This window comes from Podarcis erhardii, assembly GCF_964252035.2.
Source record: "Podarcis erhardii genome assembly, chromosome: 13".
Lineage (NCBI taxonomy): Eukaryota > Metazoa > Chordata > Lepidosauria > Squamata > Lacertidae > Podarcis > Podarcis erhardii.
In genome coordinates, this window is record NC_138502.1 from 23,037,702 (window position 1) to 23,181,880 (window position 144,179).

Below are 144,179 nucleotides of genomic sequence, written 5' to 3' on the forward strand. Positions count from 1 at the left end.
TCAGCAGTTTCCCTGGATCAACAGCTTCATACCCCCATGTACTTTTTCTTGGTAAATTTATCTGTTGTTGACCTTGGTTCCATTTCTGTCACCATCCCCAATGCCATGATCAATTCACTTTGGAACACTAGAGAGATTTCATTTTCTGGGTGTGTTGCACAAGTGTATTCTTTGTTCTTCTTCTTGATCTCAGATTTGTTCTTGCTCACAGGCATGGCGTATGATAGGTATGTTGCCATCTGTGACCCACTGCACTATGAGACAGTGATGGGCAGGAAAGCTTGCATCCAGATGGCAGCCAGTGCATGGATAGCTGGCCTTCTTTACTCGGCCTTACACACCGGTAGCACTTTTGCCATCACCTTCTGCTCCAACATCATCAACCAGTTCTTCTGTGAAATCCCACAACTGCTGAAAATTTCCTGTGATAATTTGTACCTCATTGAAGTTGGAGTTATTGCTTTCAGTGCATTTATAGTCTTTACCTGTTTTGGTTTCATAGTTGTTTCCTATGTGCAGATTTTCAAGTCAGTGCTCAGAATCCCTACTACTCAAGGACGGAATAAGGCCTTCTCAACTTGCCTACCACATCTCATTGTTGTCTCCTTATTTATAAGCACTGGTGCCATTGCCTACTTGAAGCCTGTCTCAGGTGCACCTTCAGATCTTGATCTGGTGATTTCTGTATTATATTCTGTAGTACCTCCACTGATGAATCCAGTTATTTATACCATGAGGAACAGGGACATCAAAGTTGCACTTTGCAAAATGTTTCAGTACATTGTTTCTTACAGGAAATAAGGAAGCTTTTCCCACTGTAAATCCAGTATCCAGCCCTGTGAGGTTTAATTAGAAACAATGCACTTTTATAGGCAAATGCCAGAATGAAACGGGACATAACATAGATATGTGTTTGCATGTATCAATCTATCTAGTCATCCTCACCCATTTAAACTATTGCACTGAAGTTATTTGAATCCTTTGAGTTCAGTCCTGAGTATGAGTAACAACGGATGCATTTTGTCAAAAGTTCATCACTGTTACAGGCGCCACATAATATATGTTCTGCATTTGTAAGAAATATATATATACTAGAGTGGTGGCACCTATACTGTGGAACTCCCTGCCTACTGACATCAGGCAGGTGCCTTCACTGTACTCTTTTGGATGCCTGCTGAAAATATTTTTGGCTAGATAAGCCTACACAGAGGATTGAAATGGCGATGTGTTTTCAGTTTATTGCTGGGTTTTTTAATTTTAAAAAATGTTTTAATTGTTTTTACTAGTAATATTGCTGTTTTATTCTTTCTTTAACTCACTTTGAAGTTTTCTACAGTCAAGCACAATATAAATTTTATGAAATAAATAAAATTAATTTTAAAAAATGATCTTTTAATCTTCCACTGACATTAGTCACCTATATACATAAAAACCCAAGGCTCACATCACACAAACCCTATTGGAGGATGTGTAGTGCAGCATCAAAGTCCTAGATTGTATGAAGTCAGCTCTAACCATGTAGTAGTCTGACCTTGCACTCTGTAGGAAACTGTACTTTCTTATAAATTCATTGAATATGGTTCTCAGGAAAGGAGCAGCACAGCTTCTTCTCATCTCACCCCCAATGTCACAGGTACGTCATAGGTTTTCCAGTTGAAAAAGGCACCAAATAGAACTTAGGGAGGGAGCATAAGCAACTGAACACTGCAAAGGTGGAATTCACCAAAGGCAGAGAAACCAAAGGACATGAAATGTCTGGGATGATATATGGAGCAGGATATCTGGAACAAGGGAACAGTCTGGGGAGAAAAGAGGGAAGAATAAGAATATGTGAAACTGTTCCCATAATCTTCTTAATTTCACTATTACATTTATTGTCAGGAACTGGACTGAAGAGGAGAGGAATGGTGCCCTCCCCCCTTCTCCTGAACCTTCCCGAGATCAAGAGGACAGTATAGATTTAGAACAGTGGTTTGCAGAAGGGCATAGTTCAGAGGCTGAAGAGGGCAGAAGCTGGGAAGTACTGGAAGAGGAACAGCAGGAAGAAGGAGAAACACCAGGGGAGAGACAGCTGACACACTCAGTGTCCTTGGAAAGCATTCCTGACCCCACCTCTCCCAAGACCAGATGGGCATTGAGGGTTAGAACAGGGAGCCCAGAGGCAGAAAACTGAGATTAACTGATGCAGGAGTGACATCGAATAGGGGACATGTAGGGGTGTGTGTGGAACTTTACTTGGAGCAATGTCATCATTGAATAGAGACAACATTCTTTATCTCTCTATGAATACTGAATAAATTACATGGTAAGGACTCTTCGTCTTTATCTGCTTTTTTGGCTGCTGCCAGGGGAGGGATAGGAATCCCCTAAAGCCTTGACATTTATACAAAGCCTTTCTTTCAAGATGGCACTCTTCAATGATCACTCTAAAGATCATGTGATAAATAGGATTTCCATGCTGTCTTCCATCTAGGTATGAGATGGACCCAGAACTCATTATCTTCAACAATGCCTTTTAATCGCATTACTTCAGACCATGGTCTGGAATCTCCCCTTTTTAATATTTGAACTTTTTTGAGCTGCATTTCAAAGTTAAGCAGTCCAGGATAACTTTGTAGACCAATCTGCACATCTGACAGCAATATGCTGAGTCTGTCACTCATGATGGATCATTTGAAAGCTCCATCCTGAACATTTGTCTTTGTCCTCTGCAAACAGTGGCATTCCATAACATGTTTTTCTCACTTTGGCTCTCAAATAATTTAGACATAATGATCATTCTCTTGGGACTTTGGAAATAATCTGGACTGAGCTCTTGGGGGGGGGGGAAATCTCTAAGTACTGTTTCAGAAGGAGCATATATAATTTTCCTTCCCCCCAAAAAACCACACTTCAACTGTAGTTGGAAATCAGAAGCAGAGACCTGGAGCACAATGTAGATGATTTCAGTATCACATTTATTCCATTACCGAAGATAAATTGACAGATCATTTCTCAAGTTAAATTTGTGAAAGTTACATAAATATAAAGACCGTAATAGAGAAATACTGAAAGATCACTGAAAGTATGAGAAAATTGTACAAATTTTGGAATAAATCTATACAGTAAACCAGTAATTATAGTAATAATTTTGTTCCTTTCTCTTGTTGGATGCATCACCGTGACAATCTGTTTTCCTAATATATGTTGGATAATCTTCTTTCACATATGCAAGACAGTACACCAGCTATACTTTCCAGATCCACAGTACAAGCAGTTGTATAATCCGATGGGAATGAGAATGGAACAGAATATGCCAAACAAATGTGTATAAGCAACAGATCCAAGGTAAGATGGATTTCCCTTGGATAAGGTAAGTAGTTCTTTGCATTCAGAAGATGATAACAAATTCTAGATGGGTATAATTTATTCCTTTAATTTAATCTAAAGTCATTAGCTCAGAGAAAATTGATGGGAACCCTAGATAGGATCATAAATGGCCCTACAGATGTTGCTGGATTGCAACTTCCATTGTCCCTGACCATTCTGGCTGGGGCTGATTGAATGACACAGGTTACACATCCTTGATATTTGGCATGGTTAAATAGAAAATAATCTAAGAGAGGATGGCTGGGATTTGAGAAGTCCTTAGCTTGAGATTCTAATGTACTAGTTATATTGCTAAAATTCACCTTATACCTGTGACTGAACAAACACAGAATGTATGATGAGCTGAAGTTGTCAAAAAAGAATTTCCTCTAATTACCTAGGGAACTAGCTTTACATTCCAATTTTTTCACACAGTGGAGGAAACCAAAGCTTATCCCATATATTGCCATGAAAATTCTGAATAATTGCAGTCTAGACTATTGCTGTCATTTTACTGAATGAGCACCACAAAAGATACTCTGGGAGGAAAGTCCATGGTGTGGTTTCTCTGAATTGTATGTACAGAACGTGAGCAATTCTAAGCTCCCAGAAATGGAGACTGGGAGGTTATTGGATACTGAAGAATTTTGCCTTGTGTTGTGAGAAGGAAGAGGATGAGGTCCAAGTTCATCCATTAATGGAGGGAACCTTCACCACTGTCGCCAACCCATCTTTACTGTTGTGAGGCCATGATTTTATTGTTAGGATAAAATCATATGCAGGAAACTCTATGACACCCCACCCCTCAAAAATCAGTATTGGGACTGTTTTCTCACATCTCATTAAAACTGCAAATGTGTATACCAGAATAATATATGTGTGCATATTTTATACACCAAACCTGCACAAGTTGTGGCACTCTAAAATTAGCAGAGTCTTGTATTATGGCTGTACTGCCAACATAGGTGTTTCATAGCACACAGCCATTCAGTTTCTCAGTCCAGAACAAGCAGTTAAAAGCAGGAGGCTTGCTTACTCTCTGGTGGGCTATTATTTATGACTGATGGACAAGCATGGGGTCCAAGTTGCAGACTCAAATCATTAATTAAGAGTATCAATGAGCATTTTTCTTTTTCACTAACTATAGGCTGGCTACAGTTTGCCAAGAAAAAAATGAGCAACCATAGCTTTGTGAATGAGTTCCAGCTCAAAGGATTCTCTGATGTTCTGGAGCTGCATATTATATACTTTTTGGGTTTCTTCCTCATCTACTTGGCAGCTGTGATAGGAAATCTTCTCGTGATAACTGCTGTAGCCTTCAACAAACACCTCCAAACCCCAATGTACTTTTTCCTGGTTAATTTAAATATTATTGATATGAGTTTCATCTCAGTCACTGTTCCCAAAGCCATGGCTAATTCCCTGATGAACACTAAGAGAATTTCATATTATGGATGCATGGCGCAGGTCTTCTTCTTCTTTTGGGCTGGGGCATCAGAATTCATCCTCTTGACAGTCATGGCTTATGATCGGTATGTTGCCATCTGCAATCCACTGAACTATGTGAGAGAAATGAATAGGGCAGTGTGTATCAAAATGGCCACCAGCGCATGGATCTTTGGGTTTTTGGATGCAACACTGAACACTGTCTGCACATTTATCATCCCTTTCTGCTCCAATAACATCAACCAGTTCTTCTGTGAAATCCCACAGCTTCTAAAGCTTTCCTGTTCCAACTCCTCGTATCTCATTGAAACCGGGGCTCTTGTTTTCACTGTTCTGATATGCATAAGCTGTTTTTGTTTCACAATCATTTCCTATGTGCACATTTTCAGAGCTGTGTTTGCCATTCCTTCTGCAAAGGGAAGGCAAAAAGCATTTTCTACCTGCCTGCCCCATTTTGCTGTGCTCTCCTTGTTCTATTTCACAGGAATCTATGCCTGTTTGGGGACAACCTTTAGAGCCTCGTCAGGCTTGGATTTCTTGCTTGCAGTGTTGTATTCAATGGTCCCTCCTTTCATGAACCCAATCATTTATAGCATGAGGAACAAAGAGATAACAGCAGCACTTCAGAGGTTTTGCCATAAGAAAAGAAATCTGCTGACAATTTAGAAACTTGAATTGAGCTGGTATAATTCCAGTCCACTGATGTTTTAGTTAAAAAAGAAGTTGGATATCTAACAAGTCACATGGATTTCAACAGAACCTGAGGCCAAAACTAGATGATCATCTAAAAAAAGAGAGAGAGAATTCTTTAAAAAGACAGTAACGAACATCCAGTCTGGTTTTGAATCTTGGCATGACAATAGAGAGATTGCAATATTTTGTCCCTTGCTGTGTTCCCAATCTAAACTATGGGGATAAATGTTCCCATTCATATCAATGGAAGTTTTTCTTCTAATGCAAATAGATGTGGAAATTTAACAAATACGGTAGTTAAAGTACCTCTATTCTGCTTCACTAGAGTCCCACTCCAGATTCGGACCCATGAGTCTGCTATTTCTTTATTTATTTAGTCATTCTAAATTGCTAATTGAAGGCAGACATTTTATCTTGTTGGGACAACAGTCATACTAATGTTAGTTGTATGGACGATATGCTGATCCTTCCTTTTGCAAAAATATTGTTTTGGATCCAAAGGCTGCCCTTCAAAATGAATATTTCTCCAAATATTTATCTGATAGAAGAAAGCTTTCCATCAAGGCAAAGGGTATTCCATATTGTATCCATTTTGTATAAAATATTTGTATTTCACTGATTCCCTTTTCCCCACTTCCTTCCTTCCTTCCAAAATCCAACACATAGAAAATGGTCATCTTATTCCACTTCACATCACCCTAACATTTAGGTAATCTTTCTCCACTACTGTATATTGTGAATGTATATCTTATGCCAGTAAAGCTATCTTCTAATTTCTGAAAGTGTGCATATGTATTTTGAAAAGGAAAACATTTGCCCTACATTTGTATTCCTCTTTGACAGTATTTAATAATTTCAATAAAGCTGAGATGTTGCAGTTCAGATCTGTCAGGAAATTGAAAAGCCCTTCAGTTTAACCATTAACACATACACAAACCCTTTGTAGTTACCCAGTGAAAAGGGGTGTGCATTCTCTGCTGCATGGACAAAAGTTACATGATCTTTGCACTTAACATGCAGACTTTTTTAAAAAAAGCAAATTGCATCAGTTAGCAAGAGCTCAGAATTGAGGGGATCAGAGGGGGCATAGAGAGAAAATTTAACCACTTCTGTAGCCCTAAGGAAAATCCTTATGAAGGTGGAATTTGCTTTTTGAGGAAATCATCCATTGGTGCCCTACACAGAATGAATTCTTGAAGCAGAGGTGCTCTGTCCCCATTGTTGGTTCTAGAGATACCATGAATGACAGCTGGAAAAGCAAGCCTTGACGTGATTCTCAGCCAGGAATAAGAACTGGGCAAATGCTGTGCACTGAATAATTTTAGTATAAAAATTACAGAGATTCCAATGACACCTTAATGACTAACTTTAATCATGTTATGTAATTATTTAAAGTTGAAACAAAAGGGAAATTGCAATGAGTCATTACAACATAAAGTTCATTAAAAAAACAAATTGTTACATGAGTCCTGGAAGACCTGCTTCTTGCTTTGCAGATCTTTTCCCACCTGCTGGGGCCCTGACTGACTCCACCTATGGCTGCTGAAAAGACTCTTGGGATGGGGTATTGCTGTTATTGATATTATTTTTTGTTTATTATGATTTATCTGGAAATGCTTACATTGGTTGTATACTTTTTGATGGTTTATGAATCGTTTATGAAAACATGCAGAAAACGTGGCCAATAAAGCTCCCCTGTTGGCTAGCAAGGTCAAACTTACACCTCATAACTGTAAGTATATTCTATTGTTGTACTGTGTATTTTGGGTCTATGGGCCACCATAAAGCTGTGTGTGCGGTTTGCTTGTTGTTGTCATTACTAAGAAGCATCTCACTTCTGAGCTTTGTCAGTCTCCAGGGAACACATTTCTGATCCAATTTATACAACCAAATATAGTATAAGAGAAATTAATATGGCTTCTTCCAGTGCAGTGCCCCTGCCCTTGTTCTGGTCAGAGCTAGAGAAAGAAAGGATGTCAAACCTATAGATGTACATTTCCTTCAAAAGCTGTACATGAAGACACTGCAGAGAGAAACAGAAGATGTACTAATGGAAGAAAATCATAAAGATAAAAGAGTAAGTTTTCTCATTTTCTCTCTCACTCTGCAATTGGACTTCTCAATTTTCTTTGCTATCTACCTCTCTATTCAATTATTTTGCTATTTGTTAATCCCCCATCCACTCTTTATTCCATTCTACATTATTACTTGTCCTTCAATAGCACACCATTTTAGAAATATGTCTTCCTTTGCTATGCCTTTGCTATTTCAACCAAACAGCACCCTGTTTTCATATGCTGAAACAGATGGCAACCAAAATGTTCAAGATTCAGGAACAACTACCCTCTGGGGTTTGGTTATAATATTTGGATGGGGGAGGGAAAGGAGTTTCAACTTAGGAAACAAAGCTGAGTTGGGGGGGGACATAACAGAACTGTATAAAATTATTCATAGTGTGGAGAAAGTAAATAGGTTTCTCCATCTTTCATAATACTTGAACCTGGGGCTATCCAGTTTTGGATGTTGGAAGATTCAGAAATATCTTCTTCACATAGTACAGATGACCACCTCCTTGCATGGCTTTAAAAAGGGGAGTAGACAAATTCATGGAAGATAAGTCTGTCTCTGAATGTCAGTTGATGGGGAAAGACAAGTAGGGAGAGGGCTATTGCACATGTGTCCTTCTGTGAAAGAGGCACCTTATCTAAAGCAACACATTAGCTTGTGATAATTCACATAGAATTTGTAAAATGCATAATGACTTTAAGTGTAAATCAACTGAGTAGTGTTCCTTTTTTCATGGATGTAGAATTTCTCATAAATCCCTTTCATTTTACAGAAGTTGCTAGCCTGACTGAGCCAGGAACCTACCAGCTCAGCTGGACATATGCTGGATCCAAACTCCATGCATCCTGGAGGATCAAGCCATAGGATTTTGCCCTTTGGAAGAATATCCACTTCTTAAGATTTACACCAGCCTATATTTGACTGAGCCAAGTTAGGAGCAAGGAATCAGCCAGCTGACCTGGAGCTGTGTTGGAGCTCTGCAGCATCCTAAACTGCTCATACCCATAGATCTTGCCACAGGATTGCCCCCTAGTCTGCTAGACCTTTTAAATTCATCACATGATTCTTTTCAGTGTTTCATTTAACATATTAACAAAAGTACCCATCTTTAATTCACATCTCTTCAAATTCCCTCACTTTCCCCATAAAAAACTGATGAATAATTGTGAGTTATTTATACTAAAAAATTAAAGACAGGAAAAATCCTTCACAGAGACCTGTCCAAATAGTCTAACACTTTCTGCATGACTTCATGGCTATCTTCCTTTCCAGAAGCAGCTGAGTTTCCTGAGGAGAAAATGTCCAACACAAGCACAGTAACATACTTTCTACTTGTGGGTTTCTCTGAGATTCAAGAACTGCCCAAACTAAACTTCATAATGTTTCTCATAATATATTTTGTTGCCTTAATGGGAAATATTCTCATAATAACCACGGTAGTTCTCAATGTCCACCTCCATACCCCAATGTATTTCTTTGTCCTAAATCTATCCATTGTTGACCTTGGATACATTTCAGCCACTATCCCCAAAGCCATGACAAATTCCTTAATGAAGACTAGAGTGATCCTATATGCTCATTGTGTTGTCCAGTTATTTTCATTTGTTCTCTGTGGTGCATGTGAATTTTTCCTCTTGACAGTCATGGCCTATGACCGCTACGTTGCCATTTGTCATCCACTGCATTATGAAACCGTAATGAGCAGAGGCAGATGCATTCAACTGGCATGCTTTGCATGGACATTTGGCCTTCTAACAGCAACATTGCACACTGGGGCCACATTTGCAAGTCCCTTCTGCTCCATCGTCATCAACCAGTTCTTCTGTGAAATACCACAGATGCTCAGACTATCCTGCTCTGATTTGTATATTCTTGAAGTTGGAGCTATTGGTCTGACTGGCTGTTTATATTTTGGATGCTTCCTTTTCATCCTTGCATCTTATGTGCAGATATTTAAAGCAGTGATGAGAATCCCCTCTGTACAAGGAAGGCAGAAGGCCTTCTCTACCTGCCTGCCCCATATAATTGTACTATCCATGTTCTACTTCTTTGGTGTCTTTGCCTACATGCGGCCTGTCAATAGGATTCCATCGCCGATGGATCTGATTGCTGCTGTAGCCTATTGTGTTGTGCCACCATTGATGAATCCAATAATATATAGCATGCGAAACAAGGATATCAAAGGAGGACTCTGGAAACTGATTGCCTGGAAATCTCCTGGGAAGACAATTGTCCAATTGTCACTGCTCACTTCAGCATTTGCTCCTTCATGAAAATTCTCAAATTGTAATTATTTGTTAATAATGTAGCTGATGGAAAATAAGTGCTGGTTAAACTTTTCCTATATTTATCTTTTTAATAAAATAAAATAAAAACCTGAAGGAGACTGAGAGAGACATCCTCACTGAAGATGGGTGCTGGGTAACATGACTTGTATTTGGGGTGCATTAATAGATAAAATTCACCCTTGTGAAGAGGTCTACAATTAACTGACTGTGGTAGCATTTGAGATTTCACAGCAGCAAGGTATTATTGTTCAGGGAACTCTGCCCAGTGTCCCCTCACTCCCCATCAGAGGTTCAAAGTATATGGAACAAAACTGTGGTGTTTTTTATTACACTCTATGAGGGTTTAACACTGGATAATAATTGGATAATAACTGTAATAAGTAAGGCACACATCTTGGTTTTAAACACAAATTCTGAACATTTTAAAAATGGGTCCTCTGATGCATGTTTGGGTTAAAAGTGGGTCCTGAGACTAAAAAGGTTTAAGACTACTTGTTCACTGGAGGACACCATGTTGGCTACTCCTGCTTTGTATTAATATAATATAATATAATATAATATAATATAATATAATATAATATAATATAATACAAATCAATACCAGGAGTCCAGTGTTGGAATAGACGGATGACTGGGAGCAACTGCCAGGATCATATAACACCAGTCCTAAAGGATCTACATCGGCTCCCAGTACATTTCTGAGTACAATTCAACATGTTGGTGCTGACCTTTAAAGCCCTAAATGGCTTTGTCCCTACATATCTGAAGGAGCATCTCCACCCCCATCACTGAGCCCGGACACTGAGCTCCACCTTTGAGGGCCTTCTGGAGGTTCCCTCACTGTGAATAGTGAAGTTACAGGGAAACAGGCAGAGGACCTTCTCAGTAGTAGCACCTGCCCTGTGGAACACCCTCCTGTGAGATGTCAAGGAAATGAACAAGTATCTGACTTTTAGAAGACATCTGAAGGCAGCCCTGTATAGTGAAGTTATTCTGTTTGATGTCTTACTGTGTTTTAATTTGTTGGTAGCCACCAAGAGTGGCTGGGGAAACTCAGTCAGATGGGTGGCATATAAATTATTATTATTAATAATAATAATTATAACATTACTAATACTGCTGTATATTAACAGTGCATACTCTGATGTAGTGAAAAACCATTTCCTCCTCTACCACCCACCCACAAATAATTTAAAGTGAAGCTGTCTTTCTGGGCTGGAGGAGCATTGGACAATTTCCTGTTTGGGCTGGAGCTTTCCTCAAACAATAAGATCTTCCTGCTTCTGGAATGTTTCTGTGTTGTCCTTGCCTTTGATGCCCAGTTCAACTCTTTGTTTCTCGTTGACCTCAGCTTCCTGTATGTGGCATAGTAACGAATCCAAAGGGCTTACACAATGATACCTGTTTTGTGGTATCTATCCAACATTTTTTCCTCACTTTCTTATATTCCTTTATGTTTGCCATCTGTTATCCATGTCTAGATCCCCCCCCCCTTCAGGATTATATCATTCTGAAATTTCACTCATGATACATTTAGATTTATTGCTGATGTACTCAAATATCAGTTGAAGGCAGAAGCTGGAAAAGTTTGTGAAGAGATTAATCTATGGCTGTAACTAAGAAGGGTTTGAATAAAATAATTTGGTTGGAATTGACACTTCAAATATTTCAGTAGCTGTTTGTTGTAAGCATTACATCACTTCTAAAAGAAAAGTACATTTCCCCTCATTATTTCACAGTCCATTGTGCTCAGCTAAATTAGTTCAAAGGCATAAGACTGTCCCTTGAGGAACAGTTAAGCTAAATTCTTCCATCAAGACCACAAACACCTGAAAAACTGCCTTGATAATTACACTTCATTATATTGATTGGAAAGCATTATCTCAATAATGTTCACCTATTTCCCTTCTTATTTCTCTGATTTCTCTTCAGAGAAATAAAATAAGTGTACCATTTAAAAATAGTTGCAATAGTTAATTCAGAATTTGAATCCTCAGCAGATGAGAACTTTAATAAATCATGCTCACCTAGCATTGACCCTGAAAATCTTCCAAGTCTCACATTAAATGAGTTGTATAGAATGTGTGTTGTGTGTTCTCCTTATTTCCCTCAGAGACTAATTAAAACAGTTTGTAGATGCTAATGATTCATTATTTGTATTTCATTATTCCTGCCATCCCAGTCGGGGGGGGGAAATTGTCAAAATCTTACTGAGGTGTATATTTCACAGTTTTTCTGCAGAGAAAAGGAAAATAAAGCTTAGATTCAAACACTTTTTTAAAAAAATCCAATGTCCTATTACATAGGCCTACACTTTCAGATTGTGATTAGGTCAGGTGCAATCCTATAGTACTTACATGGAAGTAAGTCCCATAAAAATCACTGGGCTTACTTCTCAGCAGTCATGAATAAGAGTCTGCTGTAACTTCCCAAAAATATGAGAATCACCCTCACATTCTCCAAAGTAACAGAAATATGACCAATGGTGACACCAGGAAAAACAACAACAATGGGATGGGGTGGGGCATAGAGTGGTGAGAATTTGCTCCATATAGTAGATTCCTGAAAGAGAATGAATGCTATAGTACTCTATTTCACAGTCAAAATACATTTTCCCTGAAGGACACCTTATAGATTTTGATGGTAGACTTTCAAGTAAGGCTATGTAGCATTCCCTTGTTTTGAAACCTAGCTTAAGATAGTGTTTGCTGAATCACAGAATCGAAGAATTGCAGACTTGGAAGGGACCGCAAAGGCCATCTAGTCCAACTTTCTGCAATGCAGGAATACAACTCATGACCCTGAGATTAAGAGTCTCAAGCTCTACCGGCTGAGCGATTCTCACTGATCTCTACTTCTCAAAAGCTTTTCTCCTTCCACAAAAGAGGATCTTGTTTCTGTCATTTGGAGGGCAGTTGGGATTTTTTTAAAAGAATTTCTCTGCAATTTCAGAGGTTGGAGGGTTGAGCTTTCCTTACTGTTACAAGGTGGTAGAAGACGGAAGGTGTGTTATTCTAGCCATTACATATTTGTTCTGCACTCTGCAGTCTCTCTGGTCACCCATATTCATGAACTGAAAAAGGGTTCCCCTGAGCTGTAACTGAAGCACAGGGAGCTGCCAAGGCTGGCTACCAAGTGCCTGAGAATGGTGCTCTTGATGCTTTTATTTTTTTAGGAATTCCTTACTTTATGTTCCCCCCCTCATTGATTTCTCTGAGGCAGCTAATTGCATAATAGATAATATGCATGTTCATTAAATTCACATAGTTTTCTTCAGAACCTTTTGTAAAATGTCAATTTATACACATTTAAATGTTAAAATGATAAATTGAATAACTGAACACAATACTTGTATTTAATTGGTTTAATAATGATACCAATTAATACATGCAATGTGGTTCAGTTATTCAGTTTATCAATTTAATGTGTAAATGGGTCTAAACTGGCATTTTACAAAAGGTTCTGAAGAAAACAGTCATTCATAGATAGGTAGATAGATGGTGTATGATAGATGGCCCTGGAATATCAAGACATTTTTTTAAAAAAATGCTCTACCCTTTCCCACTGCATGCTCTCATATACAGGCGGGGGGGGGGGACTGCTACAAGTCTAGGCTGCGGTGGAAGCTTTTTGCATGCCTGGAAGTGGGCTTGCCCCAAAATGGGAGGAGGAGGAAGAGAGAGTCAAAGACAGGTGGCAGGGAGAGAATGCTAGAGAACCTCCACCCAGAAAGGAAGAGGCCTGGTGGGAAGTGGATAATGGCATAACCTCCCAACATTGTGGGAGGGCAATTTGAGGCACTCCCTCCATGCTGCCAACCTTGTTGCTCTTCTTGCTGCTGACACCTTCCTTGCCTGACTGGTCACTTGCCCCTCCCTCCCCCTTGCCCATTTGTCCGCTGTCGTCCTCCTCCTCCTCAGCCTCAGGGAAGAATTGGGAGATGCCACAGGACTTGCCATGGGCCTGACGCTACCTGACATGAGGTTGCACCAGCCTGCAGAGTGTCAGAAGATCCCTGTCCACAATATCCTTCTTAATAGGTTGTCTGCTTGAAAGACTAGTGGTAATTTCATTTCCTTACTTCTGCTCCTCTTTGGATGTTTGACTGTCATCAACAGTGGTTTCTCTTGAAAGTGAAATATCTCTGGAAGGGAACTTTTTGATATCCCTCCCCCCCCCCCACAAATACTAGATTCCTTCAGAAACTTAATGTACTCAGAAACATAGTTTAAAATATGCACAAGTTGCTGAGAACCAATTGAGCGCCTCTTCAGAGTATTTTAAAGGGTTAATTTGTCTTTCCTGCAGATTTGAACTGCTTAAGAGGAATAGAATTAACAGAATTATAATAAACTAAAAGCACTTTCCCCCTCTATTTATAAAAGATGATTTCCCAGCTGATTTTGTACGCTGAGACATAGTGGTCCCAAGGCAACAAGTTTCTCAAGTGCTCAGAAACAAAAAAGGAAGAAATGTTGCAGCAATCAAAACAGCTTCAATCACATGCACACATATATACTTCCTTGGCAGACTTGAATACTAGAATCAAATCCGAAGCTCATAGCGGTACGTATTAGGAATGCACTAGCTGTGAATTTCCTCCACTAAATGGATGGACTTGATTGCCTACAAAGCCCCTTTGCACTCCACGATGCTGCAGTTAAGACATTAAAAGTACTAAATTGGCAGGTATTACTTTAAACCATTCACTGTTTTATGCTTTTATTTTGGGTGATGGAGAGCCACCTGTTCAGTACTAAGGGCTGGTGAATTTGAAGGGCAGTGGTAAAACTACTGATGATTAATGATGCATTTCCCATATTCACAATTAGAGGCAGATACATACTCTTGATTTTAAAAATAATAATTTTCAATTCTTTTTATGACTTCATGGTTCTTGTACAACATGAAGCTACTGTCCTGATCTAAGAACTAAGGAATTTCTACATGTCTCTCCTCTTGCTTTATGGCAGGAGAGTGGAAAACATTTCCCCCTTATTATTATCACATTTCCTTGGGGTAACTAAAAAGATGCTGGATGCTAGCAATGGTTGGGGACTATGCCAGTGGAGGACAGTGTGAGAGACAAAATTGCATGGGGCCATCCACTCTTTCCTTCTGCAGCCCCTTTTCTCACCCCCCTCTCTTTCTCGCACAGAATGGTGCTGGGGAGATACAGATCAATTGTGCCAGAGGGTCTAAACTGACCATTACCTAAGAGCATTTGAAAATATATTGATGAATGCAGGTTGTGGTTTTTTAAAAAGACAAATGTTCAGGTAACAGATGATATGGAGCAAGTCAGATATTATGGGTCATTTGTTCCAAATCTTTCTCTGTTACATTCTCCCTGTCTCATATTCTTTTTTTATGTCTACTTTATTTATATTCCTGAGTCTTGGCTTCCTTCAATTATCGGTTCCAAATTCAACACTTGTTCTGCACTCAGCAAATGTGGGAGGATCTGTCCTGCTGATAGTGCTCAAAAGAGGGGAAAGGTGGTGTTTGCCGTTGTTCTCATTGATAACTTCTTTTGAAACAGTGAATATGAGCTAGGGCACACAAACATTTAAGTAGTTGATTTCTTTAAATTTTAACAAATGGTGTCTGAATGTGTGAATCAATTCAAATGACATGATGGTTAATTTGATTCATTGTGATACCAAAATATGACTTTTCATGGGCCAACTGCACATGAATGTCCTTATTTCATGGGCCAATGATTAATGGATAACAATAAAACTTTAGGTAGGGCTAGAAAAGATTCTGCTCTGAATCGTGTCAGCCAGTGTAAACAATACAGTGATACCTCGGGTTAAGAACTTAATTCATTCTGGAGGTCCGTTCTTAACCAGAAACTGTTCTTAACCTGAGGCTAATGGGGCCTTCCATTGCCACTGCACCGTCGCTGTGCGATTTCTGTTCTCATCCTGAAGCAAAGTTCTTAACCCAAGGTTAACTATTTCTGGGTTAGCAGAGTCTGTAACCTGAAGCGTCTGTAACCTGAAGTACCACTGTATTGATTAGGATAGATCAGGGGTGTGACTCAGCTTCCTATATTCCTAGCTGCATATGGTGCCAGCAGCAAATGTGGAAGAAGGCTTTTGCCCTTGTTTACCGCTTATGGACTTCAAAGAGACATCTGATTATCTACTAAAGAAAAAAAATGAGCTGGACTGAATAAGGTTTTGGTTTCATCCAGCAGAGTTCTTATATCAAGGATCAGGCACCTCCAAATTCTATCAGTTCTTTCTCTCCTTCTTCCCACAGGGTAGATGATGTCAAATGAGACCAATTTTCTTCTTCTGGGATTCTCTGATATGCGGGAGCTGCAAATTTTACACTTTGTGATATTTCTTCTGATTTATTTGGCTACTGTCATGGGAAATCTACTCATAATCATACTCATAACCCTCAACCGTCAACTTCACACGCCAATGTACTTTTTCTTGATGAATTTATCCATTGCAGACATTGGCAACATCTCCATCAATGTGCCCAAAGCCATGAGCAACTCCCTCATGAACACCAGGTTGATTTCATATCCAGAATGTGTTTCCCAAGTCTTTTTCCTCATCTTCTTTGCAGTGACTGACCTGGTCCTCCTCACAGTCATGGCTTATGATCGATATGTCGCCATCTGCAATCCACTACGATATGAGACAGTGATGAACATGAGAGCCTGCATCCAAATGGCAGCTAGTGCATGGATGACTGGCCTTTTCAATGCTATGTTACACACTGGGGGCACATTTTCCATCACTTTCTGCTCTAACGTTCTCAACCAGTTTTTTTGTGAAATCCCACAATTGCTGAAGCTCTCCTGTAATGACAATTATATGACAGAAGTTGGGATCAATGTATTTGCAGCATGTGAAGCTTTCGGTTGCTTTATCTTCATAATCTTTTCTTATGTTCAGATTTTCACCAACGTACTAAGAATCCCCTCAGTGCAAGGGAAGAAGAAAGCCTTATCTACCTGCTTGCCACACCTCATTGTTGTCTCCTTATTTATCTGCACTGGCACCCTTGGCTATTTGTGCCCAACTCAAAATGCCCCCAAAGATCTGGTCATGATGATTTCTGTGCTATATTCTATGTTGCCACCCATGATGAATCCAGTGATTTATAGCATGAGAAATCAAGAGATCAGATCAGCACTGTCAAAACATTTTGGATGGAAACTATGTTCCAAGCATCAAATGAAAATCATTTTGTAATCTACTGTATTTTGATATGGGCATTAAGGAGGGAGAATAAATTATTTTGGTTTGCATTTTAACATCACCCACCATACTTTGTCAGTCCCTGACTTTCTAATCGATTGGAACATGACTCTCAGTGAGATAGTGCATTTCTCCAATTTTTGCAATGCAGTGGCACGTCAAATAAATGTGCAAGAATATGTTTGTTTTAATGAAAAGGTGCATAAAGAATAGGGTGAGAGACAATTTAAACAAACAAAATGCACATTTTAGGGGCAAAATGGATACCTCAGGTGAACAAACCTACAATTTTAATTGGATTTTAGTAAAAAAAAAAATTAAAAGTGAGTGGTTTGATGAATAAATTATTGTGTATATGCAAAATTGACATGGAGTAGAAATATTCTGGTCCATTTACAGCAAGTACATATCTTCTTAAAAGTATATGTTCTGTAGTACTAATGGTGGATTTGGTGTGGTTTTTTTAAAGGACTTATAATTATTTCATAATCAGAAAGAAGGAAGGGAAGGGAAGGGAAGGGAGGAAGTGTTTGTTTGTTCATTTATTTAATTAATTACATTTACTTACCTGAATAGTTGCACTCCCAGCCTCTGAAGATTGGGGGCTCAAGTTTATTCCCAAGTTTATTCTGAAATGTTTGGGATTTCCTTTTATAGCCCTTCCTAGGAATTGAGATCTAATGGGGTTGCCCTTCTTAGGGAGCAATCCAATATTCAAGAAGCAAGCATGAAAAGTATGTAGCAGAATCATCTGGTAGACATATTTGTTGTTGCTCTGTACCCCATAGATATTATTTTGTTGAGTTTTAAAAAATTAAACCATTATTGCAGTTCATTTATCCATTGCAGACATTGGCAACATCTCCATCAATGTCCCCAAAGCCATGAGCAACTCCCTCAAAAACACCAGGTTGATTTCATATCCAGAATGTGTTTCCCAAGAAAGAAAGTCCTTTTTGTTTTAGGGCAGAAGTACTGGGATTTAAATTCCTACAATTCTTACCAGTAAGGCCCCAAAGAGCTAGGAATCTGACCAGGGCCCCCGACTTGCTCCCCATTGAGGGGGTCAAGCTACGTGACATGTCACGTGACTCTACCCAGCTTGCCCAGCAGGATGCACGGAGGGCGATCTTCATGTTTGTTTGTCCCAGCTGCTGCCCGGCTCCTGTGCTTCCAGGCTGCTGGGCAGAGGCTGGGGTGCACGGATGTTGTGCAGCGGTGGCAGAGGTTGTTGGCAGCCCTCCCCCCCCAATATTGTGGGGCACTGCCCCCTGCTGAAAAATAGTGGGGGAGCTGAAGCCTCCTCTGCCCCTTATACCCGGTGCGCCTGGATCTGACTATCTGAAATACCACTTCCTATTACACATGCCTTCACATGAAGTGCTCTTCCATCAGACACCAGTTATGTGGTGTTTGGTGTGAGGAAGATTCCATGCTTGTTGCACTTTTTGGTTTAAATACTTTCCCCAGAAAAGCTAATCTTTCACCATACTTACATTGTTTCAGCACCACTGAAAAGGCTTGGTTATTTGTAAACAAGGTTGGTTTACATTTTCTATTGACATTCAGAAACACCGTATGTGTTCGTATGTGTTTGTTCATTTATTTAATTAATTACATTTACTTTCCATAAAATATCTCAAAGTAATTTCATAATAAGAACATAAACAATAAAGAGATTTAAAAACAGGCTGCTGTTTCCAGCCATGAACCTGAATAGTTGCACTCCCAGCCTCTGAAGATTGGGGGCTCAAATTGGACATAATGGGAGATAGCAGAGGCTAGCTTCCCCCTTAATTCCCCCAATGAATTTGGGGGGGTGCCTTGAACCCACAGACACCTTCTGCTGTCAGAGTTGGAAGACTTCACCAAGAATAGAGGGGCAGGGTGCTGTGTTATGCCGTGACTCCATTTTGAAGAAAGCCTTGATCAACTACCTAGTTCACTGTGGATCCCCTTCTATTTTGGATAATTGGGTTAAGTAAAAGGCACCGCAGCTGGCCTGATGCTGACAAAAGCAGCTGGCCTGATGTTGACAAAAGCTGATAACAATTTGACAGCTAATTTGCAGGTTAAATTGCTGCTGGGATGGGACTTTGAAAAAAGAGGGGTAGAACCTTTGACCACCATTTACTTACCTCCGTGTACTTCTGAATCCTATCTGTCAGAAATAATGGGAGCCATGTCAATGAAGTACCCTCCTAACTCCCATTCCCTCAGGATGATCCATGGTTGACAATACAGGAAAACCAATGGGGCAACATTTCCCCTTCCAGCTCCTGGCCCAAAGCGGTTTCCATGCTGAAGCCTGGCCAGAAGCCAGAATGGAAAGGATCTCAATTATCAATTTCATATAGAAACATTTGAAACTATGTCAAACAAACAAACAAACAAACAAACAAACAAACCACTTGTTCACACAACTTGTTCAAAAAGGGGGTGTTGGACACAAAATGACAGTTCTTCAAATTGGAGGAGTCCGATTATGTTTTCATTTTCAAAAGAGGCCATATTATCACCTCATTTAGTACTTCCCCTGAGATAAGTGTTTATAACTTTGCTAGCCCAACTGTAGAAGTCTAAACATCCTGATTTCAATGACCAGGATGAGAATACAAGCAATTAGCTACACTTCTCCCAAGAGCCTGTCGACATTTCAAGGTCAACAAAGTACAGTAGGAGGTATTCAAGAAGAGAGTGAGGGGGCAGGGTAAGACAACATCAGGGCTTCTTTCTATCAGAATGACCCCCTCTTAATGCTAAAGGACACCATCTGCCCTGTGAGAAATGAGAACAGAGTGATATATGCAGGCAAGCAATTTCAGGTCCTCCTCCAGTTGAACTGTCCTCTACCACTTCCCCAATTCACCTTTATATTTTATATCATTTTATCATTTTAAAATTGTAAATGGTCTTGGCCTCAGCAGAAAGGTAGTATAGCTATATGTAACAAAAATGCCCCAAAAACATAGCCTCCTCCAGAATAGCTACTGAAAAACTAGAATACAATCAAAATGGATCTCAGCAATGCTGTCTGCAAAGCGCTTTGCAAGCATGTGTCAGTGGGCCTCAGTGTCATCATCTATTTTCTCTTGAGGAGATAGCTACTGTCTCAAAGGCCTTTGGTAATATGGAGCAGCTTCTTGCAGCATAGAATCCCTGTACTCTTGAGTCTGAACCTGGACCTGAAGCTATGAGAATGAATTACTGACATAGGTCTAGCTCCCATGAGTTGAACAGTTCCATTAGCTTATCAGTGCCAATTATCTAGGCTAGGGTAAGGGAAATAATAATAAAGGCAAAAGAAGAAATATCAACAAACTTTTCTGATTAGCTGCACTGAGCTCCTGGGAACACGTCTCCAAGAAACCAAAGACAGACATATAAATTCCTTTCCACAACTGAAAAACTGAAAAGCTACACTGAAAGACACAGAGTCTTGATTCAAATGAAGAATGGAAGTGATGCAATGAAGAGACAAATGCAAACACTTCACTGATCCAGCTGGAAGACAAATTGCATCTACAGTACTGTTGATAATACACAGTGCTTTTTCTGGGGGTACTCAAGGGCATGCAGTCCTGAAACTCATCCCCCCCTTCAATGTTTAAAGTGTGTTACTTACTGTAGCAACTTCATGGTGAGTACCAGTACCATTTTTCTTTTTAAAAGCACTGATAATATGTATGAGGAAAAGTAAATACAGTAAACAGTTTCTTATTCCCACCCCCTTTCTTCTCACCATTCTCATCCCCATTCTCTTGTCTCTTTGCCCATTCATCTTCCAAGCACAATTTCTCCATCTTTTTCTTTTCCCTCAGATGCTCAGGGCAGACTGAAGACACACAATGAACAGAATGAGTTATATACGGGGAGAGAAAGAGAGAGAATAGAATAGAATAGAATAGAATAGAATAGAATAGAATAGAAAATAGATAAATAAATAAATAGCCCAACTTTCATGAAACCAAATGTGCTTGCTTGCTGTGTTTGTGAGACACTTTGTAGACAGGTTTTTAGAGTGACAAACTTTCCTGGAATGAGCAATTAAAGTAAATTAAAATGTTGTTTTCTAACTATGCAAAAGACCCCATTTGCACTTGTAACAGTGTGGGGGTCTTTGAAGACCATGTTGTGTCTCAGCAGCACTTCCTGGAATGACCCTGTCACATCATCATTTCAGGAAAACCTGCTAGGCTAGAAGCCAGTCTGAAATAGCCCAATGTCACTGTGTGTACGTCCAGGGCATGCGAAACACGTTTTGACCTTTTTTTAAAAAAAGGAATCTCAGCCACCTCATTACATTAACAAGGAAGTCACTGCAAAATTCTCATAAATAGGAATTATATGAAGGTCTTACATTCCTAGCAAAAGAGACAGAAAAAAATATTGAGTGTTGCAGGGAGTTTTTTGGGTTGCGTGGGGAGAGGGGGGAGAAAGCAGGCTTTGATACAGCACAGCATGATGTTTAGATCATGTAACAGCATTGCCAGAATAGCCATGGGGAGAGTTGTCATCTGAATTGACCACAGGGCCTATATCCTGTGTCCATATCTCTGTACTGTGGCATGTTGTTGCTGGTTATAGGTTGGGATACTGGTCTTAGAAAACAGACCCTCCAAGTGTCCCTTTTTTCCAGGGATGGCCCTGATTTAGAGAAGCCGTCCCAGTTTCTGATGTGATCCTGGAATGTCTCGCTTGTCCTTATGGTGTTCTTATTTTCATTGGAGAAATGTTGGAGGGGATGGTAGGATGTCCCTTTTTCATTTGTGAAATGTTTGAGAGTTTGGAGTTATCCAACCCCTGAGCCGTCTGAAGGCAATCCTGTATAGGGAAGTTGTTGTTTTTTAAATGTTAAAAGTTTTATTATGTTTTTTATATATGTGGGAAGCTGTCCAAAGTGCTGGGGCCACCCAGTAGGATATGTGGGGTATAAATATTAAAATTATCATTATGGAGTGGGGTGTCCCAATTTTGATCGGAGAAATGTTGGTGAAAGTAATGTGTGAGTACTATCAGCTGGGAAGTAAAAGTGAAATCAAGATATAGCACCTGTATAAGTCAGTAGGTTTCCTATATAAAGTGGGGGGTTCCCTTATATCCCCAGTATGTTGTTGCACTATATTCTCCAAAAAGTGAATGTCTTCCCTGGATTGGTCTAGGCTCGGGTTGTTGCTGGGGTGTAATTGCTGTTGGAATAGCCTACATGTCTCAGGTGTCAAAGGTCTCATCAAAGCAGAGGAGAGACTATGGTGGGCAGAAGCTGAGAAAGTGTTGTTCTAAGCCACCCATGAGGATGCTAACCTACTGCATGAAAATGCATCATCATCATCATCATCATCATCTAAGGTCCCAGGGTAGTACACAACACTATAAAAATGCCATATTAAAATCACTTAAAACAATTTCAGTTTGGAAAAAGAGGTGTAACCCAAGATGTGTGTGTGTGTGTGTGTGTGTGTGTGTGTGTGTGTGTGTGAATATGTTTGTATTTGTGGTATCAAGAAATAGGGTGAAGATATCTGCCTTCAGTATGTGGTGTAAACTCTATAATGAAAGTGCAAAATTCACCTTTTTTGAAAGTGGTTTGTACAAAAAAAGTACCCTATCCAAGAACAGTCCCACGAACTTTTAAGGAGACTGGAACTACCAAGAGGGGCCCCTCTGCCATTCTTGACACAAGGCAGAGTCTTGTAGAGAAGGAGGTAATATAAGATATCAGGAGGCCAATTCACTTAGCATTCTAAATAGTAATAGGAGTAGTTTAATTGAGCCCAGAAACTAATTTGTAAACCACTGAAGGTGATTTGTGAGTTCAAAATTGAACCCTAGTCAGTAATAAGACTGCTACATTGTGAAGCAGCTGTAATTTCCGAGATATCTACATATTCTTCTCAAGGCTAAAGTAGTTATATAGAATTTTCTCCTATGCCTCAAAGCTTATCATCCATTCAAATGCATATATGACATCCACTTTGTTGTACTATGAGGAAAATGTTGCAGGGGCAACAGGATTATCACAGTCCTCCCTACATAAAGCACAAATTTCATGGTGGATTGCAGCACTGCCCAAAATATTGTTAATTATGAATTTAAATTATCTGCATACAAGCATTAAATAAAATGGAGAATCAGTTCTGATATTTGATGGGATTTTCTCTCACTCACAGGTAGCTCAAAATTTTGTGTGACATGCAAAATGAATAATCTCACTTTCACATCTGGATTTCTACTTCTAGAATTTTCTCATATCCGAGAACTACAGATATTACACTTCCTTGTGTTCCTAGGACTATACTTGATAACTGTAATCGGGAATCTTTTGATCATCTTTGTAATAGCCTTTGACCATCACCTGCATACACCAATGTACTTCTTCCTCATGAACTTGGCCATTTCTGATATTGGCTCAGTTTCTGTCATTCAACCCAAATCCATGGTTAATTCAATCATGAATAACAGGCACATTTCTTATGGTGAATGTGTCTCTCAAGTTTTTTTCTTTTTTCTCTTTGGATGCGCTGATATTACTGTGTTAACCATAATGGCACATGACAGGTATGTTGCCATATGTAATCCACTACAATATGAAGTAGTCATGAACAAAGGGGCCTGCATTCAGATGATTATCTTTGCATGGATCACCTGTATTCTCTATGCTGTGCTACACACAGCAGGCACATTTTCCATGACCTTCTGTTCCAATCGTGTTGATCAATTCTTCTGTGAAGTCGCAAAACTACTAAAATTGTCTTGCTCTGATTTATACCTAGTTGAAGTTGGACTTCTTGTACTTAGCTGGATTTCTGTGTTTGGATGCTTTGTCTTCATTATTGTAACTTATGCGTATATCATGACTACAGTCCTCAAAATGCCTTCTGAACAAGGACGGCATAAAGCCCTCTCCACCTGCCTGCCCCACCTCCTGGTTGTCTCTCTGCTTATGTTCACTGGACTTTTTGCCTACATCGGACCAGCTAGTAATAGCTCATCTGGGATGGATCTAGTCTTTGCTGTGATATATACAATACTTCCTCCTATGATGAATCCCTTCATCTACAGCATGAGAAACAAAGAGATCCAAACAGCATTGAAGAAGCTATTGAGCCTTAAACACTTTTGTGACACTGTTCCCAGATATATCCAGAAATCCTTGGGATTTCCTTGAACAGTCGTCCCCAGGCGTTGAAAGTGTTGAGATCTGCGAAAGAATTCCCATTACTGGAGACAGATAAAATGTGGGGCCACAGGGTCTTCCATGTCTGCTAATAGTTATCATGGTCGCTAAATATTATCTCTTTTAATTTATATTGATGTTTTTAAAATATATTCTATCTATTTGCTCTGTTTAGCTTTGCTTTTATGCTGGGGTTGTTTCTTTATTATTGATGATGTGTGCTTGTTTTAAATGATGCTGATGCTGGTTTATTTTAGCCTTATTGATGTACATCCTGAGATCTCCGCGTTAAGCATAGATGTAAATATTTTGCCTCCCATGTTTAACTATGTTTGCTTGCACCATTTTATCTTTTCAGAACATGTATGTGTAATCTCCCTGCATTCCCTGCATGTTTTTTCTGGAGCCTTTAAGCAAGAAGGATTGTAGGATTAACTTCCTGTTTTTCTATTAATGTGCGATGTTGATGCCTGGTATTAATGGTGTATTTTTCTCAAAAGTCTTATGTGGGAACAGTTGAGGTAATGCCATTGCAATTCAAAACTGCAACAGCAAGTCAATCGACCATACCAGCTATATTGTACCAATATTTCTGCGAAATCCAAAACTACTAAAATTGTCTTGCTCTGCCTTGTTCCTATCTGAAGTTGGATTTCTTTTATTTAGCACTATCATAACATTAGGGTGATTTATCTTCAGTGTTATAACTTCAGGGTGGATCTTAACTGCTGTCCTCAAAATCCATTTTGAACAGTGGAATACTATTATTATAGTATTAATATTAATAATGGCACAAGGCCCTCTCCATTTGCCTGCTCCTTTGCCTTGTTTTCTCTGTACTCTTGTTCACTGGACTCTTGATCTGGATCTTGTCTTTGCTGTGATATATACTAACTAGAAATAAATAAATGCACAGGATGGTTATTAGAAGTAAGAAGCTGCACAGAAATCCAAGTCAAATTGTGTGTGTGTGTATATGGACATACTGATACAGACTAATATTGTTGTAGGATTAAAAGATTTGCTTTGAATATTTGGGTCCTCTTTAAGCCCATTATGTTGTATTTCCATGAATGGACTCCGTAGGAGAAGACACTGCAGTCCATTGAGTTGCCATAAAGAGACAGTGATTCATGCTTGCAGAAGGAGGCAGGAGGCTCCCCCTCTTCAGCTGAATGCCACATCATCCTAGTGGTAGGAAAACCATAGGACAGAATAGGCTCTGGCCCAACCTTTTTATGACTGGCAGGCACCTTCCTGAAAGGTGATGGTAAGGGTCACGCCAAATCACCTCCAGGAGGCTCTGCCTGCAGCTATGGGAAGCAGTGGTGAAGGAAGTTGCAAAGGTACAAGGGGGGAGGGAGGAAATAGGTGAGTGACAAGGGGCAGTGGCAGGGTAGTGGTGGTTGTGGGGGCATGATACATACCGGCTCTTATTTTTCTTTAAGACCAAACCAAAAAAACACTTAATACAACAATGCTGTATCTTTTTTTCATGTTATATTGAAGTATTTTAATTAGTAAATAAAATGCAAAAGGCTAAGGTGGTTCAATGATTTTTCTCTGCATGGGAAAACCAGTGCTCTGTCACAAAAGCCACCTTGTAGATATTTCTGTCATGTTCCTGAAAAGGAATAACAGTCAGCACTCAAGGAACTACCATCAAAAGAGTGTCACCTTGTGCTTATTGCAATCTTTCAAGTGCTTGAAAAATAATAATAATAATAATAAAAGATTCACCACCCTTTTCCATTTTGTGTTTCTTTTAAATTTTGAATTGGAAGATTAGACGGAATCTGAAGATTCATGCTGTTCTCCCACAAAGCACTGTAGAAAATGCAATACCTCACTTTCTCTTTGAGAGCCAATATGGATAGGAATGGCTTCAGATTTATGATTATGCCACAGTGACAACACAGCTGATTTTGTATCTCTAAGACTGGTGTTTGTATTGGGAAGCCTTTTGTTTGCTTGAGGGGAGGTTGTGGCCTCACCTGCCCCTCCTCAGTAAGGGTATCCAGTTAGAGGGATCCGGGGTGTGATTTTTTTTCTGGAGCCTTCGCATGGGCTAGAGCCATGTCACAGTTCCCTACGGGAACCCCTGACTTAAGTTATAGGGCACTTCCTAATGGTGGACTCCCTGCAGACAGGCAGGAGTCAAGATATAGTCTGGCTTCACCCAAAGCCTAAGCCAAACCACTCACATCTGTAACCAATAAAGTTGTGGTCTTTTTGAACCCATGAACCATAATATTCTGCATCAGTGTGATTTATTGTTCTCCTGGGAACTTTGTGGCTCGGTTGCCTTGGGATGCAAGGAACTGCTGAAGTGGTCAAACCAGTCTCTTTAGTAATGGTCCTAGTCAGCTTGCTAAGAATACACGTAAAATGTCTTAAGTATCAAAAAGGAGAATTATTTTAGGGGTTTTTTTGGAATATCCCATACTTGTTTTTATAATATTCAGTATTGTCCAGAAATTCTTAATTTTCAGTATTATTAAGGGTCCCTGAATGGATTCCCAGCAAAGTACTTTCACGGTGAAAATGACACAAAGCAAACATAAAACAGCAGTAAATTCATTCATTTATTTTACATACATGTCATAAAATAAATAAAAAAGAGAACTGTCATTGTGAAGTTCTGTGTTTCAGGTTGTGTCACCACCAAACCCCTTTGCTGAAGCTTGGTCTTTATGTTGACTCAGCTCCTCAACAGTTCTGTCAAACAGATTAACATTTGGGAATCAAATTATAAAACCCTATGTAACATAGAAACATCATTTACAACAACCAACTGCATCTGCAAAATGCTTTGTTGAGCCAGCCTCTCAACAATGTTCTATTTTCTCTGGAGGGAACAGCTGTAAAAGGCAATAAGGAACAACTCTTTGCAGGTATAGTACTTGTACTTTAAGCCTTAACTGGAACATCGGGGGGGGGGGGATAGAATTAGACATCAACATTCCTATTGCCTTATTGGTGCCAATCATCTATGTAGGATAGTGTGGGAACAAACAAAGAGAAGGTAATGGGGGGGGGGGGGAATTCAACACCACTTTCCTGATCAGGTGTACTGGGCTCCTGAGAGCATGTCTCAAAGAAGTCAGAGAAAACAGAACTATAAATTCCTTCCCACAGCAGAAAAACCTCAGTGTTAATAGATACATACAGAGGATTAATTTTCAAAGAAAGAATTAAGGAAGTTCAAAGGACTGGGTGAACTACGTGCCTTGTCTGCCCATTGAAACATTGTTGAGACAAGATAAAGTTCAATCTACACATACATGCAACATAATACTTCAAAGTCTTCTTCCTGAGCAACTGGAATATCTCTTTTGAAATCTGCTGCATTTGAGCTGATAGGAGACTTCTGCATGGAACCAGTGATGGTTACTTTAACAATGAAAGTGAGTAAATCCATTTTCAATCATTTAATGACAAAACTCTATGCTCAAAGTAGGTCTCATTAAATTTAGTGGGATTTACTCTCAGCTAAGTGTTCACAGTATTGCAGCCTACATTACTAAAATGTATATATGATCTGTTATGCCAAAAATAAAAGTTTTATTGAGGACTAATAAATTTATTGTGCAGGGAATTTTCATATATAATACATATTGATCTCTTAAGAAGTCAAAGGCCAAAGAAGAAGAAGAAGAAGAAGAAGAAGAAGAAGAAAAACCTCCTATACAAACTTATCCTAACTTTTTGACTTCATGGTTAGTGCACAAACAACCAGACAAAATTGAAGATGCCATTGTAGGTTTGTCATCACATTCCTGAACAGTATCAATAGTCTGTTGGTGCCTGAAAAACGTACACATTTATTATGGCTTTTTGGGAACCAAGGTCCACAAATCATTATCTTGAGTATACATGTGGCTGTGGTTAGCTTTTGTGGTAGGGGATGGAGGGTGTAAACAGTGAATCACTAAAAGTACAGAGACAGTGAAAAATAGACAATTAACTAAGTATATGGATTGGTAAACCATTTAATACATGTTTAGTTATTAAAAAGTACATTGGAACAGTTCAATTTAGAAGTTATAACACTGTACCTCTTGCAATTTAGTAGTTTCATGGTGCAATCTCCTTTTGCAGTTTCTTTTTTCAAGTGCAACCATATTAAGGTCAAAAAACACTCTCTCCGAGTCCGGTCCCATGAACTTCTGAGGGTGCTGGAACTACCAAGAGGAGCCCCCTTGCCAATCTTATCACAAAGCAGAGTCTGTACGGAAGGAGGCAATATCAGATATTAGGAAACCAACTCGCTTAGCATTCTAAATAATATGAGTAGTTTAATTGTGCCCAGAAATTAATTTGTAAACCACTGCAGGTGACTTGTGAGTTCAAAATTGAACCCTGCTCAGTACTAACACTACTGCATTTTGACCATCTGAAATTTCAGAGATATCTACCTATTTTTTTCTGAAGGATAGAGCAATTGTGCAGATTTCCTCCTGTACGCCAAAGATTATCATCTACTCACAATGCATTTATGACATCCACTTTGTTGTACTATGAGGAAAATATTGAAGGGACAATAGGAATATCACAGTCCTCCATACACGAAGCACACATTTCATGGTGTATGCAGCACTGCCCATAATATTAATAAATATGAATTTAAAATACCTGCATATAAGCATTAAATGAAATGGAGAATCAGTTCTGATATTTTGTGGGATTTTCTATCCCTCACAGATAGCAGGCAATCTTGTGTGACATACAAAATGGACAATCTGACATCCACATCTGGATTTCTACTTCTAGAATTTTCTCAGAACCGAGAACTACAGATACTACACTTCTTTGTGTTCCTAGGACTATACTTGTTAACGGTAATCGGGAATCTTTTGATCATCCTTGTAATAGCTCTTGACCATCACCTGCATACACCAATGTACTTCTTCCTCATGAACCTGGCCATTTCTGATATTGGCTCAGTTTCTGCCATTCAGCCCAAATCCATGGTTAATTCAATCATGAACAACAGGCAAATTTCTTATGGTGAATGTGTCACTCAAGTTTTTTCCCTTTTCCTCTTTGGGTGCTCTGATTTTACCCTGTTAACCATAATGGCACATGACAGGTATGTTGCCATCTGTAATCCACTGCAATATGAAGTTGTTATGAACAAAGGAGCCTGCTTTCAGATGGTTACCATTGCATGGATCACCAGTATTCTCTATGCTGTCTTACACACTTCAGGCACATTTTCCATTACGTTCTGTTCCAATCATGTTGATCAATTCTTCTGTGAAGTCCCAAAACTACTAAAATTGTCTTGCTCTGACTTACACCTAGTTGAAGTTGGACTTCTTGTGTTTAGCTGCATTTCTGTTTTTGGATGCTTTGTCTTCATTATTGTAACTTATGTGTATATCATGACTGCAGTCCTCAAAATGCCTTCTGAACAGGGACGGCATAAGGCCCTCTCCACTTGCCTACCCCACCTCCTGGTTGTCTCTCTGCTTATGTCCACTGGACTCTTTGCCTACATCAGACCACCTAGCAACAGCTCATCTGGCCTGGATCTAGTCTTTGCTGTGATATATACAATACTTCCACCTATGCTGAACCCATTCATCTATAGCATGAGAAACAAAGAGATCCAGACTGCATTGTGGAAACAATTGAATCTTAAGCAATTTCCTGACACTATTCCCAGGTTTATTCTGAAATGTTTGGGATTTCCTTTTATAGCCCTTCCTAGGAGTTGAGATCTACTGGGGTTGCCCTTCTTAGGGAGCAATCCAATATTCAAGAAGCAGGCATGAAAAGTATGCAGCAGAATCATCTGGTAGACATATTTATTGTTGCTCTGTACCCCATAGATATTATTTTGTTGAGTTTTGAAAAATTAAACTGTTATTGCAGTTCATAGTAGTGTCACCCAGATACACTGTGAACAGGGTAATTTTGCTATTGCAGCAATTCCTACCCTGGACCTTTCCGTATTTTGTTGGCATCCAACTACTATCAGCTAGGACCACTTATCATCCTGTTTTGAGTTGAAGGGAGATGGAGTCCAACAAAATAGTAAAAGCCATTGGTCCTCACTCACTAGACTACTGGAGTGCTACTTAAATGGCTTGGTTTTGTATTGTCATCTAAAAGCAATGCATGGTATTAAAGTAACAGCATTTATTTTTCCCGTGTTGTTTTTGTGTTGCTATTGGATAAGGGTAAACGAAATTGAAAGGTATCAACTCTTTTGCTATATGGAGAGGAGTTATAGCTCAAATCATCTGGAAGGTTGATCTTTAGTGATTCTTCCTCAATTCCAAACTCACCTCTTCTTCCTAAATGAGTTATCAGGTTGACCTTTGTGACTCTAGATTCACCCCTGACAACAGCATAATGTGATGTAGGCTACTGTGTCAATTTCACTAGGAAATTCCCATGGCAGTTTAGCCAAGCTCTTGCTCAGGGTTTTCATTGGGAGTTAGCTGAGGAAACTAAATGAAGTCCAGGATTTTCATCTCTCTGGAGGGAAAGAGATTGTCAATTTTAGGTTGATTTAGGCCTGCAGAATGTAGTAGAAGCTACCTTCCTATATTATATTAAGTTTAGAAAGTAGGAGCTACATTTTATTTTAATTTTACTACAGTTCTAAGTTCTGTATATTTTACATATACAGGAATGGTATCTTCAGGCAACATTAATGTAAACATGCAAAATGATGTTCTCAATTATATATGCAATATCAATTGCAACAAGTTCGCAATGTGCTCCGTTTTGTGAGTCCAAATATAGACTAGGGTGAAGGATTGACTGAGCCCTTAAAAGTCCCAGGTGCAGAGATTCCAAAGGAAGATTCACAAAACACCTGAGTGATCAGTTCCGGTGTTTTATCATAAAGTTATATCAAGAGACTTACATACAGCAATGCAATGTAGAATTCCTTGCCGCTACACTTCAGATCGGACACTTAAGCAGCAAGCACCATGGCTTTGTCTGTGAAGGGCCAAGTGGATATGGGCTGCTCTTTTGCCAAGAACAAAATGGGTTCCATCTTAATAGATCTCTGAAGTAGCAACATACCAACAGTGTAGAAGAAAGGTTGAATTTATTGAGCAGAATAGGCCTTTATACACACATTTTAAAAGTGCAAAAACTCACCCAGGATCAAATAAAGAGGCAGACAATAAATTCTTAACACAGAAGACTAAACAGCCAACAACACACACACACACAAACCATCCCAAACAAAACATTAACCCAACAGCCAACATCCAATAGCAGACAACCAACTGAACCCCTCCAGCCAGCTGCAGGGAGTCCCAGGGGTATCAGGGGCTATGCAGGACCAGCAATAGCATTGGCTTGCATCAAGTCTCCCTCTTGTCTGGCTCAAACCCTGCAGTTTTTATCAGCTCCAGGCGGTGGCGTAGCTAGCCGCTCATGTGCTGGGGGCGGCACGCACATCCTGCAACCAGGAGTGGGACAAGCCACCCATGGGGGTGGGGTGCACTGCATGAAGCCTCTCCACCATCACCCCCTCAGCCATAGGGTGGCTGAGGGAGAGGTGGAGGGCAGACGCAAGTCCCATGCTTCCATTTTAGGCAGCGCAGAGCCTGCAGGCACCCAAGCCACCACGTCTGTCACTGGTGTGGCACCTAGTGCCAGCCACATTTCGTTACATTTGTTTACTGATCTAAAAAATTTCATGTTCCCATTTTTTTAAAAAACACACTCATATTTGTGTCATTTTGTCATCCCCCTCCCCTCAGTGATGACACCCGGGGCAGTCTGCATCCTCCCTTCCTCCACCACTGGTTTCAGGCAGATGAGGCTTAATGACTCAACTGCCGCCACCTGGATTGGTTGATACTATTTTCACCTGGCCTGTGAGTTCATGATCCAGGCTAGTAAACCAGCTAAACGTCAACTGGGCCACCCCCCAGGAACAGGAGTGCTCCTGAAAGCATGTAAGTTGGTACTGAATCAAGGATTACTAGCACAAGGCCACCTATGCCTCCTCGATTGCGATTCTTCTGAATATCCACTACAAATACTTATCCAAAAATCAAGCAATGCAAGCTTGCAAAAAGAGTCCAATTAAACACCCTTTGCTTAAAGGTCTGTTCCCCACTGCCATTCATCTCTTATATAAGGGAGTCAGTGCCAGGCAATCAGCGTGAGAAGTCTCAACTCTCCCAACCAAAATTAAGACTTCAAAACAACCATATAAGAATATATGATCTCATTCTACAACTTGCATCAGTTAGTCGCAGGGTTATCTCGACTACCAAGATGTTGTTTACAGGCATTCCAGGACAACACATCATTTGGTTCTACAGTCAATGGGCCTCTGAGAAATCCTTAGTTTTGTTAGGATAACTTAACTTTAATATGTCCTTCTTAATACAGAAAAGCTCCATGCTGATATAGCACCTGTTCCCATGCTTGAACTCCAAGTCTAAACCTGGACATCAGTAAGGAAATTAAAAATGATTGACATTTATTTGGCTCAACAAGCTTTTCAGATCAGCTGTGCAAGGCTCCTGAGAACATGTCTCCAAGAAAGCAAAGCAAACAAAAATATAAATTCCATCCCACAACAGAAAAAAACACAGAAAATTGGCAGACACACAGAATACCAAGTTTCAAAGGAGCAATGAAAGTGCTTCAGTGAACAGACAAATGCAAATATTTATTTTATGCAAAAGCAGTTGGGAGAGAAAATTAATCTTCTGTTCATGATACTTTGAGGAATAGTAAGTAAAAGCTTTCTCATCCCCCTTTCTTCTCATCATTCTTATTCCTATTATCTCATTTGTTTGCCCACTCATCCATCTTTATTTCAAAAAACCAATTTTCCCTCCTAGCATTCTCTCATACCCATATCTAAATATGGTAGTGGCTTATATTTGTGGTTAATGCACAATCAAACATATAGTAGTATCTAAGAGACACAATAAGCAGATTTTATTTTCACATTTTCAAGCAAAATCATCATTTTTGTAGCACCTGAAAGACTAACACATTTATTACAGCATATTCTTTTTTGGGGGGAAGGATTGCAAACAGTGAGGTCAGTGGAATATGAAATGCAGTAAGTACAAATAATGAAATTTATATTATCATGGTGGCAATTCACAGAACAGTTGCTGATAAACAAACCTCCTGAATTGTTAAGCAGTTTAAGGCATGCAGGATGTTCAAAGTCCACTGTTCTAATTCAGTCAACAAACCTCTTGCTGGATTGTAGCCCAGTGTTCTCCTGTTATATTCAGCTTTTGAAGCCCATTTATTCTTCAGTGCAGAGACTGGCCAGTTCATCCAATGTAGAATTCAGAAGGGCGTGACCGGCATCTGATGACATATATCACATTGGAAGCAGGGTGAATGAAGCCCTGTTATTCTGGATAATACCATGGCAAACCTTTACACAATGTATACTTCAACCATCCAGTATGTTTGTGTGTGAAGAAATGATGCTTTCAAAGAGCAGGTAATGAAGAGTAGCATTTAAAGAAGAAAAATAGTAATGCTGTATAACTAGGGCAGTGAATTATGCTTACGTTATAAATGCAACATGGCAGCTGAGGGATTTTTATTTTTATTTTAGTCAAAATACGCTTGAAATTCTGTGTTATTGCTTCCAATTGTGACATTCTCTTTGAAAATAGGCTGGCAACACCTAGAGAGCAGGATGTTGGGAAATGCTGGTTCACAGCTTTGGCATCTGTTGAAAAAATAGGACCAAGGAGCAAGTCCTGCACATTTTGGATCACATTCCTGATTCTCCTGATAAATCTTTTCCAGTATGGTCCAAATGTTTTGTGTTACACTGGAAGGAAAGAAGTCTATTTTGGGGGTAGGGAGCAGAGGGAGTGGAAGTCAAGAGTGAGGAGAGTATCATGTCAAGAATGTTTTTCTGAGTGATGGCAAGGAGGGCAATTTTCCATTGACAAACACTGGCAGGATTTTCTGCAAGCATTCCCGGACCAACCATTTTTTCACCAGAGATGCAGATAAAAGAATGTCACTTTTCCAGAGATTGAAGATAGTTGGGGAAGGGTAGGGAAAGAAAACAGCACTACATGTGGATGATAACTATTATATCCTATAATACTAGTGTTGCAAGAGTAGACACAGGAACAGAGTGGACTTCTGCAGTGCCCACACAGTCTGGTCACTTTGTCTACAGTATATCCCTGTGAAGTGGACTGCTCTGGCTGATGACTGATGATAACAGCTTTAGTTTGGGACACTGTCTGCAACAAGTACAGACCTATTCTTAAAGACCTGTGAGAGGGAAGTGTAATTCAAGTGGTTTCAGCTGGGAACTATCAGGGCAAGAAGTGGTGTCTTGTCATTTTCTCTTCTAGGCCTCTCAAGAGGTAGATTATTCCTGGATACATGTCCGGCCTTCATTATCATTTTTTTCCCACTTCAATTGATGGACGTTTAACCAGCTCAGGCTGATGGTGGGTTGTTAGTGTTGTTCTAGATCAACTGTGATGATGCTAGCATATCCCATGACATCTCTTGTAATAGATGTCCTCCTGAAAATTTTAAATACCGTAATTGCGTAGAATGTCCTCCTGTACATCCCATTTCTTGTACAATGAGGAAAATATTGATGATGTGAAACGATATCACAGTCATTCTCTCTTCAAGGAACACACATTTGCCAATGGATTATAGCATTTCCCATCACATTAATCAGCATGATTTTAATGGCTCTGCAGACAAGTATTAAAATAAATGGAGAATTAGCTGGATAGCTCAGTTGGTTGGAACATATGTGCTGATAACACCAATGTTGCAGGTTCGAAGTCTGTATGGGACAGATGTATATTCCTGCATTGCAGGGGTGGGCCTAGGTGATCCTTAGGCTTCCTTCCAATTCTACAATTCTATGATTGTATTATTCTAATAGATTTTATTTGCTATACATACAAGTATAAAAATAAATGGAGAATCACTTTTAGTATTCTTATGGGTTTATTCTCTCTCTCTCTCTCTCTTTTTCTTACAGGTAACACACCGTTGTTTTCACATACAGAATGTCTAATCTGACCTCCACTTCTGGATTTCTGCTTCTGGAATTTTCTCAGGTCCGAGAACTGCAGGTCTTACAGTTCTTTCTGTTCCTAGCATTATACTTAATAATCATAATGGGGAATCTTTTGATCATTGTTGTGATAGCTCTTGACCATCGTCTACATATACCAATGTACTTCTTCCTAATGAACTTGGCCATTTCTGATATTGGCACAGTTTCTGTCACTCTACCCAAATCAATGTTTAACTTACTCATAAACAGCAGTCACATTTCCTATTTTGAATGTGTCTCTCAAATTTTCTTCTTTTTAGTCTTTGAATGCTTAGATTTTGCTATTTTAATAATAATGGCACATGACCGGTATGTTGCTATCTGCAATCCACTGCAATATGAACAAATCATGAATGAAGGAGCCTGCGTTCAGATGACAACCATTGCGTGGATTGTCAGTATTCTCTATTCTGCGTTACACACTGCTGGCACATTTTCAATGAACTTCTGCTCCAATCGTGTTGATCAATTCTTCTGTGAAATCCCCAAATTAATGAAATTGTCTTGCTCTGACTTATACCTAGTTGAAGTTGGAATTCTTGTATTTAGTTATATCATAGCATTGGTATTCTTCATTTTCATTATTAAAACGTACGTGTGGATCTTCACTACAGTCCTCAAAATCCCTTCCAAACAGGGACAGCATAAGGCCCTCTCCACTTGCCTGCCCCACCTCCTTGTTGTCTCTCTGTATGTGTTCTCTGCAACCTTTGTTTATGCAACACCACATAGTAATATCTCACCTGACCTGGATCTAGTCTTTGCTGTGATATATACTATACTTCCTTCTTTACTAAATCCCTTCATCTATAGCTTGAGAAACAAAGAGATCCAGACTGCATTGCAGAAGCTATTGAATCTTAAACACTTGTATGGCACTGTTCCCAAATTTGTTCTGAAAAGTTGAAATGCTGTAGAGCCCTATCTGGGAGGTGAGATCTCACATGGTGATGATTATTAGTGTCCCATCGCTAGATGATGTACACAGTGTGGGGACATGTGGGTGGCCCTGCTCCATGGTGGCTCCGAAGCTTTGGAATTCCATTTCCCTTGAGATTACTCAGGCATTCATGATGTTTCCTTTCTAATCTTAGCTTAACACAAGGGTTTTTTTGGGGAGGGGATTGCTATTGAATTGATGCTGAGTTGCTTGTTTATGTGTTCTTGATTTTAACTTGTGCTGATTGTATTCTGTTGTAGGTTCCTGGTTTTAAACTCTGAAATTACTGGATTGGATTGGGATATTTATATTTTAAATACATAAGGCGTAATGTCCTTATGTTCTTAGAATACACCCTTACCAGATTGTTAACCTTACTTGTTTAAAAAGAAGCTGTAGATACACACAGTGGGAACATATGTTGTTCTCTACCCATATTATTTTGGCAATGCTGCTTCTGTCCAGGTCTCCCAACAGTTCCAGCCAGCATGGCTCATGGCTACATTGTTCTATACTCACTTGAAAGTGAGTATATATTTCCCTGAGCACTTGTTGAGCACTTCTACATTGTTTATACTCACTTGAAAGTGAGTATAAATTTCCCTGAGCACTTGCTGAATTTGGAAATTTATATCATGAAAAATGAAAGTTGCTTTGTGGAAACTAGGGGTTTTTCTTGGTTGTTATTATTTAGAATTAAACTCTTTAAATTTTGACGATATACACACTGTAAACATGAAGACGGGACTTAACATATTTTCATGTGTTGAGACTATGTGGCTCAAGAGATAAAGATTTAATTTACCACAAATGTTAGTGAAACAAGGCACAATTCATGTGATATGTTTATTCTAAATACAAAGTACCAAGGAACTGAACATTATATTTATTCATTCATTCCATTACCCCTAGCCAAGATACCTTTTGAACTAATGAAATACCTGTACATCTTTTTCCCCAGACAGAAATAAATAAATGCACAGGCTGGTTATTAGAAATAAGAAGCTTTCCAGCTATCCAAGTTCAATTGTTTGTTTGTGAGTGTTTGTGTATAGATGGGCAGATTGATACAGACTAATATTGTTAAAGGATTACAGGATTTGCTTTGAATATGTGCTTCCCCCTTAAGCCCATTATATTGTATCTCTATGATTGGACTCTGTGGGAGAAGGCACTGCAGTGTCTTTAAGCACCCTTTTTACATGTCTCAAGAGTCCATTGTGTTGCCATAAAGGGTTTTGAAGCAAAAAATTCTTACAGGTGTAAATGACATAAAGCAAACATAAAACAGCAGTAAATTCATTCACCCATTCATTTTACATGAATGATAAAATTTATGTAACTGTCATAAATAAAATAAAATAAAATAAAGTAGAGCACTGACATCCTGAGGTTCTGTCACCACCAAACTGTCATGTGACAAGGGTCTTTGAGAGCAAAAGCAGTAAAAGGAAGCAGTAAAGAAAAACTGCAAAATCACTCTAGCATGCTGAATATCTGTGACTTATCCAGAGTATGACCCATTCTGTCTATAAATGTTTTGTATCTGTTTGCAGGCAGACTCAGTGGAGCCATGAGACTCTGAGTCTCTCTGTGTGTGGAGCCTGACTCAGGAATGGTGCCTGTGCTCAGTGAAGCCTGTACTCTGTTTTATGCTCTGAATGTGGTTTAATTTTCTGTTACACTATGCTGTTATTTGCAAACAAGTTTATTTTAAGTCAGCAAAGCTTTTATTCTTTTACTGAAGAAGACTCTGCATTATTAATTTAAGCTGTGCATCACAAACCCCTTTGCTGAGGCTTGGCCTTTGTACTGGTTCAGCTCCACAATAGTTCTGTCAAACGGGTTATCATTTGGGAACTAAAATTTACAAAGTGTGTTCTCCTTCATAGAGAGCATGTGTTGTGGTGGGGTCTGACAGGCCACCCCTCTGTCGCTGGGCGGATTAGTATGGATGACCATCCACAGTGATTGGGCAGTTGGGTTACTGGGCAAATTTTGGTGTTGCCATTTAGGGGGATGGACCAAAGATTATAAAATCAAGTCACTGACTGGGCTTTTTCACTGCGTGCATCAGATCACCCGCCCACTCTCCCTAATTTAGGGCTATTGCGTTGACCTAGCTATGCCTGTCATGGGGTTGTCTGCTTTTGGGGCAAGAGCCTGGTAGGAATTTTGTCCATTTGGCTGATTGGCTGGTGCCATTTGGTTTTTGCCTACTGCATAGCAAATTGTCACAACTTGTAAGGTTGTGGTTAGGCATTGGTTAAAAAATTGGTTGGTGGAGGGGTAAGGATTAGTGGTGCCTGCCCCTCCAATGCTGCTGCTGCAAGGGAATTCCATTAAAGGAATCCAGGGGCTTGCCATTCTTTCGTCTGTACCCCTGAATGGGACTTGAGCCTTGCAGGGGAGAGGTGAGGGTCTGGTGCCCGGCTCCATGGTCCCCCCAATATTGTTTTCCCTTACTGGCGTTTGCTGGAATCCGGAAGTCAGTTCTGTCCTCGGGCAGGGGACAGATAGTCGGAACCAATGCCTAAGCAACCACTCATATTTATGTATTTTAATAAAGTTGTGGCCATAATTATGCCAAAAACCTTAAACAAAAACTATGTGTGAATTGTCAATTATTTAGGGGTGCCTTGGGGGACCTCGACACACAACCCTTTGTAACATAGAAACATCAACAACAACCACCAATGGCATCTGCAAAATACTTTGTTGAGCCAGCCTCTCAACAATGTTCTATTTTCTCTGGAGGTTACAGCTGTAAAAGGCAATATAGAACAACTCTTTGCAGGTACAGTATAGTACTTGCACGTTAAGCCAAAACCGGAACATCAAGGGAACAAAATATAATTAATTATAGACATTAACATTCCTATTGCCTTATTGGTGCCAATCATCTATTTAGGTTAGTGTGAAAACAAACAGAAGGCGAAGGAAAAAAATTCATTTTTCCGATGAGGTGCACTGGGCTCTTGGGAGAATGTCTCCAAGATGTCAAAGAAAATAGAACTACAAATTCCTTCCCATAGCTAATAGACCTCAGTGTTGGTAGAAACACACAGAGGGCTAGGTTTCAAAGAAAAATTAAGAAAGATCAAAGAACTGGGTGAACTACGTGCCTTGTCTGCCCATTGCAGACATTGCTGAGACAAGATAAAGTTCAACATACACATACATGCAACATAATACTTCAGAGTCTTCCTCCTAAACAACTGGATTCTTTCTTTTGAAAACTGGTGCATTTGAACTGATAAGAGATTTCCACCTGAAACCAGTGGTGCTTATTTCAATAATGTAAGTGAGTACATCCATTTACACCATTTAATAGTAAAATTCAATGCTCAAAGTATGTCTCATAAAATTTAGTGGGACTTAATCCCAGCTAAGTGTTCACAGGATTGCAGCCTACATTACTAAAATATACATGTTTTGTTATTAAAATAGCAATTGTAAGAATTCAATCCAAAAGTGATAACACTATACCTCTTGATGAATTGCAATTTAGTAGTTTCATGGTGCAATCTCCTTTTGCAGTTTCTTTTTTCAAGTGCAACCATATTAAGCTCAAAAAAATACTCTCTCCAAGTTCGGTTGAATGAATTTCTGTGGGTGCTGGAACTACTAAGAGGGAATCTTTTCCAATATTAACACAAGACAGAGTCTGTTGGAAAGGAGGCAATCTCAGATAATAGGAGACCAATTCACTTAGCATTCTAATATGTAATATGAGTAGTATAATTGTGACCAGAAACTAATTTGTAAACCACTGCAGGTGACTTGTGAGTTCAAAATTGAACCCTGTTCAGTAGTAACACTACTGCATTTTGAACCAGCTGAAATTTCTGAGATATCTACCTATTTTTCTGAAGGATAGAGTAATTATGCAGATTTCCTCCCGTACCCCCAAAGATTCTCATTTACTCAAGATGCATTTATGACATCCACTTTGTTGTACTATGAGGAAAATATTGAAGGGGCAATAGGGAATATCACAGTCCTCCCTACACAAAGCACACATTTCATGGTGGATTGCAGCACTCCCCATAACGTTAATAAATATTAATTTAAAATATCTGCATAAAAGCATTAAATGAAATAGAGAATCAGTTCTGATATTTTGTGGGATTTTCTATCTCTCACAGATAGCTGGCAATCTTGTGTGACATAAAAATGGACAATCTGACATCCACATCTGAATTTCTACTTTTAGAATTTTCTTGGAACCGAGAACTACAGATACTACACTTCTTTGTGTTCCTGGGACTATACTTGTTAACGGTAATTGGGAATCTTTTGATCATCTTTTTAATAACCCTTGACCATCACCTGCATACACCAATGTACCTTTTCCTCATGAACTTGGCCGTTTCTGATATTGGCTCAGTTTCTGTCATTCAACCCAAATCCATGGTTAATTCAATCATGAATAACAGGCACATTTCGTATGCTGCTTGTATCACTCAAGTTTTCTTCTTTTTCCTCTTTGGATGCTCTGATTTTACCCTGTTAACCATAATGGCACATGACAGGTATGTTGCCATCTGTAATCCACTGCAATATGAAGTAGTTATGAACAAAGAGGCCTGCATTCAGATGATAACCATTGCATGGATCACCAGTATTCTCTATGCTGTCTTACACACTGCAGGCACATTTTCCATTACCTTCTGTTCCAATCGTGTTGATCAATTCTTCTGTGAAGTCCCAAAACTACTAAAATTATCTTGCTCTGACTTATACCTAGTTGAAGTTGGACTTCTTGTGTTTAGCTGTATTTCTGTTTTTGGATGCTTTGTCTTCATCATTGTAACTTATGCATGGATCTTGAGTACAGTCCTCAAAATGCCTTCAGAACAGGGACGGCATAAGGCCCTTTCCACCTGCCTGCCCCACCTCATGGTTGTCTCTGTCTTCATTTTCACTGCAGTCTTTGCCTACATCAGACCACCTAGTAATAGCTCATCTGGCCTGGATCTGGTCTTTGCTGTGATATATACTATTCTTCCCCCTATGCTCAACCCATTCATCTATAGCATAAGAAACAAAGAGATCCAGACTGCATTGTGGAAACAATTGAATCTTAAGCAATTTCCTTTCACTGTTCCCAGATATATCCAGAAATGCTTGGGATTCCCTTGAACAGTCCTGCCCAGGCAATGAAAGTGTTGAGATCTGCGAAAGAATTCCCATCAGTGGAGACAGATAAAATGTGGGGCCACAGAGGTGGTCTTCCATGTCTGCTAGTAGTTATCATGGTTGCTACACATTATCTCTTTTAATTTATATTGATGTTTTTAAAATATATTCTATCTATTTGCTCTGTTTAGCTTTGCTTTTATGCTGGGGTGGTTTCTTTATTATTGATGATGTATGCTTGTTTTAAATGATGCTGATGGTGGTGTATTTTAGGCTTATTGATGTACAGCCTGAGATCTCTGCATTAAGCATAGATGTAAATATGTTGCCTCCCATGTTTAACTATGTTTGCTTGCACCATTTATCTTTTCAGGACATGTATGTGTAATCTCCCCGCATTCCATGCATGTTTTTCTGGAGCCTTTAAGAAAGAAGGATTGTAGGATTAACTTTCTGTTTATCTATTAATGTGTGATATTGATGCCTGGTATTAATGGTGTATTTTTCTCAAGAGTCTCACATGGGAACAGTTGAGCTAATGCCATTACTTTTCAAATGGCAACAGCAAGTCAATCTACCATACTAGCTATATTGTACCAATATTTCTGTGAAATCCCAAACTACTAAAATTGTGTTGCTCTGACATCTTGTGTTTAGCTGTATATCTGTGTTTGGATGCTTTGTTTTCATAATTGTAACTTACATGTGGATCTTGACTGCAGTCCTCAAAATGCCTTCTGAACAGGGACACCATAAAGCCCTCTCCACCTGCCTTCCCCACTTCCTGGTTGTCTCTCTGCTTATGTTCACTGGACTCTTTACCTACATCGGACAATCGATGAGTAACAGCTCATCTGGCCTAGATCTTTTCTTTGCTGTGATATATACTATTCTTCCCCCTATGCTCACCCCATTCATCTGTAGCATGAGAAACAAAGAGATCCAGACTCTTGGACTCTGTGGAAACAATTGAATCTTAAGCAATTTCCTGACACTATTCCCATGTTTATTCTGAAATGTTTGGGCATTCCTAGGAGTTGAGATCTGCTGGGGTTGCAGGCATGAAAAGTATGCAGAACAATTTAGAATACACATGTGTTGTTGCCCTGTACTCCATAGATATTATTTTGTTGAGTTTTGAAAAATTAAACCATTATTACAGTTCATCGTAGTGTCACCCAGATAGACTGTGAACAGGGTAATTTTGCTATTGCAACAATCCCTACCCTGGACCTTTCCATATCTTGTTGGCATCCAACTACTATCAGCCAGGACCACTTATCATCCTGTTTTGTGTTGAAGGGAAATGTTGCCCAACAAAATATCAAAGGCCATTGGTTCCCCACTCACTTAAATTGATTGGTTTTCTATTGTCATCTAAAAGCAATGCATGGTATTAAAGTAAAAGCATTTATCTCCCCCTGTGTTGTTTTCCATGTTGTTACCAGGTAAACCAAATGGTCTTTGCTGTGATGTATGCTATACTTCCCTCATCATTAAATCCCTGCATTTATAGCTTGAGAAACGAAGAGAGCCAGACTACATTGCAGAAGCTATTGAATCTTAAACACGTGTATGGCACCGTTCACAGATTTGTTCTGAAAAGCTAAAATATTGTAGAGCCCTGCCTGGGAGGTGATATCTTACACGGAGACACTTATTATTGTCCAATCACTGGGGGACATGTGGGTTGGCCTGTTCCCATGGCATGTGGTTACATTTTTCATAGTGGAACAGTTAGGGCCAGAGGCGCTAGCTTGCGAGGGATGTGGGGGGACAATGTCATGAGTGCGACATTGTGGTGTCCTGTTGTTGACCACATGAGCATTGCACCTCCCACCCTAAGCTGGGCATAAGCTTCCCAGGCTTTGTGAAGGAGATGCTAGGGGTCTGACAGGATGCTGGAATCCTCCTGCCTCCTTCCAAAAGCCAGATAAGGTTTGGGAAGATGGCAGGACGGATCTTGGACCCATCAGAGCCTCGCGCCTAACTCCCAAATCTGGGCAGAAGCTTCCTGGGCTTCAGGAAGGAGGCACCAGGGGACTAACCTAGGACTCAGCTATACAGCTCTAATAAAACGTTTTAAGTGTGTTTTAAGTGCAGTATACAATGTGACACTAGAGGTGATGGTGAGCCTTATGGAAAATTCAGTGTGTTTTTTAAAAAGCTTTTAAAACAGCATTTTCAGAATGGTTTTTATATGTGTGCAGATTCCACCCTAGTCTCCTTAGGCCAATGACTGCATGCCACTGGCCTGCTCCATGCTGGCTCCCCAGCTTTGGAATTACATTTCATTTGAGATTTCACAGGCATCCATGGTGGGGGTTTCCCCCTGACCCACCTCTGATTCATTTCAAGCTGAGCTCCTTGTTTTATTATTGTTAATGTATTCATGTTTTCACTGCTGTTGATTAAATTTTATTGTAGCTTGATGGGATAACAGGATATCAGTATTTTAAATAAATAAATAAATAAATAGTAATGCCCTTTTATATATCGGAATACTCCCACAGTTCACTGTTAACCTTGCCTGCAGAGTCACACAATAAGCGTGAGTCATCACCATCCATATCATTATGATGTATGCCATTATTATTTTTAAAGTGTGCCATAAATGTATACCATGGACAAGTGGAATTTGTCAACACTCAAGCATTACAGTCAATGGAGTGGCACCTTGAGTTTATTGAAGTGATAATAATAATAACAACAATAATTTTATTATTTGTACCCCGCCCATCTGACTAGGTTGCCTCAGCCACTCTGGGCAGCTTCCAACATATTAGTATATAAAAAACATAATAAAACATTACACAGTCTTTCAAGTGCTTGAATAATAATTTTTAAAAAAATTAGTCACCCTTTTCCATTTTGTGCTTTTTCTTTTTAAGATTTTATTTATACTTTTAATTTTACGACAAACACAAAACAAGAATTTGAATTATTCCACTTCATATTTCAACTCCCATCTCCCCTATTTGTGGTTTCTTACATTTATACTGTTTTTTACTGCAATTCTAAGTTAACCTTATTTATTGTTTATCCCAGATAGTCAATATATGTTTTCTGTCACTGTACATTTTACTTTAGTAATAATAATAATAATAATAATAACAATAATGTATTATTTGTACCCCACCCATCTGGCTGGGTTTCCCCAGCCACTCTGGGCGGCTTCCAACAAAGTTGGAACAAAGTCCTGCTAATGTCTTAATTTGTTAACAATAATTGTGTAAATAGTCAATAAATGGTTTCCATTCTGCATTAAAAAAATTATCTTGATTTTTTATTCTAAAATTCCTATAATTCCTAAAAGAAAAGCCTCTGGTTTCCTAATAAAAGTTATTTTAAACATTTTTTTTTTCCGGGTTGGCGCCATCGCCGAATGGCGGACTCCCTCCGAGGTCCGGAGGGAGCCGGCTCGGCAGGGGCTGGGTCCTACCGCACCGGCGATGCGGGGACCCTTAAAAACCACGGCCACGGAGGCCGTGGACATGGAGACTCGGCTGGCACCGCTAGCGCCCTCCCGACTCGTGAAGGAGCCTTTTTAAAGGCTACGGATCGGGTGCCGGGGAGAAGAGTGGTGCTTTGAGTCCTCTGCTATCCCTGCCGAGCGAAGCCGCATGCCATCCGGCGGAGAGCGCTGACTTCTTCCATTGAGAATTCGGACTTTCAACAACAACCCGTGAGTAATTTGGAAACCGGGTTTAAAAGGAAAAACAAGAAATTTTTTTCGGATTTGATACGAGCGGGGGGGATCCAAAAAGGAAGTCAGTCCCCCTCCCTATTGTAAACCTTCCAAAACAAGGACTGGGAAACCAAGGTCCAAAAAGAATTGTATTGCTGATAAAAATTAAGAATTCCACGATGGGAAACTACAAGAACTGTGCTGGAGGAAGAATTGAGGGAGAAGGAAAACGTAACCCTCCCCCCCGGGAACCGGGGTGATCGAGGAGAGAGCCTGGCGAAAAGCGAAGGAGACTTTGACAGCTGTCAAAGTAGCTGTCGAAGTCGGAAATTCAAAGAGGACTTTAATACGAGGACTTTGCTGGTTAAATTTTGTTATAATTTGTTACAATCCGTTAAAATTTGGATACAAAATGGCGAAAACATGGATAACAATCGGACTTTTGGACTAGAGAAAACAAAGTTACAATAATCCCCCTAGAGGAGCTTCGGGACATTACAAAGAAGGTCGTAAGTGGAAAAATACCATCAGAATTTTACAGGACTGGTTATCTTCTGGGAAAGCTGCAAAACGGAAACAATATTGTGTCTACAGGGTGTTCAGCTAAAGGAGACAATAGAATTTTCTATTGAAGAAAGGAAGGGACTGAACGCAAGTTTTTGTTCCTGAACAACAATAACCCCTGCAGACTTACTAAATTTCTGAACTAGAACGTTTTAGTAGCGGAACAAGAGGAAACTGGACTACAATTTGGAAAGAACAATAGGGGGAGCGTTATTATAGATTTGATGCTAAATGGTTTAAAAATAATTATAAAAATAATTATAAAAAGAAAAAGCCAGCAAGGAGTTGGGGGGAAAATGTGATTTATGGACTTTAAAAATTCCAGGCAGACAACATGGATTGGTGGTCAGGGGGAAACTAAACCGGGGATGGGGGGGGGGGGGAGAAATAGAATCCAAAGGCTTGTCAACTATCTTCAGAAATGGGTTTCTTTTACTTACTACATTTTTTTACTTCTTATTTTCTTATATTTCTATTGTGTGGGGTGTTTTTGATCATTAAAAAAAGGGAAATTGCGGAATGGAAAGGGGGTGGGCCCTGGGGAAAGAACTTTTGTTTTGTTAGTAAGGGCATTGATGAGGATTGTACAAATTTAAATTTAAATTCGATTAATGGTTTAAACAAACTAAGTTTTAATTAGAATTGAGAGCTTGTGGAGCCAACAATATGATAGGGGAATATGGTAGGGGTGGGGGAAAGTGGGAGTCCCGGAAAGTGGGTGTATGAAAATAAGGCTTTGAATGTATTTTAATCTTTTCTTTCTGTATTTCTGAAAATCTTAATAAATATTATTTTTTTAAAAAATAAACATTTTTTTTTCAATTCACCATATATCATTTCCCAGTAGACCTTTACCTTATTACAAGTCCACCACATATGGAAAAATGTTCCGTAACTTCTTTACCTTTACATTTCTAACAGGTATTTTATTTAGAGTTACACATTTTTGCTAATCCATTGGGTGTCAAATGCCATCTATACATCATTTTCATATACAGGTAGTTTTTCCTCAACCATAACTTGCTATAAAACTTAGATCTATATTCCACAACCACTCCCATGCCAACATTTCAATATTATGACCAATATTCATTGCCCAATGTATCATTGAGGATTTCTCTTGTTCATCCACTCTGTGCTTCATTTTAAATCAGGAGATTAGACTGAAACTGTAGATTCATGTTGTACTCCTACAAAGCAATGTAAAAAAAATGCAATGCCATGATGTAACTTTCTTTTTCAGATATAAGATAGATGGGAATGGCTTCAGATTCTTGGCACAATCAAACTCATTTGATTTTGTATCTCTAATACTGGAGACTGTGGGAGAAGGAACTGCTAAAGTGGTCAAACCAGTCTCTTTGTTAAGGTAATGACCCCAGCCAGCCTGTTAAGTATCCTTATTACATGTCTTTTGACCTAGACAAGTTTGTCTAGTCTCCAGTGGAGCTATGAAGACAAAGAGATTTGACTTCCTCTCTGTGCTGAAGCTAAAGTTATGGGTTTGGGGCTCTGTGGGAACCTAATAGAGCAGAAAGATAGATTTGCCCTCACGGTCACATAACGGCCATGGCAGGTGAAGGGAGGGCCACAGGAATGAACACAGAAGACTGGTATTGGGTTGAATTAGGCCAAAACTGATTACAGGAAAGAGTTGGTTTGGCTAAGGCACTGGGCATGTATCCAGCATCAGGCAGACTGCCTTCCACCTGATAGGAATGTGATGGGGTTGAACTTGTGTTGGACAGTGTTATGTACGGAGTTGAATAGGATCCAAAATGCAGCAGGTTGATTGGTCCTAGAACAATAGGATTCTGAATGCCGCAGTCTGATTGGTCCTAGAACAATGCAGCAGTCTGATTGGTTGGCAGGAGCCACCCAATCCAGCTCCAGATAGGAGTGAATCCACAACCTGATTGGCCTACAGGAGAATTCCAGAATTAGCCAATCACGTGCAGCCCATTGTGTAAATAATGTATATAAAGCAGATACTTTGAGGGGACTTCCATTCCCTCCTCACCACTATGAGCTAAATAAAGAGCATGAAATCCACTCTCGACTCTGAGTATATTATAGACAGTTGCCCCCAACATGGATTGGATGCCACGACCCCACACAGGCCACCATTGTGAGAGGTGTATAGGCCCTTTGGTCCCCCAGTGGACTCCTAGACAGAGTCACCCCTCCTGTAGGAGAAGGAACTGCAGTCTCTTTTTTAAGCACCCTTTTTCACATGTCTCAAGAGTTTGCTCCTCATTCCCTGCAGCTTGATGCCACATCATCCTAGGTGTAGGAATTTGTCATTGTGTAGACTTATATGGGGCTAGGAACACACAAATACATGATTAACTGAAACCTAAATTATGGCATGGGGAGGGAAGGACTCCTTAGAACCCTAAAGGAGGAGAAAGATGTGTTGGGCAGTTAATGTTATGGCCCTTCCATCCTTTGCTCAGGTCTGTGTGTCTGTCTGTCTGTGTGTGTGTGTACCATTTATTAAAAGACCAGACTCCACTGACTTAGTGACTTTCATTCTAAAAACACCAAAACTGAAGTTAAGTGCTTGTGTAACTTATTTTAAATATATATATTGTATGACTAATAATAATAATAATAATAACAACAACAACAACAACAACAACACTTTTATTGATCTCGAACATTGCACTTTGTAGCCAAGACGTTGTACATCAAACAACCTTTCTTGTCAGGAAACAAAGAAAATAAATGAAGTAAAAAGAGAGGGAAATAAGATAAAGAAAAATGATGTGTGAATGAGAAAAGGGGCAACATAACAAAACAAAACAAATAGATTGAAAGGCAAAATATCATCATTTACATTGTCATTCCAGAAATGTAAAAATAAAACCCATAGCTCAATAAATTTGTTTTCTTGATAATTATGTACAGTATTGTTTTATGTAATTATGTAAGTTTTATCGTTAAGATAAATTTGCCAGGTTTTCCTTAGCCAATGAGTTGTACCTTTTTCTTGATTTTTTTTTTTTTTGTAAACTACTTTGAGTCTTGTTTTTTAAATAAGTGTGGGGGGTATTTTTTCCATTTTTTGTGCAATATACCATTTTGCTGTTAGCAGTGTAGCAACCTGCTGTAAATCAGTATTACTGACTTCAGAATGAACTTTCAAAAAGAAGAGTTATTTTAGGGTTTCTGGGAAGATCATAGCCTGTACTTCTTTCAGTATTTCCCCCCAGACATTCTTAATGTATTTTAATAAGGGATTTTTAGTGAAGAACTTATACAGATGAAAGTGATATAAAACAAACATCAAACAGCAATACATAAATAAGGCTCTTACATGAATGATATAATTTACACAAGTGTCCTAAAATAAATAAAACAGAGCACTGTCGTACTGAACTTCTATGTTTCAGATTTTCTGAAGCTTGGTATTTGTTCTGGCTTATCTCTACAGCAGTTCTTTCAAATGTATTGACACTTGGGAACTAAAACTTGCAGCTAAAACAAAAACATCAACTAACAAGAACTTACAGTGCTGCAGACATTCCTAACTCATTTTAAAACTTATTGGGAACATCATAAGATTCAGGGCCTTAGAGAAAGGAGACAACAGGCATAACCCAATTTACTCTGAGATAATGAATTTGCTGCCCATAATAGTGGCCACGTCTTGCCTCAAATCTCCCACTGAGTATGTGCAACCTTGTTATACTGCTATACATAAGTGGATTACCTTCTGCCCTCGTAACAACATGTAGTAGATTCCAGGTCAGTATCCCAGAGGCATTAAAGAGATGTCAGAAATTTGTTCTAAGAGTGGCACTCAACCTCTCATGAAAAAACATTTATTTGTTCACTGGCAAATAGTCTCTTGGTAGACTTGTCTTACCTGGAAGGAAGCATTCACGTTTTTCAAAATGTCTCTGGTCTTTTAATGGAGGAATTTGGGGGCAATTGGAGAGAAACATGTATATATACCAAAATGTTTATATGCATTTAATTTAGCGGATGCCAATCCTAACCTAAACCTAAACTCCCATCATCCTTTACCATTGTGCACACAGACTGAAACTGATGAGAGTTGAAGTCTAAAACAGATGGAAGGCATCAGGTTGGCTAAAGTATAAGTTTGTATGAAGAGCTATCACCAAGAAGTTTGTGCTTAGGGATGAAATTCAGAAAAGGGATTCTTAGAAGAGCCCTTCAGATTCAACATTTTCCACAGGGCAACCTTGATATCTTTGTTCCTCAAGCTGTAGATCAGTGGATTCATCAGGGGTGGAACCACAGAATATATAACTGCAAACGCCAAATCCAGATCAGATTGTGAATTAGTGGGAAGCCTGAGGTAGGCAAAAATTCCAGTGAATACAAACATGGAGACCACAATAAGGTGGGGAAGGCACGTAGAGAAGGCCTTTTGCCTTCCCTGCACCGAGGGAATTCTCAGCACTGTAGTGAAGATTTGGACATACGTTACAATGATGAAAATGAAGCAACTGAGCACTATGCTAACACTCAGCACAAGAACACCAACTTCAACTAGGTATAAATCAGTGCAGGAGAGCTTGAGCAACTGTGGGATTTCACAGAAGAACTGATCAACCACATTAGAGCAGAAGGAGTTTGCAAAAGTGCTACTTGTGTGTACTATTCCATAGACAAGGCCGCTTATCCATGCACTTGCAACCATTTTCATACAGGCTACTTTGTTCATTATTGTCTCATACCGCAGCGGGTTGCAAATGGCAACATAGCGATCATGTGCCATCACTGTGAGGAGGGCAAAATCTGATGCTACAAAAAAGAGTAGGAAGAAAACCTGGGCAACACATCCAGAATGAGAAATCAATCTGGTATTAAAGAAGGAATTAACTATGGATTTAGGTATAGCTACAGAAATCGAACCAAGGTCCAGCATTGCTAGGTTCATCAGGAAGAAGTACATGGGAGTGTGGAGGTGATTGTCAGAGACTATTGCAGATATGATGAGAAGATTCCCAGTCACAGTTGCTAAGTACAATGCCAGGAATACAAAGAAGTGCAAGAGCTGCAGCTCTCGAATCTCAGAGAACTCCAGCAGTAGAAAATGGGACATGGAACTCATGTTGGCTGTAGTTTCCATCATTACAAATTGCATGCTATGTCAAAGAAAAGGAAAAGAAATAGATACATGTAACACTTCACTAAAATCTGCCAAATACAGAAGTTAAGCAATGGTACTTGATTTGCATTCATGTCAGCATTTGTTGTCAATGGGCTGGGTAGCATGGGTCTTACTTGAGGATACTTGAGGAATTCAATTTCTGTGAATTCTGAGGTGAACTCAGTTGATCCACCCCTGCTAGACTCTTGTGCAGATCATGCCAAGATTATCCTTTACATTCTGCATTCCTTTGAATTCTGCAATACAGTTCCAACTCAACCCCCCGTCAAAAAAACCTCTACTGGAATGTGTATTTGGATACAATATATTTAGAAATGCATATACTGATGTAAGATGTATAAGTATACATTTTACATCTGTGTATGCATTTCTAAATATATTGTATCTAAATACATACCATATTTGGATTTAAGTAAATACTGTATTTTTCGCCCCATAGGACGCACTTTTTCCCCTCCAAAAATGAAGGGGAAATGTGTATGCGTCCTATGGGGCGAATGCAGACTTTCGCTGAAGCCTGGAGAGCGAGAGGCATCGGTGCGCACCAACCCCTCTCACTCTCCAGGCTTCAGGAAGCTATCCGCAAGCCTTGCAAGCTCGGCGGGAGTTCCCGCGGGCTCACAAGGCTTGCGGGCAGCAGCCTGCAGCCCCGGCGAGTGTCCACAAGCCTTGCGCGCCTGGCGGGAGGTACTGCCGAGCGCGCGAGGCTTGGGGCGGCAGCCTACAGCCTGAAGCACGTGGAGCCCTCCGGAGGGCTCCCCGTGCTTCGGGCGAGTGTCCGCAAGCCTTGTGCACCCGGTGGGAGGTCCTGCCGTGCGCGCGAGGCTTGGGGCGGCAGCCTGCAGCCTGAAGCACGTGGAGCCCTCCGGAGGGTGCCCCGTGCTTCGGGCAGGTGTGTGCAAGGCTTGGGGTGGCAGCCGTGGCTGGGTGGGGGGAACAAATTTTTTTAATTCATTTCCCCCCCCAAAAAACGCAAGCTCTGGGGACAGCTGGGAGGCGCAGCGCGTCTTCCCTCTGTCCCCGGACCTGGTCTGCAGGTGGGCGGCAGGGAGAAGAGCGCTTCTCCCCGCTACCAGCCCCGCAAGCTCCGGGGACAGCTGGGAGGCGCAGCGCGTCTTCCCGCTGTCCCCGGACCTGGTCTGCAGGTGGGCGGCAGGGGGAAGAGCGCTTCTCCCCGCTGCCGGCCCCACAAGCGCCTGGGGGAAAAATAATTTTCCCCCCTTTATTTCCCCCCCAAAAAACTTGGTGCGTCCTATGGGCCGGTGCGTCACATGGGGCGAAAAATATGGTACATACGTTATATTAAAATATTTTACAGTTGTGCCTTGGTTTACAACCATGATCCATTCTGGAGCTCCAGTTGTAAACCAAAACAGGTTGTAACCCAAGGTGTGCTTTCGCCAATGGGGCCTCCCAAAAAGAATTGGTTGTAATCCAAAAAAAGGGACATGCACTTCCAGCTTTGATGTGGTTGTAATCCAAAATGGTTGCAAACCAAGGTACCACTGTATATTAAAATAGAAGTTGGAATCCAGATCATGGTCTGGGAGTACTCCTACATTCCAATTTATCACTAGCAGTGGTTCCCAACCTTTTTTTGGGCCATGCTCCATCTAAGCATCTCTAAAATCCTGATTTCCTCCCCCCCCCCATGCCATATAATTCTTATTATTCAAAAAGTGAACTCCTATTCACATGGAGGAAGTCTAAAAGGCCATTGACTTGATCTGACTCATTCTCAGATTGCCCCCCTTAAAAATGAAAATGCTTCCCTCTTGGGCGTGTGCCCCACGTTGGGAACCACGGCACTAGAGTCTCAAGTCTCTGTAACCAGGGGTGCTTATGCCTGGTTCTCTAGCTGTGACCATTATTGGGCCATGATAGCATAGCCTCAGTTGTCCATGCTCTAATGACCTCCTATGTAAGTTATCAAAAATGTACTCTGCATGGGGCTGCTCTTGAAGATGTTCCAGGGGCTACAGTTAGTGCAGCAGTCTGATTGGACCATGTGTCCAAATGTGTTTTGGCTTTAACAACCCTCTGCACTGGGGTATGTATATTGTAAAAGCAGTGCTTTTACATGTTTCAGTATGTGTTTCAACAGCCGCCCTTTATTACAATATGATTAAATATCTCCAAGTTTGCAGCAGCATGCGTGAGCCCAGTTGCACACAATATCAAGCCTAGTTTTCCCCAATAGCTCCTTTGGCATAAGTTACAATGCTTCCTATCAGGATTGCTCTGCCTATGCTCTGTAAAAGACCACTCTATTTCTATTAACAGAATGCTCTAATTAAACTACCAGTACAAACACAAAATGCTTCACTTGAGCCCAGGATAACCATTTTAAATTTTCTAATTTCAGTGAATTCCGTGTTAACATAAATATCTTCCCAAAATAGTTTTTCTGACTATAGTACTTCCTAACTGAATGGATCTTGCCCTAATAGTTAAACTCGAAGTGTACTGAAAGTTGTGCAGAATTTTGAATGCACTACAGCCCCAGCCCCACCATTTTCACATGGGTTCGCACCCCTTATTCTGCAAAGAGGCTTTCCATAGGTTACAAAACTACACTAGCAATTCCTAAATTTTCATTATATAAATAACTCACCATTTTCTTTCTAGACAATGCAATCATCAGATGCAGCTTCTTCATTTGCTGCTTCCAAGTGATGTGTATCTGTCTAGCTATCCGGGATGTTTTGAAGTTCTTCAGCTCTTCTTTGTTTTGAGACTCATGAAGATCTTTTTAAATGGATGATACAAATTTGTCACCCTGAGGCAGAGTTTTGTTAATCAGTTTATGTGAACCTTGAGTCTTGGTCCCAAGAGCCCGAAATAATTCCCCCAGATAAGCACACAGATAAAAGTTAACTTACTTGCACTGTGCACTATTTCAAAGTTATCTACTCCTCACAATGTCTCTTACTGTACTACAATAAAGATGTAAAGATGCTTGACCTTTAAAATATGCCCTTCAAAGTGAGTTCCAAAGTTTCATTTTTTCTCAGCATAGGAAAATACCACATTTTTGTAAGTTAAAAATTGGTTTCCATGTAAACTCTTCAAAGGTCAGGTTCACATGCTTTTCCATTCATCAGTCAAAAAAGTTGCACATGCAGTAAAATCAAGCTTAGTTGCAAAGTGGTGAAAGTTATTGGTACAGAAACTCTATAGTTATAGGTATAGGAATTCAAAAGAGGCTTCTTAGAGCCATGTGAATTAGCCATGTGATGCACCCATGACCCTATTTGCCTCTCCTTCTACACCGAGGGAAAGTTCCATGCCTATAATGTAATGTATAGTTTCAGCTGTAGATAAATATAAAATGTTATTAAACCCATTTAGAGGATAGGTTGTCCATGATAGAAATCCAAATGAATTCTCCCCTAAATTGTCTATGGGGGATATTACTTGAAATACTTAGGTAAAGGTAAAGGTACCCCTGCCCGTACGGGCCAGTCTTGACAGACTCTGGGGTTGTGCGCCCATCTCACTTAAGAGGCCAGGGGCCAGCGTTGTCCGGAGACACTTCCGGGTCACGTGGCCAGCGTGACAAAGCTGCATCTGGCGAGCCAGAGCCGCACACGGAAACGGCGTTTACCTTCCCGCTGGTAAGCGGTCCCTATTTATCTACTTGCACCCGGAGGTGCTTTTGAACTGCTAGGTTGGCAGGCGCTGGGACCGAGCAGCGGGAGCGCACCCCGCCGCAGGGATTCGAACCGCCGACCTTTCGATCGGCAAGTCCTAGGCGCTGAGGCTTTAACCCACAGCGCCACCTGCGTCCCCTACTTGAAATACTTAGGTAGGCAATAAATGAAACACCAATTTAATAACTAAAGGCATTTATTTGCTAAACAAGAACAAAACGAAGCAAAGTATATAAATTCAGATAGCTTTGAGTTATTGGGAAATTTCCTCCAGAGCAGCAGTCCATCATTTTACTCCTTCGGTCAAAGGCTGGCATTGGTATCTCTTTAAGCAGGGGCACTACTGGTCCTAATATACTATCTGAGTGTGAGAATATGGCAGACATCCACATTCTTGTGGTCAATCAGGGGAAGGACCAATGACCTACATGAAAAGGTTGGCAAGCTACAATCCCCACTGTCAGTCTAATATGCACTTATCCCTATCATGTCCATGATCTTGCTAACCCATAAATCAATCACAAATCTTGGCAATCAGCCCAGATTGACCCCATGTACTGATAAGATACACCACCACAATCATGCCAGTTATCTCTATAGCCCAAAAATAAGTTCACATTCCATTATATGACATCTACCACATAGAGTTAATTCCTCAAAACATGGAGCCTAAAATGTCAAAATATTGCAGTGGCTGTCCATTAACTAAGCAGGGGAAGTGATGGGGAGAAGAACAAAGATGTGTATAAGAAAAATACACAGAGGTACCTTGGTTTAAGAACAGCTTAGTTTATGAATAACTTGGATTAAGAACGCTGCAAACCCAGAAGTAGGTGTTTTGGTTTCTGAACTTTGCCTTGGAAGCAGAACATGTTCTGCTTCCTGTTGAATGTGTCCCATTTGTAAATTGAGCCCCCTGCTGCTATGGGAAAGCACACCTTGGTTCAAGAACGCTTTGGTTTAAGAAGGGACTTCCGGAACGGATTAAGTTCATAAACCAAAATACCACTGTATATACAAAAATGCAATGTAATTTACTCCCATACATTCTTATGTAAATAACCCCCTACATTCTGAATAAATTCATTCCAAATATTGTCATATTTATCCAAAGAAAGTCTAAATCTATAAACAGTCCGTTCACAAGTTTTGAATGTTGTCATATTGTCGATCCATTGATTAAAGGGTATCATATATTTATTCTTCCAATTCATGTATGATGTATGATTTCTGTGATGGTGACCCAAGTATGGAATCACTTCCAAAAATGGGTACTCTTAGCACCAACATACCATTCTTTTATTTTTAAAACAAGGTTAGAACTTTATTGTTTTCTCTCTTTTTTAAAATAGTATTTATTCAAATTTTAAAGATTACAAAAATAAAAAATAAAAAACAAATAAAGAAGAAAAAAGAAGAGAAAAGACAGAAAAATACAAACAATTAAAAAATACAAACAATTAAAAAAGAAAAACAGATCAAACCTTTACATAATTTTCTTTCCTTTACTTATTTCCTTGACCTCCTCACACCTCCCTTTTTTGTATTCTAGTTCAATTAGATGTTTCAGCAAATCCTTTCCAGCTTTGTTTTTATCCTAATAATTTATCTTAATATACTATAATTCTCTTCTTTCACCAATTAAAAAATCAATTTTAACCTATTCCTTTATATGATTTATGCTAAAACCACATTACTTCATTCCAACAACCTTCTAACATTCCTTAATTTTGCAATGTTTCTGTAGATAGACTTTAATTTTTTTCCAATCTTCTTCCACCAACTCTTCATCTTGGTCTCAGATTCTGCCAGTCATTTCCGCCAATTCCATATAGTCCATCACTTTCATCTGCCATTCTTCCCGGGTGGGTAAATCTTATGTCTAGAACTTTATTGTTTTCTCAGGCATTTTTTATTATGATATTTCTAACCAGGTTGAATGTCCTCATTCCTCTTCATTTCATTGTATTGTTGATCTGTCATTTCATAATGTATTTGTCATTTCACATTTATCTTAATACTCTCCTAAATTACTGATTATTTTTTTAATGGAAGGGATGGATAAAATATAATAAATGCATTTATTTTTTAAAAAAAGAAAGAAATCATGGAGCACCATTGCTTAGATAAAGTCTAAGACCTGTGGGTATACACACATTTAAAGAAGAAAACTGGATGATGTGTTTTGGCTAAAACCTAATAGCTTTGACAAGGCAGCCTTGATCTCCTTGTTTCGCATACTATAAATCACTGGATTTAACATGGGTGGAACCATAGAATATACCACAGTAAATACCAGATCCTGATCAGAAGGGGTGTTAGATGTAGGCCTCAGGTAGGCAAAGAATCCAGTAAATAATAATGTGGAGATAACAATGAGGTGAGGAATGCAAGTTGAGTAAGCCTTTTGCCTTCCCTGTGCAGAGGGAATTCTCAACACTGCATAGAAAATCTGCACATAAGTTACAACGATGAAGGTAAAACAGCTTAGCCCTATGATAATGCTCAACATAACAGCTCCAATTTCAATTAGGTATGAATCTGAGCATGCAAGCTTCAACAACTGTGGAATTTCACAGAAGAACTGATTTACAGCATTGGAGCAAAATGGGGTTGCAAATGTGCAGCTGGTGTGTAGTACTGCATGGAGAAGACCACTAGTCCATACACATGCCAGCATTTGTATGCAGGCTTGCTTGTTCATCACCATCTCATAGTGCAATGGATTGCAGATGGCAACATACCAATCATAAGCCATGAGTGTAAGAAGGGAGAAATCAGATGATAAAAAAAAGAAAAAGAAGAGTACTTGAGCAACACATCCAGAATAAGAAATGTGTCTAGTATTTAAGATAGAATTGGCTATGGATTTGGGGATAATAACTGAAATAGAACCAATGTCCTGCATGGCCAAGTTCATCAGAAAGAAGTACATGGGAGTGTGAAGGTGATGGTCAATAGCTATTGTGCAAATGATGAGAAGATTCCCTGATATAATTGCCATGTACAACACCAAGAACCCAATAAAGTGTAGAATCTGCAGTTCCCGAATATCAGAAAATTCCAGGAGTAGAAATTCAGTCACTGAGGTTGTGTTCCATTGTTTGCCCTCAACAGTCTGTTGCATAATTTCTGCAGAAGAAAACATAATGGAAATTATAACACTTATGATCTACTCTGCTAACAATGTCAGTTTTAATTTCAATGATTCAAATTATGATGATTTTGCTTCCAGCCCTCTCACTCTGGGCCTTTTCAACACTGGCTCCGGCCTGGTTGAATGCTCTGTCCCATGAGACCAGGGCCCTGTGGGATCTGATTTCTTTCCACAGGGCCTGTAAGACAGAGTTGTTCTGCCTGGCCTTTGGCTTGGAACCAGCCTGATCCCCTCCCCTTCTTTCCTTTTCCTTCTGTGATAGAACCCCTATTTGGGGACTTCCTTGGCTTTTCTGGCCCACGTAGGACCAGTTTGGATAGTTGGTCTTCATGAAGATTTGGCGTTTCCTCCCCCCAAACAGTTTTTGATCTGGGCTTCCACTGAAATGAGGCTGCATTTTAAGTAGTATTTTAATCTTGTTTTTAAGTTATGTTTTAATCAATTGTTTTTATACCTGATGTTAGCCACCCTGAGCCTGGTCTTGGCAGGGGAGGGCAGGGTATAAATAAAATTAAAGAAAGACAGAAAGACAGAAAGACAAAAAGAAAGAGAAGAAGAAGAAGAAGAAGAAGAAGAAGAAGAAGAAGAAGAAGAAGAAGAAGAAGAAGAAGAAGAAGTTGTTGTTGTTGTTGTTGAGCTTCCAAGGTCAAGACTGGTGTCTCATTCTATAAACACTCATACTACAGCTGCAGCAGCTACTGCCTCCAATATTTAAAACAATAGATTATTAGGAGCACCATATGCAAAGGACTTTCTTTTATCTAGACTTTATTCATTTATTCAAATACGTGTAGTAGAACTATGATTTATTTAGACACTAGAAAAGGGAAACATGAAGAAGAAGAAGAAGAAGAAGAAGAAGAAGAAGAAGAGGAGGAGGAGGAGGAGGAGGAGGAGGAGGAGGAGTAGTTTGAATTTGATATCCCGCCTTTCACTCCCCTTCAGGAGTCTCAAAGCAGCTAACATTCTCCTTTCCCTTCCTCCCTTACAACAAACACTCTGTGAGGTGAGTGGGGCTGAGAGACTTCAAAGAAGTGTGACTGGCCCAAGGTCACCCAGCAGCTGCATGTGGAGGAGCGGAGACGTGAACCCGGTTCCCCAGATTACGTGACTACCGCTCTTAACCACTACACCACACTGGCGAGAAGAACAGATCAAAAGACCAATAAATTATTACAGTACATAAATCGGATTCTCCTAAATTGAGGATTCGCATTGTGCATGGGCCTTGGGACGCTCCCTTCCACTTGTTTTTGCCTACCTCTTAGCAATCGTCACAACTTTGTAAGGTTTGGCAGTTAGGCATTGGCTTAGTGAGATACGGGGGAGGGGAGGCGCAGCCATCACCTGCCCCTCTAGGTACAAGGGTATTCTGTTAGAAGAATTCACGGGTCTGAATCTCGTCCAAAGTCCACTTGAGGGGCTAAGGCCATGCAAGGACCACAGGAACCCTGGGGTGAGCTTCAGTTGGTTGCCATCAACGGAGCTCCCTCTTTTGGTGGTTTACCCTTCTAGACTCCCTGCAAGGTGGGCAGGAGTCAGATATAGTGTTGCCAATACCACTCACATTCTGTGTTCAATAAAGTTGTGGCCTAAATTTGCCCATTAACATTTAAACTAAAATATTTGTGTCAGTGTGTCTTTATTATTATTATTATTATTATTATTATTATTATTAGGGGGGGGCTATTCCGGGGCCTTGATGCACAAGCAGTAAATGCATCAGGGAAAGAAAATTGAATCAAATTGTTCATCCTTAGTTTTATAATAAGAATATGTATCATCATATGTCCAGTCTACAAAATGAGAGCTGGACAATAATTCTTCATCTAGCAATAGCTTTGGGCAAGAAAGCTCTGAGGTTTTCCATCCAAAAGTGATTCCATTCACTTCAGTGGAGGAACTAATCAACTTATCCAAGTGATAAAAATACACATTGTCTTCATTCTCAGAATATGCTTGTTGGGGGAAATCCACTGAATCAGAATGAATAGAGTATATGTATACTGTAAAGCACTGATGGGCACAAAACAACAGAAATAGAAATAAAATTGATTGTGGAATACCTTCCCTTCTCATGTTGGGCTTTAGACTGCAGTCAAAAATGTGTTTTTGTGCCTAGACCTCTGATAATCCTGTGATTGGTGGAGATGGATATGCTCGCCCCATTGGATCCATTTGTTTTGTTGTTGCTAATGTTTTAAAATTTTACTTGTTTTATATTATTTGTTTGTTATTATGTTTATTATATTGTACCCAACTACAGATTTATTCTTATTGAAGTGTGGGTTATGAAATATTTAAATAAAATAAAGCTGGTTTTATTTGCACCCATTGTACCAATCGTACACTATCACTAACCTTAGTGTCATTACAGTAAAGTAAAACTCAAGAACTTGGAAAACTTGAAACATTGTTACATAAGTTCTTTTCCCTTTCTGACAGTTGTTTCCATTTGAACTGGGAAAGAAAACAGCGAACAGCCTTAACTGAAACATTTCTGCAACATAGATCTCTTTTTTCTAAGCCCTCTGAAAATATCCCAGCATCTAGACAGACAGCTGAGATACACTGAAAAGCTAAGATGCATTCAAGTCTACAGCAATATCATTAGTGACACAAAGAGGGATGAAAACAAAAGAAAAAAGAGAAGACATTTAAAGGAGGTGATTGGTGTGCAGAAAGGTTGTACTGTTTCACATGGCATATCAACATGTTCAAAGAGCTCTTCATCTAGGAAGCAACCCCTATATGCACAACATTCACATAGCAGCAATAACGTATCACCTTGAAAGATGTTGTGCTAGTATACAAAGTACTGGGAAGGAGCTGTCACTTAGTAGGAGAACAAAGGGACATCAATTCAGACCATTGGTGCATCTAGTTCAATGTCATCCACATTGATTGGCAGTGGCTCTGCAGGATTTCAGATAGAACTCCTTGTTAGCATTACCTGCAGATGCCAGAAATTTAATCAGGATTCTTCTGCATGATCTTCAATCCCAGAGGTCTCTATTTAAATGTTCAAGTAACAGGTGATGGTTAAGGTGTCTGCTGAAAGTCCCTGGGAAGACCCTAAGAAGATGCTGATACTCAGAGTAGACAAAATTGGACTGGATGGAATGACTTAAAGTAAGGCAGCTTCATTTGTCCACTGCACACAACACTGATTAAAGAACCATTTAAATGTGAGGCTGGCCCACATGGAACACATTAACAACCTTCTAAAGCCTTTGCATGCTTAGGATTGTGTTTAAATTGGCTCTTGTGCAGAGAAGAAGAAGAAGAAGAAGAAGAAGAAGAAGAAGAAGAAGAAGAAGAAGAAGAAGAAGAAGAAGAAGAAATACACTAGGGGTTTGGGGAAGAGGAATACACATCATACGTAATGCTAGCAGCATGAACAACACTCACTGTGTACATCATTAATAATACATGGTAATACCCACGCAGAAGCATCAAATATGGTGCTCATTTTTAGACTGTCTGCATAGTTGGAGTGATCCATGTTATATGTAACTTGCAGGCATTGTGACAAATGCTCAAAGCCTCCCTGTCACAAGAAAACCTCTATCTCTAAAGTTATATCTATAAATAACTTACAATTCTTTTTCTTAGCGGATTGCTTCTAGCTCCAGATGCAGAATCTTCTCTCAGATTTTAGAGCACCGTGCCACTAACCAGGCATGACAACAAACAATTATTTCTATGGTGGCAGTAACTAATTTATACATGTTTTGTTTTGCTGGAGACATATTCTCAAGAGTTCAGTTGAACAGCTCTAGAGACATGTAGTGGAAAACATAACTTTGTGGTCTGTGGTTCTGCCTATATGATTTGCAGAGATTGGTTCTTTGTAGGGGCATTAGAATGACAGAACTTGTGAGTGGTTGTCCCCCCACATATATGATGATAATTTTACATGTTTTAATATGAATGTAGGAACATGTTCAATGACATGATGCATAGAAGTCTGAGTATTGCAGTGCTTCTCCCTTGAAACACTGAGCGTTTGTAGGTCAGTAGGCAGTAGCATCTTTCTAGAGGTGATGTTGCTCTTAGTGGGATGGGGTAAGGTGGTACCAGTGAGAATGGGGAAGCTTGGAGTTGGTGACAATGGTCTCACAGGTTCACACCTCTGTGGCTCCCCCTGCCCTGGAGCTCCTGAACCTCGCCACCACCTCTTCTTGCCACTGCTGCTTCCCACAACCTACCAGTGATGCAGTTAAGTTAAACAAAGGAAGGATTATGAGGGATAAATGGATAATTTGGGGGAAGCCAATATCTCCTCCCATTTCCCTCCCTGGTTTGTGATATTGGGATCTGATATTTGATCAAACCTCTCTGTTTCCTATCCAGCTACCCTGTTCCTCAGAGCAGGAAAGCATAAGGTGAACAGTTTAGGGAGGTGCTATGAATATGACCATTAATAGTAGCAGAAGACAGAACATGTGAAACCTTAAAGTGGGTATTTCTGAGTCAAATTACCTTTCCCTATGACCCATGATTTTTTCAGCAGAGAAGGGGCAATAAGAGAAAGTAGGCATCTCTTTGTGTTTTCAGTCATTAGAAAAGAATGAGAAAGTTGTATGATATATTTTTCTTGGGAGAGAACAAAAGGAGCTCTTTTTTTTATTCCCATTTGGTGATGGGCTATTCCAAAACAGAATATCAAGCTCTAACTATATTTGTAACATGGGGGATATTCAGTAATCCATTTATTTTTCCTGGTGACATTTCCAAGAGAGTGAGTTAGATTGAGAAAATGGTGCAGTGAGAAAGTGCTGCAATCTGGTCTAATTTGCTACATTTTCATCACCTTCAAGAAGTTCCATGCCTGTAATGTGATTTATCTTTTAAGCTGTAGATTGATTATCAACAGTAGTAATCCATATGAATTTCTTCTCAGATTGGCTCATGTGTGTGCATGCAAACATTATTGCCTTACTAGAAATGTTTACTAGAGGGAAGTGTGCAGATCTGAAGTTCTTCCAAAGCTGGATTGGAAATGCAGTAGGCAGAGTATCAGAATGAAGAACTGAGTTCAAATCCCCCTCAGCCTCCCCCTGCCCCCAAATACATACACTGTGGTTGTATTTGAAGCTGTTGCATTAGAAATGCATTGGGGATATGATATTGTGCATTATCATTCAGTGTAATGTGCAAAGATATGATACTGTCAGGCATCAGAGGATCCAACGCCCACGGTAGTTTGTCTAGAACGGATAAGACAAGGAAGTTCTTACCATTTGCTTTTTATTCAATATTCACAGAGAGAAGCTTAGAAATGCAGCCACTTGGAATTCTTACTCATTCGTCAACAGCAGCACCACCCTTATGGTTGCTGTTTAATGCCATCTGTCTCCAAGCCCTTTTAATGTTCTCTGGGTTCTGGGATATGGTGGGTCTGGAATGCATTCTACTGATAACGTGTCTGCCAGCTGCTCTGGCTCTTCCTCCTCCTCTCCCTTTATTTCCCCTCATCTTTCTGTGAGCTGTGACATCCCTCAAACTCCTTTTGAAATTCAGAACTGCCTTTGTCTTCTCTGAAAGGGTCAGGCTGAGGAGGAGGTCTCCACCATTCCTTCTCTGTCCAGTCCCTGACAGATGCTGAGCTAGCAAATGTGGGACATTGTAAATCATTTGCGAGCACAAAAACATATATTTTAAAATCATAGGTTATAAAAAATAATAATGATTGACAACGTTGGAGCAAAATGGGGCTGCAAAGGTGCTGCTGGTGTGTAGCACTGCTTGGAGAAAACCACTGATCCACACACAGGCCACCGCTTGTATGTAGGCTTGCTTATTCATCACCATCTCATAGTACAATGGATTGCAGATGGCAACATACCGATCATAAGCCATGAGTGTGAGAAGGAAGAAGTTGGATGATATAAAGAAGTTGAACAAAAGGATCTGAGCTACACATCCAGAATAAAAAATGTGTCTAGTATTTTAAATAGAATTGGCCATGGATTTGGGAACAATAACTGAAACTTGTCCAAGGTCCTGAATAGCCAAGTTCATCATAAAGAAATACATTGGTCTGTGCAAGTGGTGATCGGAAGCTACTGCACAAATTATGAGAAGGTTCCCCATTAAGCTTGCCAAGTACAATACTAGAAATATAATGAAGTGCAGAATCTGCAGTTCCCAACTCTCTGAAAATTCGAGGAGCACAAAGTCAGTCACTGTGGTGGTATTGAACATTTTTGCACTTTTTAGAAGGCCTGTAAAAGGAAGGAGGAAAATTAAAACTAAATAATTATGGCCAAGGTCCTTAAAAACCCCAAAACATGTTCTTGTATTCACTGAAATCTCCTTGTTCACAGAATTTCACACACATGGGAACAGTAAAGCAATAATTGTCACCCTAGAAGACTAATACATTAGATTTGGCTGAATCCTGACCCAAGAAATTTAGACTTTGGTCCAGTTAGGTGGATTTGTTGGGCTTACAGATTGAGCAGTGGCTGCTGGGTTAGTGATGGAGGGTGCAATTCTGCTGATTGCAGGGTGCTGCTTTGTTAGCCCATTCTCCACAAGAAATCCTCCACTCTGATGAGTATGTTTCACATATGAGTGTGTTTAATAAAAAATAAAAAAGGAGAAAGAGGCTGCATAGAGGCATGTCCAAGGCCATGGCATGGGAACTGATATGTATGTGCACACAGAACAGAAAATCCTGCTCACCTCAGCTGGCCAAAAGCGTTCTCCCAGATGCAGCAATGTGCAGCTGACAGGACAGGGTTTCCACAAAAAGAGAAAAAATGCTTGATAGAATTGCCATGTACAAATATGCAGATATGAAGAATATGCAGATCCTGAACCTGTGAGAAATTGAGGAACAGTAGCTGCCCAGGCCAAAGCTTCCCAGGCCCGAGGGCAAGTCCAAGCCCAAGCTGCTCCCAAGCAAAAAACCCCAGACATTTCCATTAAAACGTAAAAATCCTCCTGGATGGCATGTTGCTCCCCAAAATGAGGACATGTCCAGGTTTTTCTGGACATATGGGAATACTACATCATTATCAATTCAGTGAAAGTCTCCATGCTAGAGGTAATCTGTAATGAAGGTGCAGAATCTGAATTTCCATACATATGAAATTCCTCTTTGCATGCTTTCTCATTATTCACATGCTTTCTCATCATGGTGCTGACTGAGATTATCTGCACAGTAGACCTGATCTCTGTTACTAGCTTGCATGCATTACTCTAACTGCCCAAAGTGTCCCTGCCACAAGGAAACCACTCTCTCGAAAGTTATATCTATACATAACTTACAAGTTTTCTTCTTCATGGATTTCTTTCAGCTCCAGAAGCAGTATCGTCTCTACCATTTTAGAGTACTGTGTCCCTTACCATTCATGGCAATGAACAACTCTTTCTATGGCAACAGTAGATGTCACCATAGGACAGTGGCTAATTTATATATATGGTTTGTCTTCCCAGAGACTTATTCTCAAGAGTTCAGTGCAGCAGTGGAAACGCACTGAGGCATACACTAGGAAAAAAATAACTTTGTGGTCTGTAGTTCTGCTGATATAATTAGCACAGGTTGACTCCATGTAGGGGTATTAAAATGACAGAGAACTCATGAGACTCAAGTTCTTCTTGGCATGCATATACACACAACATTTTCCAATTTTTAGTATGAGATGTAGGGGCATGTTCTATGACTTGATGTGCAGAGGTCTGAGTACTGTCATGCTTCCTCCTTGAAATAATGAGAAAACATGTGAATAGGAATTTCATATGTATGGAAATTCATATTCTGCACCTTCATCACAGATTACGTTACAATTATGGTGCAGTGGCCTATGCTTCTACTATCATAATGGGATTTTAACTCTGAGTAAATATCTGAACTTGGCCATGAAGGTCAAACATTTAGCTGTTAAACAACAATAATATGCTTCAGAATGCAGGTGATAACAAAGATAAATTTGGAATTGTGGGTAGACCTGCCTTATGCTGACTCAAACCACAATATTCTTGTTGGCAACACCTATCCAGGATTTCAGGTAAGGGTCTTTCCCAGCTGTACCTGGGCATGTGGATTGAACCCGGACTTGCAGAGTAGATGCCCTGCCATTGAACTATGGACCTTTAAATTTCTGACCTTTCACCAGTAGCCCTCATTCTTGGTCCCTCATATAGCCTTCTTGATTTGCATTAAGTGGAAATGATTTGAACTCTGATGTTCTCTTTGTAACAGAACAAACCAATGCCAGAACTTTAGAACTTTCCCCATGTAGACTTTTTAATGGCTGCACTCCAGTTACACAGAAGTAATTATTATTATTATCATCATCATCATCATCATCATCATTATTATCATTATCATTATTATTTATTTATACCCCATCCATCTGGCTGGGTTTCCCCAGCCACTATGGGCTGCTTCCAACAAAATATTAAAATACAATAGTCTGTCAAACATTAAAAGCTTCCCTAAACAGGGCTACCTTCAGATGTCTTCTAAAAGTCTGGTAGTTGTTTTTCTCTTTGATATCTGGTGGGAGGGCATAGCACAGGGCGGGTGCCACTACCAAGAATGTCCTCTACCTGGTTCCCTGTAACTTCTATAGCCATAGCTTCTTCACACACCCTTGTCATACAGACAGGCAAAAGTCATTATCACAAATCAGTGACACATTTCCAGCTTGGCAAAAATACTGAAGGAGGGCTCAGAACAAAGTGAATGAAGAATGTGTCCAGGAGTGGGGTCATTGTATGGAACAAGGCCATTGAGTGTGTGTCTTTATAATTAGACATAGCCTAAGAAGACTCCTGAGGGCTGAATAGAGAGGTTCAAAACTCTTGATGTAGAGATATCCAATGTCAACATGTGCAGCATTCTTCATTATCTACTGTACTGCTCCCTGTATAATTCTCTTAGGAACGTATTTCTGAGAGGAATTCTTTACAGAGTTTCCTTCTTGAATTGTAGGGAAAGAATTTGTTATTTGCTCGAGGCTGGGGATAAACACATTAAAATCATACCTTGGATCCCGAACGTCTCAGAAGCCGAACATTCCATCTCCTGAACAATCGAAAACAAGAAGTGAGTGTTCTGATTTTTGAACTTTTTTTTGGAAGCCAAACACCTGGTGTGGCTTCCACTATTGTTTCCAGTGCACCTGTGCAATCAGAAACCAGTCAGAAGCTACACCTTGGTTTCCGAACGTTTCAGAAGTCAAACAAACTTCTGGAACTGATTCCGTTCGAATTCTGAGATACTACTATACATATAAAGTTTATATGTCTGTCTTAGCAGCCCAATGTATTATACAAAAGTTCCCATGTTCTGTGGACCAGATATGCTAAAATGTATCCTAATACTATTGGACGCTGGTGGCGCTGTGATTTAAACCACTGTGCCACTTGGACTTGCTGATTGGAAGGTTGGCGATTCGAGGCCCTGTGACGGGGTGAGCTCCCATTGTTCGGTCCCAGCTCCTGCCAACTTAGCAGTTCGAAAGCATGCAGTGCAAGTAGATAAATAGGTACAGCTCCGGCGGGAAGGTAAACAGTGTTTCCATGCACTGCTCTGGCTTCGCTAGAATCAGCTTAGTCATGCTGGCCACATGACCAAGAAAAACTGTCTGTGGAAGCAGACAAACACCGGCTCCCTCGGCCTGTAAAGCGAGATGAGCACCGCAAGCCCAGAGTCATTTGCAACTGGACTTAACTGTCAGGGGTCCCTTTACCTTTACCTTATCCTAATACTATTTGTAGTTCTATATTTTTGTGATAACCAATGGTTCTTAGCAAATAAATTGGACTAAAGAGCTATGAGCAGGGATAGATTTTGTTCCTTTCAGTGTCCTGACATTCTAAGATAAACAAACAGAGCCAGTTTTTCCTAATTTACATTAGTACAAAAATACAGACCAGAGAGTCACTTAATGTCCCTGCTACTGAGCTATGTTGGACTCCTGAGAGCAAATCTCTAGGAACACAAGACAGATATTAATAAACCTCCTTAGCATGTTGTCAATTTCATATTGCCTTCATATACCAAAGTGATGGTGAACATTTGTACAGTTTCAGTGGTGACTAAATAGATCTAACAGTGCTGAAGGAGAAGTGCATCTGAAGTTGAAAGAAATATCTGAAGGAGGAGGAGGAGGGACTGTGATTCATTGATAGAGGACATGCTTTGCAGGCAGAGCCCCAAACTCAGAACCTTGCAACCTCCTGGAAATGCTGGGGAAGACACTTCTGTGAAATCTCAGAGAGTAGATGCCAACCAGTACAAACAATACTCGGCTGGATGTATTTGTGGTCTGACTCTTTATAAGGCAGGTTTCTTTTTAAAAAGGTAGGAATATATTCCATTAATAGTTTATTAATTGCTCAACTAATAAAAATAACGTATACTGTATACTCCTCCCCTCCAAAAAGAAACACCTTGTTTTTTTCTCAATTAATACAATATCTTTCCCCCTCATCACTCTGTATGCCCATGGCATACAGGCATATCTCAGAGTACTTATATGAGTTGTATGCCTGAACACAGGAATATTCTTATACCAACATGTGAATCTTGGCATACATTCAAGGTAATCTGTAATGTAACCACAACAATTTGGAATAAGCTGGCTTTAAATTTACTTTCTTTTTGTTAAATTCCATTTTCTTAAATATAAAAAGATTACAAAATACCAGTTAATATTTCAACACTTAAAAGTAGACATGCAAAGAGAAGGAAGGAAGCATAAGTAGGTCTGGAAAAAGAAAAGTTAAGTAAATGAGTAAATAATGAATTGTTTAAGCTATTCATAAATAAATAACCAAGTGAGAAGACAAATCCTTACAAATTTAATAAATGTTAAAAAAAGAAAGACACAGAGGTTTTATAAATCATGCAGAATTCAGATCCACCTTAATTGAGGAAGACCATAACCATACCTTGCATTACATTCATTAAACTGGTGGTGAGGAACTGGTGGCCCTGCAGCTGTTGCTGGACTCCAACTTTAGTCAGCTCCATTCCTTAAGTCAGGGATGGAGGGAGTTGTTGTCCAGCAACATCTAGAGGACAACCTGACTCTCTCTCTTTCTGATAAAAGGCAGAAGGGGATGGGGAGAAGTATTGTAGCCTATCATCCTTCACTTACTATTCCAAAATTTCTTGAACAATGCATATTTGTTTTTTCTCTCCCTTTTCTTACCCATAAGGTCCAGGTATGTTTGCTTAAAGTTGCAAATTCCTATAATTTGATGTACAGTACCATCCTCTTAAGTGAGGCAATTCTCCCCCTCCACTGCCAATATTTTGCAATGAGTAGCAAAGCAGTTAATATCATAGAGAACACAGAAACTCACTCTCTTTAGGAACCATGCCTTTCAAACGCAACTAAAGTTGAAGCCTTCAAAAAGCTTTATGAAAGACTTATGCAGTGGCAGATCTATATTTTTGGGGTCCTGCTACTACATTTCATATTTTGATTAAAACTGCTTTACTGGATTATCTCACGTGTCAAAGTCACTTGTGTAGATAAATATTTCCTATGCCTTATAGTTTACAAAGTTAACGGGGGGGGGGGGGGATGAAAAATAGAGAACTGTCATATACATGTGTGAATAAAGTCTCTTCTGGAGCCTCTCTGGGATTAGGGGCCCTGAAGCTTCATGAGTTTCATAGTAGATTTACACCTGGACCTATGACTCCCCCATCATGGTATTTGCTGGAATCAAAAAGCTATGGCAAAACAGACCTGATAAACCCTTAACACATGGAATATGTTGCTACAGTGCCCACTCTGATAAGGATAGGAAGAGCTGCTTCCCTGTCAGGGTCTCAATTTCTTGGCATGGCCCACACACCTATTGCTATTACAGCCTCCTTGTTTCATGCAAAATATACTCCTGCTAAAAATACAAGCAAGTGTGTATAAGGTAGTGGTTGAGCTAATGGGTATTTCTATTCAGAGCAAACCTAGAGCAAACCCTGCTATTGTATCATCTGCCACACCTTCCTTCCTTCCTTCCTTCCTTCCTTCCTTCCTTCCTTCCTTCCTTCCTTCCTTCCCCCTCCTTTCTCCCTGCTTTCTTCTCCTTGCCAATGCTTGGCTGTCAGATTCAGAGTGTGACAAATGCCTCAAAATAACAGCCATAATTAGAATGAATTCTGCAGACATAAAAACAATCACAGTAATAACAAATTGAAATTTCCCAATCCAAGCAAGTGAAGCCTGTCTTCTTACAGCACTGTGCTATTATTTTAACAGTTGACTGCTTCCTTCGACAGGCAGCCCACACTTTCATGAGGCAAAAACCATGGTGAACCAGTCCTTTGTATCAGAGTTCCTGCTCGAAGAGTTTTCAGAGGTTCGGGAAATGCAGATTTTCCACTTCCTTCTATTCCTGGTTTTGTACTTGGCTACAGTAACAGGCAACTTTCTCATCATCTCTGCAGTAGCTTTCGACCGCCGACTGCACACCCCCATGTACTTCTTTCTGGTGAACTTGGCCATACAGGACCTTGGATCTGTTTCAGTCATTGTTCCCAATTCCATGGCTAATTCCCTCATGAATACCAGACACATTTCTTACTCTGGGTGTGTTGCTCAAGTTCTCTTATTTGTCTTCTTTTTAGCATCCGACGTCTCTCTCCTGACCGTCATGGCATATGATCGGTATGTTGCTATTTGCAGCCCATTACAATATGAGAAGCTGATGAACAAGCAAGCCTGTGTCCACATGATTGCCTGTGTATGGATCACTGGTCTTCTCTGTGCTGTGTTACACACTGGATGCACCTTTGCAACTCCCTTCTGCTCCAGTGTTGTCAAACAGTTTTTCTGTGAAATCCCACAGTTGCTAAAGCTCTCCTGCTCTGGTTTGAACCTAAAAGAAATTGGAGCTATCGTGCTGAGTATTTTCATTGAATCAGGTTGCCTCTTCTTCATTGTTGTATCTTATGTCTATATTTTCAGCGCTGTGTTAAAAATGCCTTCTATTCAGGGAAGGCAAAAAGTCTTCTCAACTTGTCTTCCTCACCTCATTGTTATCTCCATGTTGTTATTAACTGGGTGGTTTGCTTACCTAAGTCCTATGTATAGTACCACATCACAGCAAGATTTGTCTTTTGCTGTGATATATTCTGTGGTTCCACCACTGCTGAACCCAGTGATCTACAGCATGCGAAACAAGGATATGAAAATTGCCTTGTCAAAATTATTTGCATTGATCAAAACTTCTAAGAAAGAAATCTTCCATTTTCTTCAGTAGGTGTGGATTCCCTTTTCAGAGCTACCATTCCCAGAGTGGTTTAAAAATTGATCCCTCATCACACGAAACTCCAATATTGATTATTTAAGTTGCGATAGAAAAATTAGAAAATTTGCAGCTCCCGTTAGTATACTGGGTACAGGACAGGAGTCATTATCTTATCTGCATGGAAGCTTCCCTCATCCTTGGCAGTAAATCTGTTTGTTTAAGATAGCAGAACCAGAACCACCTTCATACCCTCTAAACTCCTCATTAACTTGTGAACAAAGTGTATTTAAGATATAGAAAAGGAGTTGATCTGAGCTCCAGATAAGTACTAACACTCCCAAATGTTACATTTGGACCATAAGTCTGAAGATTTATGTTGCCTTGGGGCAAACCTGGCGGCACGGAAATTTTGTCTCCCACTTTTTGATCAGAGCACCTTTGCAGAAGCAGCTGTATTCCTCTACCCACACCACTGGGCCCAGAAGGTGTAATTTCTGACACTTGTTATTTTTTGCAGCAGTACAGACATTTTATTTCTTACTTTAGCATTATGAGTGAGTTATAATATTAATAATTATGCTGCCATGCACAACATTAACATGGTATCCTTTTCCTTATGATTGCACTAAAAAAGAGCTTTGTTTTAGTCTTGCCTAGACCTATATAATTGGGTTATACACAGAATGTCCCTATTTCCTGAGGAATGTTGGATGGTATGCTATTGACATTCAGTGAATCTTATGTTATATGCTATGTTCACACTGGTTCAATAGAAGTAAAATTTTCCAGTACCTACCAAAAGTGAACCAGAAAGTATATTCACGTAAATCTTGTAAAATGTTTTTCCCCTCCCCCCAGAAGTAGAAACTATGGCCCCTGAAAGTTGATTCACTACTCTATAATTTTCAAAATAACTGTTATTAATCTTAATTTTAGAAGAATCAGCATGCATTTTTTCCCAGATTAGAAGCACATGTAATTAGATTCTGAACCCAGTTCTCTGCTGACGTCCCAGTGTGCCAATCAGAGTGGGATTGGGTCCACTGGGAGGCATGGCTATATCCTCTTCTTTCATCACTTTCAAGTAGAACATATTTCTCCACAGTTTCTGTGTCTATGTGATTCTTATGTGAATGTTTGGTTGTGTGCCAACTGCAGGGACCATTGTAGCAGTGAGTAGATCTGAGAATGTCAGTGTTTGGCTGTGGACTGGGGAGACTCAAGTGGCTCTTGGTGCTGCTGTTATTGCTTTTCCTACTCCCTTCTCTTGCATCCAAAGACATGAAAGGCAACTGTAGTTATGATAGAAGCATCCAAGATAAATGATACAATCCAGGAGAAGTTATAATAGGTGGAATCTTCTCTCTAATATATACTCTTTCTGAAACCAGAAAGTAAATAAAATAAAATAAAACCAGAAAGGCATCATAGAACTTATAGGTAAGTTATTTTTTAACTAAAAAGTAGTAGCAGAAAATGTATTCACCATATACAGTAATGATTAGGGACATGATCTCCTCCCAAATATTTTGAGCAACAGAGGAATACCAACACATATGAAGTACCAAAAATGTTTCATTACATCCCTCAAGGCTAGTGGTGAGGTTCCTTTTATGACATATATAACATTTTATAACAGGTGCATAGTACATAGTAAATAAAATTTAAAACAAAAAACAAAAAAGAGGTGCAAAGGAGCAGAGTGAATTTGTTTGCATGTCCTTTCTTATCAGCTTCCCTTCCCCCTGCCTCTTTGTGCAGCTGTTTGAAGCCCTTTGCAAACAGCTTTGCCATGATCCTCTAAACCTCTGGTTCAGAGATGTGAAAGAACAGCATGAAGCTGCTTCTAAAAGCAGCACTCAAATGGATAAGCAATTTGCATTAATTAGAAACCACTTTCTCCTTCTTGAGCAAGGCATGCACCAAGAAGCAGTGTGGGCATTTGAACACCCTTTGAACTTCACAACCACTACCCTGAAATTTGAAGTCCCAGCAATTAGGACTTCAAAGCACAGGATCACCTGTTGTCACAAGGTGATTAGTAGGTAGGCAACTCCATCCTCCTGTCAAATTTGGCCTGCCAGGAATCAGGGAGGTAACAATCTAGCCTACCAACAAGAAAAAGTTTCTCTGCTCCTCCCAATACCATTTGCAGAGCAGTTAAGTTTTATTGCCTTACTACTTATCCTGTAAGGGAACAAATGCAAATACTCGTTTGCCCAAATATGCCAAAAGTGTCTGAATTATAAATAATTCCAGTATATTGATTTTGATGGACCACTTAAAAGGAAAAGCTCATTAGAAGTAGAGAGGTTTTCACACACAAGATGCGGAAATCAGGAAAACATTTTTCTGTTCAGTTCAGGGCTTGCCTCACAAATTCAAAACAGAACCTCCCTTCTCAGGTGCAGGCTACCTTATTTATTTATTTATTTATTTAGCAAAACCTAGGGGTTTTAGCTAACTCTTTCTAGAGGTTAGGCCCAATTGCAAGTACCAGGAACAAATGTTTTCAGAGCAATGCAATAGAAGTTAACTTCCCCAGATATTTTTTTATCATGGATGTAAAACGTAGCTGTTAAATACAGTGATACCTCGCAAGACGAATGCCTCGTAAGACAAAAAACTCGCAAGATGAAAGAGTTTTTCGTTTTTTGAGTTGCTTCGCAAGACGAATTTCCCTATGGGCTTGCTTCGCAAGACGAAAACGTCTTGCAACTTTGTTTCCTTTTTCTTAAAACCGTTAATACCCAGGGTGCATTCAGGGGGTGCAGTTGCTACTTGACTTCGAGGAGCAGCTCATAGCATGCGGTGTGGTAGCCTTTTTTGAGGTTTTTGAAGACTTTGTTGATTTTTGAAGCTTTTCCAAAATCCGTGCTTCGCAAGACAAAAAATTCGCAAGACAAAAAAACTCGCAGAACGAATTAATTTCGTCTTGCGAGGTACCACTATAAATCTTGTAAACATGTTTTTCCAGAAGCATAGGGAAGGAATTAATGGAACTAGGGAACTGTATCCATACCCTGAAATTTGCAAAACCACTGTTATTAATTTCCATTCTTGTAAAGTCAACATCAACATCAAATGTATTTTTTTTTAAGATGGGTGATTCAATTCTGAACTGTGCTGAAGTCACAGTGTGCACCTCTATTATGGAATATGCTCCCTAGGGAAATAAGACAAAATCTATCTCCTCTTCTTTAGTTGCTGTCTCAACAGTTGGTGCATTTGTGGTTCTTGTGAGAAATTATCCCGGTGTGCCTACTGCAGCTCGGAGGTGAATTGAGAATGTCAGAATGCTGCTGTGGGCTGAGGAGACATGTTGTTGTGCTTCGGTGGTTATTAATATTACTGCTGTTGCTGCTGCTTCTCCCTTCTCACGTATCTAAAGACATAAACGGTGGATGCAATCATAACAGAACAATTCAGGACAGTTTCTATCATCCAGGAGATGCTGTAATTGGTGGCATCTTCTCTCTCACATTTCCTAAATTTATATGGCAGAATTTTAAAAATCCTCCAGAGAAGTACCACAGAATATTTAGGTGAGTACTTCTTCAGTGATTACAAATGACTCTTTTTGATGGAAAGGGGGTGGGTGGGTGTTTATGTCACATTAGAATAATGTATGTATTGCTCTGAAATAACTCCAAAGGAAATAAATACTAGTAATATTGACAAATAATTTTAAAAAGTCGTTTGAGAGATGAGTATATATATAGTTAAGCTTTTAAAACAATGTTTAAGGTTTATTACCTTCCTCAAAAACATTTAACTTTCAGTTAAGTGAGAAGGTTGGGATGCACAAAGGCAAGCTTTGGTCAAGAAGTGTTCCTGTAAATGGGTGAGTCATATATATCTAAGTGCTGTGAAAGTTGAAACACACACAGATCCCACTATCCAAATGCTTGTTATACATAAATTCACTTATTCAAACATGAGGAATTAGTACCTAAACCTCACTAAACACACCACTGATTCACATATCAAAGCAGCTGGATCTGCGTGCATACAGTAAACAAATAAGGAGCCTTAAACAAATTTTACTTTTTTATGTTTCACTGGTCTGCAGCAGACAGTTTACCAAAAAGTATGGTAGATGCAAGGAGCAAGGGAGGGGGAAGAAAGAGGGAGAGATTGGGCAAATCATGAAACATTTTTTCCTAACCTTGTTTGACTTTTCCAAGGTTTAAGAGGGTTTGAAGGGCGGGTTTCCCATCTTTTTCATCTTGTTGAGATCAGCATTTCATTGTCGGGAATGCATTATAAATTTCCCCATAGGAATCAATGGAATTTGTTTGACTCGTTATGTGAACACTTGCATAACAAACCATTTCCTGAGAATGCATTATATATAACTGTGTGCATGTAAAGTAGATGACTTAACCTATAGCACATTTTCAATTGTTTTTCTGTTTCTGTTTTTGGCAGTCATTATGTTGTCATATTTTATTTCATATTTATTAATAAAAACAGAGGGAAGAGAAACAGAGGAATTCCAGAGGTGACCTTGACTTTTGATGTGTTGCTTTTGTAAAATCAGTATCTGGTATAATAATATTAATTCTAATTGTGGACTATGAGCCAAAGAAAAGTAACTTATCCTATAGATTGTATACTCAAATTTATGGATGTCTGAACACTAGTATGAGTTTCATATTGGGTTTTTATTAATAGTTCTTTCCAAATATCTTATCAACCCACCAAAAACAAAAGCAACAAGAGCATGACTCAGCTACTAATCTCTCTGGGGAACGATCAAGGACATGCTTAAATTTATTTCAGATATATTTCATAAAATTTATATACCATTTCATATTCACAAAAAACCTCAGAGTGATTCCTCAAAGGGAATTTATTTTGACTGGATCACACCTCACCAAATATCACCCATTACTCACTTTCCCACACCTATAGCAATATTTTCATGTTCTTTTCTTCTTGCCATCCATTCATATTCTTGTGGAGATCAGGAAAACAGCATTCAGCTTTCAACATGAAACTGAGAGTGAAAAACTGTATCTATAATAGATTGTGCCATGACTGCTTTTTTTAAATTTCATTTTAGTTCAGTGCTTCAGAATTATCAGCATGTCCTCTCATTGATTTTTGCCATTCATGAGATCAATAAGAATCCCAGGCTCTTGCCCAATGTCACTTTGGGTTTCCACATCTATGACAGCTTTTTTGATGCAAGAACTATATATGAGACCACCCTGGACCTACTGTTCCCACAGCAAAGGAAGGCAATAAATAATTATGACATGAATAAGAAAGTGTTGTCTGTCATTGGAGGTCTCACTGTAGAAGATGCCTATCAGATGGCCACCATCTTGGATCAGTACAGGATGCCACAGGTGGGTCTATTTGTGTGCACCTCAGCCTGTCCATGCATAAATATAAGCAAGGATAAGCAATGCGCTTTGAATCCCAACCTCACGTAAACATCACAGGTACTTGAAATTTATAGAATCTTGCTGAATCATGCCAGCTAGGCTATGAATATTATAACTCATCGGCCAGACTAATATTTTAACAATATATAAAAGTAGATGGGGAAGTGGGGCTATGCCAGCTTCCCTCAAACCCACTGGTCACCTTTTCAGATGTTGCATGAAGATACAATGAGGATATGACAATGGGGGAAGATCCTGTGTGTGGGTCTCCAGTCTCCTTATCTAAATCTTTATATTGATGGAATTTTGACTAGGTTTAAATGCTGTGCAAACTGAAGGTTAGCTGGTTCACACATATGAACCACCTTATGCAGTAGGTAATTAACAGCATCAACCTTTATATAGATCTACTCAGAAGTAGCCTATACTGCTTTATTATGAGTTTAATCTCTGAATTATGCAGTTAGAGCAACAGCCTAATATACTCTATTGGAAATCACATGGTGGGATGTGAGTGTGGAAGTTATATGGAGAATATTGAAAACATTATTTCTAAAGACTATGCTGAAAATTTAGTAGTAGATACTTGTTGAGCATTTTACTGTAAATTCTCCAATTTCTAATAAGCTATATATCTATCATTCATTAGGTCAGTTATGGAGCCTATGACACAACACTGAACAGTAAATCAACTTCTCATTCAATATACCGAATGGCACCAAGTGAAACTATTCAGCCTCTTGGAATTGTCCAAATACTCCTTCATTTTGAATGGGCATGGATTGGCATCATTGTTTCAGATGATGATGATGGAGAAAGCTTTGTGCATATTTTAACACCTCTGCTTACCCAGAATAGCATTTGTGTTGCGTTATTGCTCAAGATAGAAAGAGCGTCACAAGACCGTAGTGAGGCATTCAATACACAAATGGCAAAGATTGATGCAGCACTTCAGTCTGAAGTCAGTGTGTTTATTGTCAGTGGAAATGAATATTCTCTATCGGACTTGAAATTAAGAGTAAGAGTGTGTGAAGTTTTCAGAATAGTTGATATTAGGAAAGTTTGGATTACAACAGCTCGGTGGGATTTCACGAAGGGAACAAGAGGATTTCGTGGTTTTGATTACAATTTCAATGGCACCTTATATTTTTCGGTACAGACAACTCCTGTGCCTGGGTTCCATAATTTTCTCAAGAACTTAAAATCTGATGAACAACTGATGCACTTTCTCTGTTTATTCTGGGAATTTATGTTTCACTGTTCAATTTCTAGTAAGAACTATTCACGTTGTAAATATGGTCAAAGATGTACAGGAAATGAGAAACTGGAAAGACGGCCTCCGTCTGAGTTTGAGATGGATATGACTGGTGAGAGTTATACTATCTACAATGCTCTCCATGTGGTGGCTTATGCTTTACATGCTATTGATATGTCAAGCCAAAGACTCATGCTGGATAAAGGCAAATTCAAACACTTGAATATTCAGCCATGGCAGGTAAAGTCTATTTCTCTGATGTTTCAAATTTTAGAACACATCTGTAGCCAAGATTTTCTCCAAATAATATTGAGTGGAGAATGAAATATTAGGGATGTGCTTTGGCTCTAAGTATTTCCTGATTTTACAGTTGAAAAGGTGAATTTTTCACATTCCCAGATTGGATTATGTTGTTAGCAACCTCAGAGTTATTAATGAGTCCAAAGCTGTTCTGTGCCACAGACTTTTAAATTGTCCAATACATTAAAACAATAATAATAATACAGAAGGAAAATCAGACTGACAAGGAAGATGTCCTGAGCTCAAGTGTAGAGGGATAGGGGAGGTGGAGTGTTCCATTTTGCTGGATATATATTTCTAGAGTCATACTCTAAGGCAAAAATGTCATTGTTCCTAGAGATATCTGTTTAAGATTTGACTTACTTAATCTACTCCAGGGGATTTTCATCTCCATTTTTAACATATATAGTCAATTCCTGAATAATAAAGCAGATTGGAAAGATATAGGATGGCTCAGCAACAGATTGGGCTTTTTCCCCAGTGCTATATATGCAAATCAAATTGTTGGCCAGTGCACACATCTACCAAATATTAGTAATTCACAGTGATTCTGACATTGTATATAGTCAAGGTCGGACCACCCATAACACAAAGTGAGGCAACTGCCTCATGCCGCAGGCGCCACAGAGCCAGCAGATCCCAATGTAGAACTTTATTCCCCTTGTTCCTAATTTTCATGCCTCTTCCATGGTGGGGAAGGAGTTGCCAAAATGTCTTGGCCTGGCCCTGTATACAGTGGTACAGAAACATAAGCAGAATTGGCTGTGTCTTACTTCTGTATACAGGCAACCCCCAATTTACATGGGGCACCAATTTACTTCTAAGGCACCATGTGCATCAGTGAAAGTGAGCATATTTGGAAGACCACTGAAAAAGACTGCAAACACCCCATTCCATCCTGCCCCCCCAACGCACCTCATTTCACCCTTTTTGTAACTCTTTTTGACATTTTTGGATTACTTCCATGTTCACGCATGTATTGAACGTCCATTAATTGGCGGTTGCCGGTACTTATGCTGCGTAGTAAAGTATGTTTATAAGATTAGGTATTATACAGACCATATGGTGGTGGGGCGTTCATTTTATAAAGTTTGGGTGGAATCCAACATTTTCTGTGAAGAAGCTACCTCACACAATCAGGTCAGCCCTTGAAATGTGTTGCATGAGTGGCCTTCTGCTGTCTAGATCCAATTCCCTCAGTCAAGCTAAGGGCTTGCCCATATCTCCTTTATTCCTCCCTCATCCATGCAGCATTCTCCTCCAGTTACTGCTTTCCTACACTATCTCCTCCCTGATAGTGGAAATTCTCTATGCTTTGAAAGTCCAAATTGGTGAACTACATCAATTGTGGTTCGAGGACCCGACCCCCGCAATGTGAAATGAATACACAAGGACACGTGATATAAGGTTAATGGGCAAGGAAAGGCCTCAACTTTATTGATTACAGCAGTGAAAAGGTATTGGCTTAGGCATTGGATCTCTAAAACAAGTGGGTTTATTCACCAGTAGGTGGAGCCTGTTGATGCTAATCCAACTATAGGCTCTCCCCTGATGTGCCATGGCCTCCCGCCAAGCAGGCATTGGACAGAATACACGACCGCCAGATTCCTTTAACGGAATACCCAAAAATTGAAGGCATAGGCGATGGCCACACCTAGCACTTTGACACACCACAACACATTATTCCAATGCCTAACCTACCCACCAATACCACAAAAGTTGTGACGATTGCTACAAGGTAGGCGAAAAAACAAAAAAGCCTAATGCCAAATGGAAAAACTCCTACCAGGCCCCCTGGGCAACCAGGGCAACCAACCTAAGGTCCATAGCAAGGCTAATGACCTAAGCCCTAACTCAAAGGGAGTGGAGGGTGGGTGACTCACGACGAGACGACGGTGAAGAATGAGGCTGGGGAGAGGCTGGCGCTGCAGCAAAAGGCTGCTGAACACGCCCCCTCTGTGGCACCTGGTTGGATGCCTACCGAGGGGCGTGGGTGCCAGCCAGGTGAGGTGGAGGCAGGGGGCTAACGCCCCCTGCTAGGGGCAGTGCTCGGGCTCCCGCCCACAACCACTCCCCTCTCCTCCAGGGAGGGGAGTCTTTGTGTAAGGAATTTATGGATTTAGGGTGGGGGGAGAACATGTGGGACAGCAGTAGCTGGAGGAGAATGTTGCATGGATGAGAGAGGCACAGAGAGTTCACTATCTACATTCAGCCAAGAAAAAGACAGACTTTAACAATTAATTTTAACCTGTGCAATTTGCTTAATGGAGAAAGCTCTCGCAAGACTGGAGGAAATGTCCTTAGCTCTACACTTTGGCTTGATCCTGCAGGCTCTTCTTGTAATATCATGTATTAGTTGCAAAGTGATTTCCTCTGACTGTATGGTAATTTCAGCATAATAAGCTCAACTTTACAGACCCACAATAATGTTCTTTCTCACTTTAGGTCCATTCTTCACTGAAAAATATCCACTTTAACAGTAGTGCTGGGCATGAAGTTTTGATAGAAAATGGAGCCATTTCAGCTGGCTATGATATCATCAACTGGATTGTTTTCCACAATCAATCTGTCCTGAAAGTCAGGGTTGGAGAAATTTCAGCAAGTCACAGTTTCATTCTCAGAGAGGATAGAATTATGTGGAGTAGCCGATTAAAACAGGTAGGAATTTACATACTTTTAAAGTCCAAGGAATCAACTATTAAACCACAGGTGATGTTCAAAAGCAAAACACTACAAGCAAATTCCTTTCAGGTGAGGAAGGACACTGTGCAACACTTGTTAAAGTGCCAGCTTTGCTTATCAATACAGTTGGGGACCTATATGGAGTAAGGTGATCTTTTAAAGCTGTCATAGTTTGATCATTGTTGGCTTTCTTTAGCATTTTTAAACGCACACCTCTAAATCAGTTTTCAAGTTGCATCCTGGCCCCTGAAAGTATTGTTACATGCCACCCCCACCCCCCAATGTCTGAGTGGTTCAAGTCTCCAGGGAGTTCCAGGATCTCTGTTTTGGAGGATGAGGCACAATGGAGACTGTGGTGTCTTTATATTATGTGGTTTATTTACACATACATAAAACCAGGGCCTGCCATAGAGGGGTTCAGATCATCAACATTCCAAAAGGATTTTGCTTCTCCCACAGGTACAGCAGTAACCCTGGCCTATAGCTTGCCTTCATGGGTCAGACATAATGCCTATCTTACTCTCCTAACTCTCCCTGCATTACGCTTCTGCCCACAATACTTCCAATTCTATATTCTATACCCCTGGCTTTTATATGCAGAGTGAGGGAGTGTAATTTAAGTGCCTTTTTGCACTTTGCTCCTTGATACTGTCAACCTAGTAGTTTGAAAGCATACCAGCATGACTAGATAAATAGGTGTTGCTTCAGCGGGAAGGTAAATTGCATTTCTGTGTGCTCTGGCTTCTGCCATGGTGTTCAGTTGAGCCAGAAGCAGTTTAGAATTCAGTATGCTGCATTTTTAACTGCCTTGCATCACAGCAAAACACTAAGGCTGCTTGAAGAGGGATCAGAAGTCAGAATTTCCACGTTTCTAAGTAGAAAAATATAAATGCATTGGTGGGTTTGAAAAGATGGATGCCACCTTCATTTTTAAAAACTTTTTGCATGATCAGACACCACCGCAAGCAAAGTGTGTTGAGAGCTGCCCCTTTGGATACAGACGAATGGCTCAGGAGGGGAAACCATCTTGTTGCCATATCTGTGCCCCATGTCCGGAAGACATGATGTCTAACAAAACAGGTATGTTACATCACTTTTCTTTTGGATTCTTTTCTTTCATATAGGTAGATATAGATAGATATCCATTTTATGGACTATAGAAACAACATGAAGAGCCATTAGATAAAGACTAGTGAATATAAAATGACATAAACATCACAACATTAGCAGTCAAAGCAAATATAATCACCCCTTAAAAACAAGTATTCGAGAGAACTAACAGAGCCAGCGAGGTGCAGGCTGGATTCTAAGCCCATTCAGCTGGATCACATGACCTGGCAAACTGGTGTAAGTTAAACTAGCAAAAAGTGTGGTGTCAGCCTAACACAATTTTAAAGGCTTGCATTCCCTCTACCAGACTGGGATCACCTCAGCCAGCAGGAACCCCACTTCTGAACAGACCTTATATCTGGTGGACTTTATACAGTGGTACCTCGGGTCACAGATGCTTCAGGTTACATACGCTTCAGATTACAGACTCTGCTAACCCAGAAATAGTACCTCGGGTTAAGAACTTTGCTTCAGGATGAGAACAGAAATCGTGCTCCGGCGGCGTGGCAGCAGCGGGATGCCCCATTAGCTAAAGTGGTGCTTCAGGTTAGTAACAGTTTCAGGTTGAGAACGGACCTCCGGAACGAATTAAGTACTTAACCCGAGGTACCACTGTATTGGCTTAACTTATGCCAGCTTGCTTAACTCCACCTTCTGTTGTATCCTAAATTTGATATGGAGAGACTCCTGTGCAGGTACATTTTATCAACTTTGGCAAAGAGGAGAAGATGGCTAGTAATTACCGTAAATGGGGAACACAGTTTCCTTTCACATAGAATAAGCGGTTTAGATCCCTAAAAGCAGACCAAAGGTGAGAGGGAGCACAGCAGACTTGAAAACATACAATTTATAAAAACGTAAAATTAAAAGGAAAAATACAATTCAAAGCCCTTATCATTTGCTGTTTACTTAAAAACCTTTCATCCTTGATCATAAATAACTTTCCATCTCTTCATTTTGATGCAGATCATGGAAAGCCAGTGTGGTGTCCTGCAGGTTTGTCAGACATCACCTCCCATCGTTCCTGATGATTGTCAGGGCTGTTTGGGGCTCAGGGAGTCGAACATCAGGGGGCAAAATGCAGACAGAGGCATATCTAAGGCATTAAGTCTCAATGTTTTTCTCTCTGCATGAAATGATATAGATATAGTGATATAGAAATGGGGTGGACTGGACCTAATGATACTTAGTTTTGTCCTTTTAGATGCAATTAATTGTGCCAAGTGCCCAGAAGACCAATATCCAAATGTGGGAAAGGATGGATGCATCTACAAAGTCAGAACTTTCCTAACCTATGAAGAGCCCTTGGGAATCGTTTTAGTTTTCATAGCTCTTTCCTTTGCTGTGGTCACAGGTATGGTGATATACACCTTTATGAAGAACTGGAATACCCCCATTGTTAAAGCCAACAACCAGAACATTACCATCACTCTTCTCATCTCCATCCTGCTTTGCTTCCTTTCTTGCTTGCTCTTCATTGGCAAACCTGGGAAGGTGACTTGCCTTCTACGGCAAACAGCCTTTGGCATCGTGTTCTCGGTTGCAGTTTCTTCTGTGCTGGCAAAGACCATCATTGTGATCCTGGCCTTTCTGGCCACAAAGCCAGGCAACACAATGAGGAAATGGCTAGGGCAGAAGGTGGCAAATGCTGTTGTTCTCTCCTGCTCCCTCATCCAAGTAGGCATTTGTACTGCTTGGCTGTCAGTCTCTCCTCCATTCCCAGATCTTGACACGCACTCTCTGGCTGGGCACATCATTGTTGAATGTAATGAAGGTTCAATCACCATGTTCTACAGTGTCCTTGGCTACCTGGGCTTTTTGGCCATCATCAGCTTCACTGTCGCTTTCCTCGCCAGAAAGCTGCCTGACTCTTTCAACGAAGCCAAGTTCATCACGTTTAGCATGTTGGTGTTTTGCAGTGTCTGGGTCTCCTTTATTCCAGGTTATCTGAGCACGAAAGGGAAATACATTGTGGCAGTGGAGGTGTTTGCCATCTTGGCTTCCAACACCGGCCTCTTGGCTTGCATCTTCTTCCCCAAATGTTATATCATTGTTCTAAGACCTGATCTAAACACCAGGAAGCAACTAACAGGAAAAGGGAATTAATTATTTATCCTTATTCGAAACCTTTAGTTGTCTGTGTTGTGTACATTCGGTCTGTTTCTCCTTCTTCCAATCCTGTTTATATGCATTGTAATCATTGAAATGGATTTGTAATACTAACTAGTAATTTTATTTCTGGGAAGTGAGTTGGATTGTTCATGCAACAGGATTATCCCTTATTTCAGTGGAAAATGCCACATCCTGTGTTGATATAGTTTTGTCCTGTATTTCAGGTAATCTCTCTCTCTCTCTCTCTCTCTCTCTCTCTCTCTCTCTCTCTCTCATTGTTCTAACACATGATCTAAACACCAAGAAGCAACTAACAGGAAAAATAAATTAATGGTTAATTCTTATTCTAAATCTATATATATATTGTGTAGTTTACATTTAAACCTATCCAGTTTTAATATACTGTAATCACTGATCTATATTTGTAAATTAATGTTGGCCAGTGAGGTTGGTTCTGAGTTGGATTAATCACTCCACGGTTGATTTGAATAGAAATGGTCTCAATGACTAATACCACTTCCAATGCAGAAGAGTGTCAAAGTCAGATCTAGTTTGAGGATTTAGTTGGTAATTTTGCCTAGGTCAAAAATAACCTCCTTCCAAAATTTTTGAGCTATAGGGCAATCCCACCACATGTGAAGGACCAAACCGGTTTCATCACATTCCCTCCAGCATAGTGGCAGAGTTATAACATATGATAGTTTAACAGGTGTCCAGCACCATCTGAATATAATTTTTAAAATCAGAAGTGAAAAGGAGCAGTTTGAAGTTGTTTGAATGCCCTTTCTTAGCAGTTTCCCACTGCTTCTTTGTGCAGCTGCTTGCAAAGGGCTTTCAAACAACCCTACACTGCTCCCGCAGCTGTCTGAAGCTTTTTGCAAACAGTTTTGCCATTCTTCTCTAAACCTCTGGTTTCGGAGAAGTATGAAGCTGCTTCTAAGAGCACCGCTGGAACGGATAAGCAATACTCACTGAATGGAAACAACTTTCTCCTCCTCGAGGAGGAAATTTATAAAGGAGGAGATAAACTGAGATTTAAAGGAGCAATGTGGGTGTCTGAACACCCTTTGCAGCAAAGGGCTTTCACAAGCCTACACTCAATATTGAAGTGCCAACAAGTAGGGTTTCAAAGCACAGCATCGCCTGATGCCACTGTGACATTATCATATGCTCCGGCAGTCACAATTCTCCCATGGCACTAATGGAATTCAAAAAGTCACCCCATTTTCTGATTTAATCTGGGAATGTTCCAATGCTAGAGGATGCGCTGGTATGCATGGAGAAGGCCAATTTCATGGAAACAAAAGGGTTACCAGTATTAACAGGGCTGTCATTCCTAGAGAGGAAGGGAAGGGTGTCAAAAGAGGACCTTCCAGTGTCGTGTGGTGGTTAAGAGCAGTAGACTCGTAATCTGGTGAACCGGGTTCACGTCTCCGCTCCTCCACATGCAGCTGCTGGGTGACCTTGGGCTAGTCACACTTCTTTGAAGTCTCTCAGCCCCACTCACCTCACAGAGTGTTTGTTGTGGGGGAAGAAGGGAAAGGAGAATGTTAGCCACTTTGAGACTCCTTCAGGTAGTGATAAAGTGGGATATCAAATTCAAACTCTTCTTCAAACTCTTCTTCCTGTCCAGTGTCTGTCCTTCCATGTATTTGTGAGATTTACCACCCCAACCTTCTTCCAAATAAAGCTCAGAGTGGTTGTACCCTTGTTTTATCAACCTGTGGGGTGCTGGAGTTTGAGGCGTGTGGGGTGACGGAGTTATGATGGTTGAGGGTTGGCACTGCAGCTAGGTGGGCTTCTAGGGGGAGGGGTTTTCTGCATCATGAAAAATTTAAATAAGAATCTTAACATGCACCATCCCATGACTGTGATACTGATGTAGAATAGGGGAAAAAATATTTACCCAAGTATTCCACATGTTTCTGGATTATAAATAAATTCAGTACATTGATTTTGATGAACCATTTAAAAGGAAAAGCTCATTAGAAGTAGAGGGGTTTTCACATAGAAGGTGGAATAATCAGGGAGGTTTTTCTCTGTTCAGTTCAGGGCTTGCCCCTCTAAGCCAAAACAGAACCTCCGTTCTCAGATGCAAGCTACCATTTGTATTGAAAAACCTAGCATTTTAGGCCCAAGTTAGGAAGTTAGGCCCAAGTGCAAACAAGAGGAGAAATGTGTTCAAAGCAATGCAGTGGAAGTAAACTATCCCCATATTTCCTTATCATGAACCTAAACCTTTGCCATCAAAGAAATTTTGTAAACATGTTTTTCCAGAAGCACAGGGAGGCCATTATTGAAACCAGGGAACTGTTTCATTACCCTGAAATTTTTGAAATCACTGTTATTAATTTCCAATCTTGTAGAGTCAACATTAACATCAAAGGGTTTGTTTTTTTAAAGGCAGAGTAGAAAAGATGGGTCATTCAGTTCTGAACTGTGCAGAAGTCACAGTGTGCACCTCTACTCTGGAATATGCTCCCTAGGGAAATAAGACAAAATCTACCTCCTGTTCTTTAGTTGCTGTCTCAACAGTTGGTGCATTTGTGGTTCTTGTGAGAAATTCTCCCAGTGTGCCTACTGCAGGGAACTATTGCAGCTTGGAGGGGAATTGAGAATGTCAGAGTGCTGCTGTGGGCTGAAGAGGCATGTTGTTGTGCTTCGGTGGTTATTAATATTGCTGCTGTTGCTGATGCTTCTCCCTTCTCTTGTATCTCAAGACATGAAAGATGGATGCAGTTATTATAGAAGCATTCGGGACAATTTATATCAACCAGGTGATGCTGCAGTTGGTGGGATCTTCTCTCTCATATTTCCTGAATTTGTTTTGCTCAATTTTACAAATCTTCCAGAAAAACATCACAAAGCATTTATGTAAGTTCTTCTGCATTGATTAGAAGTACAATTCCGTTAGCCTAGTGATGATTATGGTTGCCATTCACTGAGTGAAGGGTGGGATTTCAGCATGACAACAGTTCATGTATTACAAACTTGGATTTAGGATACTCAGAAGTGCAATGACTATCATAACAGATTACATCAATGCCCAACTCATTGGTGACAATTCTAGATATCAGCAAAATTGCAGAAAATATTATTTTGGAGAGGAAAGAATGTGTGTGTCACATGAGGTTTACAATTGCATTACTGTACACATTGCTGGGAAATAACACTACAGCAAAAAAATAAATAAAAGTAGTTTGAGAAATGTGTAGATACAGTTGTTAAGCTTTTGAAACAAGGTTGTAAGGAGTATTCGCTTCCATGAAACTTGCAATAAAGTGAAAATGTTGGGCTGCACAAAGGCAAGCTTTTGCTCCTGTAAATGAGTGAGTCATTTCAAACAGAAATACTGCCACACAGATCAGACATCCATAAATTTGAGTAGAAGTTTCATACTGGGTTTTATTAATAGTACTTTCTGGATATCCTCCCAAACCATGAAAAACAAATAAAGAAACAAACAAAAAAAAAAAAACCAAGAGCACGATTCAGCTACTAATCTCAATGCGGAACAGGCAAGGGCAGGCTTAAGTTTATTTTAGATATATTTCATACAATTTATATACCACTTGATAGTAAAGAAAAATGTCAAATTTCCTCAAAGGGGGTTAATTTTGACTAGATCATGCCTCACCAAATACAGGGTGGCTCAAAAGAAATTCATCACAACAAATTATATGGGTACAGATAACTAACACACAACAAAGTGGCAGTTAAATTTCAGGCTGGCAGTTGGAAAGAGTAGTGCGGCAGTTGGAAAGAATAGTGGAGTCAGAAAAAATGATTAATTTTCCTTACTGATATTGTGAATCATGACAGTGAACTTGAGTCAACAATAAAGAAAGTGAACTCTAAAGCAGTATACAGTGGTTCCCCGCAAGACGAATGCCTCACAAGACGAAAAACTCGCTAGACGAAAGAGTTTTCTGTCTTTTGAGTCATTCCGCAAAACGAATTTCCCTATGGGCTTGCTTCACAAGACGAAACATCTTGCGAGTTCTTGCGAGTTTTTTTCCTTTTTCTTAAAGCCGCTAAGCCACTAATAGCCGCTAAGCTGCTAAGCTGCTAAGCCGTTAATAGCCGCTAAGCCGCTAATAGCCACTAAGCCGCTAATAGTCGTGCTTCGCAAGACAAAAAAACCGCTAGACGAAGAGACTCGCGGAACGGATTAATTTCGTCTTGCGAGGCACCACTGTACCTACTTTTGGGCCACTCTGTATTATCCCTTTTGCTCTCATTTCCACACCTACAGCTACATTCCCATATTCTTTTTGTTCTTAATATCCCTTCCATATTCTCATATGGATCAGGTGAACAGCAAACATTCTACATGAAACTGAGGGTGATAATAGTCTTTGTAATAGATGGCGCTATGACAACTTATCTATCTTATTGCAGTCCAGCGTATAAAAATTATCAGCATGTCCTCACATTTATTTTTGCCATTCATGAGATCAATAAGAATCCCAGGCTGTTGCCCAATGTCACTTTGGGTTTCCACATCTATGACAACCTTTTTGATGCAAGAACTATATATGAGACCACCCTGGACCTACTGTTCTCAAAGCACATGAATGCAATTAATAATTATGATATGAATAAGGATGTGTTGTCTATCATTGGAGGTCTCACTGTAGAAGATGCCTATCAGATGGCCACCATCTTGAATCAGTACAAGATACCACAGGTGTGTTTGTCTCCAGTCTTCTTATCTGCTCCTTTACATGAATGGAATTTGTGACTATGCTTAAGTTCTGTTCAAACTGACGGTTAGCTCATTCACACATACAATGCAGCTCATGCAATTAACAATGCAAACCTTTATATACATCTAGTCAGAAGTAGCATCTACTTGAGACTTCCGGGTTGGCACCATCGCCGAATGGCAGACTCCCTCCGAGCTCCGGAGGGAGCCAGCTCGGCAGGGGCTGGGTCCTACCGCGCTGGCGACGCGGGGACCCTCAAAAACCATGGGCGCTGAAACCCATGGGCATGGTGACTCGGCAGGCACCGTTTGCGCCCCCCCGACCCGCGAAGGAGCCTTTTTAAAGGCTGCGGAGCAGGTGCCGGGGGGGGGGTTGTGGTGCTATGAGTCCTCCGCTTCCCCTGCCGAGCGAAGCCGCATGCCATTCGGCGGAGAGCGCTGACTTCTTCCATTGAAAATTTGGATCAAAAAGAACAACCCGTGAGTAATTGGAAACTGGACTTAAAAAGGGGGAAAAAAATTAAATTCGGAGCGAGCGGGGGAGGTGCAAAAAGGAAGTCAGTCTCCCCCCGGTTGTAGAGGAATTAAAGCAAAGGATTTGACAACTAAGATCGAGTGCTACCTTATCTTGATAAAGTTACTAATTTCACGATGGAAAACTATAAGATTGGGCTGGAGGAGAAAAGTAAAATGTGAGCTAAAAGGCAACCCCCCCGTGAACCAGGAGCGATCCGTGAGAGCGCCGGGAGAGTAGCAACAGAGGCTTTGACAGCTGTCAAAGGAGCTGTCAAAGTTGAAGAATAAAAAGAGAACTTTGTTACGAGGACTTTGCCGGTTATATTCGTTACAAATTGGATATTAACTGTTTAAAATAAGGAATAACAAGTTACTTTGACTGTTGGGTGTGATCTGGAAGGAAACTGAGTTACTATAATCCCTCTAGAGGGGATGTGGGACACTACAAGTATTGCTGGTATGGAATTTAATTGGACTTTTTATCTCCTGGGAAACTGCAGAAATGGAATACTATTTTGTCTACAGAGGTCTCTACACTAAAGGAGACAATGGATTTATCTATTGAAGAATGGAAGGGACTTGACGTAAAGTTTTGTTCCTGAATAACAAAGCCTCTGTAGAGGATTTAGAAGCTTTTGGAATTAGAACATTTTTGCAGGGGAGCAGGAAATGAAATTAGAGGAAAGTGAGGAGAGAGAATAACAAGAACAACATGAACAATAAGAATTGGATAAAGTTGGAAGTGGGAACATTTGGGGCATCCAGATTTGAAAGGTCTAAAGAAACAAAATTGGAGTTTTTGCTCTTGAATACAGAGATTTGGATGGAAAAAATGGGCCTTTTTGAGATAGAGTTTTTCCAAGATTGGACGTTCAAAATTAAAGATGATCAAAAAGGCGGCAAAGACTTTTAAAAAGACGGCAAAGTGGACTTGTGAAGGATTTCGGCCTAGATGTGGGATCTCCAGGATGACAGCAGGGATGGACACTGGGGAACGCAACCGGGAAAGGGGGGGGGATATTGGAATCCAAAGGGTGTTAAACTATACTTTATTCTTTTTTCTATCTTTTTTTATTTTAACCTGTTCTGCATATTAAAGAGGGGAACTCGTGGAAGGAAGCGGGGTCGATTTTAGGGGATGGAAAAACATTTTTAACATTGGGTTAATCATAATAAGTTTAAAATTTGGGGTAAGAACTTGTTGAATCTATTTGAAGGAATTGGAATACAAAAGGGGGTGGGGCGGGGAAGTCCTGAAAGGATATTAATGAAAATAAGGTTATAAAATGGATGTTTTATTTTTCTTTTTTCTTTTTTCTGTTATATTTGAAAATGTTCAATAAATATTATCAGAAGTAGCATCTACTTCATTAAGTTGAGCTTAGTCTCTGAATTATTCAATTAGAGCAAGAGCCTAAAATATTCTGTTGGAAATCACATGCTGGGATGTGAGTGTGGAAGTAATATAGAAAATCTTATTTCTAAAGAATATTCAGAAAATTTAGTACTACTAGATACCTAATGGGCAATTTCTTGTTATTTCTCCAAGCTCTAATAAGCCTTGTCTCCTGTATTACAGTAGCTCACTTATGGAACCTATGACACAAAACTGAGCAGCAAAACACATTTTCCTTCTTTATACCTAATGGCACCAAGTGAAACTATTCAGCCTGTTGGGATTGTCCAGATACTCCTTCATTTTGAATGGACATGGATTGGCATCATTGTTTCAGATGATGATGATGGAGAAGACTTTGTGCAGATTTTAACACCTCTGCTTGCCCAGAATAGCATTTGTGTTGCCTTATTGCTGAAGATAGAAAGAGCATCACAAGACCGTGATGAGGCCTTCAATACACAAATGCCAAAGATTGATGCAGCACTTCAGTCTGAAGTCAATGTGTTTATTGTCAGCGGAAATTATTATTCTCTGTGGGACTTAAAACTCAGAGTACACGTTTGTGACCTTTTCAAAATAATTGATATTAGGAAGGTTTGGATTATAACAGCTCGGTGGGATTTCACTCAGGAGATAGATTTATCCTCTGGTTTTGAAAGGGCTTTCAGCGGCACCCTGTATTTCTCAGTACAGAAACATCCTGTTCCCAGATTCCATAATTTTATCAAGAACTTAAAATCGGATGAATCACTCATGCACTTTCTATGTTTGTTCTGGCAATATGCTTTTGACTGTTCGATTCCTAGTGAAGGGTTTACACGTTGTCAAATGTGTGAAAGATGTACAGGAAAGGAGAAACTGGAAACATTGACTGCATCTAGGTTTGAGATGGATATGACTGGTGAGAGTTATGTTATCTACAATGCTCTCCATGCAATAGCTCATGCTTTACATGCCATTGATGTTCCAAGCCAAAAACTAATGCTGGCTAATAAAGGCAAATTCAAACCCTTGAATATTCAGCCATGGCAGGTAAAGTCTATCATTCTGATGAATTTCATTTTGCAGGTGAAATCAACTCTGATGGTTAATTTTTTAGCACACTCTTATAGCCATGATATTCTATAGAGATCTTTTAGTGGAGAATTAAATCCAATGGATGTACCTTGGCTCTGTGAAAGGGTGAAGTTTTCACATTCCCAGATTGTATTTTGTCATTAACCAGCTCCTTGAGTTCAATCAACAATTCCCTGATTGTTCTGAGCCACAGATTCTGAAATTGCCCAATATGTTAAAGGAAGGAAGGAAGGGAGGGAGGGAGGGAGGGAGGGAGGAGGGAGGGAGGAAAATCAAGCTGACTAGGTAGATGTCCTGAGCTCAAGTGGAGAGGGATAGGAGAAGTGGAGTGTCTTCCATTTGGATGGACTTATTTAAGTTTTAATCATGGTGAAATATTTTCCCAGAGCACCCCAATCACTGACATGCCTTCCCCTGGAAATTTTATTATATCCCACCCTCCCCAGCCGAAGCCAGGCTCAGAGCAAGCTTTGCTGAATGGGAGAAAGCTCTCATAAGGCTGGAGGAAATGTCCTAAATTCTACATTTTGGCCTGATCCAGCAGGCTCTTCTTATAATATAAAATGTTTGCCTCTGACTGAATGGTAGCTTAAACAGATTGAGAATAATAAGCTCAAATTTACAGACACACAATAATGTTCTTTCTCAGTTTAGGTTCATTCTTCACTGAAAAATATTCATTTTAACAATGGTGCTGGACATGAAGTCCTGATAGAAAATGGAGAAGTTTCAGCTGGCTATGATATCATCAACTGGGTTGTTTACCGCAATCGAACTGGTCTCAAACTCCAGGTTGGAAAAATTTCAGCAAATCATAGTTTCACTATCAGAGGGAATATGATTGTGTGGAATAACAAATTCAAACAGGTAGGAATTTATATATTTCAAAATGTTCAGGAAACAGCCATTAAACATGCCCCAGGTGATATTCAAAACATAAACACTACAAATTCCTCTCTCATGCAGAAGGACATTTTGTGACACTTGTAAAATTGCCAGATTCTTCAGATCTACACTGTTAGGAGACATACAGAGTAAGCTGATTTTAAAGCTGACATTGTCCCCCATAACCTCTGAGTGGTTAGAGATTCCACTTAGTTCCAAGCATGCTGCGTTTCCTTCTGGACGGTGAGATGGTGTCTATATTATATATCATTTATTTACACATAAATACATAGGCACAGCAGGATCTCTGCCCTGTAGCTTGCCTTCTTAGGTCACATAATGCCTAACTTACCCTCCTAACACCTCCTGCACTATGCTTCTGCACACATTATTTCCAACTCTCTATTCTAAACGGAAGGCTTATATATGCAGAGCAGGAAAGGCCTCACTAAAATGCCTTTTCACACTTAGCCCTTTGATCCTGTGTTGTCTTAATGACCCATTACACCAGGCTAACACCTCAAATAAAATTAACTCTTAACACATACTGCATCCAGAAATGACAGCTGTCTGGTCCCAGTTTTATGGCTCTGATTCCCTTTGGGCGACATCAGTGAGAGCAAGAGGAATGTATTGTCATCTGGGCAGCCCAGGACTTCCATATACACTGCCCAGCCTTGCGTCCCGGAGAAGTCACTTCAGTACCACTAGCACAGCAAAAACAATGCAGTTGTTCAGACTTCATCCCCAGAGGAACACACTATTGTCTTGAGTCAGACATATGCCAAGAAGAACAGACAGCAAACTCATAAGAGTCTGATGCCCACAAACACATAACAGTATCATCAATTTTTGATGCTGTTTAAAATTCAGTATGTTGCCATTTTTAACTGCTTTGCATTACAAAAAGGTGCTCCATCAGGGATTGGAAGTCATGATTTCATGCCCCCAAAAGAGAAAATATAAATGTACTAGCTGGTCTGAAAAGATTGATGCCACCTTCATTTTCAAAAACTTTTTGTTTGAGCAGACACCACCTCAAGCAATGTGTGTTGACAGCTGCCTCCTTGGATATAGAAAGATGGCGCAGGAAGGGAAACAAGTTTGCTGTCATGACTGTGTCCCATGTCCAGAAGACATGATATCTAAAGAAATAAGTATGAGACATCAATTTTCATTGGGATGTGTGTCGGGGGGCGGGGAGGAGAGAGAGAGAGAGAGAGAGAGAGAGAGAGAGAGAGAGAGAGATTCATTTTTTGGAATAAAGTAACAACATATAGAACAGTTAGATAAAGACAAATGAAAATGAAATGAGATACATTGCACAAATTCCAATCTGATTACCAGTCAAAGCAAAAGATAATCACACCTGCAAAGGTGGAATTCTAAGGAACTAGCAGGGCCAGTGGGGAATAGGATCCAAAGCCCATTCAGCTGGGTCACATGACCTTGCAACCTGGTGTAAATTAAGCTAGCAACAGTGGCGCCAACTTGGGTCCCAGATTATTGGTGCCCAGGGTGGTGCTATGATGTCATGATGTCACAGGTGTGCACCGTGATATTATGATATCACATTGCACGAACTTTAGTGACAAGTGGGCCTGGCCCAGACCCTGAGACGTGGACACGAGCAGTCTCCATTTTTCAATCTCTGCAAAAATAAATCCCTTCACATGGCCCTAACTCCTAGGCTCCCCTACCCACCCATATAGGATAACTGTTATCTCTTCTCCCACACAACTACAACGAAAAGTCAGTGAAGGAAATCCAGGCATGCACATTTCATCCACCCTGGCAAAAAGGAGAAAATTGACAGTCATTAAATGGAGAACACAATATCATTTTAAATATACCAAGCAGCTTGGGTACCAAGAGGAGACTCGGAAGCATGTCATTTTTTAAAATTAAAAATAATGAGAAATACCGTATTTTTCGCCCTATAGGACGCACCGGCCCGTAGGATGCACTTATTTTTTTATTTTTTGGGGGGGGGGGGAAATAAAGGGGGAAAAATGACCCCTCTCAGTCTCCAGGCTTCAGCAAAAGCCTGCATTCGCCCCATAGGATGCACACACATTTCCCCTTCATTTTTGGAGGGGGAAAAGTGCGTCCTATAGGGCGAAAAATACGGTGCAATGCTTATCATTACTTCATTATCTTCATACACTATACAATGACATATGAATGGGGTAGACTTAATGATGTTATGTTTGCTCCTTTTAGATGCAATTAATTGTGCCAAGTGCCCAGAAGAGCAATATCCAAATGCGGACAAAAATGAATGCATAAACAAAGTTAGAATTTTCCTATCCTATGAGGAGCCCTTGGGGATTGTTTTAGTTTCTCTTGCTATTTCCTTTGCTGTAGTGACCGGTATGGTGATATACACATTTGTGAAGAACTGGAATACCCCCATTGTCAAAGCCAACAACCAGAACATTACCATCACTCTTCTCATCTCCATCCTGCTTTGCTTCCTTTCTTGCTTGCTCTTCATTGGCAAACCTGGGAAGGTGACTTGCCTTCTACGGCAAACAGCCTTTGGCATCGTGTTCTCGGTTGCAGTTTCTTCTGTGCTGGCAAAGACCATCATTGTGATCCTGGCCTTTCTGGCCACAAAGCCAGGCAACACAATGAGGAAATGGCTAGGGCAGAAGGTGGCAAATGCTGTTGTTCTCTCCTGCTCCCTCATCCAAGTAGGCATTTGTACCTCTTGGCTGTCAAGCTTTCCTCCATTCCCAGATCTTGACACGCACTCTCTGGCTGGGCACATCATTGTTGAATGCAATGAAGGTTCAATCACCATGTTCTACTGTGTCCTTGGCTACCTGAGCTTTTTGGCTATCATCAGCTTCACTGTGGCTTTCCTTGCCAGAAAGCTGCCTGACTCTTTCAATGAAGCCAAGTTCATCACGTTCAGCATGTTGGTGTTTTGCAGTGTCTGGGTCTCCTTTATTCCAGGTTATCTGAGCACAAAAGGGAAATACATTGTGGCAGTGGAGGTGTTTGCCATCTTGGCTTCCAACACCAGCCTCTTGGCTTGCATTTTCTTCCCCAAATGTTATATCATTGTTCTAAGACCTGATCTAAACACCAGGAAGCAACTAACAGGAAAAGGGAATTAATTATTTATCCTTATTATAACCTTAATTGTGTGTGTGTGTTGTGTACTTTCAGTCCTTCTCCATTTTCTATCTAACTTTCATGCAATGTATTCATTGAACTGTATTTGTAGATCAATGCTTCTAGTGATGTTGGTTCTGTGTAATCAGTTGGATTCATCATGTCACAGTTGACAGTTTGGTTTCAGAGGCATTGTGGGGTGGTGCTTTGAATAGAAGTGAAAATAATAGCTGTGCATCCCTGCTGTTATAAAACATCAAAAACTTCCATAGAAATAACAACACTTTCGCAGCCCTCATGAATATATTATTATTGAATTTTTGTGGGTGTGGCAGGGGGGTATGCTGTATGCTTGAGCCCCTTTACAATTCCTGGATGCAGTACGCATCCAGTTCCTGGAATATCAAAGCTATCTTCCTAGTGAGATAATGGCCCTTTAGGTATGGGCCATTAAGGTAACAAAGGCAGTTGTTCTGTGGCATATGGCAAATGGGTTGAACCGCCTTCCTCAACTCACTGGTTAATAGAAATACAAAGGCCATCATTGTGAGTTGAGTCTTGGAAGGTATAAACTAGAATCTGGAAACTTCAAGTTGGGCAGCTGGGAAAGACTGATTTCTGTTGAAATCCCAGTATGTGGCTCTGGGAGCAGCAAGACCCTCTTGGAATGTTAATGCTGTGAACTCCTCCATCACAGGCTAAGGTTCTCTATATGCGCAAATAAACCCCTTAGCCTAAAGACACCACATTCTCCACTGTACCTCATTCCAAAGGAAACAGAGATCCTGGGTAAGCACCTAGGACCCCTGGAATCTCGCAACACTTGGTGATTGGAGTGGTATGCAACAATATGGATCTGTCCTACACTTCTTAAAAGCTTTTCTTTCCTTTCCTTTCTTTTCTTTTCTTTTCTTTTCTTTTCTTTTCTTTTCTTTTCTTTTCTTTTCTTTTCTTTTCTTTTCTTTTCCCAAACTGTCTGAACAGATAGACACTCTCCCCTTTTTCTTGAGGAAATTTCAGGAAGCTTACTCCTAAAGGGAGGGAATACAGCTGGATATGGCTAGCCTTCCTAGCCAATCACAAAATAGACTGGCATCCTGGCATTCAAGTTTGAAACATCTACTCATTAGTCTTCCTTCTTCTTTCAATATCCAGGCTCCCAGAATTTAGGTGGCCTAAGCTGGGTGGATGAGGTGGCTGAGTAGAATTTTTATTTGGAGGGGGCTGCCTCTGTCTGTGTTGGAGAAAGAGGTTTGGAAGAGAGATTCCTAATCTCCAGGACAGTGTTACCTCGAGTTACAAACACCTCAGGTTAAAAATGCATCAGGTTACAAACTCTGCTAACCTAGAAGAGTTACCTTGAGTTGAGAACTTTGCCCCAGGATGAGAACGGAAATTGTGTGCTGGTGGTGCAGCGGCAGCAAGAGGCCCCATTAGCTAAAGCACGCCTCTAGTTAAGAACAGTTTCAGGTTAAGAATGGACCTCCGGAACAAATTAAGTTCGTAACTAGAGGTACTACTGTACAATTGTGATTGCTACCAAGAACATAGTTAGATTTATACCTGCCCCCATCCATCTTTAAACAAACATTCCACATGAAAATACTCAGGCTAGAATGAATCAGACACTTAGCTTTGCAAATAAGTGAATTGTTGCAGTTGTAGTAGTAGTAGTAGTTGTTGTTGTTTATATACCACAATATACCTACAGGTCTCAGGGTGGTTTACAGAATAAAATAAAAAAATAAAACCACAAAAAACAACAACAACCCAGTAACACTCACTGTGTTTTACTCACAGAGTTTCCAGCAGTGGCATGAAACAAATTTTCATCAACTGGGAGTAAAACAAAGAAGAAGAAAGGTTCCAAATGTCTTAAAAAGAAAAGCACTTGGTTTCTTTACAAAAAGGATCATGTAGTCTTTGGGTTAGCAAAGCTTATAAAATCCTTTCTTAGAGAGATTCTTCATTTCACGTGCAGTATTTGCCGAGTTGGGAGCCAAACTATGGCTCCTTCTTGTATTGGTACAAGAAGCACACAAAGACTGAGAAGGGGGAATTGGAGGCTGCTGAGAGCCTGCTAAGCCACAGCCACTTTAAACATGAGCTCAGGGCTCAGCTTAATGCTTTTTTATATATACAAATAGAATGCTCCACACAATGGAGACCCCTGATAAAGCAGAATACTTGATAGTGTGAGGTGTTCTATTCACATCAAGATAAATGGATGTGGATGCCCACTGCAGTGGGTGGGATTTCGTGCACAAGGATGTTGAGATGGGGTGTCCATGTACAATCTTTGCCTCCATTCATGGATACAATGTCCGTATGCTTAGGCAAACTGGCATTTATCATAAAATGATGAGCAACCTTGGAGCCCCTATGGTTAGGTAGAAAGGTAGCATACAAATATTTTAAATAGGGAAATAATTATTAGCAAAAGGTTGTCTCCAACTAAGTTCTACTCTAAGTAGCCCCATTGAAATTAATAGTTGGACGTTTGTTATGTCAATTCATGTCAATGACTCTGCTCTAAATGTGAAAGATATTGGACACAACCCTAGTAGTCTTCCATCTGAGGTCACCAGGCAAAATTCATTTCTATTTTTTCTGAGACATTTTCCGCAAAGCACCTTGGATCTCTTTGTTTCTCAGGCTATAAATTATGGGATTCATCAGAGGTGGCAAAATGGCATACAAAACAGCAGCCAACAAATCCAGAGATGGAGAGGACAAAGCCTTTGGTCTCATGTAGGATAGCATAACAGTAGAAACAAACAAAGAAAATATGGTCAAATGTGGGATACAGGTGGAAAAGGCTTTATACCTTCCCTGTGCTGACTGAATCTTGAACACTGCAGAGAAGATATAACTGTAGGACACCAAGACAAGCAAAAAACAGAACAACCCCACACAAAAGACACTGGCAAGCGTGAAGCGCTCACTAGCTTCCGTGTTTGTACAAGATATCCTATATAACTGAGGGATATCACAGAAATATTGTTCAATCACATTAGACTGGCAGAAATGTAGCCTAAATGTGTTTACGGTGTGGATTACACCATTGAGGACACTGCTGAGCAACGAAGCAGCTGCCATTTGAAGACAGGCATTCCAGTTCATAATCAGCATGTATTGTAGAGGGTGGCAGATTGCTACATAACGGTCATAAGCCATAACAGTGAGAAAGGACAGCTCAGCCCCTGCAAATGTGACAACCAAGAAAACCTGGGTGACACAGCCAGAGAATGAAATCACATTGACATTAATCAAGGAATTGACCATAGATTTGGGCACAGTGGTAGAAATGTAGCAGGCATCAATGGAGGATAGGAAAGCCAGGAAAAAATACATGGGAGTATGAAGATGTTGGATTCGGGTTATGGTTACGATGATGAGGAAGTTCCCCATTAAGGCTGCTAAATAAAGAGAGAGAAACAACACAAAATGTAAGATCTGGAGCTCTCGAATATTAGAAAACCCTAGAAGGATGAATTCTGTCACAGATGTTTGGTTTACCATTCCTTTGGTTGGAAAATATTCTGTGGAGAGAACAGGAGGAAATGTTGGCAAGAAAACAAAGATTTTGCAAGTTTCTTTGTCACAATTGTGTGTTTAGCAAACCCACTATGAGCTTTTATTTTTTGGTAAAACACAAAGTGTAAAGCAAAGATGTGTAAGCGTGGCTATATAAGGTGGTTGGGAGAAGAACATTATCTAACTGAATGGCTTTGACATACAGTGGTACCTCGGGTTACATTCGCTTCAAGTTACATATGTTTGAGGTTACAGACTCCACTAACCCAGAAATAGTACCTCGGGTTAAGAACTTTGCTTCAGGATGAGAACAGAAATCGTGCGGCGGCGGCATGGCGGCAGCAGGAGGCCCCATTAGCTAAAGTGGTGCTTCAGGTTAAGAACAGTTTCAGGTTAAGAACGGACCTCCGGAACAAATTAAGTATGTAACCAGAGGTACCACTGTACTCTGGATTCCTAATTCACAGTTTGTCTGTGCTTGGGAGATGGAGGGTCTTCCCTGTTAACAGAACAACTTGAATAATTAAAATAGAGTCCAGAGATAAAATGAAACAAAAACAGTGCATAATTTGAGCAGAGGGGGAAACAGAGGGATTTTGTCTTTTTAATGTCAGGCCTTGTACAGAAAAGGCAGATGTTCAACAAACATACAGAGGAAAATTCCCTCAGAGCTAACAAGACAATAATAACTCATGTTATATCAGCAAGGATCATGCCATTCTGATGGGTAGGTACACAACATCTCCTCCTCCACCACCACTGTCAGCAGAATTAACCCTTGAGTTACCAGCTGAATGATCCCTGCTGTTGTTCTTCTAACAGTTCCTAGATATTTTATGCTTATACTTTAAGTAGCAAACCAGGAGTTCAGAGATGGCAAACCAGGCACCATTAAGAGGTTTGTGGATTACAGCTCCCATAAACCCTGTCCATTTACCATTGTGGCTGGGTTGATGGGAGCTGCAGAATCCAGAATCTGGAGGGCCACAAATTTCCCATCTATGTACTGGTAGAATATGCATATAATTGGAAGAAAAGAAAGAAGAGATCATGAAACAAGGAAAACTGTCTTTCTTTTCTACATTGCAACTTGTTCATTGAATTAGCTGGTTATATTGACAGTCTTAAAAGAATGTATTATTTTGCTTTTCAAATCTCATTTGCCACATTTCTTTCCTACAATGTACATCCTTCCTTTTTATTTAAATTTTTGAATCACAGTTTATTATCAGTTTGCAGGTCTTCTGCATTCACAATCTAGAATGGTTTAAAATTTAATGGGGAGGCTGTAGCATTACTGTCACACTACTGTGACTAACGACTAGTAAATACATCCTTATAAGCAATCTACATGTTTTCAATAGCAGTTGATGAAATTTGGGCACCAGTAAGCCACACGTTTGTTTTCTAGTTCCTCATTGAATTGCCTCCTACTATAATTGTTCAAATTCACAATTTATTCAAATTTACTTAGATTTCAGTGAATTAGCTAGAGAAACAAAAACCAGAAAATCATTTCCAAACCTTAACTTACCTGTTAATTTCTCTTAAGAATGCCTTTTTGATATAATAATGCAATCACTGTGTTTATTTGGAGATGATTGATCTATCTCTGCTCGTGTTCAGATTTCAAGAATCTGTTCTTCAGAAATCTGCATATGTAGCAGCAGAAACCCAAAGGGAGAAATTAAAACAGAAATTGAGTAGCATGGACTTACCCACAAGGGTGTTGTGGATGTCTACAGGGCTCTCACCACAAGAACCTTGGAAGATAAAGCAACTGTCTAATAACCACTTAACAGAACACAAAATAATGAAACATTTCCATTTCTTTAAAGCTCCACTTATAGTTTTGGTCTCCCTGGTTTACTGCCTTTTTGCCCCTTTCCTTTTCAGGGGCCTTGATATGCTCTAGAAGGTCATCTTCAATCACTGTTTCCATTGACATTCTGCGGAGAACTGTACAGTTCTAGTCAAAGTGCATGAAAACAAAACAAAGGGGTTGAGAAGCTATGGAGAACAAGGAAGGAACAAAAAGGAAATGGGTATAAGTGTGGCTCTCTTTTTTTAATAGCACAAAAAGGTGGAAGTGCAATAAGTCTTTTCCTTCCTTCCTTCCTTCCTTCCTTCCTTCCTTCCTTCCTTCCTTCCTTCTGACAACCTGGAGGTGTGGTGGAGAGGCTTATCCAAGATGTTTAATATGGTAGTGACAGCCTCCTCCAAAAAACACATATCAAGGACATTTATCTATGGAATGCCTGAAAGAATGGACTGTGTGGAATTTTATGAGGATTTGCACATTGCCAATTAAAGAGAGCTCAACTTTGATTTATTATGGTTTTGATGAGACACCAGCTCGTTAAAAGCAAGGAGATGAATATTGGAAGTGGTTCAGAAGTCACAGCCGGACCTGGACTGCTTTCGATTTCAAAGCAAGATGGAGAGTTGTGGCATACTTGCAAAAGAGCTCTCGGCGGAGGAAAGAGAACTGATTCCAACATGAACAAAAGAAGAAGGAAAACAAATACAGTGGTACCTTGGGTTAAGTACTTAATTTGGAGGTCCGTTCTTAACCTGAAACTGTTCTTAACCTGAAGCACCACTTTAGCTAATGGGGCCTCCTGCTGCTGCCACGCCGCCGGAGCACGATTTCTGTTCTCATGCTGAAGCAAAGTTCTTAACCCGAGGTACTATTTCTGGGTTAGCAGAGTCTGTAACCTGAAGCGTATGTAACCTGAAGCATATGTAACCTGAGGTACCACTGTATTCCACACAGCTACATGAAATAAATTCTCTCTGCAAGGTAACTGATATGGATTTATATAAACATCTTTGAAAGTCATTACATCAGTGGCTGCAAGAACAAAGGATTAGATCGGAATAGTGGAACTTGGATTAATTAAAAGAATTGGCGCAGGATCAAGGGAACAATATCAACTCCTGACAGCCGGAACACAGGAAGTCAGCCAAAATGTTTAATTCAGACTGTTTAATTGGCTTGTATTGAGATTGGGCATGATTTGGAAATGTATTCATGTGGTTACCATTGGATTGTTATTAATGACAAATTAATAAAAAGTATTTAAAAATATAAGCATAAATAATGCTTGTGTGTGGTCTACTTCATCACTAGGGCTTCAGGAATGAAACTGCATTGAGGAGAAGCCAGCCTCAGAACCCGTGGCTCCACGCTCAGTCTCCTCTGCCCCCTGAACTGTTAGCATTTCACTGCTCCATTGCTGGATGTGTAATTACATGTCTATGTTTAGTTTCCAGGCTTGGAAACTGTGAGAATGGAAGCTAGTCTTATCTCTTCCACTCTGTTGTACTGCTGTACTTTCTCTCTCTCTTTTGGAAAAAGAAGAGAGGAAACGCCAAGATTCCTTTGTCCTGTATATATTGTTTAATAAATACTTAGAAAGCACACACCAAGCACCACTTCATTTCTGCTATACTCTGCTGAGTTGAGTCATTGAGTGTGCACGTAATCATCTGATATGTGTCGCTGGGAGCGTGCCAGGACTGGAGATTTATGGGCGTCCCAAGCTGCGTGTCACCAGGAAGGCACCAGAGAGGCACCCCCCCTCATGGGGGGGGGCCGCCCTCAGCCCTAGCTCAAGAATTATTTGAGGGCCACAAAGAGTTCAGCCCCCCCCCCGGGATAGGACCCATGTCTCCTGCACAGTTCACAAGTTGTTATTAATAAAGTGGCCCTAGTTTAAACCCACATCTTTTGTCCTGCCTATTTTTTTTCCCACCTGTCTCCTCATGAAAACAAGACAGTGGTGGCAATCTTGGTGTGTGTGTGTCCCCAGACCTTCCCCTCCCAATTCTTCATCAATCTCTGTTCTAACTAAAAGGCCAGTGCTGGGAATCTTTTTTCCTGGATCATCTTGTGGAGGCCATTGAAGGCCCATATGTATCCAACCTGTGGTCTTTTGTAGAATGGGTTTGACAGTGATGATGGGGGGTGGGCTGGAGGGTTTCCTTGCAAAGCATATGCCAAGAAATGTGAAAGGGATTTGCTGGTGAAGACCAGTAATATTCCCAACATGCTTCCCAATTAAGTTTGTCACTTACTGTCAGGGGTTCAGGGAGAGAGGCGCAGATGAGGGAGGAGACAGAGAGTGAGGGGGAAGGATTCCAGAGTGACGAGGAAGAGGATGACAATGACCCAAGATTGTCCATGAGTCCGTCCAGTGAATCGGAGGACTCCCAAAAGGGAGCCCCTCTGGTCAAGCCAAGGGAAGCTAGAGGGGGAAGCAGTCAGGAGCAGGGAAACGAAGGGGGAACCCCCAGTGGGAGTTGGAGAGCGAGACTGGCTGCTCCGCTGGAACGGAGTGAGGGGGGAGGAGTGACCAGTGTGTCAGAAGGAGCAGAACAGGAAGCAGAGAGGGAAAGGAGATCAGGGCAAAACGTCCTGCCGGAAGGGGAGGAAAGTAGTATCGAGGGCAGTGTAACTGTCGAAGGGAAGGTCAGGAGCAACGTACGCGCGCCAAGTTCAAAATGGGAGGCGCGCGGAAATGAAGAGAGTCCTGGGGAGGAGCCTGGTCCCAAAGCCCGAAGGAGGGGGGAGGAGGCGGCAGAGGATTCAGCCTCTGGAGAGTCCCGAAGGGAGAGAACACAGGGGGGCAGAAAGACCCTGCGGAAAAGGAAAGAGAGAAAGAGGTGGACCAGTACAAGCCTCTTAAACTGGTGTAGAGGGGGGACCGACTCAGAGGGGACTTCAGCGGTCTAAGGGTAACAGACGTAGAGTCACGGAGCTCGGATGCAAAGCTAATAATGTTCTTCAATAAAAGCTTTTGTACATAAGCTGGAGTGGACTTTGGTCTCTTGTGAGCTGGGACCACGGGTGACTCTGACACTTACCATAATGTATACCATGGTTCCACCACTGATGAATACAGCTTGAGAAGCAAGGTGGTAAAAGGTGCTTTGTCAAAAGTATTGGGTTTGAGGCACTCTTCTATGAATGCCCTCTCTAGCTTTTTTCTTCAAATGTGAAGGGCCTGGATATGTTTTGCTTAGTTTTCTCTGTGGCTCCAGATGGAAAGACCTCCATCAAGAGGTTGGATTTGCAACAAAGGACATTTTTATGGAACATTGCATTGGCAGTAAAATAGGTTTTGTCAAAGGGTGATGAAGTCCTTTTTAAGGACTTGGTGCTAACAACACCAAGGTCATGGGTTTGGCTTCTGTATGGGCAAAGAGGTCTTTGATTCCTGCATTGCAAAGGGTTGGACTAGATGACCCTTGGTGTCCCTTACAACTCTTACAATTATATGATTCTATGATAGTTTTTTAACAAGACAGTTAGTGTGTGAGATAGCATCTAGGTGTAGGGCAAAAGCATCAGGAACATTCAGGCATTCTGGAGAGCCAATGCCAGTCAGTGTAAAAAATGCTGAGCTACATAGACCAATGGTCTGATTCAGTACAAGACAGCTTTCTATCTTCCTGTAATCTGTAATTCTCATGAACTTTTGTCAGTCTTTACTAACCATATTAGCAAAAAACAGAATTAAAGTTGCTTAGTATGCCTTACTAATGAGAAGTCTTGGATTCCCAAGAGAGCAGATCTCCAAGAACGCAAAAGGGACATGATTGTCCCTTCCCACATTAACAAATTGATATTGTCATCATAGATCCACACGCAGGGTTTTATAAAGTGTCATGTATGGCTCAACTGATACATGTTCAATACTGAAGGAGGGGGGGGGGATATGAAGCTGAGAGAAATTTGTGAAGAAAAAAAGGTATGCTATTAGGTGCTTACATTTTTCTTATGATCTTAGTAGTCAACTGCTCTCAGTATAAAAACAATGCACTCTCGTTCCTTTCCCCTCTCTCATTCTTTTCTTTCCCATGCATTTGCTCCTCCCCTAGCACTCTCTATTGTCAATGAAACTCAAACAGAACAGAATATTACAGTTCATTTTAGATGCTTAGAATGACTAAAGAGTCTGTTGTGCAGTCTTTGATAAGGATTGATCATAGAATCATAGAATCATAGAGTTGGAAGAGACCACAAGGGCCATCGAGTCCAACCCAATCTCTCAATTTAGATTTTTCTCCATTTCTCATTTTTACAATCTTAAGTTCTCTTTGCACTATTTCCACATCAGTTTGTGTGTGTTTCTTGCCAAATAATCTGAATGAATATTCATACAAATTGCCATGCACATTTTTTTCTTAAAATATTCATTTTCACACAATTATATCCAGTACATACATTTTACAAGAACTTTCCCCAAACACAATATATTTTTGTACATTCCCCCCACTAACATTCACTGTTGTGTGCATTTTTATTGCAGTTTCCCTTAATATACACTATACAAACATTTTAATGTATTTTTTTTGGGGGGGGGGGAGATTGCAGAACTGCACTGCAAAATACAGAAAAGTGGAGATTTCCAAGTATTTCCTAGATTTCCTAGAACCTTAAGGTTGTTAATTTTAGGATAGACAAAAGAAAGTACCTGTACTTCTTCACATAGTGTATCCTTTAGCTATGGAATTCACTTCCACAAATTGTAGTGATGGTCACCAACTTGGGTGGCTTTAAAAGAGAATCAGACTAATTTATGAAACAAAGTGCTAATGGCATCTACTGGCCATGATGGCTCTGTTCCACCTCTAGTGTCAAAGACAGCAGTCTGCCTCCAAATATCAGTAAAAACTAGCGATTGCTCTTCAACTCAGGCTTCTCATAGGGATCTGGTTGGTCACTGTGAGAACAGGATTCTAGAGGTCTTTTGCCTGATCCAGGTGAGGTCTTCATATGTGTTTAGTTACATACTGGTAAATCAACCAAGAATGCAGCCTGCTCCAGGTTGCCTTCCTAAATATATCAGGGGTGGGCAGCCCCCTATGCCCTTTCCCCAATTGGTTTGTGGGTAAGGCCTGCCCATTTTGAAGGTCTGGCACAGCAAGGTGGAGGGTGGTATTAGGCAACCGTCCCCCTCCCCCAGCCATGCAGGTAGGTGGTGATTTCCCCTGTCTGGACATGGCCGTGCTGTGTGGCAACCCCACCCCCACCGCAGCCCCAGGTGAATGGATATTTTTGTGGATTTGGGGCTCTACTATAATTTTTTTGCACTAAGGAAAGTATTGAGAAAGTGCACCTCTCAACAACCAAATCAGAATGAATGTTCAATAAACAATGGCTATTATATCACCTTTTTGTAAAATTTGAACAAACAAATCAGGATGAATTCTTAAAAAAGAAGTAGAAGTGATCTAAGTCAATGTATACTCAATTACAGCAATCACCTATTCTTCCCCTGCCTGACCCTGTCTCATTACCAATTCTAAAGTTGCTTCCATCTGCATATTTTAGATTATACCACTACCTTGGTGTACAGACCTAGCATAACTTCTTTTTCCAAAATACATGATGTATAGCTGTAACTATTATTGCTATTTTAAAATCAAAAGTGCAAGTACAGTAGGTCCACTACTTACAATGTTTCAATTTCTTCTTAACACCTGTCCTGTTTCCTTCCACAGACAGCATGGATACTAAGGAGCAAAGCATAGTTAATCAATCCTCTCTGTCAGGATTTCTTCTAATGGAATTTTCAGAAGTAAGGGAACTACAGATTCTACACTTCTTTATGTTCCTTGCTTTTTATCTGGCAGCACTTACAGGAAATCTTCTCATCATCTCTGCAGTAGCCTTTGACTCCCACCTGCAAACACCGATGTACTTCTTTCTCATGAACTTAGCTATACAGGACCTTGGTTCAGTTTCAGTGATTATGCCCAAATCCATGGCCAATACCCTCTTAAATATTAGATACATTTCTTACCCAGGATGTGTTGCTCAAGTCTTCTTCTTTCTCTTCTTTTTAATATCTGATTTCTTTCTCCTCACGGTTATGGCATATGATCGATATGTTGCCATTTGCAAACCACTACAGTATGAGATGTTGATGAATATGCAAGCCTGCATCCAAATGATTATTAGAGTATGGATCAGCAGCTTTCTTTGTGGAGTTTTACACACTGGATGTACCTTTTCTTCCCCCTTTTGCTCCAATGTGGTCAATCAGTTTTTCTGTGAAGTCCCACATTTGCTTAAGATGGCCTGTTCTGATTTGTACCTTTTTGAAATTGGAGCTATTGTGTTAGGATCTGTCACTGTGTTAGGCTGCTTCATCTTCATCATTGCAACCTATGTGCACATCTTCACCGAAGTGCTGAAAATCCCCTCTGTTGAGGGAAGGCAAAGGGCCTTCTCAACATGCCTTCCCCACCTCATTGTTGTCTCTATATTTGTGTTCACTGGCTGCTTTGCTTACCTCAAGCCCACCTCTAACAGTCCATCACACTTGGATTTGGCATTTACCATGATATATTCCATGGTTCCACCACTGATGAATCCCATAATCTACAGCATGAGAAACAAGGAGGTAAAAAATGCTTTGTCAAAACTACTGGGTTCGAGGCTCTCTTCTATGAATGCCTTCTCTAGTTTTTTTCTTCAAAGGTGAAGGGGCTGGCTATGTTTAGCTTAGTGTTCCCTTTGCTCCAGATGCCAAGACCTGCACCAATAGGCTGGATTTTCTACAAAGGATATTTTGATGAAAGATTACTTTGACAGTAAAATAGGGTGATGTCAAAGGGTGATGAAAATGAGTCATTTTTTTAAGGCAAATGCTGGATGGTCATCTGCTAGGGATGCTATGATAGGGGTTTTCCTGCATCAGCAAAATGACATTTTTAGTCACTTTCAACTCTGGTTTCTGTGAAACTCACCATTTATTTCATGGGTACATTTGGGTGTGTAGACACAAAATTCTCTATGTGTTCACAAAGTCATCCTCCATCCATTCCTCCAGGTCAGTTGCACCATTTACACCTTTGTTGCTCAGATTGGCTGGTGTTCACCATTGCTTCTGTCTTGACTGGATTTATCTTTAGTTGCCCTTCCTCAGTTAAACAAAATTACAGTGCCATTTTGTGCATGTCAGATTGTACATAGTCACCACTGAATTCAATTAAGTTTACTTCAATAATTAAATAGCTAAAGATTGTACCCCAGGCATTCATTTAATTTGGGTTGAGGGCTCTGGTTCAAGGCACAAGAATATTTTTTCTGTGTCTAATGTGTTAATAATCTCACAAGCTTTTCCTATAAATGTACAGTATTTGTAAATCCCAATGGGGAACTTATATTTTTGTGATGTTTACACCATGTGCACATATTTAAGCTGTAAAATTTAGAATATTAGTTTTTTTTAATTATTATATTCCGCCTAAATACTCACATTTCCCGTCTAATTTATGATCATTTTGCACCTGAAATACATTTCAGAAGTTGAGAGTATTGTAAATTGGACATGTTAGGGTTTGAAATACTCTGTAACTCAACATTATTCTGAAGTGTTCATTAGTAAAGAGGCATTTATACTACTTTTCTCTTTATATGTTAATTTACTTTTTGCTCTGTTTGTTGACATTCTAATTCTTATAAATGTAAGCTCATGGTCTGTGTAATCCATACTGGATTGATATCACTCTTGTTTATTGTACTCTGAAAAACAAATCTCTGTTATTTAGAAGTAGGGAGGCTAACAGCATACTATTTGGAGCCCCCCCCCCATTTTTTTCAGCCCTAGCCAAGACTTTTCTGAATTTGACAAAAAAGTACAAAAGTGAATGTTGATTCCATGTTTGGATGAGACCAGGACCCAGTCCCTAGTCATCATGGTGATCGTTTGATGAATAAAGTGGAGAAATAGCCCTACTCTTCAGCTCATCTCCATGAATCAACTGAGAAGTAGGTGTTCTTTGAAATGTGTGCCTCTCTGTGTGAGAGAGAGAGATTGTGGGGTGACTGCACCCATCACCCACATTTCACCCCTGGAGGGTTAACCAAGGGTAAAAGAAGTCCTGATTTAGCACAAATATTGTGAAATCCAATTCAGATACCAACTAGGATAAGACTTAGAAGGCATGCTGGAAGATGAAAGTCTTCAACAGATGCCAAAAAGGCAATATAGACATTGCCTAATTTATAAGTAGAAGGATTTCCACAGGGTAAATGCCACCACACTAAAGGCCCAAATGGAACAGATCTGCTGATGAAATGGTATCTGCCCCCCCATCCCTGTGTATTATTTTGTGTGCCTGTGTGTTATTTTGGAGTGACCATTAGCTTATTCTGGCTGGAGCTGATAGGAGTTGGTCCAAAACATCTGAAGGGCACCAGTATGGGGAAGTCTGTTTGATCGTATTGAAATGGGTTCAAATTCCCACTCACACAAAAAGTTCACTGTTTGATCTTTGGCCTTAGCTAGTGTTTTCCTTACAGTTCCTATGAGGGTAAAATGAGGGAGCAAATGATGTAGGTCAGTTGGAGCTGTTTTGTGGTGGGATGAGATACAGCTACCTCTTTGGAATTAATTAAAAATAAAAATAAAAATAAAAATAAAAATAAAAATAAAAATAAAAATAAAAATAAAAATAAAAATAAAAATAAAAATAAAAATAAAAATAAAAATAAAAATAAAAATAAAAATATACTGCCCTGTACCCGGAGGTCTCAGAGCAGTTCACAGAACAAAATGCTATTACCATTCACATCCTATGAATGGAGGAGAGGGATAGATGGATTAAAAAAAGATACCTTCCTCATTTGAGAAAGAGAGTAGAGCTAACTTGACTTTTCCCCAAACACCTCATTCCATAATTCTCTGTCCCTGATACTAATTAAACATGCAGCTGTGACCATTCACCTTGCTGCAGTTCCTGTTGTGGGTGCTTCTGAAAATGGGCATATATCCATCCTAAGCTGTTGTTTCTTTGAATTGTCATATCTGAAATAATTTTGTTTCTGTACAGCTCTACTACTGAGAGGCTTTCAATTCCTCTGAAACCAAATCTCTAGAAACAGAAATGAGTTATTAATAAATCTCCTCCCCATGCTGACAAATTTTATTGCCCTTATAGTTCCAAGTGTAGGAGTATTTTTATATAATTGCATGTGTAGCTGCTATGATATGCAATCGTTTAATTTCACTGGAGGAGAAAAAGTGGAAAGAATTCTACAAAGAAAAATAGTAAGCTGTTTAGTGTGTTTTTATGTTGGTTTTTTGCAATTGCACTCTATATGAAAATAATGAATCTCCCCTGTCCCTGTCCCTGTCTCTCTATCATAGTCTTTCCTCTCCTCCACATACTGTATAGGGCTGTATCCTGAAAGTTTCTCTGTATTCTTGAGTCAGGAATTGCACAAAGTACTTCGGTGTATGCAATTTGTCTATTTTCTTGAAATATTCAGGTATTTTCACACAATCAAGTGAATTGCAGTGTGGATTAAATAAATCTGATGTATAATCTCCATCTTGGACGGCTACAGGTTATCGATAGCAAGACTGAATATTAGCATTTAATGTCAACTAAAAAATGAATTGAACACTACACCAGTGTGGTGTAGTGGTTAAGAGCGGTGGACTCGTAATCTGGTGATCTGGGTCCGCATCCCCGCTTCTCCACATGCAGCTGCTGGGTGACGTTGGGCTAGTCACACTTCTCTGAAGTCTCTCAGCCCCAGTCACCTCACAGAGTGTTTGTTGTGGGGGGTGGGGAGGAAGGAAAGGAGATGGTTAGCCGCTTTGAGACTCCTTAGGGTAGTGATAAAGCGTGATATCAAATCCAAACTCTTCTTCTTCTTCTTCCTCACCTGAAGTATCCTAAGGAGAGGACTTTTCTACATTAAAGAAAAGCCTTGGAAGTTTGCTATAAGTAGTCCAGTGTTCCTGAGGAAGGATGTGTACATCTCAGGTAGACGTTTTCTGAAGTATTGGATATATACTGTGAATGAAGCCTGGATAGCTCAGTTGCTTAGAGCATGGTTGCAGGGTTGATCCCCGTATGGGATGGCTGCATAGTCCTGCATTGCAGGGGGTTGGACTAGATGATCCTCAGCATTCCTTCCAGCTCTATGATTCTATTATTCTTTTGTGTCAGATTGCTGAATAACTTCACATTATACCATGTGAAGCCTGGATTAAAAAATAATAATCCATTAATCCATTTCAACCCAGCTAATAATAACATCACATATAATTTTGTGGTGTCAGAAATGTTGTGTTTCTAAGGCAGTTACTTTTTATTTGTGCCTGTCATACAGCTATCAGGTTCAATAAATCCAAATTCCTCTCCTTGCCCACATTCTCATTCTTCCTTTCCCTTTGGCTATTCTATAAACATTCCTCAACCATCTATATGCTTCCTTTCTTTGAAACCCTTTTCTCTTTGGTCGAAAAGAGGCAACCAAAGGGCTTCCAAGAGAAGGGGTGGGATTGCTGGAAACACCCTTCCCATGATGAGCTGGGAGAGCTCAGTCGGTAGAGCATGAGACTCTTAATCTCAGTCATGGATTTGAGCCCCATGTTGGAGGAAAAAATCCCAGCATTGCAGGGGGTTGGACTAGATTTCCCTCTTCCAACTTTACTGCTCTATGATTCCATGATATTACTCACAGTCCCTCTCCTGCAGCTTTTTGCAAGGCTTCAAAGGGTTCATTTTATCTTCATGTAAAGCTCAGGGGATGGGGTAAAAGAAATCCTGTTTGAAACCCTGGAAAGCCACTGCAAATCAGTGTAGAAAACCTCTGTAGGACACTACAGTGTCTGGTAGCAGCTCTCCAAGATGTCAGACAGTGACATATTTCAGTCCATCTTGGAGATGCCAGGGAGTGACTTGTGTAAGCATGAATGGAAGGACATATCTGTGAATGGGGGAAAGTATCAGTAAGTTGGAGGCATACTCTGATTTTACTAAGCAACTGTGCCTGATGAGAAATCAAGAAACACAATGGATCCGTAAAATCCCCCTAGTTAATTTGCCAAATGTTAAAGATGACCAGTTTGGGATGGTATGAGTTAGTTCTTTTTCCTTTTATAATTGAGCTACCACATTATTTTCACACTGTTAGAGAGGCAACATTAAGATCGTCTAATTAGGCGGTGAATGTGGACAACATTCTTGGGTGTATGAAACGTGACTTGAGTTTACACACTCAGGGACTCGATGACTGGAAGGTGGGATATTTGGCAGTTGATTTATGGAAACTTCAAACTGTTAAATGACATTGTGCTTTAGTTACATCAAACTAGTATAATGACTTTGCAAACATCAATTCTAATAACACATTACACATATTACAGTTATCAACATCAGCTTTTCTTCCTCAGAACATTGCCTTATTCTAAAATAATTTAGATATAATAATAATAATAATAATAATAATAATAATAATAATAATAATCTCATTTTTAACAACTGTTCTTCTGTTACTTTCCAGAGGCAGCATGGATGTCAAGGAGGAAAGAATAATGAATCAATCTGCTCCGTCAGAGTTTTATCTGCTGGAATTCTCACAGATTCGGGAACTGCAGATTCTACACTTCTTTGGATTCCTTGCTTTTTATCTTGCTACAGTTACAGGAAATCTTCTCATCATCTCTGCAGTAGCATTTGACTACCACCTGCACACTCCTATGTATTTCTTTCTGATGAACTTGGCTATACAGGACATTGGCTCAGTTTCAGTCATTATCCCCAAATCCATGGCAAATTCCCTCATGAGTACTGGACACATTTCTTACTCTGGCTGTGTTGCTCAAGTCCTCTTGTATGTCTTCTTTGTAGCATCAGATTTCTCTCTTCTCACAGTCATGGCTTATGATAGGTACATTGCCATTTGCAAACCATTACATTATGAGATCCTGGTGAATAAGGAAGCTTGCATCCAAATGATTGTTAGTGTATGGATCATCAGCTTTCTCTATGGAGTGTTACACACCGGAGGTACCTTTGCACCTAAATTTTGCTCCAATGTGGTCAATCAATTTTTCTGTGAAATCCCACATTTACTTAAGATGGCCTGCTCTGATTTGTACCTCATTGAAATTGGAGTTGTTGGGTTAAGTGTTGTCATTGGGACAGGAAGCTTTATCTTCATCATTGTATCCTATGTGCAAATTTTTACTGCAGTTCTGAAAATACCTTCTACTGAAGGAAGGCAAAAGGCTTTTTCAACTTGCCTTCCACACCTATTAGTTTTCTCCCTATTTATATTCACCGGATACTTTGCTTACCTCAAGCCTGCCTCTGACACCCCATCACATGTGGATTTGGCATTTGCCATGGTCTACTCCATAGTTCCACCCTTGATGAATCCAATTATCTACAGCATGAGAAACAGGGAGATAAAAAATGCTGTGTCAAATCTATTGAATTTGAGGTTATTTCCTTTGAATACCTTCTACAGTCTTATGCTGCTGCAAAGGTGATTTCTATGTATAACTCTTATGATAGAAAACTGGATGTCTTATATAAGGATCGGTTAAAGGAATTGGATATGCTTAGTGCAGTGTTCTCTGTTGCTCAAGAAGGACAAGAGCCACACAAATAGGTTCAAATAATAAGATTTTGTATATTTTGTAAGTAGATTTTGATTTGGAATTAGTTCCTGATAGAACAAGTTGTTTGGCAGTAGAGCAGACTTTATCAAAAGTGGGTTTCTTGAGAAGCCTGGGTGGCTGTTTGTCAGTGATGTGGTAGTAGTGGATTTCCTGCATCGGCAAGAGATTGTACATGTACAAGATAACCTTTGAAGTAGCCAACCAGGGCCAGACTTAGGGGTGCACAAGATGGGCAGTCATCTAGGTCACCAAGGTTAGGGGGGGCACCAAGCTGAGCTCACTGGCTGTGTTTTATATATTATGTACTGTCTGTAGTAAGCTAGGGTGGCAAAAAGCAAGTATTTATAACCTTTTCCCCCCCAAGATTCTGTAAATTGTATGGGCACTAACTTTAAAAAAAATGGTCTTCCTTCAATTAGCTTTAAAGTAAGCTTCTGTTTCAGTGCTAGGTAAAAGAATCAATACAATGCAGCTTTACTTTGAGGCCATGTTACCAAGCACTTAGAATTTCAAAAAAGGTAAATACCATAAATATTATATAAATAATAACAAATTAAAGTTGTAAGCTTTAATAATTCAGCTGGGTACTTTTTTATTTATAAATGTTTATTTTTCTTTTCAAAGATAAATATAATGAATATTCTAAAATAAAGAACACTAACCAAAAGATAGGAATACCAACAAAATAAAACAAAATACTTCACGTAGTGCACTGTCACTGCTCAGAATGGGACTTCTTGTACTTTGGATTGTGCAAACTGTAGCACAATGGCTGAGAGACCAAGGTTTAGGACAATGTTGTTTTCAATGGATAGTGTAGCAAGTGTGTTTCTCATCTGCCATGGCATATAACAAAGACATTTTGAATAGATGCAGCAAGCTTTGTTTACCACTAGCAACCTAATCTTAGCATGTAATTGTGCCATACAGGGACTTCTCCCTAGCCACAACGAAGTGTATATTTCACATACTTCTGTATAAAACAGAGCAAATGCTCAGTTAAAGCTTAAGTCATTGTTTAAAGCATTGGTGTTCATTCAGTGTAGTAATGAACAGGTTAAATTAATTTTGTCTCCTTTGCTAAAACTTAAGTTGGCTGTAAAACGTATCCTTGGAAGGCTGGAGGGGGCCCCCTCCTCCTCCTCCTCCTCCTCCTTCATTGAATTTTTATACTGCCCTAGACCTGGCGGTCTCACAGAAAAAAATCACAACAAATATTAGCTATCCTGATCAAGGTGAGGTAAAATCTTTATGTCTGTGCAGCAATAGAAATAAGATTGGTAAGGCAGGCTGAGGATTGACCAAGTAGCCCCCTTCTGGATTAACCCAACAGCTGAGCAGGGGTGTGGGTGTGGATGAAAGCCATTTGCATAGCATCACCCACATGCTCCAGGATTGCCATTCAGCTCAACAGGTGATGAGCAAAGGGGTTGATCCTGAGATGTGGGTGATGATCTACAAGTGGTTTTCAAGGTGCTTATGAAGCATCGCTCCCCCAGGTAAATACCAGTTGACAATTTGGGGGTGGATATGATGTGCTGCAAGCAACTTTCCTTTAGATTGTGATATATCAAATGGTGTATGAGAATTCTCAACTTTTACCAGATCTTGTAAAGCTATGCAGATAATATTCAAGGGAGGATCTAAAGAAAAATGTATGGGAAACTGGAGATTGAAAAAGGTAGTCTATGAGTATCATCATACACCCCCCCCCCACCCACACACACCCATATATATGCCATATAGATACCATATATATATATCATACACTATATATATCCTGTCTGATTCCTGCTAGCACACACACTTGGGCTCTTTCTCCTTCCATCTGCCCCTCCCAAGCCCTCCAAATTTGACTCTCGGTTGGGTTAGAAGAACCCTCCAAATAGTGTGTGGGAGAGAAGGGGAATTGTTTCATCTGTAAGCTTCTTTACTGATGGGACATTCACAATATCACAATGTTAATTACTACCCAGATATAAAAACAATTCCAAATCCAATACAGATACCTACTGGGATAAAAATCTGCACTCAGAAGGATTCTTGAAATATTAAAGGCTTTTGGGAAAGTGTATATAATGAAATGAAAAGTATATTAAGATATAATTTTGGGAAAAAGCCGGAGGCTTTTCTGTTAGGCCTAGCAGGAAGTGATATAAAGAACAATGACAGCAAATTCTTCCAATATGCAACAACGGCCGCAAGGGTCCTATTGGCTCAAAATTGGAAACAACAGAACATACCGACGCTTGAGGAATGGAGAGCAAAACTACTAGAATACGCGGAGATGGACAGATTGACGGGGAAAATTAGATATTTAAAGGACCAAAGGTTCATTGAGGACTGGGGAAAATTTGTGGAATATCTGGAAAATATAAGTGAAGGTCAGATAACGCTAGTTGGGTTTAAAAAAGCTCTGTGAAAAGGTTAGAATATTGTCTAAAGAGAAAAAGAAGGAAAGAGAAAATAATGTCAATATAAGCTAGGATTTGTGTGAATTTGTTAAATTAGGGAATGGATGATTTCAGGGGAAGCTGAAGGAAGTCTTATAGAAAGAAATCTGTGACAACAAGGTGTAAACTGTTTTATTTTCTTGTTTGTTATGATTTAAAAAACAATAAAAATTATGCGAGGAAATGAAATATTAAAGTTTTCAACAGGCACCAGAAACATTATAGAGATGTTAGTTCTCTGATGTGTAATGGGGGAGGGGCCCTTCCTGATTAATAGAGGCTAGCTGGGATTTTACCAAGTATCTGTGCTTGATTAGAAATTAAGAGAAGTTGTGATATGCATGACTGATATCAGCTTGGCAGCAGGCTCCCCTCCCCACATACTCCCAGAACCAGGAGAGGGGGAGCAAAGGCAGGCCACATGCAGGTGCAGTCTCCAATTGTTTTCAAAAATCCCTGGAGAGAAGGAGACACAGATAGCTGTGAGGAGGCAGGAACTTTCAGTGTGGGCAACAGAATTCATGTAGTCAGAACTACTGATTTCATGGACTCAGTCATGAGCTGCTGTGGTCATTAGGCATGAAACTCAGATCTGTCTCACTAATAAAGAGTTAACGCCAGCTTGAACTGTGTGATTTATTGACCAGCTTGCCTTGTGACCCAAGGCTTTATGTGGTGCTGCTCATCATTAACACTGGCAGTTAGAGGTTTCCATGCCAGAAGAATTGCATGCAAATGAGTACATTTGCTAAAACTGTAGTGGAATGAATAGTTCCCCTCTTAGTTTCATTATTCTCATGCTACCCTAAACAAACAGGCTTTCAGTTAGCAAAACTGACCAAAATATATTATTGTTTCTGTACAACCCTAATGCTGAGATGTATTGAATTCCCATGAGAACTAATCTCTAGGAAGACAGAAGATATATTAATAAATTTCTTCCCCATGTTGATAAATGTTTATTGTCCTATTAGATACCAATGTAAGTGGATTCTTATAAAATTTCACGTTTGGCTGGAGTGGGATTTAGTCATTTAATTGCACTGGAGAAGTAAAATAATATGAAGAAAAATAGTAAGATACTTTCTTTGAATTTTCTGAAATAAAGAAATGAACTGGTCACTCTCCCTTTGTCATCTCTATCTGTCATATTCTCTCCTGCACCAATAGTCACTCTCTCCTGGAATTCTCTACCTCTGTTCACGGATCTGGCATAATAGAAGGTACATCAACATGTGTTGCATCTATTTTCTGGATATTTTCAGATGTTTTCATACTACGAAGTGAATTGCAACTTTAATTGAATTAATTTGCTGTAGATTTCTAACTCAGAGGTCTACAGTCGGCAATGGGACTAGTCACTGATATTGAATGTAAATTCACATTTAAATTGAATATCCATTTTTCTCATCTGGGAAAATATCTGAGGAGTTTTAAAAACAGGATTTTATAATTTTTTTAGTTCTTAAAACCCTGGTGATGTTGAGCCCTGTCAAATATTTAGGGGAAAGGTCTTGTATATCTTAGGCAAATATTAACTGAAATAATACTGTGACTGTCTGGATGATTTTGTGGCAATTGTGGTGCAGCTTCACATTATACTCTGTGAAGTCTAAATTCCTTTTTTTTCTTTAGGACTTTATTTTCATTTCGTCCTAGCTGATGATTATATGATGTGCATTTTACTATGGTATTTTCTCTCTCTTACTTTTGAATTGTAACTGACATGTTATTTTTTTCTTTGGACTGCTTACAAGTCCAAACTTCCCTCTGCCCATATCACCCGTCATATTTCTACCACTGTTCATCTGCAGCCATTTGTTGGACACCAATTTCTTTCCCATTCTTTCAAAATCCTCCATCCGGTGGAAAGGAGGCAACCATTGTCACATAGGAAAGTGCCTCATGCTGAGTCAGACCATTGACACCTCTACCTCAGCACTGCCAGTAGGGGAGGTCTGCAGCTTGGTGGTGGAGCATCCATGTTGTATGCTGAAGATCCCAAGCATTTTCAGCTAGGGCAGGTGGGAAATAATGTCTGATTGTCATTCACTGTAGTCAAAACCGAGCTCCATGTACCACTGGTTTTGATCCAGTATAAACTGGATACCTATGTTGTTATGTACACCAGCCTCCCTGAACCTGCTGCCTTCCTTAGGTTTTGGACTACAATTCCTTTGACCCAGGCAGCACAGCCAGTGCTTAGGAAGTTCTAGTCTGAAACATCTGAAGGGCACCAGGCTGGGGAAAGGTGGGCTACCCTGATTGGCAGCAGCTCCACAGGATGTGAGGCAATGATCTTTCTTAGTCCTCCTTGGAGATCCCAGATGTTGACCTGTGTAAACATGTGCTTTTTCCCTAAGCTGGGACCTTTCCCATTAAATTAGAAGCTTACTGTAGTTTTACCAAGCATCTGTCCCTGATGAGAAATCAAGAGAAACAAAGGAATAGTAAAAGCCCTCCTTAGTAATTAGCCGGATGTTAAAGATGATGACTATTGACTGTGATGAGTAAGCTCATGTCAGATTCACACTGTCATCATGGTTTCTAATAAATTATGAAATGGCCTTTTGCCTTCTAAAATTGAGCTATGGCATTATATTAGGGGGGCCAGAATATCAGGCTAGTATTGACTGGAATTTGACAATGTTATTGTATATGTATCTGATCCACATTCAAAAGATTCAGTCAGCAGAAAGTGGGATATTTGGCACCTAACTCCTTCAAATAGTCAAGCTCTTAAGGGAAATAGTGAATCAGTGGTATGAACAAACAATAATGGCCTTGCAAACATAATTGCATTGCTAATAATAATAGCACTAGTATTCACAGCCATCATCATCATTTTCGGGCTCATCCCCCCCCCCCAAAAAAAATTACTGACTCCTTTAGAACGTTGCTGCCTGCTACAATAACTAAACATCATCATCAGCAACAAAAACTTAAATGAGAGGGGTAACCGTCTCAACAGCGGTATTTCTGCTTCCTTCCACAGCAACATGAATGTGAAGAAGCAGAGCATGGATAATCAATCATCTTTTTCAGAATTTCTCCTCCTAGAATTCTCAGATGTTCGGGAACTGCAAATTCTACATTCCATTATATTCCTGGTATTGTACTTGGCAACTGTCACAGGGAATCTTCTCATCATCTCTGCAGTAGCCTTTGACCACCGCCTGCACACACCCATGTACTTCTTCCTGATGAACTTGGCCATGCAGGACCTGGGACAAGTTTCAGTCATTAATCCCAAATCCATGCTCAATTCCCTCATGAATACCAGGTACATTTCCTACACTGGCTGTGTTGCACAAGTACTATTGTTTATGTCATTTATGGCATCTGATTTCTTTCTTCTCACAGTCATGGCATATGATCGGTATGTTGCCATCTGCAAACCATTGCAGTATGGGATGCTGATGAATAGGCAAGCCTATATTCAAATGATTAGCAGTGTATGGATTAGCAGCTTTTTCTATGGAGTGTTACACACTGGAGGTACCTTTGCATCCCCCTTTTGTTCCAATGAAGTCAATCAATTTTTTTGTGAAATCCCGCAGTTACTTAAGCTGGCCTGCACTGATTTGTATCTAAGGGAAATAGGAGTTCTTGTGTTAAGCGGTGTCATTGGAGTTGGCTGTTTTATCTTCATCATCATAACCTACATGTACATCTTCAATGCTGTGCTGAAAATCCCCTCAACTGAAGGAAGGCGAAAGGCTTTCTCAACCTGCCTTCCCCATCTCATAGTTTATGCCCTATTTGTATTTACTGGATACTTTGCGTACTTCAAGCCTACCTCTAATACCTCACCATATCTAGATTTGGCATTTACAGTGATGTATTCCATGGTTCCACCCTTGATGAATCCAGTAATCTATAGCATGAGAAATAAGGAGATTAAAAATGCTCTATCAAAGCTACTGTGTTTGCCTCACTCCTCTATGAAAAACTTTTCCAGTCTTATTTTGTGAAGGATAATATCTGTATAGAGTATAACACTAATTATAGAAAACCTGAAATTCTATGAGGAAACTTTGAAGCAGCTAAATAGATTTAGCTTTGTTTTCTCAATTGATCTAGAAGGGGTACATTGCTTATATTGCAAATTGTGAAAATTGGTGTAGTGGTTAAAATATCCATCTTTGCCCTGCAGCCCTCTGCATGCTTTTTAATGATCTTTATTGGTTTTAGAGATTTTACAAATTTCACCATCATAATACATAATACATACCTTATTCCTTTTAACCTTAATAATTTAACTCTAAACAAGTTTGTACAGTAATGCCCCGCAAGACGAATGCCTTGCAATACGAAAACCCCGCTAGACGAAAGGGTTTTCCATTTTTCGAGGCGCTTCGCAAGACGAATTTCCCTATGGGCTTGCTTCGCAAGACGAAAACGTCTTGCGAGTCTTGCGAGTTTTTTCGCTCCCCCCCTTTTTCTAAGCTGCTAAGCCTCTAATAGCCGCTTAGCCGCTAAGCCGCTAATAGCCACTAAGCCCCTAAGCCGCTAATAGCGCTAATCCGCTAAGCCGCTAATGGGGTGCTTCGCAAGACGAAAAAACCGCTAGACGAAGAGACTCGTGGAACGGATTATTTTCGTCTTGCGAGGCACCACTGTACTTCCCTCCTTCCTTCTTCTGGTTTCTCTATATTTTCTGTATATTTACGCATTTGTCATGTTTACATTATATGTGTACTTAATACTATGGAATAATACTATTCAAAATTTAATTAAATATACATCCTTCAATTGTTGTAATATATTTGTTCAATGTTCTTAAATCCAAAATGAATTATTTTTAATAAACATTATGAGGTTTATTTCAGTCCCGCGAGTGTCTATTTCCAAACCCTTCTAAAACTAGTAAATCGGTGTTATCCAATATTATCCAATCACCCAACCATGTTATACAGGCAGCCTCATAGTAAAGTTTAAGGCCCTCTGCATGCTTTTTCTCTAGCTCCCATCATAAGTGACTTTGGACTATGCTGCCCAGGCCTTGGGCTAATTCAATAATCTATGGCCTTTAAAAGTGGGTGGGGTTGTTGTTTTTGTCTGTTACTCTATTGTGTATTTTTGTGTTTTTATATTGTAAACTGCCCTGTGATCCGCAGATGAAAGGTGGCATAGAATTGCTGTGGTTGTTGTTTTGCTTAATCTGAATTTTATTGTATTTCACTTAAGGTGTAATAACTGTAATAAGTTGAATGAATGAATTTTCTATGGAAAAGTAAAGCAATGGAAATTACCGCTCACACCTTTAGAAGTGGGCGGAGTTTGCAACCCAGCTCAGGCTTCCTGTGCCAGGGTGATGCCCCTCTGCATGCAGGCCATCGGTCTACTCCCTCCCTGGCTAGCCAATCAGCTGCAGGCTGGGGGGTGGAGCAAGGGCCAGGTAAGAAGGGCTCCAACTGACCTTCCTCCCAGTCAGTCTTTGGAGTAAAACAATGGGAAACATTTTAACCCACACTTACACCACTACACCTAATTGTGGTTGCCTATCCACGACTAGACATAACGGTCAGGGCTACCTTTACCTTTACCCTCCAAAATGTCCCTATTTTCATCAGAGGAATGTTGGGGGGAATGTGTTTTCCCTGACTTTTGCCTGGCTCATGTTAATGGTTCAGAGTGTTTGTCCTGCTTGCACCTTTGATACAAGAATCAGCTCCTGGTGAACTATGTATAGCTCTTGATATAACATCTTTCTTGTCCATTGCAATGGAAGGCAACAGTCTTTCTCTTTTTTGTAATAGTATTTTGTTCTTTTTTCCATATCCAAAGTTACATTTGTTACTCAACAATTATATTCCAATCTAGCAAAACTAGTGACTTCCCGCTCACCCAACATCGATGTTTATAACTCAGATTACATACTATTGCATTTTAAGGTTTTGTCTTATCTAATTTAATTCCCTCTAACATGTTTGTACATATATTCTGCTGTTTTCTTACACTTCAGTGCCATCAATTATCAATTCTGCCATCTCTGCATATTCCAAGATTTTCATCAACCATTCTTCCTTCATTTCATTTCTGCTGCTATAGTCACATATATAAATATCATTGAGGGATTCCTTGGGATTTCATTGTCTAATATCCCCAACAGAAAGGATTCCTGCCCCCCTTAATTTCATTATGTCCCCAAAAGCCTTTGAAAAGGCAACAGACTTCCTAACTCCAAATGTGCAGGGAGGATCAGATGAACACATTGCAAACTGACGGGAAAAATTGGAGTCACCATTAACCTGTAGAGGTACTCTGCTGCACAGGAACACTGAGGATTGCATTTTGCTTAAATTTATGACTTAGAAACCAGGAAGATAAGACTCCCTATGCCCAGCATTTCAGAAGTTCTCATCTTTATCCCAGCTTTATCCCATAGAAGCAGTAGAATAAACTGCATATTTCAAAGAACCCTTTTCTCTTTAGTTTTATTTATTGGCTGACAGCTCGAAGGAGAAACAGAAGGGCAGTGATAAACACACAATCAGTATACAATCTTCATCCTCTGAATCTTGCCTGTCTGCAGAATAATCATAACCTTTCCTCTACCATCTATGGTTATGTTCATCCCTTAACATTCCAGGGAGCTAGGATCACTTTCATCTCTATATTAGAGAGAATGGATGTATCAGTGATTGGTTGTGGCCTGCACTTGCTGACTTTGCAACAGACTGTCTAAAGTTGAACATATCTTTCTTGAATAAACAAATCTTTGGTTATTTCTAGGTGTGAGTTCTTTAGTGGATACAAGGGTTTACAATAAACAAAATAAGGCACATTTATGTCTCTACTCGAAATTCCTTGCAGAACTACTCATGTGGAGTTGACATGCAGGTGGGACTTGCTTTGATAGTTATATTCTCACTTTAACCTATTACAGGCTCAGGTAGCTCCTTTTGTGATTCAAGGATCCTCCACCCACTTGAGGATAAGAAAGACACAGGGACACAGTATATTAGGTTAATGAGCTAAAAAAGACCACAACTTTATTGATTACAGCATGTGAGATGTATTGGCTTAGGCATTGCATCAAACAACAGAGCGTGACACTCCCCCCCCCCCGGGAGGTGTGAGTCTAACCAGGGTTAACCACCAGTGGGAGGAGCCTGTTGATGCAAATACAACTGAAAGCTCCCCCTGATGTCACCGGGGGTCATGCCATGGCCCTAGCCACCAGCAGGGGCATCAGACAGTATCCATGACTACCAGATTCCTTTACTGGAATACCCATAAAGTGGAGGGGTAGGCGGTGGCCATACCCTGCCCTCCAAATACACAAACATATTCCAGTGCCTAACCTCCAATACCTAAAAAGTTGTGACGATTTGCTACAAGGTAGACGAAAAACCAAGTGGCCGGTGCCATTTTGACAGTTGGATAAAAATTCCTACCAGGCCCCTTGGACAACCAAGGTGACCAACCAAAGGTCCATAGCAATGTCAAGAACCAAGGAAAGAACTGAAGGGCGAGTGGGTGGGTGATCCGATGAAAACCAGCAACACAATGAAGGGGAAATGCTGCTGTGGCAGCATTTGAGCAGCTAAACCCTGCCCCCAAGCATCCACCTGATTGGTTGGCTGCCAGGGGGCATGGTGTGGCAGCCGGGACAGCTAGGCAGGGGCCAGAATGCCCCCTGCCAATGTGGGAAACGGCTCCCACTCACAACTCCTCCCCTCTGTAAGAAGGAGAGGCTTTACAAAAAGGTTTATAAAATGTGAAGAAACTCCATCTGGGTGCAGTGCAAAAGCATCAGAAACATTCAGACATACAGTTACTACTTATCCCACAGGTGCTGGTTTTAAGAGCCACTCTTTGCCAATGAGTGGTATTCCTCATGGTCATGATCACACCTGCCCAAAGCCAGAATTTCCAGCCTGAGTTAGACACCAGCCAGCAGCAGAGAGGTTCGGATTTCTCTCAGGCAGAGGAGAGCTGGCACCTGCCGACTCCCCCTCCTCTTGCTGAAACTAAAAGGAATGCAGATAAGAAAGTAGCTAGAAGCAGGCTGGAACAAGCCAAAGCTCTTAGGCAGGCACAAAAAGCAAGAGAGAGAGCTTTTCTTCACCAGAAGAGGAGTTGGTTGACACAGTGAGCCCAAGAAGCTGATGAATGGGAAGGGTTTTAGACAGAAAACAAACCAAGAAACACAAGGTTCATAGGTTCAGTATATTCTGCAGACACTGGAAGCATTCCTCAGAAGGGTCAACTTGGGTGTACTAATGGACGCTCGGCGAGAGGGCCCTGAGGATAATTGCTTTGTTTGCAATAAATCTTCAAGTTAATTACTCTGGTGTACTGTGTAATCAAGCCAGCTGCCTGGACTCATTACACCCATTATTAACATTGATAGTTAGAGCTATCCATGTCAGAAGAAGTTCATACAGATGGGTATATCTGATATAGCTGTTGTGGAATGATTAGTTCCCTTCATAGTTTTGTTATTATTATGATAACCAAAACAAAACAAATTAGCAAAACTAAACAAAATGCAGTACTGTTTCTATACAGCCCTAATGCTGAGGTGTGTTGAATTCCTGAGAGAGTAAATCTCTAGAAAGACAGGAGAATTATTAATAAGTGTCTTCCCCATGTTGATTCATGTTTATTGTCATCATAAATCCAACTGCTGGAGGATTGCTATAAAATTGCAGGTATGGGTGGAGAAATATGCAGCCATTTAATTTCACTGGAGAAGAATACTGGAGAGAACCCTATGAGGAAGAAAAAAGTAAGATACCATTCTATATTTTTCAATTGCACTTACAATGAAAGTAATGTATTGGTCATCCTTCCTTTCTTCTTTCTCCCTAACTGTCATATTCTCTCCTACATAGATAGTCACTCCCTCCAGCAACTATCTACCTTTGTTCACAAATCTTGCATAACACAAAGTACCTCAACATGTGTTGCATCTATTTTCTGGATATTTTCAGATACTTTCACACTAGGAAGCAAAGTGTAACTTGGATTACATGAATTTGCTATAATTTTTTAACACAGTGGTCTACAGTTGGCAACAGTAAAGTGGATGAAAAATAATAACAATTATAACAATCCTAAATAAAATGGGCTCCCCTTTTAACAGCTGGTTTCTGCTTCCTTCCATAGCAACATGAATGTGAAGAAGCGGAGCATGGATAATCAATCATCTTTCTCAGAATTTCTCCTCCTAGAATTCTCAGATGTTCGGGAACTACAAATTCTACATTTCATTATATTCCTGGTATTGTACTTGGCAACTGTCACAGGGAATCTTCTCATCATCTCTGCAGTAGCCTTTGACCACCACCTGCACACACCCATGTACTTCTTCCTGATGAACTTGGCCATACAGGACCTGGGACAAACTTCAGTCATTGTTCCCAAGTCCATGCTCAATTCCCTCATGAACACCAGGTACATTTCCTACTCTGGGTGTGTTGCACAACTATTCTTCTTTGTCTTCTTTGTGGGATCTGACTTCTTTCTTCTCACAGTGATGGCATATGATCGGTATGTTGCCATTTGCAAACCATTACAGTATGGGATGCTGATGAATAGGCAAGCCTATATTCAAATGATTAGCAGTGTATGGATCGGCAGCTTTTTCTATGGAGTGTTACACACGGGAGGAACCTTTGCATCCCCCTTTTGTTCCAATGTAGTCAATCAATTTTTTTGTGAAATCCCACAAGTACTTAAGCTGGCCTGCACGGATTTGTATCTAGTGGAAATAGGAGCTATTGCTATAAGCGCTGTCTTTGGGATTGGCTGCTTTATCTTCAACATTATAACCTATGTGTACATTTTCACTGCGGTGCTGAAAATCCCCTCAACTGAAGGAAGGCAAAAGGCTTTCTCAACTTGCCTTCCCCATCTCATTGTATATTGCCTATTTGTATTTACTTCATACTTTGCTTTCTTCAAGCCTGCCTCATTACATCTGGATTTGGCATTTACAGTGATGTATTCCATGGTTCCACCCTTGATGAATCCAGTAATCTATAGCATGAGAAATAGGGAGGTTAAAAATGCACTATCAAAGCTATTGTGTTTGCGTCACTCCTCTATGAAAAACATTTCCAGTCTTATTTTGTGAAGGAAAATTCTGTATGCGGTATAATACTAATGATAGGAAACTGGAAATTCTATGAGGAAACTTTGACGCAGCTAAATAGATTTAGCTTAGTGTTCTCAATTGTTCTAGAAGGGTTATATTGATTATATTGCAAATTGTGAGAATTGGTGTAGTGGTTAAAATTTCCTTATTTGCTCTGCAGCTCTCCACATGCTTTGGTCTCTGGCTACCATCATAAGTGACTTTGGGCTTTGCTAATTAAACAATTTATGGCCTTTTAAAGTGGATGGGGTTATTGTTATTGTTTTTGACTGTTATTGTATTATGTATTTTTGTGTTTTTATATTGCAAACTGCCCTGTGATCCGTGGATGAAGGGTGGTATAGAATTGTTATGGTGGTTGTTCTGCTTAATCTGAATTTTATTATATTTCAGTTATGGTACATTGACTATAATACGTAAGTTGAATCAATGAATTTTCCATAGAAAGGTAAAGCAATGGGAAACATTTTAACCCACACTTACACCACTGTACCTGACTGTCGTTGCATACCCTCCAAAAGTCCTCAGATAAAAACGTCCCTATTTTCATCAGAGGAATGTTGCAGTGTATGTGTTTTCCTTGACTTTTGACTGGCTCGTGTTAATGGTTCAGTGTGTTTGTCCTGCTTGCACCTTTGATACAAGAATCAGCCCCTGGTGAACTATGTATAGCTCTTGATATAACATCTTTCTTTTCCATTGGAATGGATGGCAACAGTCTTCCTCTTTTTTGTAACAGTATTTTGTTCTTTTTTCCATATCCAAAGTTACATTTGTTGCTCAGCAATTATATTCTAATTCAACAAAACTAGTGACTTCCCGCTTACCCAACATCTATGTTTATGATTCAGATTACATACGATTGCATTTTAAGGTTCTGTCTTATCTAATTTAATTCTCTCTAACATGTTTGTACATATATTCTGCTGTTTTCTTACACTTCAAACCCTGCTGTGATCTTCACATATGGGAAAATAACTTTTTATATAGACTAGAAATGGTTCCAATCTAAATAATAATAATAATAATAATAATAATAATAATAATAATAATATAGGATCACTTTCATCTCTAAAAGAGAGAGAATGGCTGTATCGGTGATTGGTTGCAGCCTGTACCTGCTGACTTTGCAATGTCCTGTCTAAAGTTATGGATATCATCCTTGAATAAACAAATCTTTCTAGGTGTGAGTTCTTTATTTTATACAAGGGCTTACCATATACACCTAAAAACAAGGCACATTTATGTCTCTACTCAAAATTCCTTGCAGAACTACTCCTGTGGAGTTGACATGCAGGTGAGACTTGCTTTGATAGTTTCATTCTCACTTTAACCTATTATAGGCACAGAAAGTTCTTTTTACAAAAAAGATTATAAAAGGTGAAGAAAATCCATCTAGGTGCATTGCAAAAGCATCAGGAACTTCCAGACAAACAGAAATAACAATAATTAATTATTTATACCCTGGCCATCTGACTGGGTTGCCCCAACCATTCTGGGTGGCTCCCAACAGAATATTAAAAACACGAAAAAACATCAAACATTAAAAACTTCCCTAAACAGTGCTGCCTTCAGATGTCTTCTAAAGGTCAGATAATTGTTTATTTCATTGACATCTGATGGGAGGGCATTCCACAGGGCAGGCGCCACTACTGAGAAGGCCCTCTGCCTGGTTCCCTGCAACCCCAGTTCTTGCAGTGAGGGAACTGCCAGAAGGCCTTCGGTGCTGGACCTCAGTGTCCAGGCTGAATGATGGGAGTGAAGACTTCCTTCAGGTATACTGGGCCGAGGCCATTTGGGGCTTTAAAGGTCAGCACCAACACTTTGCATTTTGTACTGGGAGCTAATGTAGGTCTTTCAGGACCGATGTTATATGGTTTCAGTGGCCATTCCCAATCACCAGTCTAGCTGCTGCATTCTACATTAATTGTATTTTTCCAGGTCACCTTCAAAGGTAACCCCATGTAGAGCACATTGCAGTAGCTCAAGCGGGAGATAACTATAGCATGCACCACTCTGGCGAAACAGTCTATAGGCAGCTAGAGTCTAAGCCTGCGTAGCAGATGGAGCTGGTACATGATTGATATATGAATATTTCTCCTAAAAATTGTATTTTCCCACAATTATGCCTAATACATGCATTTTGCAAACAAGCTTTATTTCTAATATGTGTTTAATTCCTGTGGGAGCAAATCTCCAGAAAGACAGAAGAGTTATTAAGAAATCTCCTCCCCATGTTGACAAATGTTTATTGTCACAGTAGATCCAAGCGTAGGAAGATTCTTATAAAATTGCATGTATGGCTGCATAGATATGCAGTCATTTCATTTCAATGGAATGAAACATAATCTGAAGTGGAGAGAAATCTATGAAGAATAATAGTAAGCTGCTTATACTCATTTTCTCAATTGCACTTGCAATGAAAATAATAAATCCCTTCAACTCTCTGCCCCTTCTCCTCCTCTCTATTTCTCTGCCATATTCTCTCTTCCACATATAGTCAGTTTGTAGCTCTCCCTTTGTGCAACCCTCTTTCTCTTTTCATGACTAGTACAACACAAAGTACATCAACATGTGTTTTGTCTGTTTTTGTGTTTCTGTACTTTTCATTCATGCCAGTCACCAGCTACTTTTTTTCTTTGTGCTGGTCACAAGTCCAAACATCCCTATGTTGATATAATTTTATGTTCTCATTTTGTATTTTTATTCTAGATACTCTACAAACTTCAAAAAAAAAAAAAAAATTGATAGCAGTGTACCACAAAATGCCAAGTTTTGCCTATCAATAACTCTGACCAAAGCCTATTTTTTGTTGCTTGTTAATATTGTTGGCATGGTTGGGATTCCTCTAATGTGAATTGCTCCAATGTTCTTCCAGTCTTTTAAACCCGCTTCTTGCAGGGTTAGTGCACCATCTATCTCTATCTATCTATCTATCTATCTATCTATCTATCTATCTATCTATCATCTATCACTATCTATCTATCATCTATCTATGATCTATCTATTGCTGAAAAACTTACAGAAAGTACAGGTCTTCACTGCTCATGCAGTGCCTAAGAGAAAATCCTGATTTTTAAAATTATTTTAGTCTTTAGGAAAATCATATGATACAATCTGTTCTGATCTACCGTATTTTTTGCACCATAACACTCACTTTTTTCCTCCTAGAAAGCAAGGGGAAATGTCTGTGCGTGTTATGGAGGAAATGCCTACGGGTGGCATGCCTACGGATTTTCCTCCTCTAAAAACTATGTGCGTGTTATGGTCGGGTGCGTGTTATAGAGTGAAAAATACAGTATGTTGTCACAACTTATCACTGCAATAGGTTGACTAGTTAGAAGGGACACTGTAAATCAAGTCAGGAACAATGCCATCTTCTTTTGCAGACAGTGCAGGACTCTTTCTTGACATACTTTTCTTTTTTCAAATTCCCTTTAATCACTTTGTTCCGCTTTCTTCCACAGCAACATGATTGTGATGGAGCAAATCATAGTTAATCAGTCCTCTCTGTCAGGATTTCTTCTTCTAGAATTCTCAGAGCTTCGAGAGCTACAGATTTTATACTTTGTTGTGTTCCTTGCTTTTTACCTGGCAGCACTTACAGGAAATCTTCTCATCATCTCTGCAGTAGCCTTTGACCATCACCTGCACACCCCCATGTACTTCTTTCTGATGAACTTGGCCTTACAAGACCTTGGCTCAGTTTCAGTCATTATGCCGAAATCCATGGCCAATACCATCTTAAATACAAGGTACATTTCAAATCTGGGATGTGTTGCTCAAGTACTCTTTTTTCTCTTCTTCATAGCATCAGATTTCTTTCTCCTTACAGTCATGGCATATGATCGGTACATTGCCATTTGCAAACCGTTACAGTATGAGATGTTGATGAATAGGCAGGCCTGTACCCAAATGATCATTAGTGTATGGATCATCAGCTTTTTCTACGGAGTGTTACATACTGGGGGCACATTTGCACCCCCTTTTTGTTCCAATCTGGTCAATCAGTTTTTCTGTGAAGTCCCAGAGTTACTTAAACTGACTTGCTCTGATTTGTACCTCCTTGAAATTGGAGTTCTTGCATTCAGTTTAGTCATTGCGTTAGGCTGCTTCATCTTCATCGTTGTAACTTATGTGTACATATTCAGCTCAGTGTTGAAAATCCCCTCTAGTGCAGGGAGGCAAAAGGCCTTTTCAACTTGCCTTCCACATCTCATTGTTTGCTCCCTATTTGTATTCACTGGATACTTTGCTTACCTTAAGCCCATATTTAATAGCCCACCACACCTGGATTTGGCATTTACAGTGATATATTCCATGGTTCCACCACTGATGAATCCAGTAATCTACAGCATGAGAAATAAGGAAATTAAAAATGCTCTGTCAAAGCTGTTGGGTTTAAGGCACTCCTCTATGAATACATTTCCCAGCCAATTATGTAAATGTAAATTCTGTATATAACTCTAATGATAGGAAACTGTAAGTCTGATGAGGAAAGTTTGCAGGAGTTACATATATTCAGCTCAGGGCTGCTTTACAAGGCAAAACTGAACTAACATATTCAAATTAGAAGAACACTTTTTATTATTAAGCATTATGAATGTTCCTAATAGTATCAACTGTTCAAAAGATGTTTTTCAGAAGGTGATGAACAAGAGTCTTAGACGTTTTTATGTATAGACTAAATGTTCATCCATCAGGGATGTGTAGTAACTGGTTTCCTGCTACAGCAAGATATTGAGCAAGATAACCTTTCAAGTCACTCCCTGCTCTGATTCCTTGATGCACACCAATACAGAATCAAAATTCCCTCTGTTACATGAAAACAGGCTCATTCTGTTACACTAGCTCAGCTGCGCCAAGCAATCTTTACATAGACATTGAATTATGTATGCAAAATTGAAGTTTAAATTAAACTGATTGCAAAGCAAAAAAGCATCACATTTGTATGTAAGTCTGTATGCATTTATTTATTTATTATTTTAAAAATTGTTTCCTACGAAGCATTTCAAATCTACTTCACCATACAACAAAACACATATATAAAATGCAGGAATAAAGTGCATCACAGACTTGTGAAGGAAATGCCTTTGCACTGCAAAATTTTGGGACCCAAGCCTGCAATTGAATGATGGGAAGTTTTGCTGTTGGTTGGTTGATTGATTGATTTTAAATGTACCAAAGTTTGCCAGCTCTGTTTACTGTATTGGCTGATGGTTGCTGACTTGCCCTGTCAACTTGCCTTGTACACAAATATGAACCTTGTGTTTGTGTAAAGTTGGCAATGGCTGAAGAGTTATAACAAATACTATGTATCCATGTGTTAGGATGTACCAGGCTTTGTCATAATTTGTTAATTAAATGCTAATTACAGAAATGTATAAAAGACTTTGTACTTTCCTTGTTTGGGGCGGTACCTTTGGGTTGTCGCCTGATGTGCAGCAGAAATAAAGAAAAGAGCCAATTTTGGCTTGGCTTGCTTTGAATATTCCTTAGTTGTGTTTTCATTCAAGAAGCTCCCTATCTGGGAACAGACAGGCTTAGCATAACCAGCCACTCCATTGACAAAATGATTCCATATATAAAAACAATTTGAAATGCAATGCAGGAACACGTTCCTCTTCAACCAAGTCTTTGGCTGATTAACATCCTATATACCTTTATATGTTTTTGTGGGAGGGTATTGGTGTGTTTTGTTTTCCTTCTTGTTTTTATTATGTATTTTGTGTTTCTATTTTGTATTTTTAATCTGTGAACCACCCTGAGAGCTTTGGATGAAGAGCGGTATACAAATTTCATAAATAATAATAATTCCAAAGGCTTGTTGAAGGATGAACAGGTCCTGAAGAACAATAAAAGTGACACCTAATATATAAAATGAAGAACTTCCAAAAGGTAGGTGTCTTCACAGTAGAGACCCATTTCCTATAATGAGCTGGTATCTTCAGGATACCCTCTTCTAAAGAGCACAGTTACCCATCAGGAATGGGACACTCTGTCCCACAGCTGAATAGGCTTTGTCTCTCCATATCTGTACCTGGACCTTAGCCTGGTAGATAATTTGCAGCAAGCACAATTCTTTTAGCAGCTGTCTATTTCTGCTTCAGTGAGCCGTCAAGTTCAGAAATTATGCTGAAGCTTCTGAGTCAACCTCACGGGCAACCTCACATGGAGCACATTGCAGTAATCCAATATGAAGGTATGGACACCAGTGGCCAAGCTATCCTAGTCCAGAAGTTACCACAGCTAACTTAACACCTAAAGTTGGTATAAGGGCACTCCTAGCCATGGAAGTCATTGGTCTTCCAATGACCAAGATGGATCCAGGTGTACTCCTCCAAGTGAGTACAACCGCATTTCAAATAACTCTTCCTCAGCATCAGTATTAAAATGGTGAGGGAAGATGTCACTAGTATGTGAGGTGATACAAACCCATTCTCCACAACAGCCTGTTGCATTGGACAGTCTTGTCACTTCCTACTTCTTTGGAATAAAGTAGAAAGGGGGAGGTGAGATAGAACTTATCCTAATGGCCTTCTGGGGCAAATCCAAAGAGGGGAGAATGGTAGCACATTTTATCTGGTGCTTTGAGAAACTTCACCAAGTACAGAATGTGGTGCCCTACCTTTTGAGGAGCAGCAATCCATTCATCACTACTTCACCTATCCAGAAGCAGCTTTATTTGCTATAACCCACCCCCCCTCAAAAAAACCCACAGACTGAATTCAAAGTGCTAGTTTTGATCTCCTACAAAGCCCTAACGGTAGATTGTGGTTATTATGAGGAAATCCTCTAAAGATGAGGGGTGCAGAGCAGGAAAGGTTTAATATCTGTGGTTTCTTTATGAGAAAAAGAATATCAAGGTTTTGTGGTAAAGGTTCTCCTCCAATGCCCCCAAACATTGTGTGGCACAAGGTAGATCATGCATATTGCCATTGTGCAAGTTCCATGGGAACAAAGACCAGATCCTGACTTCTAAAAGTTGAAAGAAGTGCCAGCATGCTGGACCTTCCTTCCTTCCTTCCTTCCTTCCTTCCTTCCTTCCTTCCTTCCTTCCTTTCCTGATCCCATGTTATAATACTTATTCTGAAACCAATTGTAAACTGTGTGGTGTACCCTTCAACATTCCTCAGATGAAAATAGGGACTGATTATACCATAGGAGCCAACGTATAGGGACCAAGGGGTCTTCGCCGTCGCCCCCCCAAAAAATATTTGAGGGACCCACCAACCCCAAGTTAATGGGCATTGCCATTCAAATGGTGGGTGGGTGCCACGCCATGTGGTCAATTATGTGCATTTTTGTTTCTTTATATTGTAAACCACCCTGTGAATCTTGGATAAAGGGTAGTGCAGAAATTTTATAAATAAATAAATAAAAATCTCAGGAACCCAATTTTCCACAGTCTGTAAAAAGTATATTATCAAAAAGAACAAGCTATTTTTGTTTCCGTATACTCCATCTACTGAGAAGTGCTGGATTCCCATGACAGTAAATCTCCTGCAACACAAAAGATAAATTAATACATCATAATTGACAGCTTCTTATTATCACCATAGAGCTGTGTATAGAATGACTTTTATAAAATGGCATGTACTGTATGGCTGGAGAAATACACTGTAATCTGACTTAGTTGGAGGAGAACAACAATTTGAAGCTGAGAGAAATCTGGAAAGAAAAAATAGTAAGCTGCTATATCCTTAATTTTTCACCCTTGTCATCTTAGAGTTGCTTAGTTGCTCTCACTATGAAAACTCACTCACTTTGAATATATACCCTTGCCCTTCCTCTTACAGTGGTACCTCGGGTTAATAACTTAATTCGTTCTGGAGGTCTGTTCTTAACCTGAAACTTTTCTTAACCTGAGGTACCACTTTAGCTAATGGGGCCTTCTACTGCCACTGCGCTGCTGCCACGCAATTTCTGTTCTCACCCTGAAGCAAAGTTCTTATCCTGAGGTACTATTTCTGGGTTAGCGGGGTCTGTAACCTTAAGCGTCTGTAACCTGAAGTGTCTGTAACCCGAGGTACCACTGTACATTCATTTGTTTCTTCCTTGTGTATCTCTCTCCTTCCACTTACATTGACTCTTTTTCTCAACACTCTCTATGTCAATGAATCTCACACAGATCAGAGTACTGTAAATTGTTTTCACATAAAGACATAATCCCTTCACAGAGGAACACAATCTGTTGTGTAATCTCTAGTAAAGATGGTGGAACTCTCAATTTTATTTTCCCCTCCCTGAAATCTTAAATTCAGTTTGCAGGAGTTTCACATCAGTTTCTCTCTCCCAATAAACAGCCTAGATGAAAATCCATACATATTTCCAGGCACTTTCCTCCTAAAATATGCATTTTAACACAATTATGCCTAATACATGCCTTTTACAAGAAATTTTCCAAAATATAATGTATTTCTGTACATTTCCATTAATCATTGATGTATTTTTGGTTGCCCTTTACCATACTATACATACGGTAATTTTTATGGCTTGTTTTTTGCTGGCTGGAGAACAGTGTTGCAAAATTCATAGAAATGTAAATTTGTTTTGTATGGTCACATTTCATTTTCTATATCGGTTCAGGTAGTGTCTGTTAGGTATGAACATTCCCCCCTCCTTAACCTGTAATATAGATCCACAACCAACATGAGCTGCATTAAAATTAAATTTGGTCTTAATCTGGAAAAATTACCTTAACAAAGACACTTGAGAAATTTTAAGGGGCATGATTGTAAAGGAAGCCTACAGACTTTGGTAAGATTTTTCAAATTTCTAGTGGATGCATAACAGTGAGTGTGAATCACACAGAGAATATCATTTTCTGAAATTAGGGACTAACTAAGTGAAGAAAGTGTATGTTAAATGTTACTTGGTGTTTTGATATTGTTGAATAACTGAGTTTTTGAGCCTTAGAATGTTTAACCCTCTCTCCTTTCATCTCTCACTCTCCTTTGAAATGTCTTCCACTCCCATACAATGTTATGGCCACCTTGGATGACTTCTAAATTCACAGGGCATAGGGCTAGGCTTTTTCTAGGGCTACTCATTTTCTTTGCACCACACATAAACTTATACCCTCTGACTGTCGGAGTCAGTATGCCTCAAAAATACCATTTGCTGGGAATCACAAGGGAGAAGAGTGCAGCTCCATTCAGGTCCTACTGTAGGATTCCCATAGGTTTCTGGTTGGCCACTGTGAGAATATGACGCTAGACTAGATTTGCCTTTGACTTTATCCAGCCAGGCAGTTCTTTTGGTTTTTGGCACATGCCAGAAATTCAGGTGGCACAATTAAATTAGATTTCGGGCTGTGGCAAAACAAAAAAGCCACTTCTAAGTTCAAACAAGCACAACAAGACTTTTGTAGTAGAGAAAGTAATGAGGAAATGCATTGGAAAGTTTGAAATAACAATTGCCTGTCATGGTGTGGAGTAACCTCTGAACAAGAAAATCAGAATGAATATGAATGAATATGAATAAACCTCTGATATGATATGATAATTCTGATATGATATGATAATTCTGATATGAATCAGAATGAATATGAATAAACCTCCTTGCAAAATTGAGGAAACATATCAGGATGAATGCTCAATAATTGAGAGCCAGTGTGGCATAATGGTTAGAGTGTTGGACCATTACCTGGGAGAGTAAGGATGAATCCCCACACAGCCATGAAGCTCACTAGGTGACTATGGGACAGTCACCATCTCTTAGCCTACCCACAGGGCTGTTGTGAGGATCAAATGGAGAGGAGGAGGACTATGTACCCCACCTTGACCTCCTTGGAAGATAAAGGTGATATATAAATGTAATAGTAATAGTAGTAGTAGTAGTAGTAGTAATACTAATAATACTAATAATAATAATGTTGTATTGTATTACCTAATACAAATATAATTAATTGAAACAATATTGTATTCTTCCCCTGCCTACCCATGATTCAAAAGTCACTTTTTCTCTTGCTTTCCTGTGTATATTTTAGATTGTACACTGCAACTAGCATAGCTGTTCTTTGGAAAGTGCTATATTCTGAAATAATGATGATGCAGTGGTAGTAGTAGTAATTTGAAATTAAGTCCAAGTACTGTAGCTTCAATAGTTACATTAGGCTCTCATTTTAACAACTGTCCTTCTGCTTCCTTCAACAGTCAACATGCATCTTAAAGAGCAAAGCAGAATTAATCAAACATCAATCACAGAATTTCTCCTTCTGGAATTCTCTGAGGTTCGGGAACTACAGATTCTACACTTTCTTCTGTTCCTAGTATTGTACTTGGCAACTGTCACAGGGAATCTTCTCATCATCTCTGCAGTAGCCTTTGACCACCACCTGCACACCCCCATGTACTTCTTCCTCATGAACTTGGCTATGCAGGACCTGGGGCAAGTTTCAGTCATCATCCCTAAATTCATGTCCAATTCCCTCATGAACACCAGGCACATTTCCTATTCTGGCTGTGTTGCTCAGGTCCTCTTCTTTCTCTTTTTCTTAGCATCTGATTTCTCCCTTCTCACAGTCATGGCATATGATAGGTACATTGCCATCTGCAACCCATTGCAATATGAAGTGTTGATGAATAAGCAGGCCTGCATCCAAATGGTTACTAGTGTGTGGATCAGCAGTTTTTTCTATGGAGTGTTACACACGGGAGGCACCTTTGCACCCACCTTTTGCTCCAATATTGTCAATCAGTTTTTCTGTGAAATCCCACAGTTACTTAAACTCACCTGCTCTGATTTGTACCTACTTGAAATTGGAATTGTTGTGATAAGTGCTGTCATTGGGTTAGGTTGTTTTATCTTCATCATCATCACCTATGTGCACATCTTCTCTGCAGTGTTGAAAATCCCTTCTATTGAAGGGAGGCAAAAGGCCTTCTCAACATGCCTTCCACACCTCATTGTTTTCTCCATATTTGTGTTCACTGGCTGCTTTGCTTATCTCAAGCCAACCTCTAATACCCCCTCACATCTTGACTTGGCACTTACCATTATATATTCCATGTTTCCGCCACTGATGAATCCAGTAATCTACAGCATGAGAAACAAGGAGATAAAACTTTCCCTGTTAAAACTATTGGGTTTGAGACACTCTAAGAACTCATTCTTTAGTTTTCTTGTGTAAATGTGGGTGGTATGTCATCCTGTCTATGCAGAGAAAATGTCGTGGACTACAACCTCAATTATTCTACAGAGTGGCAGTATAAGTTGGAATACTGCAATGGGCTGGCCTGCGCTGTGGACCTTTTTCACACAAGGTGAACAATTCATATTATTGAAGTGTTTATTTAGTGCCACCCACTTGACCAAGTAGCATAAGCCCAAGAATACTTTTAATGATTGACTGATATTTAGACCATCCTTTAAGGATGTGATTGTTCATTTATGGCTGTGTAGAACATTTAAGAAAATACAGCAATGGAGATAAAAATATGACTAATATTAATCCAATTGAAACCACATTGTATCCTCTTAAAATTGAACCAGAACATTTAAAACTATCAGTAACAATTTATAAAATCTATAGCAAATAAAAAACAAAATGAGACTAATGTTGTGAGCTGCTTCTTAAACTTTCTCCCAAATTCCCATTTCTACCGCTCATTTTAAAATTGCATTTCACTTAGGATTCTGGGTGCAATGTTCCTGAGAAAGAAATATTCTATTGATGTATGAAGTTGGGGGTGGAGAGGGCGGTCCACCCTGGGTACCACTCTGGGGTGTGTGTGACAAGAAGGCCCCTGCCTCCCCCCAGCTGTAGAGCAGTCGAGGGCATGTGCAGTCAGTATGGGTGCCACTCGCGTGCACCATCCATATGGGCATTCATACAGGCTGCCTTATGCATGGCGACTGTACGGGCTGCCGCTCTCGCATGCCGTCCATATGGGGATCCGTACGGATGTTGCATGTACGCCATTGGGTGGTTTGCCCCGCCCCTCAGTGTATTGCCCCGGGTACTGGAGAGGGTTCCTCCGCCACTGTATTGATGTGGTTCATCTTACTACCTGCTCCAAGTGACTGATGCAAGATTAAGTCAAGGTCACAATGACTATGCAAAAACCCACACAGTAGTTGCATTATCTTCCATCACTTACAGTCACTTGTGTTGGGGAAATAAACCAGTGTAAATTATGCTGGACTTACTCTGGTGTGGCCTGGCTGAGTGGAGAAACATCTGTCTGAGCCAAAAATCCGCTGTATCATAACTCACTCAACCAAGCAGATCTAGGACAGATCTACACTCATGGCTGTTAACGTTAAGGAAGGGTTAAGGAATGGTTTGATAATCATATGGCCACATGACGTTTCCCTTTTAATGTTTGTGATGCATTATTAAAATGTGACACCAGAAGGCGCTGCAGAGCAACCAGCAACTAACAGTATCTCACCTTGACAAGATTATGAGGTTAAAAAAATATTTTTTTTAAAAAAAAAATACATTAAAAAAACAAATGACTTAACACTGAGGTCAGCAAACTTTTTCAGCAGGGGGCCGGTCCACAGTCCCTCAGACCTTGTGGGGGGCCGAACTATATTTTGGAGGGGGGGGGGATGAATGAATTCCTATGCCCCACAAATAACCCAGAGATGCATTTTAAATAAAAGGACACATTCTACTCACGTAAGAACACGCTAATTCTTAGATCGTCCGTGGGCTGGATTTGGAAGGCGATTGGGCCGGATCTGGCCCCCGGCCTTAGTTTGCCTACCCATGACTTAATATAACTCACCTGGCCCACTATTTCCTTCCCTGCCCTAATCTACTTAGTAGCAGTTGCCTTGTAATTTCTCCCATCTGAGTTAGATATTATTGTCAATGTTTAATTTCTAGTAAGGAGGAAGAAGTTGTCAGGTCTCAAATATGTGTAGAAATACCACCCTGTGATCTAGAAGCCCTGCACAAAGTCTCTGGAAATAGGGGGCTCTTGCTAGCTGTTCAGTGAGGGAGGGGAATGTACTCTTTACTTTCTCAGGAACATTTGCATTTAGTTCTAGTTTGAGGAGTGGAACCATAAGACTAAAAATGGGAGCCAGGTCTGTAATCCCTACACAATTTTATTTTTATTTTTTGAGATCAATAATTCTATCCCTAACTTTAATTCTCTAGCCATTTAAATATATTTATATTTCCCTCAAAGAAACTGCTGTTATATTTGATTGGACTCATGTCAGCCTATCCCCAGACGCCAACTTAGAAAAGCTACATATAAAGCTTTCTACAAAAGCGTCCTTTGGATGTCATTTTACCACTGAGCCAGATACATGCTCTTCTGGCAAATAATTACAGATTTGCATTTCAGAGAAACTAGAGGATTGAATAGCTAAATAACTAGGATTTTGCAGATTATACAGACACAGACAGCTGGAAGGTCACAGGAAAAAGGACAACATGTGAGCGATAGACCTTCAACAGACTGTGATAAAGAGTGATCGGTGGACAGATTTACTATGGTGATGACTGACAAATCATCTGACAACGTGAGACAAAGGTGTGCACAAAAAACTGATATTTTGGGACTAGGCCTGGGAAATGCCTGTTTTGGAATAACATAGCTAGCTCATAGAGAAATGTATAAAGAAACAGTTACAGCCAAAGAACACTGGGGATTATTTATAATTGTATAGACAATGTTGTTATTCTTTTTCTTAAAATCATTCTTTCATCCATCATCATGTTCTTTTTTTTGTCAGGTGTTGGACTTAAATTTCTTCCAGTGGAATTACGCAGACATCTGTCTATGACTTTGGATGGAAGTCCCTTCCTTAAAAGGAATAATAACAATACTAGCCTAAATGCCTTCTTGAATCTTTATAAACAATCTCCTGTTAGGGATGACATCTAATGACTGGGTAATTGGTATTAAATATTCTGCTTTTATTGTCCCACACCACCATCTTTTCCTCAAATGTTTATCTACATCCTTGTTTGCTGCTGGTTTTTTGTGTTTCTTAAAGATGAGTCTCAGTTCTGTGTTAAAGTATGCTTTGTATGGATAAAGTCAAACCTAAGAAGCCTAGCATGGATTTAGTTACTGTTCAATCCTGTGCACTTCTGCTCAGAAGTTCATCCCATGGATTTCAACAGGACTTACTCCCAGGTAAGTGGGTATAGGGTTGCAGCCTTAATGGTTTTTTTTTTTTTTTTTTTTTTGGTAAAAGTACTAAGAACTTGTCTGTAGAGAAGACGGCAAGTCTTGCCCTCCAGGTTGGCAATACTGATTAGAACATTTGTAACGTTACTTGTGATCATAACTGTGTAGAGCAGGAATCACCACTATGGTTTCCTCCTTATGTTGTTGGACTCTATTTTTCATCAGACTTAGCCAGCATAGCCAATGGGTAGCAATGTTGAGACCTGGAGTCCAAGAAATAGTTGGAGAGCACCACATTGTCTGTCCCTGGTGTAGGCTCTATTGTCATATGCAATTAAATGAAATGTAAATGAACAGTCCATTCTGGGTGTTGCGTTGCCACTGCAGCAGTTATGCACAAACACAATCTAATCAGCATTACGTCTTCTGTCGGATATTACCCCTTGCCTTGCTAATTTTTGTTTTTCAAAATACTTTAAGGATGTCAACCACATAATTTGATTATTAATGTTCCGCTTTTTGGTAAGTCAAACAGTGACTATAAATGTGTTTACATGTCACCAGTTCCTAAATATATATTCCTTTTTTGGGTTACTGCAGTTATTATGTGTATCTTCATAAAGTCAACATGACCCATTTGACTCATTTACTGTCCTCATAAGCATGGTCAAATATTGCATTTAGGCAGAATTAATCAATGTTCAATTTTTAAAACATGCATGTAGAACCTCTATTGAGATACATTTCAGGACACCACCATCCCATTTATGTCTTCCCTTCTCTGACAGGGGTGCATTATTGAATAACAGTAAGGAAATGTTCAACCAAAGCATTGTGAAAGGTTTTCTTCTCTTGGAATTCTCTGAAATTCGAGAACTGCAGATTGTATGCTTTGTGACATTTTTCATAATCTACCTGACAGCTCTGACTGGAAATCTGCTGGTGATCAATGTTGTAGCACTCAACCAATATCTTCATACTCCAATGTACTTTTTCCTGGCGAATTTATCTGCTGTCGACCTTGGTTACATCTCAGTCACCATTCCCAAAGCTATAGTTAACACCATACTGGGCACCAGGCACATTTCGTATTCTGAATGCGTGGCTCAGGTCTTCTTCTTTGTTTTTTTTGCGTCCTCCGAGTTCTTCCTCCTGACAGTCATGGCCTATGATCGATACATTGCCATCTGCAACCCACTGCAATATGAGCTACTTATGAACAAAGTATCCTGCATTCAAATGGTAGTTAGTGTGTGGCTCATTGGCCTTTTCTATGCTGTTTTGCACACTAGCTGCACATTTGGAATCATTTTTTGCTCTAATGTCATAAACCAGTTTTTCTGTGAAATCCCACAGCTTCTCCAGCTCTCATGCTCCAACTCATACATTTTTGAAGGAGGAGCTGTCATATTTTGTTCAGTGTTGGGTATAGGATGTTTTGGATTCATAATTATTTCCTATCTGCAGATTTTAAAAGCAGTGCTGAGGATCCCCTCTGTACAAGGAAGAGAAAAAGCCATCTCCACTTGCCTTCCCCATCTCATTGTCCTTTTCTTATTTTTCTTCACTGGAAGCATTGCTTACTTGGGACGAACATCTAGGTCCTCCTCAGACATGGGGCTGATGCTTGCAGTGATATATTCAATCATTCCACCTTTCATGAATCCCATTATTTATAGCATCAGGAATAAAGATATCAAGAGAGCACTTTGGAGGCTTATAAATAGAAAATAAATGATGCAGTTTCACTTACAAATACTCTGTAAAATATGGGATACAACTTGCTTGGTGCAATACCCTATAACCTTCCAATAACCCCCCCCCCAAAGTACATGTTCAGCAGGCAACATTACCTGATCTCCCAACAAACTTTGTGCAAACAATTCAGGATGAATGTTCAATAAACAGGTCATCTTGAAGTGGCCAGTGATCTGCATACATGATATGTATTTTGCAAAGTGTGTGTGATATTTGTCTTTTATTATTGAATTAATTTGTCTTGGTTTTCTAGTCATGGGTTGGACAAGAAGTTATGCATGGCACTAAAGACTTTACTGCTGGACATATTATCTGGGATCCCCAAGATTTCACCAGATATGGCCATTGCAATTTCAAGACTCTCTTCACAAACAGAATTAAAAATGTAATATTTTTTATTATGAAATCTAGGAGTTGCAGTTTGCTTCTTTTACCGCTGAATCAGAGCAAATGTCAATCAAGGGGGAAACCTGATTGATGCCTATTCTGATTCAGCAGTAAACAGCAGGTTTTCCCAGGGAAAGTGGCAGGACAAAAAAACCCAACAACACTCCAGCCTGTGCCTAGAAATTGCAGCACAAACAGAACTGTGGATGAGCCCTTAGTGTTTCAGTATCCATTAGCTTCCACATCATTTTAATTCTGGCAGGAATTGTGGGTTTTAGAATGTTGAACAGATTATTCATTTTTAAAAACCTACTACTTTCATTTTTATGGGAAGCTTTCTTATGGAAAATATATTTTAAAACTAAAAATGGAAGCCATCATGTCCAGCTTTTTAAAATGTGTGTGTATCACATACAATTACTTGTATATAAGATTACACAATGTGAAATTGTGCAATAACTGGGATCCTCCTTAATGAAGGTCCTGGTTGCGCTTGGGCCCCCAGGACAGGGTTGTAGCTAAGTGTGTCCCAAGCCTTAACTGTTAGGCCCTGGGATCGCACCAGGATGTTTTGGCCAATCAGGGTGAGCGGTGTGATTCCCGGGGCCTATAAAAGCGGCAGCGCGATGTGATTGGGGGCACTTGCTTTGCGCTGCTGAACACCCTCCCTCCCTAATTTTACATCATGCTGCTCTGGCCTTGCTTTGGATTGGGTCACCTGTTTTGGAACAAGGGCTGGGTAGGATTTTTTTCCATTTGGCAGATTGGCTGTAGCCACTTGGTTTTCCCCTACCCCCTTAGCAATCGTCACAACTTTGTAAGGTTTGGCGGTTAGGCATTGGCTTATTGAAGTGTGTGGGAGGGCAGGTGCGGCCATCACCTGCCCCTCCAGAAATAGGTATTCTGGTAAAGGTATCTGGGGCTCCTGGATCTCATCCAAAGTCCGCTTGAGGGGCTAGGGCCATGCCAAGACCACAGGAACCCTGGGTGAGCTTCAGTTGATCTTCATTGATGTGGCTCCCTCGTTTGGTGTTTACCCTTTCAGACTACCAGCCAGAGAGGCAGAAGTCAGTTATAGTCTGTTGCCAATGCCTAAGCCAATACCACTCACTTTGCTGTAATCTGTGGCCTAAAATTTTGCCCAATAGCTTAAACTAAAATTTATGTGTCAGTGTGAAGTTATTTACAGAGGAAGGGCTTGGGGGCCTCTAAGCGCAAAAAGGCTGAAAACAAGACTCAGCATTTATAGAACTGTTCCTCAACTGCCAGAGAAGTCAACACAGTCCACTCTTTCCACAAAGTTCTACTCTGATGATATGTTAACTTACAAGAAGACTCTAAGTTCACATAAATTTAAGGTAGTCTCAGGTTTTTCACACCTAGGCAGGCTATTTATTCCATGAGCTTCTAATATGGGTGAAGTGCTGCAGAACTGGAAAACACATTCAGTCAGGGCGGGACCATTGGATATGATCCCTGCCCCAATATTCAGTCTTTCAGTGTGATTGTATTTCTGAAATGGCCAACAGCTGACAGCTATCAGGAGCTGTACAAAGTCTAACATAGAGTGTAGATCTGGGTCAAACCTACACTTATCCCTTCTCCCAGAACTTGGACCCTTTGATTCAGTTTTCTGCTTCCACAACAAGGTACACCATAGGGTCAGAACACTGGGTTTTTATTTATGCAATCATCCATTCCTCAATTATGATTATTTCCAATAATTGTAACTTTTTACACAGACCACATGACATATGTTTGGTTTGGCCTTTGATTTTAAAATGGTGAATGGAAGGAGACATGGTAAAGATGGGTTCAATTCCTTATTTCCCAACTGGCAAAGTGTACAGAGAGGAAAATCAAACTTTACAGTAAGTAGTTTCTTCCTTACTGTATAGTGGGATGTGAGTGCCATCTTATGTTCCAGTGTGTTATTCATCTAGTTTGTATAATTGTTTGTTTTTAATCAGCACCTTATGTCAGGGAATGAG

General features: G+C 40.0%; 15 protein-coding genes across 17 annotated transcripts in view; 12 read left to right on the forward strand and 3 right to left on the reverse strand.

Moving 5' to 3' along the window:
• Positions 1 to 801, forward strand: part of LOC309326947 (olfactory receptor 14A16-like) — a gene marked incomplete at both ends in the record, with an annotated part of 47,340 nt that extends 46,539 nt beyond the window's left edge. The window contains one exon of the mRNA XM_081835975.1: positions 1 to 801. This exon is cut by the window's left edge and continues 41 nt beyond it. Coding sequence (XP_081692101.1) covers positions 1 to 801 — 801 coding nt within the window.
• An 8,051-nt stretch (positions 802 to 8,852) lies between these two features.
• Positions 8,853 to 9,827, forward strand: LOC309326949 (olfactory receptor 14A16-like; the record flags this gene model as incomplete). The annotated part of the gene is made up of 1 exon (XM_081835977.1): positions 8,853 to 9,827. The coding sequence occupies one exon, from the start codon at positions 8,853 to 8,855 to the stop codon at positions 9,825 to 9,827; it is 975 nt and encodes a 324-aa protein (XP_081692103.1).
• Positions 9,828 to 16,120: 6,293 nt separating this feature from the next.
• On the forward strand, positions 16,121 to 24,236 carry LOC309326950 (olfactory receptor 14A16-like; the record flags this gene model as incomplete). The annotated part of the gene is made up of 2 exons (XM_081835978.1): positions 16,121 to 16,792; positions 23,949 to 24,236. The coding sequence occupies 2 exons, from the start codon at positions 16,121 to 16,123 to the stop codon at positions 24,234 to 24,236; spliced, it is 960 nt and encodes a 319-aa protein (XP_081692104.1).
• A 4,742-nt stretch (positions 24,237 to 28,978) lies between these two features.
• LOC309326951 (olfactory receptor 14A16-like) lies at positions 28,979 to 29,968 on the forward strand (the record flags this gene model as incomplete). Its single annotated transcript, XM_081835979.1, has 1 exon — positions 28,979 to 29,968. One exon carries the CDS (start codon positions 28,979 to 28,981, stop codon positions 29,966 to 29,968), a length of 990 nt encoding a protein of 329 aa, XP_081692105.1.
• Positions 29,969 to 40,432: 10,464 nt separating this feature from the next.
• LOC309326952 (olfactory receptor 14A16-like) lies at positions 40,433 to 41,401 on the forward strand (the record flags this gene model as incomplete). The annotated part of the gene is made up of 1 exon (XM_081835980.1): positions 40,433 to 41,401. The coding sequence occupies one exon, from the start codon at positions 40,433 to 40,435 to the stop codon at positions 41,399 to 41,401; it is 969 nt and encodes a 322-aa protein (XP_081692106.1).
• An 8,393-nt stretch (positions 41,402 to 49,794) lies between these two features.
• LOC309326953 (olfactory receptor 14I1-like) lies at positions 49,795 to 68,605 on the reverse strand (the record flags this gene model as incomplete). The annotated part of the gene is made up of 3 exons (XM_081835981.1): positions 49,795 to 50,454; positions 57,262 to 57,584; positions 68,524 to 68,605. 3 exons carry the CDS (start codon positions 68,603 to 68,605, stop codon positions 49,795 to 49,797), a joined length of 1,065 nt encoding a protein of 354 aa, XP_081692107.1.
• LOC309328454 (olfactory receptor 14A16-like) lies at positions 56,611 to 57,210 on the reverse strand (the record flags this gene model as incomplete). Its single annotated transcript, XM_081838453.1, has 1 exon — positions 56,611 to 57,210. The coding sequence occupies one exon, from the start codon at positions 57,208 to 57,210 to the stop codon at positions 56,611 to 56,613; it is 600 nt and encodes a 199-aa protein (XP_081694579.1).
• A 1,289-nt stretch (positions 68,606 to 69,894) lies between the features above and the next one.
• On the forward strand, positions 69,895 to 70,848 carry LOC309326954 (olfactory receptor 14J1-like; the record flags this gene model as incomplete). The annotated part of the gene is made up of 1 exon (XM_081835982.1): positions 69,895 to 70,848. The coding sequence occupies one exon, from the start codon at positions 69,895 to 69,897 to the stop codon at positions 70,846 to 70,848; it is 954 nt and encodes a 317-aa protein (XP_081692108.1).
• Positions 70,849 to 87,890: 17,042 nt separating this feature from the next.
• On the forward strand, positions 87,891 to 113,914 carry LOC309327459 (olfactory receptor 14A16-like). 3 transcript variants are annotated; one of them, XM_081836753.1, is made up of 5 exons: positions 87,891 to 88,381; positions 92,046 to 92,258; positions 93,307 to 93,433; positions 110,635 to 110,729; positions 112,255 to 113,914. In XM_081836753.1, the coding sequence occupies exon 5, from the start codon at positions 112,262 to 112,264 to the stop codon at positions 113,243 to 113,245; it is 984 nt and encodes a 327-aa protein (XP_081692879.1). In that variant the 5' UTR covers positions 87,891 to 88,381; positions 92,046 to 92,258; positions 93,307 to 93,433; positions 110,635 to 110,729; positions 112,255 to 112,261; the 3' UTR covers positions 113,246 to 113,914. The 3 variants fall into 3 exon arrangements, with proteins under 3 accessions (XP_081692879.1, XP_081692877.1, XP_081692878.1); XM_081836751.1 differs by lacking the exons at positions 110,635 to 110,729; positions 112,255 to 113,914 and adding an exon at positions 94,500 to 95,461 and having other exon boundaries at positions 93,304 to 93,433; XM_081836752.1 differs by lacking the exons at positions 110,635 to 110,729; positions 112,255 to 113,914 and adding an exon at positions 94,500 to 95,461.
• LOC309328455 (olfactory receptor 14C36-like) lies at positions 98,001 to 98,921 on the reverse strand (the record flags this gene model as incomplete). The annotated part of the gene is made up of 1 exon (XM_081838454.1): positions 98,001 to 98,921. The coding sequence occupies one exon, from the start codon at positions 98,919 to 98,921 to the stop codon at positions 98,001 to 98,003; it is 921 nt and encodes a 306-aa protein (XP_081694580.1).
• LOC309328456 (olfactory receptor 14A16-like) lies at positions 106,454 to 107,434 on the forward strand (the record flags this gene model as incomplete). The annotated part of the gene is made up of 1 exon (XM_081838455.1): positions 106,454 to 107,434. One exon carries the CDS (start codon positions 106,454 to 106,456, stop codon positions 107,432 to 107,434), a length of 981 nt encoding a protein of 326 aa, XP_081694581.1.
• Positions 113,915 to 118,829: 4,915 nt separating the features above from the next.
• LOC309327476 (olfactory receptor 14A16-like) lies at positions 118,830 to 119,804 on the forward strand (the record flags this gene model as incomplete). The annotated part of the gene is made up of 1 exon (XM_081836778.1): positions 118,830 to 119,804. One exon carries the CDS (start codon positions 118,830 to 118,832, stop codon positions 119,802 to 119,804), a length of 975 nt encoding a protein of 324 aa, XP_081692904.1.
• A 5,171-nt stretch (positions 119,805 to 124,975) lies between these two features.
• Positions 124,976 to 130,405, forward strand: LOC309326955 (olfactory receptor 14I1-like; the record flags this gene model as incomplete). Its single annotated transcript, XM_081835983.1, has 2 exons — positions 124,976 to 125,294; positions 129,753 to 130,405. The coding sequence occupies 2 exons, from the start codon at positions 124,976 to 124,978 to the stop codon at positions 130,403 to 130,405; spliced, it is 972 nt and encodes a 323-aa protein (XP_081692109.1).
• A 5,698-nt stretch (positions 130,406 to 136,103) lies between these two features.
• LOC309326956 (olfactory receptor 14A16-like) lies at positions 136,104 to 137,075 on the forward strand (the record flags this gene model as incomplete). The annotated part of the gene is made up of 1 exon (XM_081835984.1): positions 136,104 to 137,075. One exon carries the CDS (start codon positions 136,104 to 136,106, stop codon positions 137,073 to 137,075), a length of 972 nt encoding a protein of 323 aa, XP_081692110.1.
• A 3,784-nt stretch (positions 137,076 to 140,859) lies between these two features.
• On the forward strand, positions 140,860 to 141,777 carry LOC309326957 (olfactory receptor 14I1-like; the record flags this gene model as incomplete). The annotated part of the gene is made up of 1 exon (XM_081835985.1): positions 140,860 to 141,777. One exon carries the CDS (start codon positions 140,860 to 140,862, stop codon positions 141,775 to 141,777), a length of 918 nt encoding a protein of 305 aa, XP_081692111.1.
• Between the last annotated feature and the right edge of the window lie 2,402 nt (positions 141,778 to 144,179).

Bases quoted from the DNA above. Each gene is read 5' to 3' on its own strand.
- LOC309327459 (XM_081836751.1), top strand. From the start codon at position 88,025: ATGAAACTGAGGGTGATAATAGTCTTTGTAATAGATGGCGCTATGACA. The intron at 88,382-92,045 runs GTGTGTTTGTCT...TTCTCAGTTTAG, and splicing joins ATCAGTACAAGATACCACAG to GTTCATTCTTCACTGAAAAA. The intron at 92,259-93,303 runs GTAGGAATTTAT...TTTTTGTTTGAG, and splicing joins GGAATAACAAATTCAAACAG to CAGACACCACCTCAAGCAAT.